At 46.8% G+C, this 123,513-nt stretch overlaps 5 protein-coding genes across 9 annotated transcripts; 2 read left to right on the top strand and 3 right to left on the bottom strand.

The window, feature by feature from the left end:
* Positions 1–29,136: 29,136 nt before the first annotated feature.
* On the bottom strand, positions 29,137–40,653 carry MRPL17 (mitochondrial ribosomal protein L17). Its single transcript, XM_063439584.1, has 3 exons — positions 40,394–40,653; positions 31,204–31,272; positions 29,137–29,635 (listed from the first exon to the last, which is right to left on the bottom strand). Exons 1-3 carry the CDS (start codon positions 40,565–40,567, stop codon positions 29,357–29,359), a joined length of 522 nt encoding a protein of 173 aa, XP_063295654.1. The 5' UTR covers positions 40,568–40,653; the 3' UTR covers positions 29,137–29,356.
* Positions 40,654–40,668: 15 nt separating this feature from the next.
* ZNF410 (zinc finger protein 410) lies at positions 40,669–48,115 on the top strand. 3 transcript variants are annotated; one of them, XM_063439582.1, is made up of 10 exons: positions 40,669–40,981; positions 42,430–42,504; positions 43,042–43,177; positions 44,604–44,795; positions 44,928–45,119; positions 45,249–45,408; positions 45,658–45,839; positions 46,247–46,336; positions 46,426–46,524; positions 47,062–48,115. In XM_063439582.1, the coding sequence occupies exons 2-10, from the start codon at positions 42,472–42,474 to the stop codon at positions 47,172–47,174; spliced, it is 1,197 nt and encodes a 398-aa protein (XP_063295652.1). In that variant the 5' UTR covers positions 40,669–40,981; positions 42,430–42,471; the 3' UTR covers positions 47,175–48,115. The 3 variants fall into 3 exon arrangements, with proteins under 3 accessions (XP_063295652.1, XP_063295651.1, XP_063295653.1); XM_063439581.1 differs by having other exon boundaries at positions 40,669–41,034; XM_063439583.1 differs by lacking the exon at positions 40,669–40,981 and having other exon boundaries at positions 43,042–43,196.
* A 3,015-nt stretch (positions 48,116–51,130) lies between these two features.
* FAM161B (FAM161 centrosomal protein B) lies at positions 51,131–60,196 on the bottom strand. The gene is made up of 8 exons (XM_063440265.1): positions 60,111–60,196; positions 58,267–58,549; positions 57,308–57,750; positions 55,376–55,710; positions 54,472–54,590; positions 53,017–53,178; positions 52,659–52,758; positions 51,131–51,452 (listed from the first exon to the last, which is right to left on the bottom strand). The coding sequence occupies exons 2-8, from the start codon at positions 58,521–58,523 to the stop codon at positions 51,306–51,308; spliced, it is 1,563 nt and encodes a 520-aa protein (XP_063296335.1). The 5' UTR covers positions 58,524–58,549; positions 60,111–60,196; the 3' UTR covers positions 51,131–51,305.
* An 84-nt stretch (positions 60,197–60,280) lies between these two features.
* On the top strand, positions 60,281–72,491 carry COQ6 (coenzyme Q6, monooxygenase). Of its 2 annotated transcripts, none has more exons than XM_063439448.1 (13): positions 60,281–60,358; positions 63,457–63,629; positions 63,773–63,907; positions 63,983–64,041; positions 65,084–65,207; positions 65,636–65,766; positions 65,842–65,949; positions 66,118–66,180; positions 71,313–71,420; positions 71,624–71,826; positions 71,902–72,017; positions 72,104–72,270; positions 72,354–72,491. In XM_063439448.1, exons 2-13 carry the CDS (start codon positions 63,476–63,478, stop codon positions 72,381–72,383), a joined length of 1,398 nt encoding a protein of 465 aa, XP_063295518.1. In that variant the 5' UTR covers positions 60,281–60,358; positions 63,457–63,475; the 3' UTR covers positions 72,384–72,491. The 2 variants fall into 2 exon arrangements, with proteins under 2 accessions (XP_063295518.1, XP_063295517.1); XM_063439447.1 differs by having other exon boundaries at positions 60,296–60,347; positions 63,450–63,629.
* A 3,074-nt stretch (positions 72,492–75,565) lies between these two features.
* On the bottom strand, positions 75,566–97,217 carry ENTPD5 (ectonucleoside triphosphate diphosphohydrolase 5 (inactive)). 2 transcript variants are annotated; one of them, XM_063438973.1, is made up of 14 exons: positions 96,957–97,217; positions 95,173–95,390; positions 92,277–92,356; positions 90,706–90,849; positions 89,179–89,254; positions 88,981–89,016; positions 88,153–88,235; positions 84,516–84,595; positions 84,225–84,286; positions 82,346–82,447; positions 77,281–77,421; positions 76,990–77,046; positions 76,746–76,861; positions 75,566–75,944 (listed from the first exon to the last, which is right to left on the bottom strand). In XM_063438973.1, the coding sequence occupies exons 2-14, from the start codon at positions 95,372–95,374 to the stop codon at positions 75,867–75,869; spliced, it is 1,257 nt and encodes a 418-aa protein (XP_063295043.1). In that variant the 5' UTR covers positions 95,375–95,390; positions 96,957–97,217; the 3' UTR covers positions 75,566–75,866. The 2 variants fall into 2 exon arrangements, with proteins under 2 accessions (XP_063295043.1, XP_063295044.1); XM_063438974.1 differs by having other exon boundaries at positions 97,041–97,217.
* Between the last annotated feature and the right edge of the window lie 26,296 nt (positions 97,218–123,513).

Here is a 123,513-nt window from a genome sequence, read left to right as displayed (position 1 = left end):
CTTGGCGCACTGGAGATATTGAATATTGTAACGTCCATCGCACTCCCTCACTGCAATCACTGTGTCTTAAATACAAACTGCTTTTAAAGCGCGGTGCATTGTCTCTGAACCCCAAGTACCCCTCTTAGCCTTATATAAACTGTAAGTCAGGCTCACAGGCTTGAGACGCACAGCGGAATTTTAATCTCCATTTCTCACTCTTCACAGCTGATGGAACCGGATTGACTATTCCTGCCGGGGATTTCACGTAATCCCTTATCTTGAATTCCACGGTCGGTCCCCTTGAGTGCTTAGGGAGTGGTTTTAGTAAATATTAGTGTTTTAGCTTTTCAGAAAACAATGGAATATTTTTAGGATTAGAATGCTCGCTTACATTTAATCGGATGTGGATTTTAAATTAATAAATAGATTTAAATAATACTCAAAAGGCTGTTAGCAGTAAAAACAAATATAAAAGTAATGATTCAGTAAATATAGAGGATGTGCTGTCAAATTCACAAACATCGATGCGGTTAAGATGGAATTAGATGAAGGTTTTGCAGAGCAGAATATACCAGGTTTTTGTTTTTTTTACTAATCACCAAATTGCAGAGAATTGAAAATAAAGCTGTGACAGTCGCCAAATCTGTTCTCATCTACTTTCCGCAATTCACTACAAATCACTGTTTAATGAATAAAACCCCAAAAAAGAGTTACACTAATTAAATTATGTAATAGCCCGCTTTTCCTTAAACTGCTGCTTTTTGGGAATAATGGACAATCACTTGATGTTTTTAAACTTTGTATTAGATAAATGGCAGCTCTAGGAGTGCAAGACGGAAGCCGGAACCTCACTCTGCTTTTATACCCAATGGACCTCACTCTGCATGGGCGCCCAATGGACCTCACTCTGCATGGGCGCCCAATGGACCTCACTCTGCATTTATACCCACAGGACCTCACTCTGCATTTATACCCACAGGACCTCACTCTGCATGGGCGCCCACTGGACCTCACTCTGCATGGGCGCCCACTGGACCTCACTCTGCATGGGCGCCCACTGGACCTCACTCTGCATGGGCGCCCACTGGACCTCACTCTGCATGGGCGCCCACTGGACCTCACTCTGCATGGGCGCCCACTGGACCTCACTCTGCATGGGCGCCCACTGGACCTCACTCTGCATGGGCGCCCACTGGACCTCACTCTGCATGGGCGCCCACTGGACCTCACTCTGCATGTGCGCCCACTGGACCTCACTCTGCATGTGCGCCCAATGGACCTCACTCTGCATGTGCACCCAATGGACCTCACTCTGCATGTGCACCCAATGGACCTCACTCTGCATGTGCACCCAATGGACCTCACTCTGCATGTGCGCCCAATGGACCTCACTCTGCATGTGCGCCCACTGGACCTCACTCTGCATGTGCGCCCACTGGACCTCACTCTGCATGTGCGCCCACTGGACCTCACTCTGCATGTGCGCCCAATGGACCTCACTCTGCATGTGCGCCCAATGGACCTCACTCTGCATGTGCGCCCAATGGACCTCACCCTGCATGTGCGCCCACTGGACCTCACTCTGGATACATACCCAAACTGTCCAGGCGTTGATTCGCTTCCAACCCAGAATCTGAATCAGGATGATTTGAGGACAAATCACAAAGCGTTCTCACTCGAACAGAGTTGCGATCAGGAGTCAGTATAGCACCCATAACCAGGGATTTCATAGGGTTTAATGAGGTTTATTCTAAATAATCAGTTGGAGTAAGTTAACACGTGTCTTGCAAAATCTTCACCCAATCTACAACTACACCAAGGTGAAATTATTATTTAAACTTTTGCTTCCATCCTCTCATAGAATACTTTTTTTTACGGGGTAAACTCCTTATTCTTGTTTAAATTCTCCCCACACAGAGTAATCCGTGAGCTACAAGCTCCCCTTGGCTCCTCTAGCGTACATCCAACGTGGCTGTGCCACATGGAACCACGGGAAGTCGTGGGATGAGACAGCAAACCTCGGAAAATACGTGCGCAGTGTGAGAAAACAACTACAACAATTTAACAAGCCCAGTCATTCTGAAACCACAAAGCAAATACATTCATTATGGTCATTCGTTATCACTAGCCCACTGCACCACTCACTAGCCCAAGTTACATTGAATGTGAAATTCACCTAACATTCGATTTATATTCCCAACATTTAACACTTTATTGAATAACCGTGTTATTTCTGTCTCCTTTTTTCATAATTATTTTTATTCAGCATTATGCAAAGTTTTTTAGGCTTTATAAAATTTATTTTAACGAAGGAATAAACTTTCCTGAAAATAAAACAGTCCCAAACATGTGAGAAGGATTAGCAAGACCCACTTTACAAATAAATATAAAACACACACACAGAAAAAGTGATCCACAGATCTCGAGGCATCTTCTTACATTTTTTAATCCTGCGTTATGTGAGCTATTTCATGCATTTTCAACAGCTGGGCTCAGCATCCATTTTTAGTGCAACTAATAATTTAACCCAGTGGATGCTGGCTGGGAGTTATTATCGCGCCGTGTGAGTGAGGATACAGGACATATAGTGCTACGGGTTGGGTAAATGCAAACAGAACATAAAAACACACTTCCAGGGCCACAAACAACGTAATAAACAGATAAAAGGTAACTCAGCCAAATGGTGGGACAAAAATATGGAAAGAGGATCGTTTTACCCCCATTCGCTCTCCTCTGCTCCCAGAATTGTCCCCTTTGCCATTTATTTTTCCACCTACTAACTCGGTCATTGTATCCAGTCTTCCAGTCCCACCCTCCAGCTACCTTCTACCTCCTAGCGCCCAGGGTTCCTTCCCAGGTCTGGTACCCCTTGTCTGCATCCTGTAACTGGTACTTACCTGTCCTGGAGCAGGCCTATAAGGTCATCCCTAGGTGTCTGGGCGAAAGGTCTGTGCTTCTCTCCAAACCGCGTTAAATAGAAGAGAGAACATGGCGTCGCATCCAACTGATCATCGCCATTACTGTCCAAACTTTGAAATAATAGGAACAAATCCACCGAATTTACCAGTTCCTAATCTAGCAAAATCACCTGTAAATTGATTCAAAGTCACCATTAATAAGAGCCTAGCCCATTCAAACTGGCACCTAATTTAACCTGGGATGGGAATTCATTATTTTAGGAATTTCACAAGATGAAAAGTCCAAATAATTCTTATATTAAAATATATAAGTTTGTATTATTATTTATATAGCGCTATCAGATTCTGTAGTGCTGTATTATAACGCAAATAAAGTATGTGTGATGGCTACACAAGCAACCAGCTGGTAACCTAAGTTTCTTAAATGGGGGGGAGGGGAGAGAGAGAGAGAGACACACACACACACACACAGGGACATGGAATTTTATATTATAAAGAAGGGCTGGGTTGCGCCCTATGGGAAGGGGCCTGGCATCGCCAATAGCAGATTGTTTGGGATTGAACTGACCGTGATGAATGGACAGCCCTGGCACTATTATCACCTTCTCGCATTCTACTTTTAATAGAAGGTTATCTGTTTAGTAAGAGGTAAGTGGTCACAATCCATAATCCATTCTATTTACTCAAACTGCAATGTATAGGAGGGTTTATTCACTAAACACTGAACCATACGAATGTCGCAAAAACAGGCGAGCTGTCCCTGTAAAGGAGTTGGGACATTTTTAAGAAACAGCACTTTTTACATTAAATTCTGTAATTCGATTATCTACAATTTGGTGTTAAATGAACAGCACTAAGTACTTGAAGTAATAAGCTTTTCAGATGATTTAACACGAAGATAAGTTGTCAAATGATTTGTCTACAGAAATTATTAGTCTATGTGAATTTTTCCATCAATATTAAATCATTAGAACGTTTAATAATTTGAGGTCTATGTCAGGTGGGAAGGAATGAGAGTGCTCTATTGATGGTTTATAAAGGATTGGAGGTAGCACCCATCTCACCCGCCAGAAGATGGGTGTATGAGTGGGGCACTTAAAGGACCACTATAGGCACCCAGACCACTTCAGCTCAATGAAGTGGTCTGGGTGCCAGGTCCATCTCGGATTACACTGCCTGCTGTAAACATAGCAGTTTCAGAGAAACTGCTATGTTTACATTAGGGTTAATCCAGCCTCTAATGGCTGTCTCATTGACAGCCGCTAGAGGCGCTTCCGCGTTTCTCACTGTGATTTTCACAGTGAGAAGACACCAGCGTCCATGGGAAAGCATTGAGAATGCTTTCCTATGAGACTGGCTGAATGCGCGCGCGGCTCTTGCTGCACATGCGCATTCAGCCGATGATGTCCAAAGGAGAAGGAGAGTCCCCAGCGCCGAGGGAGCCCGGCACTGGAGAAAGGTAAGTGTTTAACCCCCTTCCTCCAACTTCAGCCCTGCGGGAGGGGGCCATGAGGGTGGGGGCACCCCCAGGGCACTATAGTGCCAGGAAAACGAGTATGTTTTCCTGGCACTATAGTGGTCCTTTAATGTCCAGAATCATGGCTCTGCCCCCAGCCCGCTGTATACGGAGGGCGAGTGTGGGTAAAACTTTCCTCTTGTTGAAATTTAACTCCTGTATTAATACAAATATACGCAGGGTGAATGGTTTACGTCCCTTTATATTTAAACATATTGTGGCACAACTCATCCCAACAGACACACTGCAGCTGACAAAACAAATTGATTAATGATAGAGACAGGGTGCTGTATAATCTTTTCTACGGTTATTATGCACGCCGAGTAGAACGTATACATGCCGTGGGTAACACTATAACATGCATTAATAGAGGGAAGCTATGCTTAGCTGGCGTTTCCTTTTTACATCGTCTCCATTCGATACTTCAAACATCCCAGTGTGAGATAGACAGATGGTTCTCTGGCTGCTGAGTGACGTACACACAGAGCTCTGTACTCACCTCGTCAGCCATTTAAACTGTGCAAATGGAAAACCAGGTCAAACTGGGTTTTATTCACTGAACAGCGAATTAACAAATGAGACTTAAATTCCAACCATCCCAGGTTCATTTAAATGATGTCCTGCTTGCCTAAATCATGTCCCCAATAAACCCAGAGACCAAGTATCTCCAGATTGTGCTGTGTTAAAGGGACACTATAGGCACCCAGACTACTTCAGCTCAGTGAATTGGTCGTGGTGGAGTGTCCCTGTCAGTTTAACCCTGCAATTTTAAGTATCGCAGTTATTAAAAAACTGTAATAATTACATTGCAAATTTAACTCCACCTCTGGTTGGTGTCTACAAGACGCTAGAGGCGCTTCCGGGTCCTTATTGGACTTTTGGTCGCCTGAAGTCCTCACGCTATGCATGAGGGCATCCAGCGTCCGCTTAACAAAAAAAAAAAAAAACAACAAACGCACAGGAAAGTACTGAATCAATGCTTTCCTATGGGTTGTCCTACTGCGATCACCCCACATGCGCATTAGGTCTCCGATGTCACAGAAGGAGGAGTGAAGGGGGAGCCTGACACAGCGCCAAGGGACATCAGCGCTGGATTCAGGTAAGTGAAAAAATGTTTTTTAACCCAATTTTGTAATCTAAGCCTATAGCTTCCATTTGACTGAACGCATAGAATTCAGTTCATAAGAGAGTGGTCCAATGAGGGCCGGCCAGCACGGGATGCACCCTGTCACGCCATTAGTAACTCACTAAACTAAGACTTGTGGAGCCCTGATTGAACAGTTGCAACTTTTGAAAATACTAGAACAATAGCTTCTAAAATTTCCCTGGTCCGTTCCACAGTATGAGTTCATCACAGACCGGAATATTCACTAAACTCCAAAATGCAGCGAAATAAAATCAGAATTGCGAAAATGTTGTCTAACAGCCCAGTACGGAGACATTCGGCACAGCCTGGCTATTTCAAACCATGCAAATCAGATTTTGGTTCTCTACAATTTGTTGTTTCGTTGATGACTCCCAGCAAATTCCAAACTTCAAAAACAAAAAAATGAATTTGAAAAACTCGCTAAGTCGGCCATGTTCCCAGATCAGCTTTTTTGGCCTAGGATTTGAAATTCTCGCTTTAGTAAATAGAAGAAACACTAAAAAGCCAGACTTTCGTGCACACAAATGAGAGATCATGTTTTCGTTTGTTGACTTTTTCTATTTATTTTATTGAAACAGACTGTGAGAAATATATCATTTGTTTGGACCACAAATAAACAGTTGAAGGTAACGGATTTGTTCGGAGTCAACGCTAATCTCTCTAGTAAGGACAAACGACGACCTCGGGACATTTCTAACAGCTGCTACCAATATCGCTGGGATTGAACTTGACATTGCAATTCCTGGTGAAAACAGAGTAAAAAGGATGTCCGTCTCACTGCAGCAAGAATTCATGTAACGGACGGAAAAAGGTGGAGTTAACTAACTTCCTGTTCCGCGGATGGTTATAATTATGACAGTGTTTGGACACATTCCTTAAAGCACAATCCCTGACGCCGCAATGTTTGCCACTGTCACCCTTTTACTAAATAATCAACATTGTTATTGGTAAAAAAAGGACAGGTGGGGAAGGGGAAAAACAGGGCTACTCACTCAGGTGTGAATTGTTGGAAACTCAAAGTAAACATTATAAATGTAAGTCAAAATAGCCAAACTAAACAGAAATTTTAAAATTCACTAGGAATTGCCGATATTTTACACTTTATTGAATAACCCCAAATAAAAACAGAACGATTGTTAAAGTTCTTGTAAACAGAACTTTTTATAAAAAAAAAAAAAAAAAGTAAAAAACACATTCACCAACTAATAGCTACCAAATAAGAAAATGAGAAGAAAATGTAAATTGTTTTTCAGAACAGTCCGTTTGGTTGACAACATGCCCCTATGCAGGCGCATAATGACAGTTACAGTCTTATCCAGGCCGTCACGAAATCCTCGATTTAATATTCTCAAAAATATGATAATATGTTGATATATATTTAAACATTTTGCAAAGCTTATCCAGTGGGATTACTGTGGTACCTAGTGGCGTTGGAATAAAGTGGTTGTGGTTAAAATACGTTGAGAGGTCGTGTGGTTAAAATCTGATAAAATGAAAATCGGCCCCATGACATTTTCCGGGTAATGCCCTGCGGAGCAGTGGGATCCGGACTAGTGGAATTCTTGAATCCGGATACTGGGAAATAAGAGAGAAAGACATCTTATTCCTTAGATCAAAAGAAGTCATGTTTGTAAATCCCAGATTCCAACAAACTCTCTGTTATTTTCCAGGAAGGTGAAGGCCTTGGAGAGCCGGCATGGCTGTAAAGGATGAGACAGTCGGAACCTGGTGTCTATCTATCTATTAATGAATCAGAGAATTCAATAAAGCTCACATTATACCAGGTATAAGGCATGCTTAGCGTGGTCTCTCACCAAATGCAGATCTACTAAGAATGGATCTGAGAATGTACTTTGCTTTGATACTCAAAATAAATAAATCATAACAAAAATAAAATCCAATCTTTACATGAAAAAAGGTTCAACCCTCTGCCTTGTGACGTCCATGGGCTACACCGAGGAAGCCCCTCAGGTGCTACACAGCTGTCTCCCATCAAGGCGTGTGGAACCTGGAGTAAGAGAGACCAGCGTGAGAAAAGGGTAAGATCCAATCTGTGCTTTACAGAACCAGCCAGGTGACTCGTGCAGACCAGGTGTCTACAATACAGACTAACAATTCCAGGAAATCACAGTGCTACAAAATGAATGAGCAATCAATACCAATTAATGCAGAAACCTGCAATAATGAGAGAGTCGCCACTGGACAGAACTAGTGACAGTGTAACACAGGTGGGCCCGTCCAAACTCAGCAAACTTTGTTACAATACAGGGAGCAGCACCCCCATCTAGTGGTATATGTCTGTGTATTCTATAGAATTGGTCTCCAACGCCCAGTTATAATAAGTGTCTAATATCTAAAGTCTTTATAATAATCTTATTGGAAGCTGCCTTCTTGGAGATTATCTGGACGTGGGGAACTGTCTGATGCCCGTTCATCTTGGGGTATTTAAATGTTACTTTTCACAATGTGGTTATTTGGGCCAAAACCAAAATATATCCTTTAAATGCCCAGCAACCGCAGGCTAAAATATAGAGAATAGAATTTCGGAAGCATGGCTATTTTCATTTAAACGTTTAGAGAATAAACCCCCACATGGGCAAGTTTCCTGCCCCCCCTTCCCATTTACACAGGGAACAAATAAGCGCTTGATACTTTGTGTTGCTTGGCATGACGCCCCACATTTGGCAGAGGTTTTATGGGCTCTCCGTAGCGGCTCAGTGAACAAGCCATGGCATTCTTGAAATATTCATGCAGATGTCGTCTGCTGGGTCTGCGGCAATGCAAATAATGGAGACACCACGGGCTTCAAATGGAAACATTTCCAACACACGTACCCGGTCACCAAATATAGCATCTACCAGAGGGAGGAAGGATTAAACCTACACAGCCAGCCACAGTGCGTCGCCGGGTCCTACCCCCCCAGCCACATAGTGCGTCGCCGGGTCCTACCCCCAGCCACATAGTGCGTCGCCGGGTCCTATCCCCCCCAGCCACATAGTGCGTCGCCGGGTCCTACCCCCCCAGCCACATAGTGCGTCGCCGGGTCCTACCCCCCCAGCCACATAGTGCGTCGCCGGGTCCTACCCCCCAGCCAAATAGTGCGTCGCCGGGTCCTACCCCCCCCCCAGCCACATAGTGCGTCGCCGGGTCCTACCCCCCCAGCCACATAGTGCGTCGCCGGGTCCTAACCCCCCCAGCCACATAGTGCGTCGCCGGGTCCTACCCCCCCCCAGCCACATAGTGCGTCACCGGGTCCTACCCCCCCAGCCACATAGTGCGTCGCCGGGTCCTAACCCCCCCAGCCACATAGTGCGTCGCCGGGTCCTACCCCCCCCCCCCCAGCCACATAGTGCGTCGCCGGGTCCTACCCCCCCCAGCCACATAGTGCGTCGCCGGGTCCTACCCCCCAGCCACATAGTGCGTCGCCGGGTCCTACCCCCCCCCCAGCCACATAGTGCGTCGCCGGGTCCTACCCCCCAGCCAAATAGTGCGTCGCCGGGTCCTACCCCCCCCCCAGCCACATAGTGCGTCACCGGGTCCTACCCCCCCAGCCACATAGTGCGTCGCCGGGTCCTAACCCCCCCAGCCACATAGTGCGTCGCCGGGTCCTAACCCCCCAGCCACATAGTGCGTCGCCGGGTCCTACCCCCCCAGCCACATAGTGCGTCGCCGGGTCCTACCCCCCCCCCAGCCACATAGTGCGTCACCGGGTCCTACCCCCCCAGCCACATAGTGCGTCGCCGGGTCCTAACCCCCCCCAGCCACATAGTGCGTCGCCGGGTCCTAACCCCCCCAGCCACATAGTGCGTCGCCGGGTCCTACCCCCCCAGCCACATAGTGCGTCGCCGGGTCCTAACCCCCCCAGCCACATAGTGCGTCGCCGGGTCCTACCCCCCCCCCCCAGCCACATAGTGCGTCACCGGGTCCTACCCCCCCAGCCACATAGTGCGTCGCCGGGTCCTACCCCCCCAGCCACATAGTGCGTCGCCGGGTCCTAACCCCCCCAGCCACATAGTGCGTCGCCGGGTCCTACCCCCCCCCCCCAGCCACATAGTGCGTCACCGGGTCCTACCCCCCCAGCCACATAGTGCGTCGCCGGGTCCTAACCCCCCCCCCAGCCACATAGTGCGTCGCCGGGTCCTACCCCCCCAGCCACATAGTGCGTCGCCGGGTCCTACCCCCCCAGCCACATAGTGCGTCGCCGGGTCCTACCCCCCCAGCCACATAGTGCGTCGCCGGGTCTTACCCCCCAGCCACATAGTGCGTCGCCGGGTCCTACCCCCCCCCAGCCACATAGTGCGTCGCCGGGACCTACCCCCCCCCAGCCACATAGTGCGTCGCCGGGTCCTACCCCCCCCCAGCCACATAGTGCGTCGCCAGGTCCTACCCCCCCCCAGCCACATAGTGCGTCGCCGGGTCCTACCCCCCCAGCCACAGTGCGTCGCCGGGTCCTACCCCCCCAGCCACATAGTGCGTCGCCGGGTCCTACCCCCCCCCAGCCACATAGTGCGTCGCCGGGTCCTACCCCCCCAGCCACAGTGCGTCGCCGGGTCCTACCCCCCCAGCCACATAGTGCGTCGCCGGGTCCTAACCCCCCAGCCACATAGTGCGTCGCCGGGTCCTACCCCCAGCCACATAGTGCGTCGCCGGGTCCTAACCCCCCCAGCCACATAGTGCGTCGCCGGGTCCTAACCCCCCCAGCCACATAGTGCGTCGCCGGGTCCTAACCCCCCAGCCAAATAGTGCGTCGCCGGGTCCTACCCCCAGCCACATAGTGCGTCGCCGGGTCCTACCCCCAGCCACATAGTGCGTCGCCGGGTCCTACCCCCCCCCCCAGCCACATAGTGCGTCGCCGGGTCCTACCCCCCCCCCCCCCAGCCACATAGTGCGTCGCCGGGTCCTACCCCCCCCAGCCACATAGTGCGTCGCCGGGTCCTACCCCCCAGCCACATAGTGCGTCGCCGGGTCCTACCCCCCCCAGCCACATAGTGCGTCGCCGGGTCTTACCCCCCAGCCACATAGTGCGTCGCCGGGTCTTACCTCCAGCCAAATAGTGCGTCGCCGGGTCTTACCCCCCAGCCACATAGTGCGTCGCCGGATCTTACCCCCCAGCCACATAGTGCGTCGCCGGATCTTACCCCCCAGCCACATAGTGCGTCGCCGGATCTTACCCCCCAGCCACATAGTGCGTCGCCGGATCTTACCCCCCAGCCACATAGTGCGTCGCCGGATCTTACCCCCCAGCCACATAGTGCGTCGCCGGATCTTACCCCCCAGCCACATAGTGCGTCGCCGGATCTTACCCCCCAGCCACATAGTGCGTCGCCGGATCTTACCCCCCCAGCCACATAGTGCGTCGCCGGATCTTACCCCCCCAGCCACATAGTGCGTCGCCGGATCTTACCCCCCCAGCCACATAGTGCGTCACCGGATCTTACCCCCCCAGCCACATAGTGCGTCACCGGATCTTACCCCCCCAGCCACATAGTGCGTCACCGGATCTTACCCCCCCAGCCACATAGTGCGTCACCGGATCTTACCCCCCCAGCCACATAGTGCGTCACCGGATCTTACCCCCCCAGCCACATAGTGCGTCACCGGATCTTACCCCCCCAGCCACATAGTGCGTCACCGGATCTTACCCCCCCAGCCACATAGTGCGTCACCGGATCTTACCCCCCCAGCCACATAGTGCGTCACCGGATCTTACCCCCCCAGCCACATAGTGCGTCACCGGATCTTACCCCCCCAGCCACATAGTGCGTCACCGGATCTTATCCCCCAGCCACATAGTGCGTCACCGGATCTTATCCCCCAGCCACATAGTGAGTCACCGGATCTTATCCCCCAGCCACATAGTGCGTCACCGGATCTTATCCCCCAGCCACATAGTGCGTCGCCGGGTCCTACCCCCCCCCAGCCACATAGTGCGTCACCGGGTCCTACCCCCCCAGCCACATAGTGCGTCGCCGGGTCCTAACCCCCCCAGCCACATAGTGCGTCGCCGGGTCCTACCCCCCCCCCCCAGCCACATAGTGCGTCGCCGGGTCCTACCCCCCCCAGCCACATAGTGCGTCGCCGGGTCCTACCCCCCAGCCACATAGTGCGTCGCCGGGTCCTACCCCCCCCCCAGCCACATAGTGCGTCGCCGGGTCCTACCCCCCAGCCAAATAGTGCGTCGCCGGGTCCTACCCCCCCCCAGCCACATAGTGCGTCACCGGGTCCTACCCCCCCAGCCACATAGTGCGTCGCCGGGTCCTAACCCCCCCAGCCACATAGTGCGTCGCCGGGTCCTAACCCCCCAGCCACATAGTGCGTCGCCGGGTCCTACCCCCCCAGCCACATAGTGCGTCGCCGGGTCCTACCCCCCCCCCAGCCACATAGTGCGTCACCGGGTCCTACCCCCCAGCCACATAGTGCGTCGCCGGGTCCTAACCCCCCCCAGCCACATAGTGCGTCGCCGGGTCCTAACCCCCCCAGCCACATAGTGCGTCGCCGGGTCCTACCCCCCCAGCCACATAGTGCGTCGCCGGGTCCTAACCCCCCCAGCCACATAGTGCGTCGCCGGGTCCTACCCCCCCCCAGCCACATAGTGCGTCACCGGGTCCTACCCCCCCAGCCACATAGTGCGTCGCCGGGTCCTAACCCCCCCAGCCACATAGTGCGTCGCCGGGTCCTAACCCCCCCAGCCACATAGTGCGTCGCCGGGTCCTACCCCCCCAGCCACAGTGCGTCGCCGGGTCCTACCCCCCCAGCCACATAGTGCGTCGCCGGGTCCTACCCCCCCCCAGCCACATAGTGCGTCGCCGGGTCCTACCCCCCCAGCCACAGTGCGTCGCCGGGTCCTACCCCCCCAGCCACATAGTGCGTCGCCGGGTCCTAACCCCCCAGCCACATAGTGCGTCGCCGGGTCCTACCCCCCCAGCCACATAGTGCGTCGCCGGGTCCTACCCCCCCAGCCACATAGTGCGTCGCCGGGTCCTACCCCCAGCCACATAGTGCGTCGCCGGGTCCTAACCCCCCCAGCCACATAGTGCGTCGCCGGGTCCTAACCCCCCCAGCCACATAGTGCGTCGCCGGGTCCTAACCCCCCAGCCAAATAGTGCGTCGCCGGGTCCTACCCCCAGCCACATAGTGCGTCGCCGGGTCCTACCCCCAGCCACATAGTGCGTCGCCGGGTCCTACCCCCCCCCCAGCCACATAGTGCGTCGCCGGGTCCTACCCCCCCCCCCCCCCAGCCACATAGTGCGTCGCCGGGTCCTACCCCCCCCAGCCACATAGTGCGTCGCCGGGTCCTACCCCCCAGCCACATAGTGCGTCGCCGGGTCCTACCCCCCCCCAGCCACATAGTGCGTCGCCGGGTCTTACCCCCCAGCCACATAGTGCGTCGCCGGGTCTTACCTCCAGCCAAATAGTGCGTCGCCGGGTCTTACCCCCCAGCCACATAGTGCGTCGCCGGATCTTACCCCCCAGCCACATAGTGCGTCGCCGGATCTTACCCCCCAGCCACATAGTGCGTCGCCGGATCTTACCCCCCAGCCACATAGTGCGTCGCCGGATCTTACCCCCCAGCCACATAGTGCGTCGCCGGATCTTACCCCCCAGCCACATAGTGCGTCGCCGGATCTTACCCCCCAGCCACATAGTGCGTCGCCGGATCTTACCCCCCAGCCACATAGTGCGTCGCCGGATCTTACCCCCCCAGCCACATAGTGCGTCGCCGGATCTTACCCCCCCAGCCACATAGTGCGTCACCGGATCTTACCCCCCCAGCCACATAGTGCGTCACCGGATCTTACCCCCCCAGCCACATAGTGCGTCACCGGATCTTACCCCCCCAGCCACATAGTGCGTCACCGGATCTTACCCCCCCAGCCACATAGTGCGTCACCGGATCTTACCCCCCCAGCCACATAGTGCGTCACCGGATCTTACCCCCCCAGCCACATAGTGCGTCACCGGATCTTACCCCCCCAGCCACATAGTGCGTCACCGGATCTTACCCCCCCAGCCACATAGTGCGTCACCGGATCTTACCCCCCCAGCCACATAGTGCGTCACCGGATCTTATCCCCCAGCCACATAGTGCGTCACCGGATCTTATCCCCCAGCCACATAGTGAGTCACCGGATCTTATCCCCCAGCCACATAGTGCGTCACCGGATCTTATCCCCCAGCCACATAGTGCGTCGCCGGGTCCTACCCCCCCCCAGCCACATAGTGCGTCACCGGGTCCTACCCCCCCAGCCACATAGTGCGTCGCCGGGTCCTAACCCCCCCAGCCACATAGTGCGTCGCCGGGTCCTACCCCCCCCCCCCCAGCCACATAGTGCGTCGCCGGGTCCTACCCCCCCCAGCCACATAGTGCGTCGCCGGGTCCTACCCCCCAGCCACATAGTGCGTCGCCGGGTCCTACCCCCCCCCCAGCCACATAGTGCGTCGCCGGGTCCTACCCCCCAGCCAAATAGTGCGTCGCCGGGTCCTACCCCCCCCCCAGCCACATAGTGCGTCACCGGGTCCTACCCCCCCAGCCACATAGTGCGTCGCCGGGTCCTAACCCCCCCAGCCACATAGTGCGTCGCCGGGTCCTAACCCCCCAGCCACATAGTGCGTCGCCGGGTCCTACCCCCCCAGCCACATAGTGCGTCGCCGGGTCCTACCCCCCCAGCCACATAGTGCGTCGCCGGGTCCTACCCCCCCAGCCACAGTGCGTCGCCGGGTCCTACCCCCCCAGCCACATAGTGCGTCGCCGGGTCCTACCCCCCCCCAGCCACATAGTGCGTCGCCGGGTCCTACCCCCCCAGCCACAGTGCGTCGCCGGGTCCTACCCCCCCAGCCACAGTGCGTCGCCGGGTCCTAACCCCCCAGCCACATAGTGCGTCGCCGGGTCCTACCCCCCCAGCCACATAGTGCGTCGCCGGGTCCTACCCCCCCAGCCACATAGTGCGTCGCCGGGTCCTACCCCCAGCCACATAGTGCGTCGCCGGGTCCTAACCCCCCCAGCCACATAGTGCGTCGCCGGGTCCTAACCCCCCCAGCCACATAGTGCGTCGCCGGGTCCTAACCCCCCAGCCAAATAGTGCGTCGCCGGGTCCTACCCCCAGCCACATAGTGCGTCGCCGGGTCCTACCCCCAGCCACATAGTGCGTCGCCGGGTCCTACCCCCCCCCCAGCCACATAGTGCGTCGCCGGGTCCTACCCCCCCCCCCCCCAGCCACATAGTGCGTCGCCGGGTCCTACCCCCCCCAGCCACATAGTGCGTCGCCGGGTCCTACCCCCCAGCCACATAGTGCGTCGCCGGGTCCTACCCCCCCCCAGCCACATAGTGCGTCGCCGGGTCTTACCCCCCAGCCACATAGTGCGTCGCCGGGTCTTACCTCCAGCCAAATAGTGCGTCGCCGGGTCTTACCCCCCAGCCACATAGTGCGTCGCCGGATCTTACCCCCCAGCCACATAGTGCGTCGCCGGATCTTACCCCCCAGCCACATAGTGCGTCGCCGGATCTTACCCCCCAGCCACATAGTGCGTCGCCGGATCTTACCCCCCAGCCACATAGTGCGTCGCCGGATCTTACCCCCCAGCCACATAGTGCGTCGCCGGATCTTACCCCCCAGCCACATAGTGCGTCGCCGGATCTTACCCCCCAGCCACATAGTGCGTCGCCGGATCTTACCCCCCAGCCACATAGTGCGTCGCCGGATCTTACCCCCCAGCCACATAGTGCGTCACCGGATCTTACCCCCCAGCCACATAGTGCGTCACCGGATCTTACCCCCCCAGCCACATAGTGCGTCACCGGATCTTACCCCCCCAGCCACATAGTGCGTCACCGGATCTTACCCCCCCAGCCACATAGTGCGTCACCGGATCTTACCCCCCCAGCCACATAGTGCGTCACCGGATCTTACCCCCCCAGCCACATAGTGCGTCACCGGATCTTACCCCCCCAGCCACATAGTGCGTCACCGGATCTTATCCCCCAGCCACATAGTGCGTCACCGGATCTTATCCCCCCAGCCACATAGTGCGTCACCGGATCTTACCCCCCCAGCCACATAGTGCGTCACCGGATCTTACCCCCCCAGCCACATAGTGCGTCACCGGATCTTATCCCCCAGCCACATAGTGCGTCACCGGATCTTATCCCCCAGCCACATAGTGAGTCACCGGATCTTATCCCCCAGCCACATAGTGCGTCACCGGATCTTATCCCCCAGCCACATAGTGCGTCGCCGGGTCCTACCCCCCCCCAGCCACATAGTGCGTCACCGGGTCCTACCCCCCCAGCCACATAGTGCGTCGCCGGGTCCTAACCCCCCCAGCCACATAGTGCGTCGCCGGGTCCTACCCCCCCCCCCCCAGCCACATAGTGCGTCGCCGGGTCCTACCCCCCCCCAGCCACATAGTGCGTCGCCGGGTCCTACCCCCCAGCCACATAGTGCGTCGCCGGGTCCTACCCCCCCCCCAGCCACATAGTGCGTCGCCGGGTCCTACCCCCCAGCCAAATAGTGCGTCGCCGGGTCCTACCCCCCCCCCAGCCACATAGTGCGTCACCGGGTCCTACCCCCCCAGCCACATAGTGCGTCGCCGGGTCCTAACCCCCCCAGCCACATAGTGCGTCGCCGGGTCCTAACCCCCCAGCCACATAGTGCGTCGCCGGGTCCTACCCCCCCAGCCACATAGTGCGTCGCCGGGTCCTACCCCCCCAGCCACATAGTGCGTCGCCGGGTCCTACCCCCCCAGCCACAGTGCGTCGCCGGGTCCTACCCCCCCAGCCACATAGTGCGTCGCCGGGTCCTACCCCCCCCCAGCCACATAGTGCGTCGCCGGGTCCTACCCCCCCAGCCACAGTGCGTCGCCGGGTCCTACCCCCCCAGCCACATAGTGCGTCGCCGGGTCCTAACCCCCCAGCCACATAGTGCGTCGCCGGGTCCTACCCCCCCAGCCACATAGTGCGTCGCCGGGTCCTACCCCCCCAGCCACATAGTGCGTCGCCGGGTCCTACCCCCAGCCACATAGTGCGTCGCCGGGTCCTAACCCCCCCAGCCACATAGTGCGTCGCCGGGTCCTAACCCCCCCAGCCACATAGTGCGTCGCCGGGTCCTAACCCCCCAGCCAAATAGTGCGTCGCCGGGTCCTACCCCCAGCCACATAGTGCGTCGCCGGGTCCTACCCCCAGCCACATAGTGCGTCGCCGGGTCCTACCCCCCCCCCCAGCCACATAGTGCGTCGCCGGGTCCTACCCCCCCCAGCCACATAGTGCGTCGCCGGGTCCTACCCCCCAGCCACATAGTGCGTCGCCGGGTCCTACCCCCCCCCAGCCACATAGTGCGTCGCCGGGTCTTACCCCCCAGCCACATAGTGCGTCGCCGGGTCTTACCTCCAGCCAAATAGTGCGTCGCCGGGTCTTACCCCCCAGCCACATAGTGCGTCGCCGGATCTTACCCCCCAGCCACATAGTGCGTCGCCGGATCTTACCCCCCAGCCACATAGTGCGTCGCCGGATCTTACCCCCCAGCCACATAGTGCGTCGCCGGATCTTACCCCCCAGCCACATAGTGCGTCGCCGGATCTTACCCCCCAGCCACATAGTGCGTCGCCGGATCTTACCCCCCAGCCACATAGTGCGTCGCCGGATCTTACCCCCCAGCCACATAGTGCGTCGCCGGATCTTACCCCCCAGCCACATAGTGCGTCGCCGGATCTTACCCCCCCAGCCACATAGTGCGTCGCCGGATCTTACCCCCCCAGCCACATAGTGCGTCACCGGATCTTACCCCCCCAGCCACATAGTGCGTCACCGGATCTTACCCCCCCAGCCACATAGTGCGTCACCGGATCTTACCCCCCCAGCCACATAGTGCGTCACCGGATCTTACCCCCCCAGCCACATAGTGCGTCACCGGATCTTACCCCCCCAGCCACATAGTGCGTCACCGGATCTTACCCCCCCAGCCACATAGTGCGTCACCGGATCTTACCCCCCCAGCCACATAGTGCGTCACCGGATCTTACCCCCCCAGCCACATAGTGCGTCACCGGATCTTACCCCCCCAGCCACATAGTGCGTCACCGGATCTTATCCCCCAGCCACATAGTGCGTCACCGGATCTTATCCCCCAGCCACATAGTGAGTCACCGGATCTTATCCCCCAGCCACATAGTGCGTCACCGGATCTTATCCCCCAGCCACATAGTGCGTCGCCGGGTCCTACCCCCCCCAGCCACATAGTGCGTCACCGGGTCCTACCCCCCCAGCCACATAGTGCGTCGCCGGGTCCTAACCCCCCCAGCCACATAGTGCGTCGCCGGGTCCTACCCCCCCCCCCCCAGCCACATAGTGCGTCGCCGGGTCCTACCCCCCCCAGCCACATAGTGCGTCGCCGGGTCCTACCCCCCAGCCACATAGTGCGTCGCCGGGTCCTACCCCCCCCCCAGCCACATAGTGCGTCGCCGGGTCCTACCCCCCAGCCAAATAGTGCGTCGCCGGGTCCTACCCCCCCCCCAGCCACATAGTGCGTCACCGGATCTTATCCCCCAGCCACATAGTGAGTCACCGGATCTTATCCCCCAGCCACATAGTGCGTCACCGGATCTTATCCCCAAGCCACATAGTGCGTCGCCGGGTCCTACCCCCCCCAGCCACATAGTGCGTCACCGGGTCCTACCCCCCCAGCCACATAGTGCGTCGCCGGGTCCTAACCCCCCAGCCACATAGTGCGTCGCCGGGTCCTACCCCCCCAGCCACATAGTGCGTCGCCGGGTCCTACCCCCCCAGCCACATAGTGCGTCGCCGGGTCCTACCCCCCAGCCAAATAGTGCGTCGCCGGGTCCTACCCCCCCCAGCCACATAGTGCGTCACCGGGTCCTACCCCCCCAGCCACATAGTGCGTCGCCGGGTCCTAACCCCCCCAGCCACATAGTGCGTCGCCGGGTCCTAACCCCCCAGCCACATAGTGCGTCGCCGGGTCCTACCCCCCCAGCCACATAGTGCGTCGCCGGGTCCTAACCCCCCCAGCCACATAGTGCGTCGCCGGGTCCTACCCCCCCAGCCACAGTGCGTCGCCGGGTCCTACCCCCCCAGCCACATAGTGCGTCGCCGGGTCCTACCCCCCCCCAGCCACATAGTGCGTCGCCGGGTCCTACCCCCCCAGCCACAGTGCGTCGCCGGGTCCTACCCCCCCAGCCACATAGTGCGTCGCCGGGTCCTAACCCCCCAGCCACATAGTGCGTCGCCGGGTCCTACCCCCCCAGCCACATAGTGCGTCGCCGGGTCCTACCCCCCCAGCCACATAGTGCGTCGCCGGGTCCTACCCCCAGCCACATAGTGCGTCGCCGGGTCCTAACCCCCCCAGCCACATAGTGCGTCGCCGGGTCCTAACCCCCCCAGCCACATAGTGCGTCGCCGGGTCCTAACCCCCCAGCCAAATAGTGCGTCGCCGGGTCCTACCCCCAGCCACATAGTGCGTCGCCGGGTCCTACCCCCAGCCACATAGTGCGTCGCCGGGTCCTACCCCCCCCCCCAGCCACATAGTGCGTCGCCGGGTCCTACCCCCCCCCCCCCCAGCCACATAGTGCGTCGCCGGGTCCTACCCCCCCCAGCCACATAGTGCGTCGCCGGGTCCTACCCCCCAGCCACATAGTGCGTCGCCGGGTCCTACCCCCCCCCAGCCACATAGTGCGTCGCCGGGTCTTACCCCCCAGCCACATAGTGCGTCGCCGGGTCTTACCTCCAGCCAAATAGTGCGTCGCCGGGTCTTACCCCCCAGCCACATAGTGCGTCGCCGGATCTTACCCCCCAGCCACATAGTGCGTCGCCGGATCTTACCCCCCAGCCACATAGTGCGTCGCCGGATCTTACCCCCCAGCCACATAGTGCGTCGCCGGATCTTACCCCCCAGCCACATAGTGCGTCGCCGGATCTTACCCCCCAGCCACATAGTGCGTCGCCGGATCTTACCCCCCAGCCACATAGTGCGTCGCCGGATCTTACCCCCCAGCCACATAGTGCGTCGCCGGATCTTACCCCCCAGCCACATAGTGCGTCGCCGGATCTTACCCCCCCAGCCACATAGTGCGTCACCGGATCTTACCCCCCCAGCCACATAGTGCGTCACCGGATCTTACCCCCCCAGCCACATAGTGCGTCACCGGATCTTACCCCCCCAGCCACATAGTGCGTCACCGGATCTTACCCCCCCAGCCACATAGTGCGTCACCGGATCTTACCCCCCCAGCCACATAGTGCGTCACCGGATCTTACCCCCCCAGCCACATAGTGCGTCACCGGATCTTACCCCCCCAGCCACATAGTGCGTCACCGGATCTTACCCCCCCAGCCACATAGTGCGTCACCGGATCTTATCCCCCAGCCACATAGTGCGTCACCGGATCTTATCCCCCAGCCACATAGTGAGTCACCGGATCTTATCCCCCAGCCACATAGTGCGTCACCGGATCTTATCCCCCAGCCACATAGTGCGTCGCCGGGTCCTACCCCCCCCCAGCCACATAGTGCGTCACCGGGTCCTACCCCCCCAGCCACATAGTGCGTCGCCGGGTCCTAACCCCCCCAGCCACATAGTGCGTCGCCGGGTCCTACCCCCCCCCCCCCAGCCACATAGTGCGTCGCCGGGTCCTACCCCCCCCAGCCACATAGTGCGTCGCCGGGTCCTACCCCCCAGCCACATAGTGCGTCGCCGGGTCCTACCCCCCCCCAGCCACATAGTGCGTCGCCGGGTCCTACCCCCCAGCCAAATAGTGCGTCGCCGGGTCCTACCCCCCCCCAGCCACATAGTGCGTCACCGGGTCCTACCCCCCCAGCCACATAGTGCGTCGCCGGGTCCTAACCCCCCCAGCCACATAGTGCGTCGCCGGGTCCTACCCCCCCCCCCCCAGCCACATAGTGCGTCACCGGGTCCTACCCCCCCAGCCACATAGTGCGTCGCCGGGTCCTACCCCCCCAGCCACATAGTGCGTCGCCGGGTCCTAACCCCCCCAGCCACATAGTGCGTCGCCGGGTCCTACCCCCCCCCCCCAGCCACATAGTGCGTCACCGGGTCCTACCCCCCCAGCCACATAGTGCGTCGCCGGGTCCTAACCCCCCCCCCAGCCACATAGTGCGTCGCCGGGTCCTACCCCCCCAGCCACATAGTGCGTCGCCGGGTCCTACCCCCCCAGCCACATAGTGCGTCGCCGGGTCCTACCCCCCCAGCCACATAGTGCGTCGCCGGGTCTTACCCCCCAGCCACATAGTGCGTCGCCGGGTCCTACCCCCCCCCAGCCACATAGTGCGTCGCCGGGACCTACCCCCCCCCAGCCACATAGTGCGTCGCCGGGTCCTACCCCCCCCCAGCCACATAGTGCGTCGCCAGGTCCTACCCCCCCCCAGCCACATAGTGCGTCGCCGGGTCCTACCCCCCCAGCCACAGTGCGTCGCCGGGTCCTACCCCCCCAGCCACATAGTGCGTCGCCGGGTCCTACCCCCCCCCAGCCACATAGTGCGTCGCCGGGTCCTACCCCCCCAGCCACAGTGCGTCGCCGGGTCCTACCCCCCCAGCCACATAGTGCGTCGCCGGGTCCTAACCCCCCAGCCACATAGTGCGTCGCCGGGTCCTACCCCCCCAGCCACATAGTGCGTCGCCGGGTCCTACCCCCCCAGCCACATAGTGCGTCGCCGGGTCCTACCCCCAGCCACATAGTGCGTCGCCGGGTCCTAACCCCCCCAGCCACATAGTGCGTCGCCGGGTCCTAACCCCCCCAGCCACATAGTGCGTCGCCGGGTCCTAACCCCCCAGCCAAATAGTGCGTCGCCGGGTCCTACCCCCAGCCACATAGTGCGTCGCCGGGTCCTACCCCCAGCCACATAGTGCGTCGCCGGGTCCTACCCCCCCCCCCAGCCACATAGTGCGTCGCCGGGTCCTACCCCCCCCCCCCCCCAGCCACATAGTGCGTCGCCGGGTCCTACCCCCCCCAGCCACATAGTGCGTCGCCGGGTCCTACCCCCCAGCCACATAGTGCGTCGCCGGGTCCTACCCCCCCCCAGCCACATAGTGCGTCGCCGGGTCCTACCCCCCAGCCACATAGTGCGTCGCCGGATCTTACCCCCCAGCCACATAGTGCGTCGCCGGATCTTACCCCCCAGCCACATAGTGCGTCGCCGGATCTTACCCCCCAGCCACATAGTGCGTCGCCGGATCTTACCCCCCAGCCACATAGTGCGTCGCCGGATCTTACCCCCCAGCCACATAGTGCGTCGCCGGATCTTACCCCCCAGCCACATAGTGCGTCGCCGGATCTTACCCCCCAGCCACATAGTGCGTCGCCGGATCTTACCCCCCCAGCCACATAGTGCGTCACCGGATCTTACCCCCCCAGCCACATAGTGCGTCACCGGATCTTACCCCCCCAGCCACATAGTGCGTCACCGGATCTTACCCCCCCAGCCACATAGTGCGTCACCGGATCTTACCCCCCCAGCCACATAGTGCGTCACCGGATCTTACCCCCCCAGCCACATAGTGCGTCACCGGATCTTACCCCCCCAGCCACATAGTGCGTCACCGGATCTTACCCCCCCAGCCACATAGTGCGTCACCGGATCTTACCCCCCCAGCCACATAGTGCGTCACCGGATCTTACCCCCCCAGCCACATAGTGCGTCACCGGATCTTATCCCCCAGCCACATAGTGCGTCACCGGATCTTATCCCCCAGCCACATAGTGCGTCACCGGATCTTATCCCCCAGCCACATAGTGCGTCACCGGATCTTATCCCCCAGCCACATAGTGCGTCACCGGATCTTACCCCCCAGCCACATAGTGCGTCACCGGATCTTACCCCCCAGCCACATAGTGCGTCACCGGATCTTACCCCCCAGCCACATAGTGCGTCACCGGATCTTACCCCCCAGCCACATAGTGCGTCACCGGATCTTACCCCCCAGCCACATAGTGCGTCACCGGATCTTACCCCCCCAGCCACATAGTGCGTCACCGGATCTTACCCCCCCAGCCACATAGTGCGTCACCGGATCTTACCCCCCCAGCCACATAGTGCGTCACCGGATCTTACCCCCCCAGCCACATAGTGCGTCACCGGATCTTACCCCCCCAGCCACATAGTGCGTCACCGGATCTTACCCCCCCAGCCACATAGTGCGTCACCGGGTCTTACTTACACCGTGGACTAATTATCATAGAATGAGCAGCTGTATTCTGCTTCAGAGCATCCTCTCCACCACGTTCTGTCTGTCTATCTTTAATAGAGCGAGGAGAGAAAAGAGAGTTATTCACAAAAGTGAGAGTTCTAAGTGAATTCTAAATTTAAGGTGAAAATGGCCGAACTGGAAAAATGTGGCCTTTATTTTAAAATTAATAATTGAAAAACTTTGATAAATCTCCACCAAATGTATTGACACTGTAGAAAAAAAAAACCTTTTGGTAAAATAATAAATTACAACAAATGATACATTTTCATAAACAACAAATCAAACATAAGGTTTATTTACTAAAGTAACCAGAAACAGATTTTAGGACAAAGTCAGATTGCCACACTGTCCTGATTTAGTCCAATCCCGAGTTCAGGTATCCTGTCCGCCATCCCAACTTTCCCCAAAAAGCGAGAGCGCCTCGAGACACACGATGCTCTGGGCACTAGATCCCTGGAGAGGGTCTGGGTGACGTTAATGGTCCACTACCCACAGTGATTGAGTTGGGTGTTTATAGACATTATCCCGAGCGGTTACTACTCATAAAGCACTGCACAGAACCAGATATCCCCTTCGACAGGGTGGCCAGGTGCAATATGTTCCTTAATCCACCTCATTGCATGAAAAGTGCTCCCCTGCTGTACGTAGCATTCATATTCTTCAGGAACTAAATCAATTCATAAGACAAGGAGGACTACTGATCGAGTATTCGATTCACATTCTGAATATGGTGTTACATTCATCAGGGAAGCACTTTCCTGCCTAACCATAATATGAGGCAGAAACAAAACAACATGCTTTATCAGGCAGCACTACATTGGTGAACAGAAAGCAGACTTGTTTCTAACTTGCTGTTACATACTGATATAATTAACCTGTCAGTGAAGCATGTCACACACATGGTATTATATGTAGGTATTAGAGCACCATCTAGTGTTTATTACCGAGAATGCACGTACATTGAAGAGAACAGAGCTTCATTTTAACTGGGTACTTTAACACCATAACCACTTCAGTCTGCTTTACTTTATTTATTTTTAAATGCTGCCAATTACAAGTTATAAACACCAGCCCCAACATCTGTCAGTCGGCCAACCAGGAATGAGAGTTCTGGGCTGAACATGTCAATCCAATCCTATTTTTAGGGTGACAATCACATTTGGAAAACGTGGCAGAAATATTCAAAAAACTATATTATTGAAAAATTATGCCCAGGGCAAAAAATAAATGCAAATTTTTTTTACAAAAAAAATCTAACAGTGTTGGCCAAAAATTAGAAGAAAAAGTGTTTGCAATCCTCCCCCCTCATAGTCTTAACATACAGCAGCTGCTGTGGACTCTGCAATAGAAGTCCCCCCATTCCTGGCTGCCAGGTCTCCCCCATTCCTGGCTGCCAGGTCTCCCCCTAACTCCTCTTTCAGGCTCAGAGCACAGTTTACACAAGTGCCATGTGGTTGAGAGGCCAAATGTTGGTCTATGAGAAAGGACAGCATTAGCTGCAGAAACCAATATAAGGTATAATTGTATGGTTCAGGACAGGAATATTGAAAAGAAAACCTATTAAATCCACATTTTATTTAACTGGCCAAACTGTTATTTATCAACCTAGCAATCCAGATAACTAGAATTATACATTATGTTTTCACTAACCTGTGAACACACTCTGAAGGTCTGCAAATTACTGTCTATGAACAAAGTATATGGGAAACCAAGCCAGTGCATGCAGTCAAAATGTAATATTACAACAGCTACATAATATACAAATATACAATGGGGGGGGGGACACACAACAGAGACAGACACTATGACAGAATCCCATTAACTGCTGTGTACACCCTGTGAAAATGTCAGACTCTAACAATGGCTACTGGGAGTTATAGTCACAATTGGCCAATGTTACCTACCATGTGCTGTGAAGGGGTGATTGGACTACTTGACCTCTGAACCAGGAAGTAGAGCTCCTGATCACATGACTAATATGACTTGTTTCTATAGTAACCAGAAACCTGGCCTGTCCCAGCAGGTGAAATTAAAATATCACCAAATGAGAATAGGTGTTTTTTTTTTTCTCTTCTGCTTTTTGGTGACAATATATATTAATTTTCCAGATCCACCGTGTTTCCTGGATATAGAGTACAAACAAGAAAAGTTCAGGAGAATTGCTGCGATGGAACAGCCAGACCTTAAAACTAATCAATAAATCATGACGGGATCAATAGGGATCTGCATTTATTAATAGGAAATTGTTTAATTCGCCGATAAATGTTATGCTTCGTTAAGGTGCATTCCACACATAAAGTACGACAGCTTGAGAAGTTTCTTTATGTATCCGGAGTCTGTCATTTCCGTTATAAAAACGCAGAGGTAGGTGTGGCGAAACCGACCTCGCCACGTGTCCTTGGAGGGGGCTGCTTGCCCGCCTCTTGCCTTTGGACTATGGACCAGACTTTATGTGAATGTGTTAACCCAGATAGCTATGCCATGGAGCCTATTCATATAATGAAAGACTATGGGAAAGACTTTAGCTCCATGGCAATTGTACTGTGTGAATAGGATCTGCGCGCTATTCGGTAGTTTTGTGCGCTCAGATCCCAGCTATCTGGGGATATGTGAAATGTCTGTGTGTTATGGATAAAAAGTAACTGTCTGTATTTTAAAGTATGTTATGTCTTTTACTGTCTTTTTGTCTGCCATGTGGGTAATGGAGTTTTGCCTCAGTCCTTGGAGATAATTAGATTCCTTCCTCAATTATCTCCAGGCCAGAGGGGAGGGATTGTGAGGCATTGGGGGAGGTAACCGGTCTGAGCTGGAAAGTCATGCTGACAGGGGTTTTAAAAGATACTATTACTAACTTTTGAACCCCTGGTCTGATTCATGCCATTTTTTAATATGTTGTTCCCCTGAATGGATTGATTGTGGATATGTATTTTTATGTGAATGTGATGTATGGTTTTAGAGTTATGAAAGTTGGGTAGAAAGTATGTTTTAACTGTATGTATAATTGGGTTAAGTGTTAATCTAAGGGGAGGAGATGTGTGGGAGGTAACATCTATGCTATTGGATATTTTACACCTCCCCTGTGGGCAGGCTTAAATGTGTAAGATGGAAATAAAAGCCAGGCTGGATGTGCCAGTCCAGAGTTCCTGTTTTACCCTCAAAGTGATGTGTCGTCTCATTATTGGGGGGAAGGATTTATTGCATGCTGTTCCAGTTGACTGCTAGGAGTACAAGCCTATTCGTATGGTTCCTATTCAATGGTCTACAGCATTCATATGCTTGGGAGAATTTAAAAGGTTTCTCGGATTCGGTGATTGTGGTGTCTGCCAGAGTGCTTGGAGTCCTCAGGAAGCACTAGGAGCATCCATTAACGGAGGTACCAAGTCGGGGTGCCAGGCGATCCGTTACAGTAGGCTTACCAAGGCCTATCACAAGCTGTGTTTTTATATACCGGTACATGAATACGTGTATGTTTTATTTGGGTTATATCTAATAAACTGTCAAAAAATAAACTCAGTGTGGTCGTAGCTTGACCTCCAAGTGGGGTGGACTTGTGATCTCTGACCAATTTGGGGGTGCTAATTCTGTCAAGAGACCTAATCCAATTGTGACCAGTGTGCTGAGCGTGTCAGGGAATCCCGGTGAAACGAATAGAGACTTCACCCGCGAGTTCACTCCACCGGGAACCCGAGAAATTCTATTGCAGACAGAACTGGGTAAGATGGCCGACCTCCCCACTCTCTATCTCCTGATACCGAAGAGTAGCGCTCCTACCTCCCACTCGCTAGACCAGCGCTCCCCAATGGACTGTCCTGAGCTGTGTCACCCTTACTTACTTACTGCTGTAGGTTGCCTACGTGCCCTATCTCAGTCACCGCCAATATTTAAGATCGCGGCCACCTCCGTACATGACATGTGAGGCCTGGGCCTGTCTTGGCAGCCTCATTGTAGCTCTGCAGATTCCATCCTGCAGTGCCTGGAGGGGAATCTTCTGAGACTTCTGGTTATAACTTATGGACATCGAAAAGCATCTAGGTACCAGCCGCAGAAAGCCAAACATAGTAGCCTGATAACAGGAAGGAGGAATCCCCCTCGGGACGCATTGGACACACAAACCTTTCCACACGCTAAGGTCCACCAACCTGGGTCAAGGACCTCCCAAAGTGCCTTTGTCCACCGCCCACATCCGGGCCGACCCAGGCTGAAGGCCGTTCAGAACATTACCCCACTTAATCAGGCACATAGATGGAGGGCCTATTGCCACTCCATACGATGGACCACCAGGAACCCCTGGCCATCTCGAGGAAAAAAAAGGGATTTGGACTATACCAGTACCCGAGCACGTGGCTTGAGGCTGCAAGCCTTCGATTGGAACCGGGGTGGGGGAGAAGCCCTACATCACCAGAGATTCTGCCGCCAGTAGCAGGAGAAGCTGGTTTTCCTTTTTGGAAAAAAAATCCTGGGCAATTGCTGCCTCTGGAGTTTAGTTCAAATGTAAAATGTAATTTGCTTAGGAAGTATAACCAATCTTAGACTATAATTTCTGCTGGTTATATTTTCCTAAACAGTATGTCTGTAATAAAATTATTAATATTACACACTCATAAGCACACTAAGCCAACACTCACCACACTCAGCCAGCCCCTGCACAATCACACAGAGGTACACTCAGGTGTAATGTTTAGGGCCTTCTTTGATTGTTGCACTGGAGCCCAGGAGGTCCTAGTTAGGCATTTGTGTTTGAGGATAAAGCCATAGATACCAATCTTTGCTTTGATTTGTCAAACGGTTTGAGAAAAGATATTTGAAGAATATTGCACAATCTAATATGGCTGCAGAACCACATGACCAATCACATTTTCTTAAACAAATCTGAAAGTTGATCACAACAATTTGTGTTTAGCATTCCAGGCGCCAGGGATTTGTTGGCCCATTCAGCCCAAGGTGGTCAGCCGCCTATGAGTGGAGGCTGGCGGTCGGTCAGCTGCCCGGCTAGAGGGAGAGCATTTGCGGTCGGCGAGCCATCTTAATGACAGCGTGGGCGGGAGGCTTCTGGAGGATTAAGACAGATGGGCAGGCGCAAGGGAGCTATATCCTCCCTCGCGCGTCCTCCAGTGATGCCGGAATATGCCGTCATTCTGGCCCCAGCATCACTTAACATCGCTCTATTCAGCAGAGTAGGGAGATGACTGAAGCCCCACTGGACCCCAGGGAAAGCCAAATTACTCCAGCTCCTGGTAGGGAGGCTGGGTGGTCACCTTAATATGTGTTGTTATTGCAGTGAGAGTGAATGTGAGTGTGAGTGCTTAGGTGACTGGTCCCCCTTCAATCACACGTGTAAGGGGTTACTCACCTTTTTGCCCCATGATGTGCTGGCCCTGTCTACATGACTGTGATCATCAATCTTGATGATCTCAGCCAATCCAATGCTTTCCCATAGGAAAGCATTGGTAGGCTATTGCACATGTGTGGCAAAACGCCATGCTGCGCCAATCAGCGTCTCCTTATAGAGATGAGTTGAATCAATGCATCTCTACGGGGAACATTCAGCGCCTCCATGCAGAGCAGGTGCTATGTACTGTGCAGCACTGACCCAGGATGCATTCTAGAGGCTGTCTGAGAGACTTTCACTAGAAGTGTTACTAGGCAACAATGAAAAGGCAGGGTTTACATTTAAAAGTGGAGGGACAGGTTATAAACACGAGAACGACTCCATTAAGCTGTAGTGGTTCTGGTGACTATAGTGTCCCTTTAAGAATTGTATTTTTGACATTGAAAAACCTGGCTCCTAACTTTTTTTGCTGGCTCCTAGATTCAAAGAAAATTTGTCAAGCCCTGGCAAAAGCAGTTCCACGGAAGATTTCTTTAACATGTGATATCAGTCACCAAAATGGCTACAATACCAGGTGATCTCTGATGCTTTTGTTGCAAAGGATATAGTGCACGTTTTCAAATCTTCCACCCAAGGAATATGGCTATTAGAGGCATTTAAAACAGGCAGTACAATAATAATAATAATACAATCAGAATCTTTACAAAACAATAAGCTGCCCAACAGCTTTCTTTCTGGGCCACTTCATTATAATACTTAGTAGTATTTTGTCCTATACACATAAGAGTTTTGGTAAAATTGGAAACATTTTGAATTAGCTTCTGCCTTTTTATCTTGAACTTGCCTACCAGTCACTCTTTACACTTGTTGGAGATTTCTTTGCAATATGCAGATGATGTCTGTGTTCGAGAATACCTATTGGTGCCAGCACAGACTTTCCGTAGACCCCCTCTGTACAAGCACATGCTGAAAAGAACACAGACGATATAACAGCTTTATTTGAGAATAAATCCCTTCCATTTTTACCCCAGCCCCCAGCATGTCATTTGCAATGGGGAAGACCCTTTAAAGAAAGGTTTCCATAACCCCATGTTCGAAGTTTACCACTAGCAGAATGGAAAGAAATGATGGTACATGGATGAAATGATTGTTAGATCACATAATTAAATAAATCTGCAAATCTGAAAAGATGGTAATTTTAAGGTGATCCAGATGAGTGCAGCTGGAGACAGCATTGATTGATCAAGCCGAGCATTACAATGGGGCTGCACTGGCCGGCTTCGGAGATGCTGAAACCTGGAGTTTCTTTTCTAGACGGTAGCCCAACAGAAGCTGATTCAGTAGAGTTTTATCACTGTCCAGTTTCCTCACAATTAGAGGGGGAAAGGGATTTCCTTTGTACTCAATTACTGCCATTTTGGCGCGATCCAGTCTCTCTCTGTTGGGAATCTGATGCATGCTAGTGTAGCCGCCGTGTGAAGAACCGAAGCGTGGAACTAGAGTCTTAAACAGCTTGTGAATTAGATCTTTTTCCTGGCAAAAAAGAAAAACAAATAGTATTTGTGATATTATTATGTGTGACTCTAAACAGGCATTGCAGAAATACTCGACCAGTTTGCCCACTTCCCCCCATCCATCGCAGACTGCAGGGAACACAGTTTAACGAGACTACAACAGGCTGAAGGAGAATATTGGATCCCAGAACACAGACAGTAAAGGTCATTGCTGGGGAAATAACTGCAGATGAAGGTGGGCACAGATGCTGCTGTCACACAGGTCACTTTTAACTATGTAAATTCCCATTCTATGAGGTCTTTACTGGCTGGATAGAATATTTTGCTCGGGTGATGGATAAGAACAAATATACACCACAGACTAAAAGGTAATAGCTCTGATTCATTCACCAACTCCGATCTTGTCTGAGGCTTCAGAATTACTAACACCAATTTATAAATGTCACGGGAGCAGAGGAAGCGAACACACAAACCCAGCCAGTGGCAGGAGGGGTTTGAATAGCCACGGCTTACAAACATTGGTTCATGTCACCCCCGTGCGCCAGAAGGTATGTGCACAGCTAATTTCATGTCACCAACAATGTCAAAAAGAATGAGACTAATACTAGGATAAGTCATCAATGACGCCAGGTTGGAGAGAGCTACATTTTGCTACTGAGACTGATATGTGATAAAGCTTTTGAAAAAAAACAAACAAACAGGATATGGTAAAATGTAAGTTTCCTATAAATCACCGTTCATACTGCAATATTACAATATCTAGTCAGCTGATATTGTATTACAGGGACCCATGTGGCCCCTTACCAGAGTACCAGCTTTACCTGGCTGATGGCGACCCTGCAGACAGCTTAGAGAACCACCAATCATCAAGCAGGTCACTTCATTTCAATGAGCTGATTTGGATGCAGTGTCCTGTCATTTTAACCTGCAATGTAAATCACTACTATTTTACAGAAACTGCCATGTGTACCTGGAAGGGTTAAACACACCTCTAGTGACTGTTACACTGACAGCCACTGGACACGCTTCTGCCACAACCACTGAAAAAAATTCACTTACGTGACGTTGCAGCCCTCAAAGGAAAGCAGTGATCCAATGCTTTCCAAAGGGTGGGCATGTACACGCAAAGTGCTTAGAGCAAATGAGTATCAGGTCCCCAATACACCTTTCTGAGCAGAATTAGTTCGGACCAATGCAGAGGAGGCCATGCCTCTTAATGATGTCATGGAGGGAGCGTAGAATACAATGATTTCCTTTGGGAAAGCTTGGATGTGTGTGCGCATGTGCATCAGGTCCACAATACTCCTCATACATTGTGGACATTGGAACATTGCGGAGGAGGCCATGTTGTCGCTGAGGGGAAGTTAGGTGAGAAAATGTAGAGTGACGAAGGCTGCAAAGCCCTGGAGTTGCATATAGTATCTGCGAATGGATACTTTCATTAGTTATCAGATGTCTAAAAACATAGAACAGCATGGAGCAATGACCACATTGTATTTGTTTGCACTTTTCAAACTACTGGCCTGGATAATATTTTATCATGGGACGCATAAATGAGCTAAGGAAATAACCTATTAAAATACATACCGTCAACCAAAAGTCAGCCATCTTCATAGCTTTGACATCAGTGTCTCCACACTTCCCATAATCAATCAGCTGCAACACAGAGAGATCAGGTTCCTTATTATTGCACACAATACATCACCCAAAAATACACTACCTCCCTTTAGGAAAGTAAATAACGGTCAAGCAACCTATAAAATACCACTCTCCCCACATGATCCCAGAATACAGCTCGGATATCATTACATAGCAGGTATTAGATCTGGATAGAATGCAATATTCATCTACAACATACCATGGATGTGATATAATATAAATAACTCCTTTGCCCCTGGGGACCCCTGTATATAACAAGGAATGATATTAAATAGCAAAGTATAATAATATAATATAACAATTTAACCCTCCGCCCCCCGGGACCCCTCTATATAATAATGCAATAATAACATGTTTGTTATTGGTATTTATATAACGCCAGCTAACTCCGCAGCGCTTTACAATATTATGAAAGGGGGACATTTACAATCAATGAGACAATTACACCGTGACACAGGAACAATAGGTAGATGAGGTCCCTGCTCAAATGAGCTTACAGTCTACAGGAGGTGGGATACAAATACACAACAGGGCAGCAAGGGTGGCAGTTACCAAAGAAGGTGGAAAAGTAGCAGAGCTTTTAGGATAGCAAGAGACAGATTTGGATAAGTATAGAGAAGTTACTCTGGGAGTCCATAAGCATTTCTAAACGTATGTGTTTTGAGGGACTATTTAAACAATTAAAGACATGGGGAAAGTCTGATGGGGGTAGGCAGGCTGTTCCAAAAAAAGGGAGCCGTCCGCAAGAAGTCCTGCAAGCGCGTGTTAGTAGTAAGGGTGCGAGCAGCGGACAGAAGAAGGTGGTCACCGACAGAGCGGAGAGAAGGGGCATATCTATGAATCAGGGAAGAAATGAAAGAGGGGCTAGAGTTGGTTAGAGCTTTATAGGTAAGGGTTCGTATTTGGAATTGACACCTACAGGATACCGAAAGCCAGTGTAAGGATTGACAGAGGGGCGAGGTAAGGGAGGAGCAAAGGGCATTCATTACCAATAGTAGCGGGGCAGTTCGGCTTTTGGGGAGACCAACTAGGAGAGAATTACAGTAATCCATGTGAGAGATTACCAGAGCATGAACAAGCTCCTTAGCAGCAACTTCTGTGAGAAAGGGGTGGATGCGGGCGATCAATTTGCAGGGAAAGCGAAGGAGGCGGATCAGCATTATGAGGGAGAGAAATAAGAAGCTCCGTTTTAGAGAGAATGAGTTTCAGAAAGCTGTAGGACATCCAATCAGACATTGAAGAAAGGCAAGCAGTGACACGTTGCAGAACCGCAGGGGAGAGATCAGGGGAGGAGAGAGATATCTGGGTGTCATCGGCGTACAGGTGGTAGCAGAATCCAATGGAGTTAATGAGTTTTCCAAGAGCGGCAGTATAGAGAGAGAACAGAAGGGGATCAAGAACAGATCCTTGGGGGACTCCAACTTAGACAGGGTGAGAGAACGAGGTGTCATTACAAAAGGAGACGCTGAACGAACGTTGGGAGAGATAGGAGGAGAACCACAAGAGGACAATGTCACAGAGACAGCGTGATTGAAGAGTTTGGAGAAGGAGGACGTGATCAGAATTAGTATGGAGTAGTGGCCTTTGGGTTTGGCTGTGATTAGGTCATTTGTAACTTTAATAAGAGCAGTCTCAGTAGAGTGGAGGAGGCGAACGCCAGATTGAAGAGGATCGAGGAAGGAGTTGGAATTTAGGAAGCGAGTCATACGAGTAAAGACAAGTCTTTCTAGAAGTTTTGAGGAAAAAGGAAGCAGGGCTATGGGACGGTAGCTGGAAGGGGAAGACGGGTCTAGAGATGGCTTTTTTAGGATGGGTACGACAGTAGCATACTTAAAGGGAAACTCCAGTGCCAGGAAAACAATCCTTATTCCTGGCACTGCAGGTCCCCTCTCCCTCCCACCTCCCAATCCTCGGTAGCTGAAGCGGTGAAAACCCCTTCAGGTCACTTACCTGACACCCCGCCGATGTCCCTTGGCGGTGGATCCGGGTCACCGCCGCTCCTCCTCTTCATTACGTTGGCCGGTGGGCGAGGCTGATTGCCGCGCATGCGCATTAGAGCTCCCCATAGGAAAGCGACGCTGGAGGTCCTCACACAGCGTGAGGACGTCCAGCGACGCTCTAGCACAGGTTTTCTATGCTCTAGAGCAGGAAGTGCACTCTAGTGGCTGTCTAGTGGACAGCCACTAGAGGTGGAGTTAACCCTGCAAGGTAATTATTGCAGTTTATAAAAAACTGCAATAATTACACATGCAGGGTTAAGGGTAGTGGGAGTTGGCACCCAGACCACTCCAATGGGCAGAAGTGGTCTGGGTGCCTGGAGTGTCCCTTTTAAGGGGAGCAGGGACAACACCAGATTAAAGATAGTAGTTTAGGATGTGTGCTAAGGATGGTACAAGACAAAGGGAGACAGATCTGATAAGGTGGGAAGGTACTGCATCAAGCGGACAGGTGGTGGGACAAGAGAGGAGAAGCGAAGCCTGTGCCTCGTCACGTGTTCTTGGAGGGGCCTGCTGGCCAGCCTCTTACCAAAAGACTATGGGCCCTTTAAAAAAAAAAAAACAAAAAAAAACGTTGTGAACAGACTTGGTTCATGGTATTTTATATTTGGTTGGGGAACCGAACAGCCGAACAAACCGGAGACCACCCTGGAGCTTAAGACTAATTGCTAATTTGTTTAGCAATTTCCACCACAGTGTTCTAAGTGTTCGTCTGGGTGGCCGCAATTCCTATGGACGACCATGAGGTGGTGGCCATCTTGTTCCCGTGAACGCAGGCAACGGTGTTTGGGCATGAATCTCATGGAACTGAAAATGGACACAAAAACTCCCGAACACCGCTGGACTTCCAGCATCGCCTGCGTTCAGTTCTACAACACTTAGAAAGGCACTGTTCGGTGGAAATGTTTCCACGAATAAGGGGATCAAGCTCCAGGGTAAGAATATTGACTCTGTTCGGTAGGTTGTTTGTTTTTAAACTACCAAACTAGACCGACCGCAAGCTCTGATTCTCTGGAACTGTTTTGGGCATGGGACCATGCAGGCGGTCGGTCAAATTATGACTTCCAGGCAATTCCTGAACCCCTGAACTGATCTGGGTGATTTTTGGATATGTTGGTCACTGAGATAGGGGATATCAGGGGATGTAACTTGTGTGGGGGGGATTGCATGTTTTAAAGGTATTTTTGGAGTTTTGTAAAAATGTATGTTTTCTGTGCTGGAGATAATGGAGTTTAGTACACTGTTGACTCAATTATCTCATAGGCATAAGGGAGGGATTGACCTATTTTGTATGTGAGTGTCCTGGACCTGAGAGCCAATGTAATTGTGTATATGTTTTTACTCTCAGGTCCAGGGGGGAGTGCCCCTTGCATGTGGACCTGCATAGAAGGTCAGTTGTGGCTGCCATTAAAGAGATTTGTTTTACCCTTCATGAAGTCTAGGCTCATGTTTGGGGGGATTGGAGAGCTATATTCACTCTGGGGGTTGCTATAAATCACTATACTCCCTTGGATCACATCAATTGCTCTTATAAGAGCAGCCTGCTTTGCTCTCTGGACTAGGAGAGGTCTGCCCACTGGAAGCTGGATCCTGGTCTTGGGTCCAGGGTGGGTGGAGGACAGCGAGACCCCAACCAAACTTCAGCGGTTTGTGGGGTTTACGGTGGTTATGGTGTCCAGTGCGGTGCTTATGGTACTCAAGGAATACTAGGAAGCAGCAATTGACGGAGGTACCCTGTCGGGGTGCCAGGCGGTCCATCACAGAAGGTACGGTCCAGGTGTGGTTGCAAGAGGGAAGAGCAAAGGGGAGAGAATTCTTTCCTTAACTGTTCAATTTTGTCGGTAAAGTAGCATGCAAGGCTACCTGCTGAAAGGTCAGTTTGAGGGGAGGCGTGAAGCGGGCAAAGGAGAGAGATAAAGGTATTAAAGAGACGCCTGGGATTGCGTGAGCATGAACTAACAAGAGAAGAAAAGTAGGATTGTTTAGCAAGGGTGAGTGAGGGCTGTGCTATATGAACACAAAATTAAGTTATAATGGAGGAAGTCTGACAAGGTGCGGGCCTTCCTCCAGCAGCGTTCAGCTGAACGGGAGCATCTCTGCAGGTAGCGGGTCGATTTAGTGTGCCAAGGTTTGAGACGCATCTTCCTTGAGGTGCCTCTTTGTAGCGGGGCTGCAGCGTCCAGGGCGGAGGTGAGGGTAGCATTATATGAGGAGATAGCCAGAAAGGGACAGGAGAAAGTGGGGATAGCAGAGTTTGTTATGGAGATCAGCTAAGAGTTGTTGGAGGTCAAGAGAATACAGGACCCTTCTGAATTGAGGGGGGTTAGGGTGAGGGTGCTTTCAAGAACAAATCATAAGAGGCTGTGATCTGAGAGAGGAAATGGAGTGTTGTGGAGCTTAGAGATCCTGCATGCATTAGAAATAAAAAGATTGAGGGTATTGCCAGCTACATGTGTGGGAGTATTAGCCCACTGTGATAGGCCAAGGGAGGGGGTAATAGAAAGGAGTTTGGAAGCTGAGATCAGGGGTGGGTTAATGGAAGGCAACGTAACCAACCTGGCCATTTTCAATGTAAAAATATTTGACCCATATATTTGACCCTGTAACTTTCAAAAACGCTATAAAACCTGTACATGGGAGGTACTGTTATACTCAGGAGACTTTGCTGAACACAAATATTAGTGTTTCAAAACTGGAAAATGTATCACAACAATTATATCATCAGTAAACGTGCTGTTTGTGTGTGAAAAATGCAAAAAAAGTCACTTTCACTGACAATATCATCGCTGTGATATGTTTTACTGTTTTGCATCACTAATATTTGTGTTCAGCAAAGTCTCCCGAGTAAAACAGTACCCCCCATGTAGAGGTTTTAGGGTGTCGTAGAACGTTACAGGGTAAAATACAGTACTAGCAAATTAAATTCTCTGGACTTTCGGCCTGGGTTGGCAGGCAGGTCCCTTCAATTGCAATCAATAAAATAACTTAATTATGTAAAAATATTACATAAATACGCACGTAGAATTTAAATATATATGCATATTTATATATTTGAAGTCTACGTGTATATTTATATAATTATTTATGTAATTTTGTATATGGACATATGAATAGTTTGTATTCTTTTTATTTATTTATATATACATAGATATATATACAATTTAATTCTAAGTGTATTTTGATATAAATATATATATATTAATATCAAAATACAGTTAGAATAACATTTCGTATAGATATATAATTTTTTTTTAATTTTTATTATTATTTTTACATGTTTAATTTAATTTAAATTACTTATTATTTGTATTTTAGAATGATATATATATACAATATATATAGTTATTATATATATTATATATATATACACGTGTGTAATTTAATTATAAGTGTATTTTTATATTAATATATGTACATATTAATATAAAAATACACTTAGCATGACATTATATATATGATATAGGTATAATATATATATATATATATATATATATATATACACACACACACATATATAATAATAATTTTTTTTTTATTAACATTAACTTTATTTTATTTTTAGGATTTTACACTAGCAGGGAGACTGTCCCCCTGCAGGCAGACACATGGACACCTATTGTGACCATGTGGTCGCCCTGTTGGGCGATCACATGGCCCCAGGGGTCCTAATCCGCCATGGGGAGACTGTCTGGGCTGCAGGCAGTCTCCCCACACCGGGAGCACCGCCGATCGCCGCCGGGGGAACGACGGCGATCGGGTAAGTACATTTTAAATTTAGGACGGTTCAGGACCTTCGTCGGTCGGCAAGGGAAAAATGCAGATGACGGTCCTGAACCGTCTAGCGTCCTCAAGGGGTTAAAGGCATATTACATTCACCATAACTACTCCTGGTGATCTATTAGATCGAATCTAATAATTTTCTTTTAGAGAAGTGGTCAAGGAACAGACTAGGGAAACCAGGGGGGCGAACGATAACAGCTATGTTAGCAGAGATGGGTTTTAACAGACGAATTGAGTGAATTTCAAAGCTGGAGAAAGATAGGGAAGGGGTGGGGGGCTGGGGGCAGAGTTTTAAACGAGCAGTGGGGTGAAAGAACTGTCTTGGTGACCGCATACATATATAATAATATAACAAACACTATAATAATATAACACAGTATAATAATAATAATAATATAAAAGTATTACATAACATAGTATAATAATAATATAATAACACAGTATAATAATAAATATAAAAGTATAATATAACAGTATAATAATAATAATAATAATAATAAAACACTAATAAAATAGCAGTATAATAAAACAGAATGACAAAATAACAGTATAATAATAATAATAACATTGTATTAATATAACAGTATAATAATGTTATAATATGACTTTATAATAAATAAAACAGTATAAAACTAACATAACATTATAATATGACAGAATAATAACAGTATCATAATAATAATAATAATAATAACATGACAGTATAATAATAATAAGACAGTACAATAATAACATTATATGAATTTTTAATAAATAAAACAGTATAAAATTAATATAACATAATGACAGTATAATAATAATAGTAACATTATAATATGACAGTATAATAATAATAATAACATTATAATATGACAGTATAATAATAACATTATAATAATAACATTATAATATGACAGTATAATAATAATAACATAATATGACAGAATAATAAGAACATTATAATATAACAGTATAATAATAATATTATAATATAACAGTATAATAACAGCATTATAATATAATAGTATAATAATAATAACATTATAATATGACAGTATAATAATAATAAAAATATGACAGAATAAGAATTAACCCCTTAAGACCGGAGGGCGTACAATTACGCCCTATTTTAAGCCGCTCTAAATGCTGCCAGGCGTAATTGTACACCCTCCGTTTTTTTCTAACCTACCCAGTTGGAGGGGACTCCCATGGAGCCCCCCGCGGCACGTCCGCCCTCCAGCAGTCCCCACGGCCATGTGAGAGTGAGGTCCTTGCGAGGACCTCACAATCACATGGCCGGGAGAGCTGCCTTCTGCATTGCCAGCAGGGGGACTAACTGTAATGACAGTTAGTCCCCCTGCTGGCTGGAAATCAAATAAAAAAACCTGTCTAGGTGTATTTTTCTATTATATATATATATATATATATTAATTCTACACATATATTTATGTAATATTTTTACAATTAGCGGGACCTGCCTGACAACCCATGCCGAAAGTATAGGGAATTTAATTTGCTAGCACTATATTTAACCCTATAACTTTCCAAGACACCATAAAACCTGTACATGGGGGGTACTGTTTTACTCGGGAGACTTCGCTGAACACAAATATTAGTGTTTCAAAACAGTAAAATGTATTACAACGATGATATTGCCAGTAAAAGTGAAGTTTTTTGCATTTTTCACGCACAAACAGCACTTACACGGACGATATTATTGCTGTGATACTTTTTACTGTATTGAAACACAAATATTTGTGTTCAGCGAAGTCTCCCGAGTACAATAGTACCCCTCATGTACAGGTTTGATGGTGTTTTCAAAAGTTACAGCGTCAAATATAAGGCTTGTGTTTCATTTTTTTCACATTAAAATTCGCCAGATTGCTTACGTTGACTTTGTGACCCTATGGTAGCCCACGAATGAAAATTACCCCTATGATGGCATACCATTTGCAATAGTAGACAACCCAAGGTATTGCAAAAGGGGTATGTCCAGTCTTTTTTAGTAGCCACTTAGTCACAAACACTGGCCAAAACTGGCGTTTTTTGAATTTTTCACACACAAACAAATACTAACGCTAACTTTGGCCAGTGTTTGTGACCAAATGGCTACTAAAAAAGACTGGACATACCCCATTTGCAATACCTTGGGTTGTCTACTATTGCAAATGGTATGCCATTATGGGTGTAAATTTATTTCCTGGGCTACTATACAGTCTCAAAGGCAACGTAACCAATCTGGCGAATTTCAATTTCAAATGTAACACGCTATATTTGACCCTGTAACTTCCCAAAACACTATACAACCTGTACATAGGGGGTACTGTTTTACACGTGAGACTTTGCTGAATACAAATATGTGTATTTTATTGCAGTAAAAGCAAACAGTATTATGACATTGACAGTTAAAATGTCATGTAGAACTAAAAAAATAACAACATTTCTTATTTTCTCCCATTTTTTTCATATTAAATTATGTTTCATAGCTAAATATTTGATATTAAATGAAAGCCCTTTTTCCCCTGAATAAAATGATATATAATAAGGGGAGGTGCATTTAATATGAAAGAGGTGAATTAGGGTTGGACAGACATATAGCGCAAATGCCAGGTTTTGTTTACGTTTTGTTCTGTTCACAACGTGTACATTTGGCTCAGTCCTTAAGGGGTTAATAATAATAATAATAATATAAGAGTATAATAATAATAATAATATAAGAGTATAATAATAATAATATGACAGTATAATAATAATAATAATAATATGACAGTATAATAATAATAATAATATAACAGTATAATAATAATAATAATAATAATAATAATAATAATAATATGACAGTATAATAATAATAATAATATAACAGTATGATAATAATAATAATATAACAGTATAATAATAATATAACAGTATAATAATAATAATATAACAGTATAATAATAATAATAATAATAATAAGACAGTATAATAATAATAATAATATAACAGTATGATAATAATAATAATATAACAGTATGATAATAATAATAATAATAATAATAATATGATAATAATAATAATATAACAGTATGATAATAATAATAATAATATAACAGTATGATAATAATAATAATAATAATAATATGATAATAATAATAATAATATAACAGTATAATAATAATAATAATATGATAATAATAATAATATAACAGTATAATAATAATAATAATATAACAGTATAATAATAATAATAATAATATGATGATAATAATAATATAAGAGTATAATAATAATATGATAATAATAATAATATAACAGTATAATAATATGATGATAATAATAATAATAATAATAATAATACTATGACCCTGTCGCCCTCTCACCCTGTCTGCATATGGCCGCAGTTCGTCCGCCCGGGCCCAGGTTGTCTCGATCCGTTCATGTCTGACGAGCGCAGTGAGGAGGTTCCTGAGGAGATCGAGCCTGGAGCGGGGACCGAGCCCGATCCGCCGAGCGACTCTCCCGTGAGAGATCAGGAGCCCCGGGAACAATCGCATGGCGGCAGCAAGGACTCTCCTCCCCGGCTTCCGTACAGCAAAGCTGTAACCTTCCCGGTTTCCGTACAGCAAAGCTTGAACCTCCCCGGCTTCCGTACAGCAAAGCTTGAACCTCCCCGGCTTCCGTACAGCAAAGCTTGAACCTCCCCGGCTTCCGTACAGCAAACCTGTAACCTCCCCGGCTTCCGTACAGCCCAGCTTGAACCTCCCCGGCTTCCGTACAGCCAGGCTTGAACCTTCCCAACTTCCGTACAGCAAGAAAATAACCTCCCCGGCTTCCGTACCAGTAAAGACAGCTTTCCGGCCACTGTACTACAATTCCCGGCATCCCTTGCCAGTGAGCGTAGCCACCCGGCCGCCGTAATGGGGATCTTCATGTATTGTCGCCGATAAAAGCTCCTGGAGACTAATCCGGTAACCGATCGACCGAAATGGGGACCCACTGGGAGGGAACAACCAGGGGCCAGGTAGGAGAATCGTACAGCCCCCTCCCTGAGCACAATGACAGCAGCCCTGGGTCCCACCATCAATAACCATCACACTGGGGGTGGAAGGGTTAACCCATCAATAACATTGCTAGAGACTGGGGGTGGAAGGGTTAACCCATCAATAACATTGCTAGAGACTGGGGATGGAAGGGTTAACCCATCAATAACATTGCTAGAGACTGGGGGTGGAAGGGTTAACCCATCAATAACATTGCTAGAGACTGGGGGTGGAAGGGTTAACCCATCAATAACATTGCTAGAGACTGGGGGTGGAATGGTTAACCCATGAATAACATAGCTAGAGACTGGGGGTGGAAGGGTTAACCCATTAATAACCATCACACTTGGAGCATTGCTAGAGAACCCATCAATAACCATCACACTGGGGGTGGAAGGGTTAACCCATTAATAACCATCACACTTGGAGCATTGCTAGAGAACCCATCAATAACATTGCTAGAGACTGGGGTGGAAGGGTTAACCCATTAATAACCATCACACTTGGAGCATTGCTAGAGAACCCATCAATAACCATCACACTGGGGGTGGAAGGGTTAACCCATTAATAACATTGCTAGAGTCTGGGGCTGGAATGGTTAACCCATGAATAACATAGCTAGATACTGGGGGTGGAAGGGTTAACCCATTAATAACCATCACACTTGGAGCATTGCTAGAGAACCCATCAATAACCATCACACTGGGGGTGAAAGGGTTAACCCATTAATAACATTGCTAGGGTCTGGGGGTGGAAGGGTTAACCCATTAATAACATTGCTAGGGTCTGGGGGTGGAATGGTTAACCCATTAATAACATTGCTAGGGTCTGGGAGTGGAATGGTTAACCCATTAATAACATTGCTAGAGTCGGGGGGTGGAATGGTTAACCCATGAATAACATTGCTAGAGACTGGGGGTGGAAGGGTTAACCCATTAATAATCATCACACTTGGAGCATTGCTAGAGAACCCATCAATAACCATCACACTGGGGGTGGAATGGTTAACCCATTAATAACATTGCTAGAGTCTGGGGTGGAATGGTTAACCCATGAATAACATAGCTAGAGACTGGGGGTGGAAGGGTTAACCCATCAATAACCATCACACTGGGGGTGGAAGGGTTAACCCATTATTAACATTGCTAGAGTCTGGGGGTGGAATGGTTAACCCATGAATAACATTGCTGGGGTCTGAGGGTGTAAGGGATAACCCATGAATAACATTGCTAGAGACTGGGGGTGGAAGGGTTAACCCATGAACTAGAGTCTGGGGGTGGAAGGGTTCCTGTCCGTTCAGTCGGTTTAACCCATTAATAACCATGCTGAGAGTGGGAGGATGGATACCAGGTAATTGAGTGTCCCTTGTCATTAAGGTGGCTTCTTCACTGGATCCATCAGAGGCCGGGGCTGTTCCAATGTTATCAGACGACTTACAGGCAAAACCAGAGGTAAGTGTCACATCTCGGTTTGAGGTTTATTCTACCAATAATTTTGTTTACTTTTATTTTGCCTGATCATGTCCTGCATATTTCTCGTAATATAAAACATGGATTTGTTTTGACTTTCATTTCCTAGCTTTGAAGTTATTGCCTGTTAAGCTGGGGGACTGCTCCTCGTTATTAACCTCATTTGCTTTACATTCTAACTAACATCTCGCTTACTAAAACAATCACACTCGCAGCCTTATTCTTTAAAGTAACAATTCAAATTCAAGGTTAAAATAACTGGACTGGAAAAATCCTTGAACTCAGAGATGCTGCCAGTTTAAAACGACTCTAGCCTTAAATTAGAAATTCTCCCTTTAGTTAATAAGGTGGGATGACGAGGACATAGACACCAGTCTCTTTTAGATTAACAATAAGGCCACAACAACATTTTCTTTAAAAAAATCTCTTTCCTACTTGAATATAAAGTGAGACTCCAGGAAAGTAAAATCAAGCTTTATTAAAGTACCAGAAGTAAAACTTGCATGTGTTATTTTGCAGCTGCTGGTTGAATTTGTACAAAATGCGTCAATTCCACTTGTAGAAGAACTTGTGGAAAATGATCCCAAAGATTTGCCATGTCTGTCTCCCCTCCCTGAAACCGATACGTCCCCGGGTGCTTCACTGCTATTATCAGGTAGAACTATACAAATACAGTAAGTAATATGGCAGCAATGTTTCTATTCTGGACTGGTTTTTATTTCAGTTTTTAAGTGGTGGGGGGCGGGGGTTATTTTGTTTTTTGGAGAGTAGACTGCAGAGGAGAAGTGAATTATTTAAAGTTGGGAATATTTTAGCATGTACCTGCAAAATTTAAATCTCTTTAGTTTGGAAAATGGCGCCTCAGAGGGGATATGATAACATTATACAAATATATTTGGGGCCAGTACAAACCATTATCTGGAAATCTATTCATAAACAGGGCTAAACATAGGACACGAGGTCACATATTTAGACTGGAAGAAAGGAAATTTGATCTAAGGCAAAGAAAAGTTTTTTTGTTTTTTTTATAGTAAGAGCAATAAGGATGTTGAATTATCTGCCTGAAGTGGTGGTTTTATCAGAGTCCATACAGATATTTAAACTGCAATTGGATAAATACTTGCAAAAACATAACATACAGGGATATAATTTAGTTGGGTAATAGCTGCTTGATCCAAGGAGATATCTGACTGCCATTTTGGGGTCAAGAAGGAATTTTTTCCTAGTTTGTTGCAAAATTGGAAGTGCTACAGACTGGGTTTTTTGCCTTCTTTTGGATCAACAGCAAAAAACAAATGTGAGGAAGGCTGAACTTGATGGACGCGAGTCTCTTTTCAGCTTTGTAACTATGCATGGTAAATATAAATTGGGATTTCCGTAACTCCTGTTTGGCATAGCATGACTGCTAGTTATTGTGATTTTTAAAGGGAAACTTGGGTAAAGTCACCCTTCATTTTGAAACTTTGTAAAGAGAACAATAACTGTAATAAGAGGTGGCCATTTATCTGAACAGTGTAATTTATAGTGTCCCAATCTCACCCATCCACAGTTGCTCGAGTCTAGTGAATGATTCTGGTTTGGCTGTGTTTCCAGTTCCCATAGACTCCAATGGGTTCTCCACATCTTAGATAGTAGTTCATAAGAAACTAATATTTCTTACATGGTGCACAAATAAATATCCAGAACACTTTTAAATATTACAGTTTCCGTAAGTGGGGGCAAGACATGCTGTTCTTATGAATGCTATTCAAACAAACCAGCATTTCTGGTGTTCTGTGTCCGACGAAGTCTGTGGTGAATTCAAGAAGTATAAGGTCTATTTGTAAAGCACGGGGCATTTAAACCCTTTGGAAAATGAGGGTTAATCTGTGTGTTTCAGGATGGGCTTGATAGGTATTAATGACTCTTGAATCCTTTTCTATTTTTTTTCTGATATATTTTTCCTGTTTGTATTAAACGATTCAAGATTTAATTGCATGTAGGGTAAGAAGCAGAGTAGTTTTTTTTGTTTGTTTTTTATTCCATGCTTCTGGTGGGGTGGATGGTTGCTATAAGATGATGCCAATCCCATACTGTTGCAGATACCCCGGTGGTTCAAGAGATGCCAGCAAAGAGCCCAGGTTCCGTTATGTTAAACAGCCTTCAGGTGGACATTGACACCCGGGTGGAGAAACACCGTGCCCTTCTTTCACCCACTGCACCTTCAACGCTACTTCAAGATCTACCCGCTAGTGATAACTCCTCTTTTATTCTCCTAAACCTGGCCAGAGCAGGTAACGTGTATCTGTCTTACCAACTTTTCGATAGAATCACTTATTCTTTTCTGCTATTTAGAGTCTTACTTCTGCTGTTTTATGTTTGTTTTTCCCCAATGACCTTTTCTAACATTTATTTTCTCTTCTTAGGGTTAGGATCTCCGTCCGAGCACTTGGTTTTTGTTCATGATGATGTTGAGGATTCTGGGAATGATTTCCTTTCCAATGACTGCACTGACAGTAACACACCATGGTTCCTTCGTGTTCAAGAGTTGGCACATGATAGTTTAATTGCTGCTACTCGGGCACAGTTGGCAAAGAATGCGAAGACTAACTGCAATGGTAAGCAATCTAATCATCAGCAGGCAGATTAATGCTCTGACTGACATAACATGCCTGTTCTAAATAGATTAATGGAGTACCGAGCCTTATGCATATGTAGATTTAATTTCTATGTTTGCTGAATTTCAGGGGAGATCACTCTGAGCATGTCCCCTGATGCAGACCTAAGATCATCCCTCACAGACCCACATTTAACTCACTCGGAGAAGCGACTGCACTGTTCCTTTAATGGCTGTGACCGATCCTTCGTATGGGCAACACACCTGAAATATCACCTGAAAACACATAGGTATGTCTGTGACTTTACTATTTCTGAAAACAAGTCATTTCACATGGACATTGGTTTGAAAATAGACATTACTGTTGCTTATCTGAAAATGACTTAACTCCTAAATGGCAGAGAATCGAGCAGTGAGACTGCTGGGGTATGATTTGTACACCAAAACTATGTTATTAAACTAAAGATTATTTTGGTGACTACACGGCCCCTTAAGGTTATTCCCTTTTAATAGAAGCCAGTTATTTGTTTTTGTTGCAGGAACGATCGTTCGTTCTCTTGTCCGGCTGAAGGCTGTGGAAAAAGCTTCTATGTTCTCCAAAGGCTAAAAGTTCACATGCGCACCCACAATGGCGAGCGTCCTTTCCTGTGTCCTCAACATGGCTGTGGGAAGCGATTCACCACTGCTGGCAACCTGAAAAACCACACCAGGATCCACACAGGTATCTCCCACCTCCGGATTGGCCTCTGCTGCAGCTGGCATTAAGGGTATTACTTCCTATCCGGGTTATCCAGCAAAGGGAGAAATTCTAGGAATGTAAAGTGAATATCATATTGGAGGCCAAAATGTCTGAGCTAGAAGCAATTCTTCCAATTTCACTATTTTGGCCGTACATCTGAAACATTCTCACTTTAAAGAATAACTTTGTATGTGAAGGGTGAATTCAGCAACTTACAGTAAATTGTAACCAAATTGCACAATTTAAGCAAAAATAGCTAATTTTGAAAGATTGTCCTGACTCTGTTATAGCCACAGTTTGGCCTTTCTGTTTTCAGTCCCTTATAATCGTTTTTAAGTGAATGAACCAGATCATGTTCCTTGGTACAGTTGCTGTTTGTCCCTCCACAGGGGAGAAACCTTACCTTTGTGAGGCTGACGGCTGTGGACGGTCTTTTGCTGAATATTCAAGTCTTCGAAAACACATGGTGGTCCATTCAGGTATTTCATCTTCTAAGGCATGATCCCAGTGATGGTGTCTGTGTTAACACAGATGTTGCTGACCAAGTGCTTTCATATTGTGAATATAGGAATAAAGTCCCATCAATGTTCGGTTTGTGGGAAGACCTTCTCTCAGAGTGGAAGCAGAAATGCACACGTTAGAAAACATCATCCGCAAAGCTCTGCAGGTAAGTGAATCCAATACACAGCGTTATTTACTATAGGGTGAACTACCAGCAATCTTAATGAATTTCAAATTCTAGGCCAAAACGAAAATCTACATGACTTGGAGATTTTTTGGCGCTCAGTCTTTGTGGCTTAAACTCTGACATTTTCTTTGAAATTCCCAATAAACGATAACTGTTAGCCGGAAAATCAAGGTGGTAATGGTAGTAACTTCATGTCATTCACATAATTTACTGATAAAATTACCAAAAAGGGGAAACAAACCTGAAAACGTTGTTGCCATTGTGCGGTCCATGTTTCAACTGAACAATTATCCAGGCACTGTTTACACAGAAAGGATCTCTGTTACGGCCAGGTCAAGCTGGGCTCTGGATTTAGTTCCTGTTGTTGTTTTTTGGACAAAGGGAGTTTAGCATTGGGGACATAACTCTGTAATATTCCAGCCTATCTTTGTAACTGTCCCCAGAAAGTTTCAATGTAACATTGTGATATTATCACTTACAACTAATAATTACAAATTAATATCTGATGTCTTACAGATGAAAATAGTTCAGCTGATCTTGGCCAAGACCCTCTGCAGCACACACCTCTGATTTCTGGTGCTACTCGAACTCGCACATATGAAGAAGATGTGTCTATATTGTTGAATTAGTGACTGGGTATCTGCACTTGGCTGGACAATGTTGATAAAAGCAATTTTAGGAGCACAGAGGCAGACCTATTCAGAATCGAAACAAAGGAGGTTTAAGTGAATATGTGTAAAGAACATGTTGTATGGCTTGTTTGGGTGAGCTCATGCACAGTGGTATCTATTACTGCAAAACTTCACACTCTGCTCCATGGGGGCAGGCCAGGGGCTGTGCATTCTACTTATGCGGGCAGGCCAGAACCTGTGAGGTGCACTCTGTACCTTGAAGGCAGACCAGAGGCTGGGCTGTGCGCCCTGCTCTGTGGGGGCGGGCCAGAGGCTGTGCGCCCTGCTCTGTGGGGGCGGGAAAGAGGCTGTGCGCCCTGCTCTGTGGGGGCGGGAAAGAGGCTGTGCGCCCTGCTCTGTGGGGGCGGGCCAGAGGCTGTGTGCTCTGCTCCAGGGGAGCCATGGGCTTTGAGTCCACCTTTACTTGTTTTCTGTATATGTTCTCATTCAGCAGGATTGCCTTGATTACTATTAAGCTCTTTAGTCAAATGGTGCATCAGAGTAAGCAATGATTTCACCTATACTTCAACTGTTAACACATCTTTGTATTCCTTTTAGGAAAAAGTACAGATTAACAGAGGTAAACTGCTTATATGACAAAATAGAAGTGAAGTTTAATGTAAAACTTTTTTCATTAGCCAAATAAAGCAGAGCTGCTGCCTCCTCCTCACGAGGACAGCTACTTATTGCCATTCCCCTTGTCTGACTTATTTGTGGAAATCTGTCAGTCATGAACTTTGCACTTTCATTCATCTAATTAGCTTTTTGTTCTCAGTTGATTTCTATTTGTCATATAAGCAGTTAAATAGAAAAATATTTATGTTCCATTTAAATAGGTATTTGAAAAGGATATGACTGTAGGTGTTTGCACAGCTGCACAATAAACAATTTTCACAGCAGATCCTTTTTTATGTGTGTGATAAGACTTGCCAATTAATGGGGAATTAAACAGGAAGGAGATCACAAAACACTCAGAAGGTCGGCTTATTTACACTGACTGCACCTCCCCCTCAATCCTGAAATCGGTGGATTGCAACATATCTCTTTTCATGAAACCACTAAGCAGCCCCTGGGAGGTGACCTGGCAGACTCTCCACTGGACCACCAATCGGCACTGGTCGCCATGCTCTGGCTTTAGTCCATGCTGCCAGTTTCATTCTTTTGGCAGGTCTTCCACGTTTGTTGGGACAAATGCCCTATCGTCATGTTGTATAGTACATAAAAAAACAACTCTACATTACAAGAAAACATGGTGGATCAAGCTCTTCTACATAGTATCATCTAGTGTAAATTTCTGTATTGCCCATATAGCTGGGGTTTTTTTTCTGCGTAAGTGCTGTGATTGTTCTGTAAGGGTCCAGCTTCCTGAAGAGCAAGCGACTGTCTCGACACCTAGCTCTGCTGAGCCCTGCCGCAGTACTACAAAAATACATCCTCCCACATCCCAAGGGTTGTACCTGCAAGTGGCAGGGACTGTTCAAGTGCTCCATTGGTAAGAAGCATTTGAAGAGAAACCGGCTCCAATCTTTCAATAACTGTCACTATTCAATATATATCACAAATTTAACTTACAGAAATGCCACCCCCATTAACCTACCCTATAGATCCTGGAAAGTGACTATTACGTCACTTTAATCCTATAGTTACCAGGTTAATTGTCCCTAATAGAAACGGAAAAAAATTATTGAAAACAAGTTTTCTCTAAACTGATTTACTGTCCTGGCTGTAAGAACCTACAGACAGACTGCACATATTTAGAGAAACTGTGAGACAGAAAATAAATGGTGAAATGATACATAATATTTATTACAAAATGATTTGAAAGACTGAGAACACAAGACTAGCAGCAAACACTGGTTGGAAAATGCCATAAAATAGCACAAAGAGGGAAACCACACACAGTGAGTTAATGGATATTAGATCACAATCACCCAGGAAAGCTATTTGTGCTGAATGAAAGCTAACAATCTTCTAAATTCTGTTACATACAAAGTGTCTAATCTCCATAATCTGCTCTTCAAAATGTGAAAACACATATCAAATATGCAGGACTAATATCCATGTGGGACTAGTGTTATGAATTGTATATTAGAAAGCTCTTCATGGTGTTGTGTACCGTCCTGCAGAGTGGAATATACAACGCGCTTGTGTATACACATTAAGGTAATATCATTGGTTTAGGACAGGGGTAGGCAACCTTTTAGCAGCACCGTGCCAATATAGGATTGTGATGTCCTGTAGCGTGTATTTTTTTTTTATAAATCGAGGTGTGTGTGCTGCCGTATTCTGCTTGTGTTTGTACTGTAATTGCTTTGTATCATTGTATTTGTGCGTATATATGCAGGGCTGTCTTTAATAATGACTGGACCCTGGGCAAAGCATTTGCTTAGGGCCCCCTGGACCTTGTCCCCCCCTTCCCAAGCATGCAATCACGTCCTACACCTCAATACAGTGGTGGACCTAAAGTAGAGAGGTGCAAGAATTCTTGGCGGTCTCCCTGTTGCACGGGTGATTAAAAGGTAGATCCCCATCTGTTGTGCAACTCCAGAAATGCATTGACAGCTGGGGCTCTACCATTTACTCATGTTTGCAGGTCTGTATTTAGCACTAAGCAGTTTTTGTGTGTTTTTGTGGAATATGTTTGTATGTGGTGTTGGCGTGATTGCAAGCACACACACACACACACACAGAGACATACTGACATACACACAGACATGCTGTCATACAAACATACTGCCACACACACAGATATACTGACACAGATATACTGACACATAAATAGACATGCTGACATACAAACATATTGACACACACACAGACATACTGACACACACAGACATACTGACACATACACATGCTGACACACACAGATATGACACACACACACACTGACAGACATACTGACACAGACATACACTTTAAAACTCACCCTCCAGTTTCCTACCTTTCCTGTTGGTGGCTGAAGGCGTTGGGGTCTAGAGCTCTTGGCCAGCCCCCCTCAATCTGCCTACTCTTCTTTCCTGCGCGCTCCTCTCTTTGTGGGAGGAAGTGTTGCGTGGCCGTCACTTCCTCCCAGCCTGCTGCCGAAAAGCAAGGGGCCCGCTCGCGCTGTTAAAGCACCTCAGCGTGTGCCGGGTCCCTGCTGACCTTTGTGCATGGGCCACCCGGTGGGCCTCCTTAGTGTGCAGATTACCAGCCAGAGGGTTAGAAATAGTTGAGGCCAGCAGGGCTCACGGTGCAGCTGCCCAGTTTTCCCCGCATTAAAGAAGGCCCTGCGTATATGAGCTATTATATTGTTTATGTTCATGAGTAGTTTATGGTATTGTGTATGATACATATGAATGTAAGCTGTGTTTGGGTGCTGCTTGTGGTATTGTGTGTGTGTGGATGGATATGTGAAAGTGTGCGTTTGGTAGTGTGTGGGGGCTGTTTGGGGTATTGCATGTGGGGTTGTGTGCATGTATGTGGATTGTTAGTGGTGTTTCGTTTGTGCGGATTGTGTGTATGTTTGTGTGTGGGCTGTCCGTATTATTTGTATGAGGGGAGGGTTATTCTGCATTCCTGTGTATATCTAGCAGTGTGAGTGGCTTCCCTGGGTTCCAGTAGGGACTAGTCCGGCCAGGTACATGTCAAGGACAGGAGCTGCAACAGCAACTGCAAGCTGCTCTACTACAGTGTGGCTTCCTATTCATAAGTGCTGGGAGGAAGTGATCTGAGATCACTACCTCTACGTGCTGCAATGCATAAATTGAGGATTGTCCTTCACCACCTTTTCGGATTAGCAGATATCTGAAGTTTTACTGGGACTCCTGATAGGCCAGAGCCTGTTTGACTCTAGCAGCCTTGAGTGCCGTGCAAAGACACCTCGAGTGCCGTGCATGGCACTAGTGCCGTAGGTTGCCTACCCCTGGTTTAGGATCTCATTAAAGGTTTTTGCATTGATTGAAATCCTGATTTAAAGGGAACATTACCCACTGTACTCCGTTTATGTGGTGTGATAGCATGTATCATATTCAAGCAGACGTTAAAGGAGCCTGTTACACTCCATACCTGCACTGTCACGTACATTAAATGTGATACTGGCAGACACTAATCTTCTTCCCAGGCTTCCTCCTCTTCCTCCTGGTTCTCCTTTCTGCTAATTCCTTTTCCCTGATGCTGCACAAACTCCTCTGTTAACCCAGCCTGCTGGAGAGTCCTGGTAAACCTGCGATCAGCTTCTTTAACAGCATTTCCCTAGGAGGAAACAGAATACCAATTGGGTAAAATTCAGCATTAAAGGGACACTCCAGGCACATAGACCACTTCTGCCCATTGGAGTGATCTGTGTGCCAACTCCCACTACCCTTAACCCTGCAACTGTAATTAAGGCAGTTTTCATAAACTGCAATAATTACATTGCAGGGTTAACTCTTCCTCTAGTGGCTGTCTAGTAGACAGCCACTAGAGGGCTCTTCTGGGATTCTAGCACAGATTTTCTGTGCTAGAGCATCGCTGGATGTCCTCACGTTATATGAGGACCTCCAGCGTTGCTAAAATCCCCATAGGAAAGCATTGAAAAGCATTTTTGCATGCGCATTAGGTCTCCCCAGCCGGCAGGCGTGATCAGTCTCCCCCGCCGGCTGACGTGATGAAGGGGAGGAGCGACGAGGGACATCGTCACTGCCTTTGGTAAGTGACATAAGGGGTTTTCACACCTTCAGCAACCGGGGATGGGAGATGGGAGGGAGAGGGGACCTGCAGTGCCAGGAAAACGGATTGTTTTCCTGGCACTGGAGCGTCCCTTTAAATCTGCTGCTGCATCTAATGCGATGCTTGCTTTCCTAAAATAAGCTGCAGTGTGACTTGGCCACAACTGATTAATAATCCTTGTTTTAGGTATGGAAAAAAAGGGTCTCTTTACTTAACCCCTTAAGGACACATGACATGTGTGACATGTCATGATTCCCTTTTATTCCAGAAGTTTGGTCCTTAAGGGGTTAAAGGGACTCTCCAGTGCCAGGAAAACAAACTGCATTAGACCTCCCCATAGGAAAGCATTGAAAAATGCTTTCCTATGGGGATTTCAGCGATGCTGGAGGTCCTCACGTAGCGTCAGGACGTCCAGCGACGCTATAGTACAGAAAACTTGTGCTATAGACAAGGAATTGCCCTCTAGTGGCTGTCTAGTAGACAACCACTAGATGAGGAGTTAACCCTGCAAGGTAATTATTGCAGTTTATGAAAACTGCAATAATTACAGCTGCACGGTTAAGGGTAGTGGGAGTTGGCACCCAGACCACTTCAATGGGCAGAAGTGGTCTGTGTGCCTGGAGTGTCCCTTTAACACAAAGCTGCTCTAATTGGATCCATCATCTCCTTGTTATTCACACACCCTGTGAATAATACAATGACAGCCGTCTCAGGTATCCTCCTGCTTGGTTTGCCTATTTGATTGTTTACCTTTGTTACATGTTCAAAAAGGTACGGTCTTGCTTTCACTCGAGCTTTCATGTCTTCCAGTTCCTCCTTATATTCCTTCATCCTCTTCATGTCAGAGTCCCTAAACCCACACAGAGAGAAATGCAAGCATCACATCTTAGAATTTATAGATTTCTCAATAAATACCCAGCTAATAGGTCAGTATCTAGCATTCAAACCTCTAGTAATGAATAAGAGACATATTGGGACGTTATTACTTTTTGAAAATGGGGAAAAAAATATATACAGTGCTCCCATATTTCTTAGTGGGATCTGATGCCAAACATGACTTTCACCTAAATCACTAATGTTCCTGGTCAGACCATCCAGGACAACACACCTGATATGCTTGCGCCTCTCCACGTTGGTATCTGCCAGGGGCTGGTGAGGATCCAATGCTTTTGCCCTGCTAGATATTGATTTCCGCATTGCTTGTGTCTCTTTTTTCTTCATCCTTTCTGTTTTCTCTGTCTCTTGTTTGGCTTTTTCTTCCAGAGATGATCTGTAAAATATATTGCTCTCTTTATCGCCTATGTGATATACACACATCTATACTATGATATTGCTGGCCTAAAACTAATTAGCCGAACATTTAAAACGCCCAATAACTTCATTTGTAGGTTTATTCCTTTTCTCCCAATTACAGCTGGAAATATTGTTAAAGCAGGAGACGGAGTGGAAAAATTTGAGGGAGGAAGTCGAAGAGTTTGTGCTGGTGGCAGTTCAAGGCAAATCAGCATTAACCTGGGAAATGCTAACACAGCTCAGTACAGGGATATATGAATGCATGTTATATTTACCGACCTGCCACAGACAGTTACTACACAATAAAATAATGTGGGCCCTGTGTCAGTGGGCTGCACTGATTAATTGTGCATTGTGGATTTGTGTGCACTATCAGGTAGTGCCATGTAATCATGAGGCAGAGGTCCCCCCAGTAAGACCAAGTCACCCAGCTGGGAGTCACAGATGCATAGTTCATTATATCACTGTATACAAGCAATGTTGACAGTCGCTTATACAGAGACAGTGCAGTATATACTCATTTATTCATGAAATATCAGCCATGAGTTCCAGCAATCTTAATTTTGTCAACTAATAATTTTAGTTGATTAAGATTTTTGAGATTTAGTCGATAAATTAAAATAATTCAGTTGACTAAAATATGACAAACTAAAATGGCTTTTGAGACAAAAGACTATGACTAAAACTAAATTGAAATTAAGAGGTAGAAGAAGAAGAGGAAATGATACACATGGGGGGCACAGAGAATGAGACACACATTGTGGTTGAAAGGGGGGGATGGCAAAGATCCACAGAGGAAGGGGCAAAAGAGACAGGGGCAAAAGGGGGGGGAACGACACCCATATGGGCTGGGGGGACACAAATATACACAAAGAGCCTGTGGAAGGGGCAAAATAGACATTGCTGGGCTTGGAAGAGAGAGACCTAGAAGAGCTGGAAAGGCCAGAGGGGCTGGGGAAGGAGCAAAAGAGACAGGTAGAGGCTTTAAGTACACTTATTAGATTTTAGTCGTGTCAAATTAAATCTACTGGAGATTTAGTTAACTAAAACTAGACTAAAACAATTCAGATGAGCAAATTACGACTAAAACTAAACTGAAATTTACCGCCAAAATTAACACTGAGTCCCAGAGGGCCCTGCAATTGAGCATGCACAGACTGCCCTGCGATCCAGCTGCCGATCTGCCATTGATGGCTATTTGCCTATTTCTTGTTAATAACCCCAAAAAACAGACAATACACTACAGACTGTCTGCTTTCCAGTATCACACCTGATAGCGGACTCTCTTTTCTTGGTACTGTCTGTTATATACACCGGAAGCGTATTCAGAGACAAACTTGCCAGGCCGTGGAGATAGGTACTGGATGTCTTGGATTTACTGTGAATATCCTAAATAAACAGAATATACATGAGTGTAGTGTAAGCATGGAAAAGCCACTATGCCAAGTGTAAATTTCCATCACAGAAAACATTTAACAAATGTAATCCTTCCTGTTCAAACGACTTTGTCAACATACGGAAACCAACCCAGCAGAGACTGAATCTACAGCAATCCTATAGAAGTAGAAAAGCAGTATAGTTGGGTATTACCTGATCTTAAAGTAGCAATTCCTAAAGCTATGCTTATAGATAGACAAAACTGTAAGAGAACAGACAGAAAGCATCCGAGGTCAGACAATACAGGAATCACACAAACCATAAGCCAATCTGAATCAAGGGGAGCCTCAAGACAGCATAATATTAAAGACAAGATGGGTCAGATACCGAAGGACACAGAATCAGGAATACTGTATAATCACAACAGGGCAAAGTGTTCAGGCATGTGAGTTTATAGGTATCAATCCTGTGCAGCCAGAACATATGTGTAGGTTGATGGCAGACTGATGCCACGGAGCCTGTTTTAGTAATAAGATGACACGGTAAGGTAGCATCCAGCATCAGAACTGATGCCAGAAAAATGTTATTAAATATAGTATGTGGTATCTGAATGTCTCTGGGTCTCCCCCTCTAATTCAATATGTGCCCTGGCTACCAGTACTGACTGAGATGGATTGTGACGTCAAATGCTAAATTGTTTCTATACATTTACTAAAAATAAAACAGAGCATTTTATTCCTATGGAGTCATTTCAATAGAAGTTCCCCTTTACTTTAACATAGCTTCCCGTAACTCACCTCTACATCTTCTAGGGTGTGTTTTTTTCTCACTCTCAGGGTTGAGGTACGCAGGGTGAAAGGTTTATTCCGAGTGGGTCCTCTCTCTTTATAATTGCTCAGTGATTCCTTCTGGAACTTCCTATATAGCTGTTGGAAGTCCGGTACTGATGGGTTTATGTGAGGTTGGAAAGTCAGGTTCTGCTCTAAGTACGCCAGGCATTCTTGCTGGGTTTTTAAGGAGATACTGGAACCTGGATCCCTCAAACTTCTGCTCAGAGCAATAGGGGCAGAAGACTTCTCCAACATATCTTTAGCCCTCATTTGACTTTTAATTTTCCTGACCAGCTCAGCCTCTGGTTATGGCAGATATTACATTAAGGAAAGAGAAACAAGAGTTTGTGATTACAATCCAGTTTGGAAGCAATGTGTCCAATGATATTAACTAGCCTATGTAACCTTAAGCATCATGGGATATGTAGTTCACAAACATCAGGGTTTACATCTTTGTATTCGTAACACTAAAGTGTTCCTTTAATTGTATGTCAATGTGGTTATTTACTGCCATCTAGTAGTGAGAGACTGCACATGTTTTTGCAACAGATTATGTTAAAGAGACACTATAGTCACCAGAACAACTACAGCTTATTGTATTTGTTCCGGTAAGTATAGTCAATCCCTGCAGGCTTTTTGAAGTAAACACTGTTGTTTCAGAGAAAAGGCAGTGTTTACATTACAACCCAGGGGCACCTCCAGTGGCCACTCCTCAGATGGCTACTAGAGGTGCTTCCTGCAGCAGTGCTGCACACATTCAGTGTCTCCACCGTCTGCATGGAGACACAGAATGTTCCTCATAGTGATGCTGACTGGCCAGGGTGGCGTTTGACTCTGCCCCCTGCCCCACCTCCTTGGTAATCTCAGCCAGTTCAATGAGAAAGCATCATAATTTCTGATGATGTTAGCCAAAGCGGTAGATCAGTGGCAGAGCCAGCACCAGCAGACAGTAATACAAGTAAGATTTTACTATACTTAGGGAGACAAGGGGGGCAGAGAATGTTTTAACACTATAGGGTCAGCAATACAGGTTTACAGATTCTAACTGGATTGATGAGATAGTAAACTGCAATCAGTCCGGTTTCACAGGGTCTGCTAGAAATCCTGAAGCCAAACACAAGCAGTAAACTGGTATTGGGGTTAAATGTATTAAAGGGGCACTGTAGGCACAATAACCATTTCATCTTATTGAACTGGTCATGGTGCCTGGGGTCCCCTGGCGCTGTCAAGTATTAAGCCATTTTCAAGCAGTTTAACACTAAATAAGGATCAATGGACACCCACAGCCTGACCCCTATTGGAGGTATGTCTCACAGAGGGATTCCACACTTCCTTCTAGCCATACCAATTCATACCAACATTGGGCAGTGTGATAGGCGAAAAGCAGTCAGCCAATCACAGCCAACCATTGGTGCTCAGGCTAATGCTTCATCCATAGTCCAAGCAGCACAGAGGGGATGGTCTGCCGGAGATGCTCATTTAGCAAGAAAACATTAAAAACAGTTTAACACTGAACAGAAGGACAGCACCAGGGGATTGCAGATACTATAACCACTTCAATGAGATAAAGCAGTTACACTGCCTACAGTGTCCCTTTACAAATTTGTACGCCTTAAGTCATATTAGGTCAGTGATCTCACCTTCTACTCATCCCTGCCTCTGCAGTGCCAGATTTACTCCCAAATTTAAGTCTGCCTTCAATAAGCCCTATCAATCTGTTCAGTAGCTCCACCTGGAGTCTCATTAGAGTATCCAAGGGTTCCCTCTCTTAGCAGCTGTAATCTGGACCAAGAGTTACATGCTAAGTACTATGGAAGAACAGTGAATTAGTCAGCAATGTTGGTACACTCGTATTCTGTGACCTGTCACATTATAACAAAGATCCACAATATGTCTTACCTTTTAGTTTATCACTGACACTAGGATCTAAGACACTTTTAGGGATAGTTCTCTTGATGTGTTGTACTTTATGGGATGGAGCTGGCACGTGCCTTTCCATTGCTTGCTTTCGTTTCTCTTCTTCCTTTGAAATGAACTGAAAAGGTTTTTGTGTGGCCAAGAGAAACTCTTTCCTTTTTTCGACGGCAGAATTTCTCTTTGCCTCTTGTTCCTCCACCAAGTCACTGTATAACGGCAAAAGAACACGTGCTGGGACTGGCTCAGCACGGAACTGCTTTAAACATTCAGGATCCTCCTTGTTCTGGAGTTCCAGCGTATCCCAAAGATCTAGAACTTTCTCTTTGCCTTTTCGTTGTGTATTTCTCAGACTCATGCGAAAGGGTTGAGGAACAGTGATGGGAGAGTCATGGTGCATTCTGACTGATTTTGACCTTTGCTGGGTACTGTAAGAAATCATGTCAATCAGTTTCCCACAAAAATACTACACAAAAGAGTTTTCAATTACGGTATAGTGTAGCCTTGTTTTCAGGAAAAAAAAAAAAGCATTCAGCGAATTAGGCAGCCTCTGATTAACGGGAAACACCATGTTACAAAGTTCTATTCTCAAAACTTCTTAATGTAAATAGAACATAATCATTGTATATTGTGCTCAGAGACAGCCAGAAAATCATCTCTTAGAAAAGGTAACAAATAACAGATATTAACATGAAAGATGGTGTATGAAAAATTAAAGATATACATCACACTGTAGGAAACTGAAAACAGAATGAACACTTTTTGGGTTTAAACAGCCAGGTGGTGACTACACATTAGTTGGTAACCCCCCTCCTCCCTCTCCTAATTTTGCAGTTCTGTTTTCAATTCACTACAATTTACTGCAATATGAATCAGCCCCAAACTGTACGTTGAAGAATTTGGCACCCATTTCGAGGTGGGGGTAGGTCCATTTCCAGACTCACCTCTGGACCACTCTAGGTTGTCCAAGATACTGGTTATACATGTGGCTTGCAGAAAAGAAGTCTTCCAAGTCACGGTCGTTGTTAGGCAGCGAATCCTTTATGTTGTCTGTTTGGTCAATGAAGCCCAACTCCTGAAGAAGAAGGCCTTGCCTGAGCTGTAACTCATGTAATTTCCCATGTATATCAGGCTCTACTTCTTCCTGTTCCAAAAAATCCACTAAGCGGGCTAAACGGCTTCCGGGACCCTCACACCTCATTGCATCGCTTTGGCAGTACTTTCAGTCTGCAGTGAAGACAAGATTAGTTACATTTCATCAAAAACTTAGATTTCTTAAATTAACTCAAATCTCTGTGGTCCTCATGCCAATCACCTTAGTAACCACACCTGTACTGCATGCCTCATTAAAATAACTTTAGGACCTACCCCAGTCATCCCAATCTGTACAGCACCCCTCCTGCCATTCATTATGGTACCCACCCCAGTCACCCCAATCTGTACAGCCCCCTCCTGCCATTCATTCTAGTACCCATCCAAGTTACCCCAATTTGTACAGCACCCCTCCTGTCATTCATTATGGTACCCACCCCAGTCATCCCAATATGTACAGCCCCCTCCTGCCATTCATTATGGTACCCCCCCAGTCACCCCAATCTGTACAGCACCCCTCCTGTCATTCATTTTGGTACCCCCCCCCAGTCACCCCAATCTGTACAGCCCCCTCCTGCCATTCATTATGGTACCCCCCCAGTCACCCCAATCTGTACAGCACCCCTCCTGTCATTCATTATGGTACCCCCCCCCCCAGTCACCCCAATCTGTACAGCCCCCTCCTGCCATTCATTATGGTACGACCCCTGTCATCCCAATCTGTACAGCCCCCTCCTGCCATTCATTATGGTACCCCCCCCCCAGTCACCCCAATCTGTACAGCCCCCTCCTGCCATTCATTATGGTACCCACCCCAGTCACCCCAATCTGTACAGCCCCCTCCTGCCATTCATTCTAGTACCCATCCAAGTTACCCCAATTTGTACAGCACCCCTCCTGCCATTCATTATGGTACCCCCCCCCCCAGTCACCCCATGCTGTACAGCACCCCTCCTGCCATTCATTATGGTACCCCCCCCCAGTCACCCCAATCTGTACAGCCCCCTCCTGCCATTCATTATGGTACCCCCCCAGTCACCCCAATCTGTACAGACCCCTCCTGCCATTCATTATGGTACCACCCCAGTCACCCCAATCTGTACAGCCCCCTCCTGCCATTCATTATGGTACCCCCCCAGTCACCCCAATCTGTACAGCCCCCTCCTGCCATTCATTATGGTACCACCCCAGTCACCCCAATCTGTACAGCCCCCTCCTGCCATTCATTATGGTACCCCCCCAATCTGTACAGACCCCTCCTGCCATTCATTATGGTACCACCCCAGTCACCCCAATCTGTACAGCCCCCTCCTGCCATTCATTATGGTACCCCCCCCCCCCCCCCCCCCAGTCACCCCAATCTGTACAGCCCCCTCCTGCCATTCATTATGGTACCCCCCCCCCAGTCACCCCAATCTGTACAGCCCCCTCCTGCCATTCATTATGGTACCCCCCCCCCCAGTTACCCCAATCTGTACAGCCCCCTCCTGCCATTCATTATGGTACCACCCCTGTCATCCCAATCTGTACAGCCCCCTCCTGCCATTCATTATGGTACCCCCCCCCCCAGTCACCCCAATCTGTACAGCCCCCTCCTGCCATTCATTATGGTACCCCCCCATGACCCCCCATGCCTGTATTTTGGAAGTGATCACGCCCTGGGCCCCTCCGATGGTTTGTGTGAGGGTTTCCAGACCTGGTTGCTAAGATACACCAGGCCCCGCCCCGCTCCTCCTTTGCTGGGAGAGTAGCTCCGTCTCCTTGGAAACAGGACATCGTCCGCCATCTTTCCGTTACCGGAAACTGCGTCGGCGCCATGTTTGTTTTGGGAGATTTCCAGCTTCCTGATTGGACAATGCTTCCACCAATCAAAGAGCTTCAGCGAAACGTCTGAGAATGTGCGACCGGACAGCAGGAGCGACCTCTGTCACCGCTTCTTACTGAGTGAGCGATCTTAACCCCGATACTGCCACTCCCATCACTCCCAGCCACACCGGGCCCACTAACTGCCACCCCCCCCCCCCATAATGTGAACCCCCCCCCTGACATGGTCACCCCCCCCCATAATGTGAATACCTCCCCCCCTGACATGGTCACCCCCCCCCCTAATGTGAATACCCCCCCCCGACATGGTCACCCCCCCCCCCTAATGTGAATACCCCCCCCCCTAATGTGAATACCCCCCCCCTGACATGGCCACCCCTCCCCCCCCCCCATAATGTGAATACCCCCCCTGACATGGTCACCCCCCCCTAATGTGAATACCCCCCCCCCCGACATGGTCACCCCCCCCTAATGTGAATACCCCCCCCCATAATGTGAATACCCCCCCCCTGACATGGCCACCCCCCCCCCCCATAATGTGAATACCCCCCCTGACATGGTCACCCCCCCCATAATGTGAATACCCCCCCCCCCCCCCTGACATGGTCACAATATTTTGAGAGGGGGGGATGTAACAATAAATAAGACAATTACAAGAAAACTTACAGGAACAATAGGTTGAAGAGGACCCTGCTCAAATGAGCTTACAGTCTATAGGAGGTGGGGTATTAGAAACATTAGGATAGGAAATATCAAGTAGGAGTGAAGCAGAGCTGGAGGAGAGAGCAAAGCACTATCCCATAGGAGAGCAAGAGACAGGTATGTAAGGGAGAGATTACTCTGGGACGCCATACGCTTTCCCGAAGAGATGGGTTTTAAGGCCCTTCTTAAATGATTGAAGACTAGGGGAGAGTCTGATGGCAGTAGGCAAGTTATTCCAAAGGAGAGGAGCCGCCCGTGAGAGGTCCTGCAAGCGTGAGTTGGCCGTACGGGTGCGAGCAGCGGTCAGGAGGTGGTCGCGGGCAGAGCGGAGGGTACGAGGGCAGAGCGGAGGGTACGAGGAGGGGCATACCTCTGGATCAGTGAAGAGATATAAGAGGGGCTGGAATTGTTCAGTGCTTTAAATGTATGGGTTAGCACTTTGAATTGACTCCTATAGGATACAGGGAGCCAATGTAAGGACTGGCAGAGGGGTGAGGTGTGAGAGGACCGACTGGATAGGAAAATCAGTCTAGCTGCAGCATTCATTACAGACTGTAGCGGGGCAGTACGGCTTTTGGGGAGACCAATCAGGAGAGGGTTACAGTAATCCATGCGGGAAATTACTAGAGCATGGACAAGCTCCTTGGTAGCATCTTGCGTAAGAAAGGGGCGGATGCATGCTATGTTTTTGAGTTGGAACCTACAGGACTTGGCAACAAACTGGATGTGAGACCAGAGTCAAGTAATGATAATGTGAATACCTCCCCCCCTGACATGGTCACACACACCCCCCCCCCCCATAATGTGAATACCCCCCCCCTGACATGGCCACCCCTCCCCCCCTGACATGGTCACCCCCCCCCTAATGTGAATACCCCCCCCCCCGACATGGTCACCCCCCCCTAATGTGAATACCCCCCCCATAATGTGAATACCCCCCCCCCTGACATGGCCACCCCCCCCCCCCACAATGTGAATACCCCCCCTGACATGGTCACCCCCCCCATAATGTGAATACCCCCCCCACCCCCGACATGGTCACAATATTTTGAGAGGGGGGGATGTAACAATAAATAAGACAATTACAAGAAAACTTACAGGAACAATAGGTTGAAGAGGACCCTGCTCAAATGAGCTTACAGTCTATAGGAGGTGGGGTATTAGAAACATTAGGATAGGAAATATCAAGTAGGAGTGAAGCAGAGCTGGAGGAGAGAGCAAAGCACTATCCCATAGGAGAGCAAGAGACAGGTATGTAAGGGAGAGATTACTCTGGGACGCCATACGCTTTCCCGAAGAGATGGGTTTTAAGGCCCTTCTTAAATGATTGAAGACTAGGGGAGAGTCTGATGGCAGTAGGCAAGTTATTCCAAAGGAGAGGAGCCGCCCGTGAGAGGTCCTGCAAGCGTGAGTTGGCCGTACGGGTGCGAGCAGCGGTCAGGAGGTGGTCGCGGGCAGAGCGGAGGGTACGAGGAGGGGCATACCTCTGGATCAGTGAAGAGATATAAGAGGGGCTGGAATTGTTCAGTGCTTTAAATGTATGGGTTAGCACTTTGAATTGACTCCTATAGGATACAGGGAGCCAATGTAAGGACTGGCAGAGGGGTGAGGTGTGAGAGGACCGACTGGATAGGAAAATCAGTCTAGCTGCAGCATTCATTACAGACTGTAGCGGGGCAGTACGGCTTTTGGGGAGACCAATCAGGAGAGGGTTACAGTAATCCATGCGGGAAATTACTAGAGCATGGACAAGCTCCTTGGTAGCATCTTGCGTAAGAAAGGGGCGGATGCATGCTATGTTTTTGAGTTGGAACCTACAGGACTTGGCAACAAACTGGATGTGAGACCAGAGTCAAGTAATGATAATGTGAATACCTCCCCCCCTGACATGGTCACACACACCCCCCCCATAATGTGAATACCCCCCCACCCCCCCTGACATGGTCACCCCCTCCATAATGTGAATACCCACTCCCCCCCCGACATGGTCACCCCCTCCATAATGTGAATACCTCCCCCCTGACATGGTCACCCCCCCCCCCCCCATAATGAGAATACCTCCCCCCCTGACATGGTCACCCCCCCAATACTGGGAATACCTCCCCCCCAATACTGGGAATACCTCCCCCCCAATACTGGGAATACCTCCCCCACCAATACTGGGAATACCTCTCCTGTTCCCAAAACTGGGAATCCCCCCCCCCCATACTTGGAATACCTACCTCCCCTTATACTGGGAATACCTACCTCCCCTAATACTGGGAATACCTACCTCCCCCATTACTGGGAATACCTATTTCCTCTCCAATTATCCCCTTAAGGCCACATGACGGAAATATTCCGTCATGGTAACCTTTTATTCCAGAAGTTGTGTCCGTAAGGGGTTATACTGGGAATGTCTATCCTGTAGTAGGAAACTGCAGCAGGAAACACACGTTGGACGAGGTCCTTTCATGCTTTCTCTGACAGAATGGCGTGCATTGTCTTATCTTCCTTTATCTTACCTTACTTTGCAGGTGGCTGAGTCAATACTCCATGATGCTTCCTTCTTGCCAGTCTGTTCTTTCCAATTCCCCATGGCTGTTCTTTCGGTTTCCCTGTCGAGCATTGAGTACAAAAGGTCCAATGGTTTACGATGCCGTGATATCTGGTGGTGGAATGGTGGGAACAGCGATGGCTTGTGCTCTTGGTGAGAAACGCGAGACATGTTTCTGGTTATGGGCAGTGTGGGTTGCCTATAGAAGGAATAATAGATGTGTACAGCAATGTGTAAACTGTACAGTCACGCCTGTATGATAGGAGTGATCCATAACTTGTATTTTGTTTATTTAGGATCTGACTCTCACTTGCGTCACAAGAAGATACTTCTTCTGGAAGCTGGACAAAGAAAAGAGAGGAGTCACCTGCATCAGCAATTTAGTAACCGAGTGAGCTCCATCACTCCGGGCTCTGCCACGTTTCTAGCCAGTGAGTCCCAGAACCAAAGCTCTTTCCTGCAGTATATGGCCACCCAGACCTAACGTGTCATTCCTCTACCAACAGGTTTTGGTGCCTGGGATGATATCTCAGTAATGAGGCTTAAAGCTTTCAAGAGAATGCAGGTATGTTCCATGTCCTGGGGCTGGTAGAAGAATTCAGAAGGAGAAAAGAAACATAGACTCTAACTTCCAAAAGAAAGTGACCGATACCTGTGCCATAGATTGTGTCACAGTTCTATTCTCCCAGTATGCTTTTCTCTTATTTTAGGGTAATGTAGGGTGTTCTGATACAGATGTGCTGGCAGGACTGAAGATGTTACAATTGTGTATCACCCACTGACGTCTGTTATTGTTAGCACTGAAAGCTGGATAGGAAGGAAGCACGTGTATAGAAAATAAATCTATCATTTTATAACCTATCTGTGATAATGTGATCAATTGCTTTTTTGTGAAAGTGAGTCTGCCATCGAAGCTTCACTTTAAATTCTGTTTTGTTAATAGAAAACCTTTTGAGAAGTGAAAATACCATTGGAATTCATGGAATATATGCCTTTAAAGGAACACTATAGTCACCTAAATTACTTTAGCTAAATAAAGCAGTTTTAGTGTATAGATCATTCCCCTGCAATTTCACTGCTCAATTCACTGTCATTTAGGAGTTAAATCACTTTGTTTCTGTTTATGCAGCTCTAGCCACACCTCCCCTGGCTATGATTGACAGAGCCTGCATGGAAAAAAAACTGGTTTCACTTTCAAACAGATGTAATTTACCTTAAATAATTGTATCTCAATCTCTAAATTGAACTTTAATCCCATACAGGAGGCTCTTGCAGGGTCTAGCAAGCTATTAACATAGCAGGGGATAAGAAAATCTTAATTAAACAGAACTTGCAATAAACAAAGCCTAAATAGGGCTCTCTTTACAGGAAGTGTTTATGGAAGGCTGTGCAAGTCACATGTAGGGAGGTGTGACTAGGGTTCATAAACAAAGGGATTTAACTCCTAAATGGCAGAGGATTGAGCAGTGAGGCTGCAGGGGCATGTTCTATACACCAAAACTGCTTCATTAAGCTAAAGTTGTTCAGGTGACTATAGTGTCCCTTTAATATTGCCCCAGGAAGTCCTGGTTCATTAAATGGTTAATGTAATGTTTGTCGATTCGCAGGTTTGGGATGCCTGTTCAGATGCCCTGATCACATTTGATAAAGATGGGATGGAAGATATGGGCTATGTTGTGGAGAATGACGTTATTATCACAGCCCTCACCCAGCAGCTCAGTTCAATGTCAGGTGAGAGGAAAGGAGTCAGAAACATCCTGTTTGAGGTAGTTAATGACTTATTGTTTAAACTAGAAACACTAGCTATTGCTAGCACAGCCACCCTTTTAACAAAGTAAAAAAAAAAACATAGAAGCTCATTAGCTTTACCCTTCATCGCTAGATTATTATCCAACCTCTGGGCAGGAACACCAACCATCACCACTGGACAAGCCAACCACAAGAATCTCTGAATCCCTTTATTTTTTTTCTCTCTAATACTTCGAATGCACCTAAAACGGGGGTCAGCCTTTGCCAATTGTGTTCCTTCAAAGCATCACTCAGGTCACTCCGAACAATATTTTATTTCTCCGTTTTGCATGTACGGTTAATTCCTGTGAATTATTTGTAGAACGCAGCATCCTGTCCCATCCTTCCATTCTCCTGCTGCCTCCTTTCAGATCGTGTGGAAGTTCTTTACCGAAGCAAAGCCGTGGGATACACTTGGCCAGCACCTTACCACAATGGTGAAGGTAGCCCATGGGTGCAGATTGACCTGGCAGGAGGTCAGAAGATCCATACCAGACTTCTGGTAAGAGAACCAGTTTTCATTATGAAGCACATCATGTGTTCTGATAACCGTTTTACTAGATTTGCTTGTTTTCAGATAGGTGCAGATGGGCAGAACTCCATGGTTCGAAGTGCAGCTGGCATGCGCAGTGTTCAGTGGAGTTATAATCATGTTGCAGTGGTTGCTACTTTACATTTATCCGAGGTGGGATATGTCTAATAGCACATACATTATGCATACAATGAAATGCAGCACCTGTTTGATGTAATCGTAATGCTGGGCCATGTATACCCCGTGCTAGTTAGTAATAATGGTTTACATGTAACTGAAGCTCTATTTATCTCAATCCATATGTCTGTGCTCATTTTCCAGGCCACAGATAATAACGTAGCGTGGCAGAGGTTCCTTCCTTCAGGGCCTATCGCACTGTTGCCGGTGAGTGGCTTTTATCCTTTATTTGTTTTTGTGTTTTATCTTTCTGTGAGGAAAAAAGAAAAGATACCACCGCCAAGACAATCCAGCACATAGTAGCCAGGTGCATGATATTAGGGACAACATACACTGAGAGGAACAACCAAGTTGAGACTGAAACAACTGCACACAATATGGGCTGGAGATACCACAAAGGGTAGTTCAGAATGACAGGGCTCCTCGGCCCACATCCCGCCCCTGACTCTTCCGCCCCCCGCCCCTGACTTTCCAGACCCCCTTTTTTTTTTTCTCTTCCCCCACCTTTTTTTTTTTTCTTCTTTCTTTCTCTCTCTCTCTCTCTCTCTCTCTCTCTCTCTCTCTCCTCCCCCCCCTTCTTCTCTTCTTCCCCCCTTTCTTCAGTCTCACTCGACTCCTCCCTCCACTCCCCCTTCGCTCCTTTTCATCTGGTCCCTTCCCTATCTCGCTGGCCGCCCCTTTCCCCCACCCCTCTCTGGCATCGGCTGCCCGATGTCGCTGCCTCGCGACCCCCACTCTCCCGGAGGAGGAAAGACCCAGGAAGAGATGTTGGTATACACAATAAACGCTCAGGGATTCAACTCCCCACAAAAATGCGCAAGAGCACTTTGAGAACTACAAGCACTGCGAGTATCTGTTGAATTTTTCCAGGAAACCCATTTCTTCTCAACTCAAGCACCAACATTCTCTAACAAATACTACGAGATGAGCTTCTTCGCCAACAACCGAACCTCAAAAGCCAAGGGAGTAGTGATCCTTTTCTCAGTAGACACCCCCTTCCAAAAAAGGCAGATTGGCAGACTCACAGGGCAGATATCTCTTCATTAAGGGGAGTATTCACGACACACAATATACCTTCGCAGACGTGTATCTCCATAACAAGGGACAGAAACTATTTTTAAGAAACATGCTTAACGCACTAGACTCCTTTAGCGAGGGCACACTGGTGGTGGGAGGGACTTTAATGCCCCCATGGACCCGAGACTGGACACGTCATCTGGAAAGACAACGCTGCCGGATCACATCCTAAGAGGCATTAGGACCGTCTTACACAAACAGCTGTCGGACTGCTGGCGCACGCTGCATTTCGCAGACAAAGATTACACCTATTTGACTGCGCACAAATCCTACTCTCGCCTAAATTATTTCTAAACGAGGCCCTGCTGGAAAGTCCCACTATCAGAGCAGATGTCCAGGCAGACCTAGATCAGTTCTTCCTAACCAACGCTACGCCAGAAGCTAACCCGGCTTTGGTCTGGGAAGCACATAAATGTAACGCCAGGGGTTATCCTCAAATCCGAAATCCTCAACATAGGGTGCAATCAAGCCCCAATGAGAGCGATGCGCACCGAATTCCCATTCCGATGGTGCGTGGAGGCCCTAAAATATGGGTACCAGCGAAACTCTCAGAGCTATTCCACCTCAACTTCACACCCCTTCTGGAGCGAGTACGAAGCGACTTACAAAAGTGGACGCTACCTGATATCACGTGGCTGGGACGGACAAGTGTCCTCAAAATGAACATCCTACCCAGATTCCTGTACCTCCTTCAGACTATACCCATCGACATGCTTAGGGGGTTCTTATCCGTAAAATTTTCACCCAATATGTCTGGAAGGGCAGACAGGCGAGGATTGGGCCTACCGGACTTACTCAACTACAGTAAGGCGGTACACCTGCAGAGAATCATTGAGTGGACCCAATCCCAGAATGGGAATAGGAGCAGAGAGACATAAGGCCTCTGAATCAAACGCAGAACCGGGAAGGGGGGAAGCACCAGGACAAGTGCCTCCCAAAATGTGACACAGGTATTACCCTCCTCCCAGTGACATCCTGGTAGCAAGTGCTGCAGCCTGGGCCAATCAATGTTAGGAGGGTGGAAGTGGCTAAGCTGTTGTTCCTGCTCTCCATGTAACAGCCATTACACACACATTAACAATGAAAGCTATCAAATCAGGCACAGCAGGGCAGCTGACATGGGACTTATTCAGGTAGAGCTGTGCTTTCTGTGTGTAAAATGCTGCCAGGCATGGAGCAGTCTGGGCTCTGGACCCATCCCCTGATATATAGGGTTTGTACAGAGCTCAACACAGAAGCAAAAAATCCAGTGAAACAAGGGTATTGGTGAAAGAATTGTGGACACAAGCTTATAGTCTACAGCGAACTATAGAAAGAAAACAAAAGAAACACAGAATAGAAAGTGTTGGAATAACTGGGATTTAGGGGACTCAATCTGTGGCCTTCAAGTTTCACTTTCTAAATAGCATTATCAAATCAGATTTATTCTATTCAAAAATAAAGCTGGTACTGTATTGAAACCTTTTCCTTTTTTTTTTTTTTTAATATATATTTATTAAGAATTTTGTTCTATTTGGTTTACATATAACAAATACAGACAGAATAAATACACAACAAAAACCACACAGGGGAAAAAATTCATCATGAGTGTATCAGAATTTCTTACAGCTTGCGCTGTCAAAACATTTGTTAGTATAATTACTCATATAAAGATATATTATTTATCGTGTACGAATAGACATACAAGATACACCCCACTTCCCATCAGAGCAGGAGAGACAGAATAGCTGAAATCATGACAAAGTATTGTCCAAAAATATAAATAAAGACTGTCGTCCAGAGATAAGCTTGATTTTTAAATATGGAGATCATATAAATTCCCCTTCTTAGTATATATAAGCCATTTAAGTTTAACTATATATATTAATAAGATAGTGTAATTATATTTAAAGATCTTCAGTTATCTCAGAGAGGAAAAACAAATTCGTGCATAAAGATTAACCTGAGTCTAAGAAAGCTTAACCAACCATTCAGAAAGCAGTTGTTCATTATTTCTAGTAGATTGACTTGTGTTGTTTATTAGCCCCTTTTCCATCAATAGCTGAAACCTAATTTGTTTAATTAAAAGAGTTTTTTGGAATGGGATAGATGATCTCCAATTCCTGGCAATTAATATTTTTACGGCTATAAAGCAATGAGTAGCAATTGGAACTTGTTTAGAATTGAGGTTCCAATTCAAATGCAAAAGGGCCGCTGCCGGATTTTGATGAATGGATGTATAAGACAAAGTAGTAAAAGTGGAGAATGCCCAGGTCCATAGCGGACGCACCATGGGGCATGACCACCACATATGTATATAGGACCCTATATGGGTTCCGCATCTCCAGCAGGTGGGGTCGTAATTGTCGTACATCTTAGCAATTCTTGCTGGGGTAAAATACCACCTAAAAAGAATTTTGAAGTGACATTCCACCAGATTCAGACAATGGACATATTTCGCAACATGAGTCAAAGAAATACACCAGTCCGTTTCAGAGAGAACCATTTGTAACTCCTGTTCCCATATTCTAATAGTTTTAACAGGGGTAACATTCAAAGAGTCCAGTACTTGGTTAGAAAATGAAGTAACCTTTTTTAAGGATTTATAATCAAAAATATATTCCATTTGAATTGATAATGGGGAGGAACTTTTTATAATATTTTTGTCTATGTAATTTTTGATTCGGAGATAAGTGAAAATTTCCCTACCCGAAATATGTAAATTATCCACTATCTGCTGGAATGGTAATATATTATCGGCTGTCATAAGATCATTTATTCTTATCTTATCCGTTTCTGCCCAGTGAGTTAATGAAAGGTCTTGAATATTTAGTTCCAATAGGCTAAGTCTGGCCGATTTAGGGATCAGCTGAGTTAAACCCAGAATTTTTTTAATTTCTTCCCATACCTCTATAGATTGTATCAAAATAGTAGAATTAGTTTGAGGGCTGATAGATTTTTTATTATAATCCATCCACATAATGTGTTGCAGATTCAGGGTAGGGGTGGCCGCAGATTCTATCATAAACCAGGGTTCTTTGGTCATCAAAGGATCCTGTAGTAAATATATGTGTCTAATCATGTTGGCATAGTAATTGTATGTAATATTTGGAAAATTTAGACCGCCTTTGGAAAGTTTTTTTGACAAGATTTTTCTAGAAATCCTAGGGGTTTTATTCTTCCAGATAAATTTGGTAAAACAGACTTGAATTATAGTAAGCCAAAAGTTTGAAATTTTAAGCGGGATCATAGAAAAGAAATACGACCACTTTGATAGAATATATGCATTAATAATATTGATGCGACCTAACCATGAAATTTCCAAGGTTTTCCATTGTCTTAATTTAGAATTTGTATGTTTCATTAGGTATAAAAAGTTCTTCTCCGTAGTGGAGTTTATATCAGAGGGGATTATTAGACCTAAATAATTCAATTCTTTATCAGTCCAGATAAAGTTAAACTTCTGTGATAAGGTTTCTATAATGTACTTGTCCATATTCATATACAACACAGTCGATTTAGATATATTTAACTTAAAATTTGATATCTCTGAGTATTTATCTATTTCCTGCATTAAGTGGTGTATTGAGATTTCTGGGGAGGTAAGAGTGATTAGCGCATCATCCGCATATAAAGAAGTTTTTAATTCTTTATCTTTTATTAAGACTCCTTTGATCATAGAATTATTTCTAATGTAAATGGCAAGGGGTTCTAGGGACAGGATATACAGTAAAGGGGATAAGGGACACCCCTGCCTAGTACCATTATGAAGGTCGAACCATCCAGCATTTATATTAGGTCCTACTGTTCGGGCCGAGGGAGTAGAATACAAAATCATAATTGCGTTTAAAATCCAACCCCTAAAACCAAATGCTGACAACAGTTCTGCGAGGTATCCCCACCCGACCCTGTCGAAAGCTTTCTCAGCATCCAATGACAGGGTCAGGAGGGGAAAACCTAATCTTTGAGCCCTGTCCAAGATATCCAAAAGTCTTCTTACATTATTGGATGCCATCCTTCCTGGAATAAAGCCAATTTGGTCAGAGTGAACTATATTTGCTATAATTTTTTTTTATTCTTTCGGCTATAATAGCCGAATATATTTTTATATCGACATTGAAACCTTTTCAAGGTCACCTTTACTGACTTAGAAAGTAATTGAAAGCAGTTATCTCACTGCATTACATATCAGTTAATTTATTCTATTCACAAATCCATTGTACACTTATATTGATTATTTCTCTTTCTGTGTGGCCGATATGATGTTTCCTTCCCTTGGACAGCTCTCCGATACATGTAGCTCTTTGGTTTGGTCCACGTCACCCGAAAATGCATCGCACCTGCTAAACATGGACGAAGAGAGTTTTGTGGACGCTGTCAATTCTGCTTTTGTGAGTTACTTCTAATTCTTTATAGGTGAGGATGGGGTTACAGTGTTTTGGTTGGAATTAACCCATTAGTGCCAGTGATTCGCCATTTGGGATAGTCCTGTTATTAGAACCTGAGAGCTCCCTGTCTGCCTTAACACACCAAGTTCGTAGTGAAGAGTGGTGATTCCATCTTTCAGTTCCGTTTGTTTCCCCGTCTCTCACAGTGGAGCAATGAGGGTTACTCCGATCTAATATCTTCAGCTGAATCCATCTTACGCAGTGCAGTTTCCTACCTGATGCCAACAGGAACATCTACCCGACAGCTGCCTCCTAGCGTCTCAAAGGTTGAAGGCAGTAGCAGAGCTGCGTTCCCACTTGGCATGGCTCATGCCACAGAATATATCCGTCACCGTGTAGCACTTATTGGGTAAGGCTTTTGTGCCACCTTTTATGTAGGTTTTACCAGCCTTTGGACTATTACATGTGGTTTTTCTATCTGCAGAGATGCAGCACACAGAGTGCACCCACTAGCTGGACAGGGCGTTAATATGGGTTTAGGGGATGCTGCGTGTTTGGCTCAACACCTGAGCAAGGCGGCTTTTATTGGGCAAGACCTGGGTAAATATGCTGAAGATAATGAAGACAATAAGGTGTGGTAGCGTCTACTTGGATCGATTCACATTTGAACAATCTCTGTGTTATAGGGTCAACAAAGCATCTTCTTCAGTACGAGACTGAGCGACAGAGACACAACTTACCCTTAATGGCAGCTATTGACCTGCTAAAGAGATTGTATAACACAAAGCAACCTCCTATCGTTCTGCTCAGGACTCTTGGTTTACAGGCTACCAATGCTTTTCCTCCCATGAAGGTACTTTTTATTACATTTAGTATTTCTATTCCATCACTAGCAACATTGTCTTTACTAATACCTCTTATTTCTACAATTTCTAGGAACAAATCATTGCGTTTGCCAGCAAATAGCAACCCAGCCTTCTACCTGAAATGATGTATTTTGGATGATCTGTATTACGTAAAGTCTATTTTCAGAACAAGCTATTGTTTTAAGTTAATAAAACTATTCAACTTCAACTGATTTTTATTCTTCTTCAAAATGAGCCTTTACCCCTTCAGAATGTAATCACACTATTCTACCTAAAAATTCTGGGGTTGTGCTTTAGCTTTTACATTTTAATGTGGGAAAAGCCGGTAAATCAGCACAAACACAGCCTGATGCTGGGGCCGGTAAATCAGCACAAACACAGCCTGATGCTGGGGCCGGTAAATCAGCACAAACACAGCCTGATGCTGGGGCCGGTAAATCAGCACAAACACAGCCTGATGCTGGGGCCGGTAAATCAGCACAAACACAGCCTGATGCTGGGGCCGGTAAATCAGCACAAACACAGCCTGATGCTGGGGCCGGTAAATCAGCACAAACACAGCCTGATGCTGGGGCCGGTAAATCAGCACAAACACAGCCTGATGCTGGGGCCGGTAAATCAGCACAAACACAGCCTGATGCTGGGGCCGGTAAATCGGCACAAACACAGCCTGATGCTGGGGCCGGTAAATCGGCACAAACACAGCCTGATGCTGGGGCCGGTAAATCGGCACAAACACAGCCTGATGCTGGGGCCGGTAAATCGGCACAAACACAGCCTGATGCTGGGGCCGGTAAATCGGCACAAACACAGCCTGATGCTGGGCCCGGTAAATCGGCACAAACACAGCCTGATGCTGGGCCCGGTAAATCGGCACAAACACAGCCTGATGCTGGGGCCGTTAAATCGGCACAAACACAGCCTGATGCTGGGGCCGTTAAATCGGCACAAACACAGCCTGATGCTGGGGCCGTTAAATCGGCACAAACACAGCCTGATGCTGGGGCCGGTAAATCGGCACAAACACAGCCTGATGCTGGGGCCGGTAAATCGGCACAAACACAGCCTGATGCTGGGGCCGGTAAATCGGCACAAACAGCCTGATGCTGGGGCCGGTAAATCAGCACAAACACAGCCTGATGCTGGGGCCGGTAAATCAGCACAAACACAGCCTGATGCTGGGGCCGGTAAATCAGCACAAACACAGCCTGATGCTGGGGCCGGTAAATCAGCACAAACACAGCCTGATGCTGGGGCCGGTAAATCAGCACAAACACAGCCTGATGCTGGGGCCGGTAAATCAGCACAAACACAGCCTGATGCTGGGGCCGGTAAATCAGCACAAACACAGCCTGATGCTGGGCCCGGTAAATCGGCACAAACACAGCCTGATGCTGGGCCCGGTAAATCGGCACAAACACAGCCTGATGCTGGGGCCGGTAAATCGGCACAAACACAGCCTGATGCTGGGGCCGTTAAATCGGCACAAACACAGCCTGATGCTGGGGCCGGTAAATCGGCACAAACACAGCCTGATGCTGGGGCCGGTAAATCGGCACAAACATAGCCTGATGCTGGGGCCGGTAAATCGGCACAAACACAGCCTGATGCTGGGGCCGGTAAATCGGCACAAACACAGCCTGATGCTGGGGCCGGTAAATCGGCACAAACACAGCCTGATGCTGGGGCCGGTAAATCAGCACAAACACAGCCTGATGCTGGGGCCGGTAAATCAGCACAAACACAGCCTGATGCTGGGGCCGGTAAATCAGCACAAACACAGCCTGATGCTGGGGCCGGTAAATCAGCACAAACACAGCCTGATGCTGGGGCCGGTAAATCAGCACAAACACAGCCTGATGCTGGGGCCGATAAATCAGCACAAACAGCCTGATGCTGGGGCCGGTAAATCAGCACAAACACAGCCTGATGCTGGGGCCAGTAAATCAGCACAAACACAGCCTGATGCTGGGGCCGGTAAATCAGCACAAACACAGCCTGATGCTGGGGCAGCGTTGAGTTACTTGGATTGAATCCGCAGAATGTTCTGTTATAACTTGGTCTGTGTGATTGGGCTCTCCTTGATATTGATGTGTCTGAGTGTGTAGTTTGCAATTGTTGCTTAAAACAAGGGAACTAGGAGAAATATGCTCTTTGTTTTGATCCAAAGGCTGCAGAACCAACCCAAGCAGTATTGGACCTTCCTCAGCTTTGCCATCTGGTCACGGCTCCCAAATGCCTGTCTTTAGAAGCCACAGGGACACTTTGTTTCCAAATTCCTCTTCACTCGGAATGCCACATTGTAAGGTGGCGGGAGACTAAACTCCTTCCTGTGATTTAACTCCACTCTCTGTCTTTAAAGGCAGTTTTTTATTTTTCCTAAATGACAGAGAACTATTTTTTTTTTTTAAATATAATTTTGAAAAAATATTTAGCTCATTCACTATAGGCAACGGACAAAATGTTTTGGGGTTTTTTTTGGTAAAAAGTTGCTGAAGTTATATGGAGGCTGTCAATAAGCTACAAATGCCCATATTGTTAGTGTGTATGGGTGTATCACAGAGCTCCATAGCAATAAACCTCACAGTAATATGCAGTGTGTATGAGTGTATCACAGAGCTCCATAGCAATAAAACTCCCAGTAATGTGCACTGCGTGAGTGTATCACAGAGCTCCACAGCAATAAACTCACAGTAAAGTGTAGTGTGTATGAGTGTATCACAGAGCTCCATAGCAATAAAACTCCCAGTAATGTGCAGTGTATCACAGAGCTCCATAGCACTAAAACTCCCAGTAATGTGCAGTGTGTGTGTATCACAGAGCTCCACTGCAATAAACTCACAGTAATGTGCAGTGTGTATCACAGAGCTCCACAGCAATAAACTCACAGTAAAGTGTAGTGTGTATGAGTGTATCACAGAGCTCCATAGCAATAAAACTCCCAGTAATGTGCAGTGTATCACAGAGCTCCATAGCACTAAAACTCCCAGTAATGTGCAGTGTGTGTGTATCACAGAGCTCCACTGCAATAAACTCACAGTAATGTGCAGTGTGTATCACAGAGCTCCATAGCAATAAAACTCACCGTAATGTGCAGCGTATGAGTGTATCACAGAGCTCCACTGCAATAAACCTCACAGTAACGTGCAGTGTATGAGTATCACAGAGCTCCACAGCAATAACCTCACAGTAATGTGCAGTGTATGAGTATCACAGAGCTCCACAGCAATAAACTCACAGTAATGGGTATTTAGGCAACATTAAATGTTTTTTAAAATGTGTCTCTATAAATGACTTTAATAGTTTGATTATCAGTTGGTTATAACATAAAATACTCTCAATAACCTCTTCTTGTGGCACTCCTCCCACCACACATACAGTGTCCTGTGACATTAGAAATGATGGGCAGTGTGCATTAATGGGAGCGTTCCATGCATTGGTGGTAGAATGTTCCAATAAGCTGCATGTCTGTCTAGCTGCACGGGAAGTGATAGAAAGAGAGCACGGGCAGTATCGGTGCTCAGACACGCTTTAAGGGTATAGACACTGGCAGCCAAGCCTCCTGATGATGCCCATTGTGTCACTAATGCATAGGCCATAGAACTTGTAAAATGGCCCCCAGGGTCCAGCTGATTTCCACATGGTGCATCTTCTTTCTTAACTGTTGGAGATAAGAGAAATGTCAGTGTACTATGAATATATCCTCCCCCCCCAAGTTATGCGATATAAATCGTGCAACAGATTCTTCACTGCCCTTCTACTCTGAGAATCTGACCAATCGTGCTACAGAATCTTACCCCCCGCCCCCCCTGTTATACTCTTAATAATCTGCCCCAGCTGTACTCCAATAGATTCCCATCAGCCTCTTCTGTCCTAAGAATCTGACCAACCATGCCCCAACAGACTCTCCCCTAGTCCTACTCTACCTGTCCATCAATTCCCTACATCAGATAGTCTCACTTAGTCTATGAACCAATCCACTAGCTCCCCTGTATCTCTCAGCCATTTCCCACCCCCTTATTTCCCTCCAATAAACTCTCCACCAGCCTTGCTATATCAGATACTCCTGGACCCTAACCCAGCCTCCTAGATTCTCCCCCAGCATGCCCAGCTCTGGCATCCTCACCCAGCCTACCCAACTCCTGAGCCCTCCCCCAGCCTGCCCAACTGCTGGGCCCTCCACCAGCCTGCCCAACTGCTGGGCCCTCCACCAGCCTGCCCAACTGCTGGGCCCTCCACCAGCCTGCCCAAGAAGATCTCAGCTGATTGTTCCGTCTCTAGCCTAACTGGGCAAATTGTAGCTTCTTTATAATGGCAATGTATCATGGGAGTTTAAGTTCTGCAAGATCTGGGGAGCTCCTGTTTGCCTACCGCAGTTCTATATTTTTTACATGACATCTGCACAATTACTGTAAGCAGTATTTCTAAGGAATGTGGTTTCTAAGTGTTTGCTACTTGTTACCAGCACAGGAGTCTGGTCCTCAAAGCCGAGGCCTTCTTGTAGTAATGCAGAAATGTATGTGAGGTCCATGCACAGGAAGGGACTGAGAGAGGAGTATCTGGCCATATTCTCACAAACTGCAGAAACAAGACGTTTTATCAGCAAAGCCCCTGCTTTGGATAATATACAGAGTATTTAAACATTGTAACTACATGTCCCACGGGCAGATCTGCCTCTTAACGTACAACTGTAGTGAAATCTTTACCTTCTTCGGCTTTACGAGCAAAATCTCTGACTTCCACAGTGCCGCCCTCCGTGTAATCTGAAAAGGACACACATGATGATATGAGGACTCATCAGCCCAGGTTACACGTCTACTAAACATTTTTGTCCATATAACTTTAATTCATAAATTCACATTATTTAGGCTCATGGCAATGAGCAGTGAATGCCAGTCCACATCCTTCTCTGTTTTTTGTAGACACGGGGATCTCATTCTGGTACACGGTCCTGGACATGGCATGCTTGCTGGAAGCATGAGTTCACGTTATCTCACCGATCAAATCACATTCCGCAGCACGATCGTAAAAGTACGAAAAGGCATAGAATTGCGTGTTTAGAATTTCTGCAACACGATGGACCTTCCCTTTCACAACTGGCAGAACTTCAGAATAACAAGCACTGAACCCAGTGCTTCCTGCATTTTGGGAGAGAAATTGGCACCAAATCAAGGAGAGACCAAACCACAGCATGAAAATTATCAATGAACTGCTCCCTGCTCGCTCTGCGGGTACAGTCTGCTCTGTGTGTGTCTCCCTGCTCGCTCTGTGGGTACAGTCTGCTCTGTGTGCGTCTCCCTGCTCGCTCTGTGGGTACAGTCTGCTCTGTGTGTGTCTCCCTGCTCGCTCTGTGGGTACAGTCTGCTCTGTGTGCGTCTCCCTGCTTGCTCTGCGGGTACAGTCTGCTCTGTGTGCGTCTCCCTGCTCGCTCTGCGGGTACAGTCTGCTCTGTGTGTGTCTCCCTGCTCGCTCTGCGGGTACAGTCTGCTCTGTGTGGGTCTCCCTGCTCGCTCTGCGGGTACAGTCTGCTCTGTGTGCGTCTCCCTGCTCGCTCTGCGGGTACAGTCTGCTCTGTGTGCGTCTCCCTGCTCGCTCTGCGGGTACAGTGCTCTGTGTGTGTCTCCCTGCTCGCTCTGCGGGTACAGTCTGCTCTGTGCGCGTCTCCCTGCTTGCTCTGCGGGTACAGTCTGCTCTGTGTGCGTCTCCCTGCTCGCTCTGCGGGTACAGTCTGCTCTGTGTGCGTCTCCCTGCTCGCTCTGCGGGTACAGTCTGCTCTGTGTGTGTCTCCCTGCTCGCTCTGCGGGTACAGTCTGCTCTGTGTGTGTCTCCCTGCTCGCTCTGCGGGTACAGTCTGCTCTGTGCGCGTCTCCCTGCTCGCTCTGCGGGTACAGTCTGCTCTGTGTGCGCCTCCCTGCTCGCTCTGTGGGTACAGTCTGCTCTGTGTGCATCTCCCTGCTCGCTCTGTGGGTACAGTCTGCTCTCTGTGCGTCTCCCTGCTCGCCCTGTGGGTACAGTCTACTCTGTGTGCCTCTCCCTGCTCGCCCTGTGGGTACAGTCTGCTCTGTGTGTGTGTCTCCCTGCTCGCTCTGTGGGTACAGTCTGCTCTGTGTGTGTGTCTCCCTGCTCGCTCTGTGGGTACAGTCTGCTCTGTGTGCATCTCCCTGCTCGCTCTGTGGGTACAGTCTGCTCTCTGCGCGTCTCCCTGCTCGCTCTGTGGGTACAGTCTGCTCTGTGTGTGTCTCCCTGCTTGCCCTACGGGTACAGTCTGCTCTGTGTGCGTCTCCCTGCTCGCTCTGTGGGTACAGTCTGCTCTGTGTGCATCTCCCTGCTCGCTCTGTGGGTACAGTCTGCTCTCTGTGCGTCTCCCTGCTCGCTCTGTGGGTACAGTCTGCTCTCTGTGCGTCTCCCTGCTCGCCCTGTGGGTACAGTCTACTCTGTGTGCCTCTCCCTGCTCGCCCTGTGGGTACAGTCTGCTCTGTGTGTGTGTCTCCCTGCTCGCTCTGTGGGTACAGTCTGCTCTGTGTGTGTGTCTCCCTGCTCGCTCTGTGGGTACAGTCTGCTCTGTGTGCATCTCCCTGCTCGCTCTGTGGGTACAGTCTGCTCTCTGCGCGTCTCCCTGCTCGCTCTGTGGGTACAGTCTGCTCTGTGTGTGTCTCCCTGCTCGCTCTGCGGGTACAGTCTGCTCTGTGCGCGTCTCCCTGCTCGCTCTGCGGGTACAGTCTGCTCTGTGCGCGTCTCCCTGCTCGCTCTGTGGGTACAGTCTGCTCTGTGTGTGTCTCCCTGCTCGCTCTGCGGGTACAGTCTGCTCTGTGCGCGTCTCCCTGCTCGCTCTGCGGGTACAGTCTGCTCTGTGCGCGTCTCCCTGCTCGCTCTGCGGGTACAGTCTGCTCTGTGTGCGCCTCCCTGCTCGCTCTGTGGGTACAGTCTGCTCTGTGTGCATCTCCCTGCTCGCTCTGTGGGTACAGTCTGCTCTCTGTGCGTCTCCCTGCTCGCCCTGTGGGTACAGTCTACTCTGTGTGCCTCTCCCTGCTCGCCCTGTGGGTACAGTCTGCTCTGTGTGTGTGTCTCCCTGCTCGCTCTGTGGGTACAGTCTGCTCTGTGTGTGTGTCTCCCTGCTCGCTCTGTGGGTACAGTCTGCTCTGTGTGTGTCTCCCTGCTCGCTCTGCGGGTACAGTCTGCTCTGTGCGCGTCTCCCTGCTCGCTCTGCGGGTACAGTCTGCTCTATGTGCGTCTCCTTGCTCGCTCTGCGGGTACAGTCTGCTCTGTGCGCGTCTCCCTGCTCGCTCTGCGGGTACAGTCTGCTCTGTGTGCGCCTCCCTGCTCGCTCTGTGGGTACAGTCTGCTCTGTGTGCATCTCCCTGCTCGCTCTGTGGGTACAGTCTGCTCTCTGTGCGTCTCCCTGCTCGCCCTGTGGGTACAGTCTACTCTGTGTGCCTCTCCCTGCTCGCCCTGTGGGTACAGTCTGCTCTGTGTGTGTGTCTCCCTGCTCGCTCTGTGGGTACAGTCTGCTCTGTGTGTGTGTCTCCCTGCTCGCTCTGTGGGTACAGTCTGCTCTGTGTGCATCTCCCTGCTCGCTCTGTGGGTACAGTCTGCTCTCTGCGCGTCTCCCTGCTCGCTCTGTGGGTACAGTCTGCTCTGTGTGTGTCTCCCTGCTTGCCCTACGGGTACAGTCTGCTCTGTGTGCGTCTCCCTGCTCGCTCTGTGGGTACAGTCTGCTCTCTGTGCGTCTCCCTGCTCGCTCTGTGGGTACAGTCTGCTCTCTGTGCGTCTCCCTGCTCGCCCTGTGGGTACAGTCTACTCTGTGTGCCTCTCCCTGCTCGCCCTGTGGGTACAGTCTGCTCTGTGTGTGTGTCTCCCTGCTCGCTCTGTGGGTACAGTCTGCTCTGTGTGTGTGTCTCCCTGCTCGCTCTGTGGGTACAGTCTGCTCTGTGTGCATCTCCCTGCTCGCTCTGTGGGTACAGTCTGCTCTCTGCGCGTCTCCCTGCTCGCTCTGTGGGTACAGTCTGCTCTGTGTGTGTCTCCCTGCTCGCTCTGCGGGTACAGTCTGCTCTGTGCGCGTCTCCCTGCTCGCTCTGCGGGTACAGTCTGCTCTGTGCGCGTCTCCCTGCTCGCTCTGTGGGTACAGTCTGCTCTGTGTGTGTCTCCCTGCTCGCTCTGCGGGTACAGTCTGCTCTGTGCGCGTCTCCCTGCTCGCTCTGCGGGTACAGTCTGCTCTGTGCGCGTCTCCCTGCTCGCTCTGCGGGTACAGTCTGCTCTATGTGCGTCTCCTTGCTCGCTCTGCGGGTACAGTCTGCTCTGTGCGCGTCTCCCTGCTCGCTCTGCGGGTACAGTCTGCTCTGTGTGCGCCTCCCTGCTCGCTCTGTGGGTACAGTCTGCTCTGTGTGCATCTCCCTGCTCGCTCTGTGGGTACAGTCTGCTCTCTGTGCGTCTCCCTGCTCGCCCTGTGGGTACAGTCTACTCTGTGTGCCTCTCCCTGCTCGCCCTGTGGGTACAGTCTGCTCTGTGTGTGTGTCTCCCTGCTCGCTCTGTGGGTACAGTCTGCTCTGTGTGTGTGTCTCCCTGCTCGCTCTGTGGGTACAGTCTGCTCTGTGTGCATCTCCCTGCTCGCTCTGTGGGTACAGTCTGCTCTCTGCGCGTCTCCCTGCTCGCTCTGTGGGTACAGTCTGCTCTGTGTGTGTCTCCCTGCTTGCCCTACGGGTACAGTCTGCTCTGTGTGCGTCTCCCTGCTCGCTCTGTGGGTACAGTCTGCTCTGTGTGCATCTCCCTGCTCGCTCTGTGGGTACAGTCTGCTCTCTGTGCGTCTCCCTGCTCGCTCTGTGGGTACAGTCTGCTCTGTGTGTGTCTCCCTGCTCGCTCTGCGGGTACAGTCTGCTCTGTGCGCGTCTCCCTGCTCGCTCTGCGGGTACAGTCTGCTCTATGTGCGTCTCCTTGCTCGCTCTGCGGGTACAGTCTGCTCTGTGCGCGTCTCCCTGCTCGCTCTGCGGGTACAGTCTGCTCTGTGTGCGCCTCCCTGCTCGCTCTGTGGGTACAGTCTGCTCTGTGTGTGTCTCCCTGCTTGCCCTACGGGTACAGTCTGCTCTGTGTGCGTCTCCCTGCTCGCTCTGTGGGTACAGTCTGCTCTGTGTGCATCTCCCTGCTCGCTCTGTGGGTACAGTCTGCTCTCTGTGCGTCTCCCTGCTCGCTCTGTGGGTACAGTCTGCTCTGTGTGTGTCTCCCTGCTCGCTCTGCGGGTACAGTCTGCTCTGTGCGCGTCTCCCTGCTCGCTCTGCGGGTACAGTCTGCTCTATGTGCGTCTCCTTGCTCGCTCTGCGGGTACAGTCTGCTCTGTGCGCGTCTCCCTGCTCGCTCTGCAGGTACAGTCTGCTCTGTGTGCGCCTCCCTGCTCGCTCTGTGGGTACAGTCTGCTCTGTGTGCATCTCCCTGCTCGCTCTGTGGGTACAGTCTGCTCTCTGTGCGTCTCCCTGCTCGCCCTGTGGGTACAGTCAACTCTGTGTGCCTCTCCCTGCTCGCCCTGTGGGTACAGTCTGCTCTGTGTGTGTGTCTCCCTGCTCGCTCTGTGGGTACAGTCTGCTCTGTGTGTGTGTCTCCCTGCTCGCTCTGTGGGTACAGTCTGCTCTGTGTGCATCTCCCTGCTCGCTCTGTGGGTACAGTCTGCTCTCTGCGCGTCTCCCTGCTCGCTCTGTGGGTACAGTCTGCTCTGTGTGTGTCTCCCTGCTTGCCCTACGGGTACAGTCTGCTCTGTGTGCGTCTCCCTGCTCGCTCTGTGGGTACAGTCTGCTCTGTGTGCATCTCCCTGCTCGCTCTGTGGGTACAGTCTGCTCTCTGTGCATCTCCCTGCTCGCTCTGTGGGTACAGTCTGCTCTGTGTGTGTGTCTCCCTGCTCGCTCTGTGGGTACAGTCTGCTCTGTGTGTGTCTCCCTGCTCGCTCTGCGGGTACAGTCTGCTCTGTGTGTGCGTCTCCCTGCTCGCTCTGCGGGTACAGTCTGCTCTGTGTGTGTCTCCCTGCTCGCCCTGTGGGTACAGTGTGATCTGTGTATATAGTAAAGGTAGTTTAACACTCACCATCGGACATCCCTCCATATCTGTATGTGACTCCAGCGAAGTTCCACTCAGAATTAAACGCTTGAGGGAGACAGTGACTGCGGAATGTTTGGTTCTGTTGGACTGAGACATTGTGCGTTACTTGGTGGCACTCTATATTTATTATACGTAGATACAGGGAGTGCAGAATTATTAGGCAAATGAGTATTTTGACCACATCATCCTCTTTATGCGTGTTGTCTTACTCCAAGCTGTATAGGCTCGAAAGCCTACTACCAATTAAGCATATTAGGTGATGTGCATCTCTGTAATGAGAAGGGGTGTGGTCTAATGACATCAACACCCTATATCAGGTGTGCATAATTATTAGGCAACTTCCTTTCCTTTGGCAAAATGGGTCAAAAGAAGGACTTGACAGGCTCAGAAAAGTCAAAAATAGTGAGATATCTTGCAGAGGGATGCAGCACTCTTAAAATTGCAAAGCTTCTGAAGCATGATCATCGAACAATCAAGCGTTTCATTCAAAATAGTCAACAGGGTCGCAAGAAGCGTGTGGAAAAACCAAGGCGCAAAATAACTGCCCATGAACGGAGAAAAGTCAAGCGTGCAGCTGCCAAGATGCCACTTGCCACCAGTTTGCCCATATTTCAGAGCTGCAACATCACTGGAGTGCCCAAAAGCACAAGGTGTGCAATACTCAGAGACATGGCCAAGGTAAGAAAGGCTGAAAGACGACCACCACTGAACAAGACACACAAGCTGAAACGTCAAGACTGGGCCAAGAAATATCTCAAGACTGATTTTTCTAAGGTTTTATGGACTGATGAAATGAGAGTGAGTCTTGATGGGCCAGATGGATAGGCCCGTGGCTGGATTGGTAAAGGGCAGAGAGCTCCAGTCCGACTCAGACGCCAGCAAGGTGGAGGTGGAGTACTGGTTTGGGCTGGTATCATCAAAGATGAGCTTGTGGGGCCTTTTCGGGTTGAGGATGGAGTCAAGCTCAACTCCCAGTCCTACTGCCAGTTTCTGGAAGACACCTTCTTCAAGCAGTGGTACAGGAAGAAGTCTGCATCCTTCAAGAAACATGATTTTCATGCAGGACAATGCTCCATCACACGCGTCCAAGTACTCCACAGCGTGGCTGGCAAGAAAGGGTATAAAAGAAGAAAATCTAATGACATAGCCTCCTTGTTCACCTGATCTGAACCCCATTGAGAACCTGTGGTCCATCATCAAATGTGAGATTTACAAGGAGGGAAAACAGTACACCTCTCTGAACAGTGTCTGGGAGGCTGTGGTTGCTGCTGCACGCAATGTTGATGGTGAACAGATCAAAACACTGACAGAATCCATGGATGGCAGGCTTTTGAGTGTCCTTGCAAAGAAAGGTGGCTATATTGGTCACTGATTTGTTTTTGTTATGTTTTTGAATGTCAGAAATGTATATTTGTGAATGTTGAGATGTTATATTGGTTTCACTGGTAAAAATAAATAATTGAAATGGGTATATATTTGTTTTTTGTTAAGTTGCCTAATAATTATGCACAGTAATAGTCACCTGCACACACAGATATCCCCCTAAAATAGCTATAACTAAAAACAAACTAAAAACTACTTCCAAAAATATTCAGCTTTGATATTAATGAGTTTTTTGGGTTCATTGAGAACATGGTTGTTGCTCAATAATAAAATTAATCCTCAAAAATACAACTTGCCTAATAATTCTGCACTCCCTGTATAATGCAGTCTTTTGTTAACATTTCTGCACACCTGCTGCACATATTTTAATTAATAATTAGCAGCTACTGAAAGTGTTGTCACCCATTGAGAATAGGAAAAAGAGACTTAATACAAAGTAGAAAAATGCTAAAATATAAGGGGAAAAACGATGAAATATTACCTTGAGAAGCAGACGCTCCGAGGATTGCCAGTCGAGCCACCTTCAGCCCCAGCCCCAAATAACTGCATGAAACACACACAGGTCTGTCAGTAACCCGCTCCCGCACAAAATCTCAACTGTGTCTGAGTCCAACCCTCCCTCCACCATTAGACACAGCCCATCCCAAAAAGGACCGGCCCCACAGGTAAACTCATTAATTATTGTCTTTATTATCTTTCATATTTCAATGATTTTTATTATGAAAGCATTAGCTCTATAATAATGACATTTAAATACTCTCTGTCAGCTTACCTGTGTGTGTAGAGGCGGTAAGTGCTGTTAAATAGTTCAAACGTAGATAGAAATCTTGGTGGAGTCTCATCGAAGGTAGCCTGGAGAGAGCAAGGGAGATCCGGGACAGTCAGCGTGGATTATTCCAAGCACCATGACCACTGCAGTGATTTGAAGGGGCCATGGTCCCTGGAGCCACTTCAAAATGCACACTCACAGAGTTTAAGAGTCTGCTGCTGGCCGTGTAACTCTACCAGGGAGCTTTGCCAGGGCACTGCTGGCATTGTTACCACTACAGTAGGCTCTAGCGGTTATATTGCTTGGAGTAAGCCTTTAAAACCAGGAGTGGGGGTACACGAAAGAGGGTGGGACAGAGAGTATATAGGGGATCCAGCTTAGGACACTGCAGGAATTTATTTTAAAATAAAGTCTAGTATTATGATAAATCTCGGTAGTAATTTAGGTAAAAGGAAAGACTCCAGTTTGTGAAGTTAAGCTGCACTTAATCCAAGAGACAGATATTTCCAAATACCACAAAATGGGGGGGGAAATCCTCTTTATTGAATGCAAAATATTCGGGATTCTCATTGCATCAACAAATATTACAATTATAATATTAAATAACTATAATAATAATATTATTTGTTACATCCTTGAAGATGTAAGGCTAGTTTCCAAGTTTTTTGCACAAAGCAGCCTTGAGCAATATAAATACCAACAGCTAATAAATGAAATAAACAGAATGTTAATCCTGATCGCTAATAACCCCTTTAACCCCTTAAGGACACATGACGTGTGTGACACGTCATGATTCCCTTTTATTCCAGAAGTTTGGTCCTTAAGGGGTTAAGGACACCCCTTTCCGAAGCTCGCCTTACCCTTAAAGACAACCCTTTCCGAAGCTCGCCTTACCCTTAAAGACAACCCTTTCCGAAGCTCGCCTTACCCTTAAGGACACAAGCCATTTTTGCATTTTTTGCTATTTGTGTTCAAACGTAATTTTCATCTCTGTCATTTATTACACCAACACATATTATACATCGTTTTTTAGAAGGCAAACAGGGCTTTAATTTGATGTCACATATACATAGATACATTCTCATTAATTATAAAAAAAAAATGGAAAAACAATAATACTGTGTGTAGGATCATATGTATAGGATTTCAGCTTAATTTTGAAAGTTACAGGTCACAAAATACAAAGACTAAAATAAAATTTCATTGTGAAACAATTTTAGAAGTTGGTAGGTTTGTCTTGTAGGTTTAGTAGCCATCACAGAAAACAAAATTGTCACACAAAAGTATATATTTATATAAAGTAGACATCACAGGCTATTTACCTAAGGTTAGTTTGACACTTTTTACATAGCCATTTCATCTGCTAAATATTGGAGTAAAATTGTGTTTTTTCTGTATTTTGGCATACGCACATATAACAAGGTTTTTGTAATGTGTATTCGTAAAGCTGGTGTGTGCTATTCCTACACAGAACCCCATATTGTGTTCAGCTACATTTGCTGAGTATAACGATAACCCCATTGTATGCCTTTGGCACTTTTCTGTAAAGCTACAGTGCCATATAAGAGACAAGGCTATTTCAGTTTCTATAGTTAGAAATTTCGTAGATGGATTTGACGGGCCTAAATCTCATTTTAGGGTATTATAGCCGTTTGACTGTTCAAATAACCCCACAAAGGGCTTTCATTTGATAAAGCAGACTCCCCAGGGTATCTTATATGGCGTATATTTTGCCTTAACTTGTCCCTATTTTTACACCAATTTATGTCAATGTTTGTGGTCAGGGGGGAAAAAATTGCATTTCTTACACTTGATATGTACCACTGTTGTAAAAATCCCAAAATTATGCTCAATTACATCTTCTGAGTAAAACAAAATGCCCAATGTATTACCTAGACACTATTATGTGAAGTTACAGTGCTGTAAAAGAGACGTGACAAGTTCAGGTTTTTAAGTGTGAATTTTCATTGAGGATTTTGATGCGTCCGTGTCCCACTTTGAAGCACTTGAGCAGGCTACATATTACAACAACACCATAAAGATATACAATTTCTTAAAGAAGACATCCCAGGGTATTTCAAAAGGCATATTTAGCGTGGGATCATTTTTCCGCTAGCTTGTACCAAGTGTAGTGGCATTTTTTCTGCCTTTTTGTCACACAAAGTGAGTTTGCACAGTATATTTTGCAAACCTTATGTGTGCTACGACTGTATAATACTTCATATGTTGCTCAGCTATGTCCCCTTAGTACAGTAACACCCCCATATGTACCTTTGCCAGGTATATGTGGATGTTGAAGGGGCACATTTGAGAAGCAGCCATTCAGTTTTTTTCTAACTTTGAAGTTTTACGCTGTGTCCATGTTCCATTTTGGAGTAGTTTAGCTGGTTGGTTATTGAAACTTCCCCACAAACACATACTATTTATTAAACAATGCACCCTGGGGTAATTCAAAAGGCATATTTTGAACCTTAGCGTGGGATCATTTTTTCTCTAGTTTGTTCCACTAGTTTGTTTGTATTTTTTTACTTTTTTAAACTTTTTTTACGTTAGCCCCTAGCTATCCTAACACCAAATTCCCCAATTCGCCACTAACTTCCACCCACCCCAGCTAGCTAAATATATCAAATATATAATTTTAATACATTTAAATTAATTAATAAAATTTTAAAAAATCAGATCACAGTAAAATGTAGTTTGCCAATAACCTTTCAAACTCCACATGCCTGCACCATAAACAAACCCTTTTTCCCCTTTCCCTAAATTTAACCCCTTCAAAAACCTCAACGAGGGGGGAAAAAAATACAGATTTCACCCCCCTTAAAAATTAAACACACCATGTACCCGAATAATACATTTAAAGTGACACTTCACTACCCAAATAAAAATCATGGTTTATTTAATTATGCAATCCCTCCCTTCGATCCTCACCCAGACTTTCTGTGGCCGTCCAATCACAGACTCCCAATACAGCTCAATGAGAAGTCTTTGCAAGGCAGGTGCTCTGGGCAATTACTGCCTCTTGAGCTTATCATCACTGAGCTAACCAAACCAGGAAGTAACAGGACCGGTTGTCTGATTGACAGCCAGGGGGTGTAACAAGGTTCATCTATAAAAGTTACAATTTCTATTGAAATCTGCATAATGAAGAGGGGACACTCTGAACCCCTAAAGCAGTTTAGCTTGCTGAAGTGTTTTGTGTCTGAAGAGTGTCCCTTTAACCCATCTCTAACCATATACACAATAATTCTAAACACCTTCTCTTATATCACAATGATATAACCTCTCTCAATCTTTTAATCCTTCTTATACTAAACACCCTATGTAATATAGTTCTGACATTAATCCCTATATATTCTTAGCCCCCTTTACCATAACCACTTCTAACATTATTTTTAACTCTGCGTCCATTTACAGCTGCATACACTAACTATATTCACATACTCAAACACAAGATAGATATTTGCACATACATACAGTATACGTACATGCAGTTTCAATTGTAAAAGTTGAATACATGTTTTCTATAGGTTTTTTTATGCTTTTAATGCATCGGGGATCTTAGAATTCTGCTCCTACAAGTACCTGACTTATAAATCCGTCCAGCGTGGGTTTAATGATCACAGAAGACGTAGCTTACCTTAGAGAGTGGTAGGAAGGTGACCTGAGTGGACCCCCCTCCAAGATCTATTATCCCCACCGTGTGATGGCCATTCAGGCGACCTGTAATATCATATAATCATCATCTTGTATGTATGCAGTTTATAATATGTTCTGTGCTCCTACTGCTCACCAATGGCTTGTGTGTTGTCAATTCTAGACAGCCCAACACACAAACCTCAGTATTATATGAATGGTCCTAGGGGTGGCTGGGCTTAACGTATGGAAGTATAGAATGCAGTTTGCAAGAGATAACAGACAAGAGTAACAGTGACAGGTACAGGTCGAGGAGTACATGGAATCAGGAGAATGGTATATCAGAGCCAAAGTCAGGGATCAATAAATCAGAATACACACACAGCAAATCAAAATGCCCTCTCTGGTAAACGAGACCACGACATGGCAAAAAGGAGTGGTCAGAGTGGCCTTATATAGCCCTAGTTCTGTTTCTATTGGTCTGCGTCAAAATGACGCCAAAACGTGCCCGGCCTGATCGATACCGACTGGCATGGTGTACAAAAATTACACAGGTGTTGGGCTATGGAAATAACATGACAATGGGAGAAGTCTGTGTCAGAATCAATGACAAAATGACGCCAGAATTATGCACAGGGTCAATACGCATGCGTCAATGTTCGGAGCGCACAGGAGCCATGATAGGTGATCACTTGTATAATATACAATACTTATTACACACCTGTATAATAATCTATATTTAAATATAATATTTATCTACCGGTATAATTGTTCATAACTTAATCTAATACTACCTCAGCTGCGTAATAACCTGTAGTTAAAAGTTAGTTACCCGTCAGAAAGTTCACGGCAATCCACGCCAATATTCCTACAGAGAAAATATGAAGAGATCATGGGCTGGGACGATTGCTCAGTCTGCGGCAATTCAGAAATAATAACTCAAAGGTGCCAGACATTATTAAACAGTGACTTAAAATCCGTCAAGAATGGCGTTAACTGGAAATAGGATGAATTAAAAATAAAAACTAACCTTCGTCTGTTCCGTCCATTATACTGACACTGTCATCAGGGACCAGGAAAGGAGATTTCCGGAGAATGCGGCGAACCTGATAGAAGACAAAGATCAAACAAGATTTATTCTTTAAAAACAAAACACTCCCTGCACTCCACTCCAAGTGAGCTAAATATCCCCTGCACTCCACTCCAAGTGAGCTGAACACCCCCCGCATTCCACTCCCAGTGAGCTAAATATCCCCTGCACTCCACTCCCAGTGAGCTAAATATCCCCTGCACTCCACTCCCAGTGAGCTAAACACTCCCTGCACTCCACTCCCAGTGAGCTAAATATCCCCTGCACTCCACTCCAAGTGAGCTGAACACCCCCTGCATTCCACTCCCAGTGAACATCCCCAAACTCCACTCCCAGTGAGCTAAACACTCCCTGCACTCCACTCCCAGTGAGCTAAATATCCCCAAACTCCACTCCCAGTAAGCTAAACACTCCCTGCACTCCACTCCCAGTGAACTAAATATCCCATGCACTCCACTCCCAGTAAGCTAAACACTCCCTGCACTCCACTCCCAGTAAGCTAAAACAATCCCTGCACTCCACTCCCAGTAAGCTAAAACAATCCCTGCACTCCACTCCCAGTAAACTAAAACAATCCCTGCACTCCACTCCCAGTGAGCTAAACACTCCCTGCACTCCACTCCCAGTAAGCTAAAACAATCCCTGCACTCCACTCCCAGTGAGCTAAACACTCCCTGCACTCCACTCCCAGTAAGCTAAACACTCCCTGCACTCCACTCCCAGTAAGCTAAAACAATCCCTGCACTCCACTCCCAGTGAGCTAAATATCCCCTGCACTCCACTCCCAGTGAGCTAAATATCCCCTGCACTCCACTCCCAGTGAGCTAAATATCCCCTGCACTCCACTCCCAGTGAGCTAAACACTCCATGCACTCCACTCCCAGTGAGCTAAATATCCCCAAACTCCACTCCCAGTAAGCTAAACACTCCCTGCACTCCACTCCCAGTGAACTAAATATCCCATGCACTCCACTCCCAGTAAGCTAAACACTCCCTGCACTCCACTCCCAGTGAGATAAATATCCCCTGCACTCCACTCCCAGTAAGCTAAACACTCCCTGCACTCCACTCCCAGTGAGCGAAATATCCCCTGCACTCCACTCCCAGTGAGATAAATATCCCCTACACTCCACTCCCAGTAAGCTAAACACTCCCTGCACTCCACTCCCAGTGAGCTAAATATCCCCTGCACTCCACTCCCAGTAAGCTAAACACTCCCAGCAATCCACTCCCAGTGAGCTGAACATCCCCAGCACTCCACTCCCAGTGAACATTCCCTGCACTCCACGCCCAGTGAGCTGAATACCCCCTGCACTCCACTCCCAGTGAACATCCCCTGCACTCCTTTCCCAGTGAATATCCCCTGCACTCCATTCCCAGTGAACACCCCCTGCACTCCACCACTCCCAGTGAACACCCCCTGCACTCCACTCCCAGTGAACATTCTATCCCGTGGCCCCCACTCACCTCTGAAAGCAGGGCTTCTGCTTGGTGTTCAGGGAGGAGTCTCAGACCAGCTGTTGCTTTAAAGATTACAGGTGTGCGGTGCCAGTGTGTGCCAGGGACTACATTCTGTGCCAGATCGAGCAACATGCGCACAGTGTCTGCCCCCTGAGAAACAAGGTATAATGGCATTCAAAGTGCGGTCGGCCATATTGATCAGATAAACAAGGACAATGAGAGCTATGCTAATTGTCAGGGGGATGATGCAAAATGGATGCTGGAAGCCATGTTGTTTTCCGTTTCATAAAAAATATGGGAAATTAAAGGGGAACTGACACTTATAATGTGTTTATTTAGACCTAGAGAAAAGAGGAGACTGTGGCGAAACCAACCTCGCCACTGTGAACTGGAGGAGCCTGGTTGCCCGCCTGCTGCCTTTGGATTATGGACCGGCAGTTAAACGGTTAATTTTACTGTACAGAAAGATTTATTCCTTCCTTTCTGCACAGCCGTTCGGTAGATTCTATCTACCGAACAAACAGCCTTTTATCCGCCTCCCCAGAGCCGTGGGAAGCCGGCCGGCCACACAATGGCGGTGTTTTGGAGCTCCCCAGGCAGCCAGCGCTTTTCTGCCCAGCTTTCATGCACTAGAAGCGGACACTTTTACGTGCAGGCACCGCTGAGCCTCCAGCCCCCTGGTTCCTATTCGGGACAATTTAGACAAACACCTGGAACTTCGGTAGTTTGTTTTATGTGAATGTTGTAACCCAGATAGCCTGCCATGGAGCCTATTCGTGTAATTAAAGACTTTGGCTCCATGGCAATTAAACTGTATTCGTGTGGTCTGAGTGCCATTCACCTAATAATGTGCACTCAGACCTGAGCTATCTGGAGATATGTTACATGTCTGTGTTTTATGTGCAAAAAGTAACTTTGTGTATTTTAAAGTAATATTGTATCTGTGTTCACCACGTGCATACTGGAGTCTTGCCTCTGTCCTGGGAGATAATTGAATTACTTCTCAATTATCTCCAGGGCAGAGGGGAGGAAGCCAGGATGCATTGTGGGAAAGTATTGTGACTGGATGTCCTAAAATGATACATGTCTGTCTGTTGTTACAGTCTCCCATTTGGTCCCCTAGGGGAGTGTCCACCAGGTGGGAGACCTGCATAAATACTGGGCAGGTAGCTCTCATTAAACAGGTTCTGCTTGACCCTCAAACCGAAGTGTCTTCTCGTATTTGGGGGAATTGGATTGTATGCTGATTGCCAGGAGTGTAAACGGATTGTATGCTTTTCCTGTTCAGCTATTCCAGTGTTCGTGTATTTCCAGTTCGGGAGATTGGGGAATTCAAGTGTGTGCAGTTCGGGAGTTGGAGGATTCGTGTAGTTTGGAGTTCGAGAGCTTGGTGATTGCAGTAGCTGCTGGTCTATCCGGAAGGAGATTATCGCCTAAACGTTTTTTATCCTCTTGTGAGCGAAACGGTTCGTTACAGAGACATTAAACAATCTTTCTATTTCTCCTTCTGATATACAACGTGTGCCCTGGCTGGGCCTTGATTGATCAGGATTACATAGTCTGGAAAGACGTCTTACTTTTTCTGGTTGATAAGCGAACGAAGAAAGTCCAGGTTTCACAGATTCAAATACTTCCCCAAGAAGCTGCAGTGGAGACCCTGGCCAGAGAGCAAAAAATGAAGAATATGGTGTTTTATTACAAGTCAATACAGAGTTATATTCCAATGGTGTAAGTAAGAGCTGCTTCACTCAACTTCATAATACGCCATTACTGGTAGCAGCTGGGTCCTCCAAACCATGAATATGAAGAATAAAAGGGGGGACCCAAACCAGTCACCTGCCTATAGTGCCAGCAGCGTATTCTGTACCGACTTACAATTCTACAAAGGGGATATTTACCGGGAAAGAAGCAAGCTTGCAATGTGCGAGGTTATATATATAGCACCATCATATTCTGCCACACCTTACAGTTATAGAAAGGGGATATTTACAGGGAAAGAAACAAGCTTACTATTTCTGAGGATTGCTATCCATCATTAACATAGAAACATAGAATGTGACGGCAGATAAGAACCATTCGGCCCATCTAGTCTGCCCAATTTTCTAAATACTTTCATTAGTCCCTGGCCTTATCTTATAGTTAGGATAGCCTTATGCCTATCCCACGCATGCTTAAACTCCTTTAGAGTATCATCCTCCGCCATTATACACCATACAGCGTCATTATACACCATACAGCGTCATTATACATCATACAGTGTCATTATACACCATACAGCGTCATTATACACCATACAGCGTCATTATACACCCTACAGCCCCATTATACACCATACAGTGTCATTATACATCATACAGTGTCATTATACACCATACAGCGTCATTATACATCATACAGTGTCATTATACACCATACAGCGTCATTATACATCATACAGCGTCATTATACACCATACAGCGTCATTATACATCATACAGCGTCATTATACACCATACAGCGTCATTATACACCATACAGCGTCATTATACATCATACAGTGTCATTATACATCATACAGTCTCATTATACATCATACAGAGTCATTATACACCATACAGCGTCATTATACATCATACAGTGTCATTATACACCATACAGCGTCATTATACATCATACAGTGTCATTATACATCATACAGCGTCATTATACACCATACAGCGTCATTATACATCATACAGTGTCATTATACACCATACAGTGTCATTATACACCATACAGCGTCATTATACACCATACAGCGTCATTATACATCATACAGCGTCATTATACATCATACAGTGTCATTATACATCATACAGAGTCATTATACACCATACAGCGTCATTATACATCATACAGCGTCATTATACACCATACAGCGTCATTATACACCATACAGCGTCATTATACATCATACAGCGTCATTATACACCATACAGTGTCATTATACACCATACAGCGTCATTATACACCATACAGCGTCATTATACATCATACAGCGTCATTATACATCATACAGTGTCATTATACATCATACAGAGTCATTATACACCATACAGCGTCATTATACATCATGCAGCGTCATTATACACCATACAGCGTCTTTATACATCATACAGTGTCATTATACATCATACAGTGTCATTATACACCATACAGCGTCATTATACACCATACAGCGTCATTATACACCATACAGTGTCATTATACACCATACAGCGTCATTATACACCATACAGCGTCATTATACATCATACAGCGTCATTATACACCATACAACATCATTATACACCATACAGCGTCTTTATACATCATACAGTGTCATTATACATCATACAGTGTCATTATACACCATACAGCGTCATTATACACCATACAGCGTCATTATACACCATACAGTGTCATTATACACCATACAGCGTCATTATACATCATACAGCGTCATTATACACCATACAGCATCATTATACACCATACAGCGTCATTATACACCATGCAGCGTCATTATACACCATACAGCGTCATTATGCACCATTGAGTGTCATTATACACCATACAGCCCCATTATACACCATACAGCGTCATTATACACCATACAGCATCATTATACATCATACAGCGTCATTATACACCATACAGCATCATTATACATCATACAGCGTCATTATACACCATACAGCGTCATTATACACCATACAGCATCATTATACATCATACAGCGTCATTATACACCATACAGCGTCATTATACACCATACAGCGTCATTATACATCATACAGCGTCATTATACACCATACAGCGTCATTATACACCATACAGCGTCATTATACATCATACAGCGTCATTATACACCATACAGCGTCATTATACACCATACAGCATCATTATACATCATACAGCGTCATTATACACCATACAGCGTCATTATACACCATACAGCGTCATTATACATCATACAGCGTCATTATACACCATACAGCGTCATTATACACCATACAGTGTCATTATACACCATACAGCGTCATTATACACCATACAGCGTCATTATACATCATACAGCGTCATTATACATCATACAGCGTCATTATACACCATACAGCGTCATTATACATCATACAGCGTCATTATACACCATACAGTGTCATTATACACCATACAGCGTCATTATACACCATACAGCGCCATTATGCATTATCATCCATCATATATCGTCATCTGTTATACATCATTCATATCATACATCACATACCATCACCCGTTATACATTACTATCACTCGTCATTACCATAATTCATTATTTGATACAAATGCAAAAAGAAAATTGCAACTAATAGTAAATATCTATGAGTATGCCAATAACTGCACAGTGATAGCTCTATGTCATACTTTGTGAAACCGTACTAATTCAACTTATGTTCATCCATCGCACAGTATTCACCAGATCAGAACCGGTACCTGTAGTTTTCTGGGTGAAAGTGTACACGTGTATCCGTGTCCCGGTGGTTCCAGCGTCAAACACAATTCCATATATTGAATCTGAGATTTGCCGGTGCATTGCTGATGGAAGACTGTGTTCGTCTATTACCGACGAGCAGAATGCAGTAAGAATGAGACACATAGACCATGATGTAGATATGAATGATATTCGCCACCTCATCTTTTCATAAATTCACCTTCAGTACAAAGAAAACTGTGTCAGCCATATTGTCCAGTGAGATTCAGCGCACCCTATCCCCCATGCAGAATGCGGTCTAAACAATCTTGATCACATATCCAGCACGCCCCATCCCCTCACAGAATGCTGCTAGAACAATCCTGATCACATATTCAGCACGCCCCATCCCCTCACAGAATGCTGCTAGAACAATCCTGATCACATATTCAGCACGCCCCATCCCCTCACAGAATGCTGCTAGAACAATCCTGATCACATATTCAGCACGCCCCATCCCCTCACAGAATGCTGCTAGAACAATCCTGATCACATATTCAGCACGCCCCATCCCCTCACAGAATGCTGCTAGAACAATCCTGATCACATATTCAGCACGCCCCATCCCCTCACAGAATGCTGCTAGAACAATCCTGATCACATTCAGCGCACCCCATCCCCTCACAGAATGCTGCTAGAACAATCCTGATCACATATTCAGCGCACCCCATCCCCTCACAGAATGCTGCTAGAACAATCCTGATCACATATTCAGCGCACCCCATCCCCTCACAGAATGCTGCTAGAACAATCCTGATCACATATTCAGCGCACCCCATCCCCTCACAGAATGCTGCTAGAACAATCCTGATCACATATTCAGCGCACCCCATCACCACACAGAATGCTGCTAGAACAATCCTGATCACATATTCAGCCCGCCCCATCCCCCATTATTACAGTATTGTCCCATATTGTACATCCATTATTTATCACTGCGCTGTACAGTTGTCTCTTGTTTATTATGGTGCCTTGTAGTTATGAATTTATTCCTGTGCTGTATAGACATTTTGCTATTTCTAATATTTTGGTGTGGTACAATTTATCACTATTCATGGCGGTCATACAGTTAATGAGTAGCGCCATTTTTATAGACTAGGGTCTTTATGTCACGCCATCCTCTTGGCCCACCCTAAAGGAGTGAGGGTTAAAAAAGAGCTGTGCAAGGTGAGGCCTAAGCCACTGGATACAGTTTTGTCCATATTTGGATACAGACGGGAAAGACACACAATCGGGGATGGAGGAAGCCATGGTCAGGATTTGGTTAATGATTAGAGAGGAGTGATATCGACGAACACTTTACATTTATAACGTATTCAGCTGGCTTTATTGTCACTGAAATCTTATTGACACATTCTGCTGCTTAGTGGGTAGAATAACTCGGCTATAATGATCCCAATTGAGAATTAGTAACTTAATACATTAGGAACTGGACTGGTATTTAGAGGATGGCTATTTATACACTGGGGCGATTAAGACCTGGTCGGACCCTGGAAGTCACATAAGGGGCCCTTTAGGGAAATCAATGTATATTTGCTCACAAAGATAATGAAAGGACACCGTCACATCAAAATCAATATTTTTATTTAGACAAGAGGCCTTGCATTGATTGACTACTACTGTCTAGTCCAAGACTGCCCAGGCATCACCAAACCAACGGGCCCTGTAGCAAGTGCCCCATTCTCTCTTGGTTGACCCACAGTGTCCTTCTTTCCTTAAACTGTGCAGGGTTATCCAGTCTACTTACAACAGGTAGGTAACGTGTGTATGTTACAGCCGTTCACTTCACCAGCTCGCTTTTCGCAGGGAGTTGCTGGGTACTGCTACTTACTGCTTTAGCCCTTTGGGTTTCTGGGTAGAATGTGTCCTGCGCTGCCAACATTTCATACCTCACAGCCTCATTCTGGCTCACATTAGCAATATTTAGTTATACCATGTAACTGGCAATTATGGCAGAATCAGATATTTAGCTCAAATAGGGCCTCCCGCTACGATGCAGAGTTAATATTTGCGGAGAGAAAAATCCGTTCTAAAGTACAATGTGTCCATAGGTCAAACTCCACACTTAGCAAAGGGTTAGCGTGTTTCACATGTGAAAAGACGTAATGCAAACACACGGGAGGGAGACGTTACCACGAGCAATGTAAAACACGTTTAAAATAATTATTAAAGGGTACAGGTCATAATGCAAGAAAAGACCCCATAGGCAGCAGCTCTGAAAATTTGTGTTTTGTCAACTCTCCCAGAATGCCATGCAAAATATGCAAATTGCCAACAATGCGGTCACTTTCAGGTTTCCAACCCACGTGTCTCTAGTCTCCTTTTGCAATGAATTTAGGATTTAAAATGCACCTTTCTACAACACTGCTCGTATTCATATCTGAATTAACCCCTTAAGGACACGACATGTGTGACATGTCATGACTCCCTTTTATTCCAGAAGTTTGGTCCTTAAGGGGTTAAGCAAGTGGCTGCAATAGGAATTAATGTTTCACCGTTTGGGACTCATCAGCAATCCATCCACGTTATATTATTTATATTGCTATAAATGCATGCATATAAAGTATGTGTTTATGTCATGGCATGTTTGATAAATAGCATGGTGGGGACTTAACTAAATACTTGGACCTTCAGTTTCAAATGAATTGTAATTTTTTCAAATTTCACAGCTATAAATCGCCATATGGCCGAATCATAAAACAGACAATAATCAAACTGCTTAGTTTGTTTAATGATTCCAAGTCCCATCCATGGCACCAGAAATATTGGGAGGAAATGGAGAAAAGGATGATATTTATTCATTTCATTTTTGTGCCTTTTCCAAATCATTTTCCCCAAAACCTTTGCATGGGAAATTTGTCCGAACCAAAGTGTCACATGGACAAAATTCGGTCTGGCAAACCAAATATATATTATTTTGTTTTGCACAAGTTTAAAATACAGTTCAACAAGTATTAGTGCAGTGGAGCTCTGTTACACACTCAGACACATTACTGGGAGTATTATTGCTGTGGAGCTCTGAGATACACAGACACGTTACTGGGAGTGTTATTGCTGTGGAGCTCTGTTATACACTCAGACACATTACTGGGAGTATTATTGCTGTGGAGCTCTGTTATACACCCAGACACATTACTGGGAGTATTATTGCTGTGGAGCTCTGTTATACACTCAGACACATTACTGGGAGTATTATTGCTGTGGAGCTCTGATATACACTCAGACACATTACTGGGAGTATTATTACTGTGGAGCTCTGTTATACACTCAGACACATTACTGGGAGTATTATTGCTGTGGAGCTCTGTTATACACTCAGACACATTACTGGGAGTGTTATTGCTGTGGAGCTCTGAGATACACAGACACATTACTGGGAGTATTATTGCTGTGGAGCTCTGTGATACACCCAGACACATTACTGGAATTATTATTGCTATTCCTAACATTTACATTAACACTAACCATTATCTTCTGTGGTGGAATCTCGGTAAAAATAAATTTAGTAGGCCGAGATTACCACGTGGCATGTGTACGTGCATATGCTGACGTATCGATCAGTTGGTTGCACGAGGCAAGATACGATCAGTAGTGTACGGAGCATGTGCAAGAATACAGGATATAGTATTCCCCTCCTCCATTGTGCTGGACAAGCCATGCGGTCAAACAGGAAGTTAATTCTTATTTGTGTTGATTGGTTAAGAGAATGTGCGGGTGGAGCTTAATATGGGAGGAGTTATATGCCTATATAAGGAGCCTGCACTATTGTCCGGGGCTCAGAACTTGTGGTATTTTGGTGACGCTAGTCCCTCTGAGTCCCGATCGGTGATCCAATAAAGAATCTCTTCCTTCCTGAAGAAACCTGTGTCCATCTCTCTGTGCTTGGCTTCCGTCAGTTTCTCCGGTATCATTTGGTGCATTGGCCGGGAAACTCATCGTTCAACGGTAGCTGAGAGGCAGAGGCGTGAGACGGTCTATCTTTGCCCACGTTCTCTACGGCTGCACCCCTGAACTTCTGCGTGGACCTCCCTTCGTCTCGGCGCCACTGGTCTGTTGTCCAGGAGATCATCGGCCTCTACGTGAGAAGTGCTGGGGTGTCCCCGTCGATGAGTGTGAACTCAGGTTCAGGAACGAGGAGGTAAGACAACTGCTGTTTTAGACGGCAGGACCCACTAGGGGTATACCGATTGTGCGGTAGGCCCAAAGGGGTTTTGAATCTGTGTATCTGCCCCCTCTGTCGGAGGGAAGGAGCGAAGGCGCACCGCTCGATCGAACGCTCTTTAGTCAGACCGTTTGATTTGGTTAGTCAGACGGGGTCCTGGTGTAAATAGCCCTAGCCGGACACCGGTGTCTTGTCTAGACTAGCGTTCTAGGGTGTATATTACGTTCGCTAGGTCGGAGGGACCGGGAGACTAAGCGGCGCCTGTGTAAATTCGGTTCGCTAGTTCTCATCCTATCTGGGCTAAGTGGGAAGGCGTGTAAATTTGGAACCCACTAGACTTTTGATAGTGCGACTAAGAGGCGCCTGTGTAAATTCGGTTCTCTAGCTCGCTATATATGTGGTGATTGGGCAGTGTGGCTAACCAAAACGGGTGTATATAGTTTTAGGTAGTCCATTCAAGGTACTGGCCAATAGTTTAGTTGGGAATTGTAAATGTGTTAACGATTGTTTTAGTAAAGTGTATATCTTGTTAGATAGCGCGAGCTCAGCCGTCTAGCGAGAGTGTTAATAGTGTGTTGCTGTATTATAGTGCACGGTACCATAACCCTGTATATTTACTGACACTGTATATAAGTACTAATCATTGTTGTCCATTGCATGTTTAACACCATAACCACTAATAATTGTATTGTGACCTTAACTTGTGCTTTGACCTATGCTAACCGTACTGTAACCGCTATTTGTAAAAGACGATGTTACTGGGGTGTGTTATAGACGGGTAATTCGTATATAGAGAATTATAGCGTGGGTGACTGTATAGTTACGCCAAAGGGCATAATATTGATTATATAGTGACTGGTGTAACAGTGTTATGGTACTTTTTGAAAGTAAACCAAAATGTTCAAAGTCTATCTGTTCCTGTCCAAATCAATAAAATTAAATTGCGTATATACGCTGAAGTAATTAAGTCTGACACACGAGGTTCAGGTTAAAATAACTTCGAGAAAGTTTATTGGCAAGTGAAGTAAAAGCGGGCGCGCAGGCCCTTTTAAGAGGCATTTTGCGTCATCATTGATTATTAGAATATCAGCAAATAAACATCATCAATTGGATTAATTGTTAAGTGACGGAGTTAGTGTCTTACCTATTGGTTAGTAAAATTAAGAGGTTAGTCCCGTGCCCACCCATCAGAGGTGGGATTATTCTGGACACGGGTGGGGGACAAGGGGGTCCTAAGCGTCATTTTACACGGTCAGTGATATCAGGCTTTATGTCCAGGTGCAAGGTCTCTTATGAATAGAACATTTCATTACTACTGTGTTCTGTGGCCTTCAAACTGTACTATCTTACAAGCTCTTAAGGAGTAGCCAGCAAGTCTTAAGGAGTAGCCGGCACCTCCTGGTACTTGTCCTTGAAGGAAACACGGTCTTTGTCTACTGTATTAATTGGGTTGAGAAGTTCAGTCACGTAATGTAGTTTTAAAATGAACAAGTTAAGTCATGAGGACAAAATGGAGGATTGAAGAAGTCAGGTTAGGAGGACAAAATGGAGTACGAAGTCACAGTATAAGGTTAAAATGGAGTTAGTACAATAATTCAATACAAGTACAATAATAATTTTTAATAATTCCACATCAGTCCCCCCTATGAAATGTTAGATTCTAAGAGATAAAACTTTATTATATTAGTATCAGAAGACGTGTTAACCCAAAGGCACAGAAACCCCGTGGCCGCTAGCTAGATGTTAATGCAAAGTGCAAGGCTGTCCCTAGATCTGACCCTAATAGGCTAACCATCCGTCAGTATGGCTCTCGAACGCTTCACACCCAAGGGTATCCCATGGCAGCTAACCCACCACTTCTCCACATGGGGCCTTTACCATTCACTGACAGATGCTGTCCCTAATCTAGTCCCTTCCTAGAATTCCTGCACTTTATCAACAAAGGGGATAAGTTGCAGCGGCAGACAGGGTGAGTTGATGTCCTGAAATTCTTGGTCATCAACTTCGAGATGGGTAAAAGCGGGTGCCGCTTGGTCAACAGTCTTCATGAGGGATTTTCTCAGACATGGGAGGACACAACAAAAGAGAAGAGCAAAAATAAAAAGAAAAATTAGTATAGCCATACCAATCTGCATTAAAGCCTTTTGCCATCCTGTCATCCAACCAAACCATCTTTCCCAGGGATCTTTTATCCCAGAATTCCTTTTTAACTCTTCAGACAGGTCATTTAATTTTTCTATAGCTAGTGTGACTTTACCATTAGGGCCTGTGTTTTCTGGGATGTAGGTACAACATGTCATAGTGTCGGGCAAAATCTTACAAACCCCTCCTTTTTCGGCTAAGATCATATCTAGGGCCATCCTATTCTGAAAAGTCATTTGGGATGTGGCCTGTAACTGTTCGGCCAATCCCTGGAGGGCGTCTCTGGTGTAATTGACAAAACGCTGTTGATTATAATAAATGTAATTTATCCAATTTAGATTCTTGTTTGCGGTAACTATGGTAAAAATTGATTCAAATCCTGCAGCAACTTCATCCCTAGCTTTAAACTCATTGGGCACCCCCCTGGGCACTCCAATGGCATCAATATATACATGAGGATCAAAACTTCCTTTCACTGGGGCGTCACGTTTAACCTTAGTGTGGCTGAACTCATGGGTGTTGAGGTGTGTGTCAGAAATAATATGTATAGGCATAATGGCCTTAGTCAAAGTACACTCTCCCCACCATTCTGTGTCCATTCTGGATCTTAGCTGTAAATCCCCACACAACCAATAAATGTCTCCTAGTGACCTAGTGTGATGTTGCAGCAAACGTACAGGGACAGTTCTGTATGTAGCACAATAGCCTTTGGAAAAGTTACCTACAAATTTACCAATACCATCGTACATGGCATAGCAAGTGTAATTACCTTTATATACGGTAATACCATCAGGGGGTTTGACGTCTTTGGCTAGAAGAGGATACTCCTTTGTCCATGCAATACATATGGACCTGTTAAAATTATAGTGATAGGCAAAAAGGCTTAAAACACATTCTTCTATATCTACGGGTAGGATTAAAGGTACGGTACCCAGGTGAGGCCGGGCACCTCCACACACATAACATGCGGTTCTATTATGCTTATTAGCATTATATTTCATCCATTCTAACCATAAATTTACATCATTAAAACCTGTTTCAGCGGCCATGGTATCTTCAAAAGTGGGGTTAGCAATGGCCATCATGTCCTGAAAGGTCTGGATATGGGGTTTTAATGGGTTAGGGACCATATGGGTGGCCCCTTGCCACTCAGAAGAGTTGCACATATCTTTGAGGTAGAAATGCCCTAATTTCTGGTAGGAACCCTTTTTCCAGTACATTCCCATCACATACTGGTCTGCATCTGTTGGGCTTGGGCGCTCAATGTTAAGGATTAATTTCATTGGTGTGCTCCCCCCAGGCTTTCTCAAAGTCATTCTCTGGAGAAGCGATCTACCATGATCATCTACTTTAGCTACGGCACTTTTTGGTTTGTAACCCCAGGCAGGCCCGGCATTCCATCCCGCCGCCCCCCAGTGATCACAATTGTGCCCCCATTGTTTGTCAACTACACAAACATATGGGTCTTTCGAATGAGGGATATCTCTATAGATGCTCTGGATTTGTGGTGTGGGAAATGGGCATTCTACAATATCACAGTAGTCAAAGGTATAAGTAGCCACCTGGGTGCATGATGAATTATACCAGAAGGTGTACCCACTAATGTCTTTGGTAATGGCTACTTGCTGGGCCTTCATAAGGCTAATTAAGGAGAAGATGTACCAGAGATACATGTTTGTGCGATATTCGCTTCCTCTGGGGCAGGAGATTTCTTGCAGTGGGAAGCGTGGATCCAATTTGGCCTACCGGCCAATTTGACGGAGGTTGCGGTAATCAGGAGAACTTGGAATGGACCGTCAAATCTTGGTTCCAGGGTATTTTTCCGCACAAACTTCTTGACCAGGACCCAATCTCCGGGAAGTAGGTTATGGAAACCTGTATCCAATTCGGGATCTGGAATTGAAGAGAAAACTTGGGCATGTATTTTGTTTAGGACATTTGCAAGTTCAGTTACATAGTCTACTAAAACATCTGATTGGAGTTGCAACTGCTGCGGATAATAACAACCTAGTCTGGGTGCTGTCCCAAATAGAACCTCATATGGGGACAGTGAATGCTTCCCTCTAGGTGTGTGCCTAACACTAAATAGAGCTATTGGTAGGCTTTCTGGCCAGGGCATCTTTGTTTCTTGTGACATTTTTAACATTCTAGTTTTTAGGGTGCCATTCATGCGCTCCACTTTACCACTACTTTGTGGGTGGTAAGGGGTGTGGAAGGCTAGAGTCACCCCTAGAGCAGTCCAAATTTCTTTAGTCACAGTTGCTGTAAAGGCTGGGCCTTGATCACTCTCAATAACTTCTGGGAGTCCGAATCTACATACAATATCTGTAAGTAGGCGCTTTGCGGTTGTTTTTGCAGTGATATTGGCCACTGGGTAGGCTTCTGGCCAGCCTGAGAACATGTCCACTATTACTAGTGCATATTCATGGGGCCCACTCTTGGGCATTTGGATGTGGTCAATTTGAATCCGCTGGAAGGGGTACATGGGCTTTGCCAGGTGTTTCGCAGGTACTTTAACTGGTCTTCCTGGATTGCATTTTGCACAAATGACACAGGCCTTGCAGAAGCTATTGATCAATGTTGTGATTCCAGGTGCTTCATAATACTTCTGTATGAGGGCGGCCATCAATTCTTTTGACAGGTGTGCAGGCCCATGTGCCCATTGGACAACTGCTGGATACAAATTTCTGGGAAGACAAAATTTGAAGTTGTTGTAATATATTCCGTCCTTTTGGACAGCTCCTTTCTTTTTCCATTTCTGGACTTCTTCAGGAGTGACTGCAGCTTGCTGTTCTTGTAAAATTCGCAAATCAGTAGGAAGAGTTTGCAGGGCAAAAATAGGGACTTCTTCTTTTTGTCCGGACACTTCTTCATCCACTTCCTGCAAATCCCTGGCCGCTAACTTAGCAGCCTGATCAGCCAAATGGTTGCCCTTTGCTTCATCTGTATCCAATTTCCCATGGGCCTTTACTTTCAAAACGGCCACTTCTTTGGGGAGTAGGAGGGCATCCATTAGCTCCTTGATTGCAGTGCTGTGTTTGACTGGTGTACCGGCGGTGGTAAGAAATCCTCTAGTCTTCCAAATTAGGCCGAAGTCATGTGCCACGCCTAGAGCATATCTTGAATCTGTATAGATGTTGGCACGTTTTCCTTCGGAAATTTTGCAGGCTGAAGTCAGAGCCTGTAATTCAGCTTCTTGTGCAGACATTGCTGGTGGTAAGGATGATGATTTAATAACTTCATCTGTTGTGGTTACGGCATATCCTGTATGATATGTTCCTCCTTCATCGGCATATCTCGATCCGTCCACAAACAGGGTAAAATCCGGATCTGGTAATGGGTTCTCATGCACAGTTGGTAAGTGCACTGTTTCCATTTTCATCTGTTCAAAACAGTCATGAGGTGTTTCTGGGTCATAATCATTCTTTATGACCAGATCTTGAAATTCCTTTTCCAGGAAATGGCGTGGCCATGCTTCTAGAAGGTCAGTTGTTGGGTATTTGACAATACCATTTTCCTGTAGCTGTTCTTCATTCATGGTGGCCCATAGTTTTGCCATGGGCCCAAGATCATTCCATGACCTTGTCTTCAACTTGGTAACAGGAATATGTGGGATAGCAGTATCCCAATGACAGTAAAGGTAGTTAAGTTGTTGAGGTAGCTGGATCAAGACCATACTATTGCCGTCAGAGTCACAATAGAAGTCTTGTGCAGTAAGCTTTACATCGGTCCGGTGGTAAAGCTCATCTTCATAGCAAGGTTCAGGGGTAATGTTTGGTTTGTACCACGTGGTGCAGAAGGCGTGATCTGGGCCTTCACAGAGAGGTTTTTCACCTTCATAAAATGTCAAATGTGGATGCATGACTTTCTTGATACATCCACAGAGCAGGTGAATGTAGGTTTCATCCGTGATAAATCCATAGTAGATACCCCCCTCAGGGAGTGGAAGAAGAGTGGACGGATTAAGCACCTGACATCTTTGGATGGAAATGTTGTCAGGCAAAAGAAGATGACACTGTAAGCGCAGGTGTCTGGCTGGAGACACGTGCTTGAGCTGGACTTGGTTGATGATGGCAGAGATGTCATGAGGGGCCAAAACAACCAGAGGGTGGCCAAGGACCAGGTCTGAGGTCTTCTCTATGAGTTCTCTCGCAGCAAAAACAGCCCTGAGACAGGAAGGAGTCCCTCTGGCCACAATGTCCAGTTGACATGAGAAATATCCAATAGGCCTCTGGCGGCCTCTTAAGTCATTAGTTTGGGTGAGCACTCCTGTTGCGTGGCCTTGTCTTTCAGAGACAAACAATTTGAAAGTTTTGGAGTAGTCAGGGAGGCCCAAGGCAGGAGCAGAAGCAATGGCTCGTTTGAGAGCATTAAAATTGTCCATAGCTTCTTTAGTTAAACAGAAAGGGTCAGACTTAAGTGCGTCATAGAGAGGTTGCATGAGCAGAGAGGCTTCTGGGATCCATGCTCTGCAGTAGGAAATGAGGCCTAGGAAGGCATGAAGAGACTTAGAAGTCCTTGGAGGCGGAATATCCAGCACAGCTCTTACTCGGTCCCGAGTAAGATGTCTGGTACCTTGAGATAGGCAGTGTCCAAGGAAAATTACTGAAGGTTGGCAGAACTGTAGCTTGATGAGCGAAGCTTTGCATCCTTGTTCTGCCAAATAACAAAGCAGACTAATTGAGCACTCTTCGGTAGTGGGTATGTCATCTCCACAGAGCAGCAAATCATCCACATACTGAAGCAGAACAACTTCTGGGTGCTCGGCTTGCCATGGGTCAAGGATGGTGGCCATGGCCTTTGCAAATTGACTTGGTGAATTTTGTGCCCCTTGGGGCATGACAGTCCAGGTATACTGTTGCATCTCATGAGTGAAAGCAAACAGATATTGGCAGGATGGGTCCAGTGGGACACTGAAAAAAGCATTTGCTAGGTCAATAACTGTGAAGAATTTTGCAGATGGTGGGACTCCAGAGAGCAGAGTATGAGGATTTGGTACAAGAGGGGTGTCCAGGACTGTAGCTTCATTAACAGCACGGAGATCCTGAACCATCCTGTACTTCTCTGGCTCACCCTTCGGAGTTTTCTTTTTCACAGGAAATAACGGGGTGTTGCATTCAGATTTACATTTGACAAGGGCACCCTTCTCCAAGAGTGCCTTAATGTGGACAGAAATTGCAGCAGACTGTGCTGGTTTTAATGGATATTGTGGTTTTCTTGGTAATTTAGCTCCTGAAATAAGCTTTACCACCACAGGGGGAACATTTAGGTGACCTATGTCCTCTGGGCCTGAGGACCATAACTTTGCGGGCACCTGTGTTTTTAATTCCTCTGGGAAATTGGACCTTAATTCTGCTGTCTCCTCACGGGGCTTTTCTAAATGCAGCATCAGAGGCAAAGAGCATAGGGCTGAAGTGTCTGATACAGACAGAGGTGTAAACATTTCTACCTGCCCATCCGGGGTAAAGGTGATGGATGCTTGCAGGCGTGAGAGAACATCAGCACCTAACAGGTTAATTGGGCATGTGGAGGATACTACAAAGCGAGCGAGCAGGCTAGAACCAACTCGTAGTGGAGTTGTTAGAGGGCTATGTCTCGGTTGGCCATCCACTCCAACACAAGAGACATCAATATTTGACAGAAAAGATGGGTCTGGCAAGTCTTGTTCTCGTAGAACACTACGGGCTGCACCTGTGTCAACTAGAAATGTGGTGGGGTGGCCTTCAATGGGCAAAGTCACTGTGGCAAGTGGCCCCCCCTTATCCCCTGTAGACACTGCCATTACAGGGGTTACAGACACAGGCTTGCCAGTTTCCTATTCATCGGGTTCCTCAACTATTGGGACCCCTTTTTCGGTCTTAGTGACCGGGGCAGGTCTGGATGGCTTTCTTATCTCTCTTTTGGGTTCCGGGCAATCACTTTTAAAATGACCTTTAGCTTTGCAATTAAAGCAGAAGCTATCCTCTGGTCTGGTGCCCCTGGGAACAGGGATACTGCGTGATACCATAAGAGGAGCAGAGCTTGGCCTTTTGGGGGTCTGGGCAGATTCTAGGCCCCTAGCGACTAAAAGCAGGGTATCCAGGGGAACAACCTTATATTCAGGGCGTGCAGCAATAATTCCCTTGCGTATAGAGTCTTTAACGCCTTGGACAAACGCACCTGACAGCATTTGTGAATGAATTTTGTCAGTAAGATCAAACCCCAAATCTGTGAACATTTGATACAGTCTTGCATGAAACTTTTCCACTGATTCTCCTTTTTCTTGGACAACATCAGTAAGGCCAGCAGCCTGATCTGCAAGTTTGTCCTTAGCCCATTCTCTTAATTGGGTGCAAAAGGTTACCCCGGAGGGGTAATCAACATCACTGGAAAGCAGATCTGTACTGAGGTGACGGGCCATACTTGGCCAATAGGCATCCCCTGCTTTAATAGCACAAATGCTGAGTAGATCACGCCATGCGGCGGAATAAGTCTTTTGAATTTGAACTATCCCTCGGTAAAAAGGCATAGGCTGTTTTTCTGGGTCGGGGAGCGATTTCATTAATGCGCTAGCTTGAGTGGGGTTAAAGGCAACATATTTAGAAGGGGCCTGTTCTCCCCGACCCTTGTGGCCAAAAGGGTCATCGATAGAACGGTGAGTTGGGGCTCCCGCGGCAAGCTCCGATGAGACATGGGACACCCTGTCCATCTCGTCATCATCGAATTCTATGATATTGGCTCTTTTGCGTGGTGCAGGGCCCGAATGAGGTGAAAGGATCGGTGGTTGGGAACGAGCCCCAGATGCAGGGGTGGCTAGTGAGTCATAACCTGGGGATAGGTAGTCACCGGGGATTACCGGCATCAGGGCCGAACTGGGGGCCGCCATATTGGTGGCCGGAGAAGGTGCTACATTAGGGTTAAGGGAAGAAGCGGCGGCCATGTTGGAAGAGGGCACATCCGGGGCAGACTGTGTCGGACTGGGCATGACCGGGACCTGGGGAGTGGCTTGGGGAAGGGGTAGTGGATATCCGGGATAGGGCAGAGTCATGGGATACGGGAAGGGGTAGGGCCAGGCTGGGGAGGGGAAGGAGGTGGGGTATTGGACTGGGGTGGAGATGGGAGGGGGAGGAGTCGGGGCGAGGGTGGAAGAGGTGGTTAGTTGGGCGGATGAGGAGGGGAGGGGGTCATGAACGGAGAGGGAGCGTAGGGAAGGAATGGCAGATGAAATGTTAGGGGGAGGTACAGCAGGTAGCGTAGGGATGGACGAGGATGATGGGAATGTTAGGGACGGGGAGGGGGAAAAGAAAGATCCATCAGAATTCAGGACCGGGCAAACAGGGGAGGTGGCGGGATGAGTGTTAGGAGGATTGGGAGCGGGGAACATAGTCAGCTGGCTATCACCTACTGCTGACTGAACCTTGGGGATAGACGTCCCCTGGGCGCCACTTTGGGGCGCTGGCTGAGGGTAGACCCCAGCAACGCAATTCTGATGATACACAAACAATTTCACACCCTTGTGATTTATTTCTTCCTCAACCCAACCTTCTAGCTGAATAGCCTTCGCTACTCTGTACCATGCTTCAGCAGTCTTTAATAAACCATTATCTGTAAGCTTGCCTTTCATTTCTGCCAGTAACTTACGCCAACTTTCTGGTTGCAATCTTCCACCCGTTGGTACAGTAATTTTACATACTTTTGCAATCTTTACAACACCTTTAACCATCTCCTCACCCTCTCTGTTTTCTACCAAATCACATGCTAACCAGCCCTTATTGGGCTTGCTTAAATCCTGCCCCATAATCCCTTTACCCCTATACCAGCGTCCTAGATATAGGGAGAGAGAAGGAAAACGGAACAAGAACGTCTACAATGCTCGACTGCCACCCGAGAACCGTGAAACTTTCTCAGGTGCGTCTTCCCAAAACGTAGACTAGTCACTGAATCCGCCTACCCGGGGTGGTAGACACGGATTGGAGCGAGGTGAGAAGTGTGTGACCAATCACTTCTCCTTCAAGAGGAATGGGAGTGGATAGTATAATAATATAGGAAGTACAGAAAAGATGAAAGGCAAGGAAAATCCTTAGAGACAGACACAGGAGTTCATGAGACTCCTATTAAACAAACAAGACAACAATACAGTTGAAATACAGTGCATGCATCACAATTCAAATGAAATCAACAATAATTCCTTTCCTTTACTCGTGTGCTTACTCCAAAGTCACCTCCCTCAATCCCGTAGTATCTTACTACCAACGGCCAAGGATAACAGCTAACACCGGTCCGAAATCCATATGCCTCCCCCGTCACAGCAGCCCACTCGTAGTGTCTGCGCTACCCTCACTCTTGTAGTGCCCCCATAAAGACCCACTTTATAAGTCCCACTACTCCGTGGTGATGAAGACAGCAATGCCTGCCCGAATTCACACACCACAAAATAAAAATTGGAATGGCTCCAGCTCAGCGCTCAAAGCTGGAGGGTACCACCACTCTGCAAGCAGAGTAACGTGCACAGAGAAGCTAGCTAGGCTATCAAAGTGGCACAAGAAGGATCCCCAGGAAACTATGAGTCTACACAATCTCCACAGATCCAACACACCTCTTTTTCCCTACAGCCCCAGCCACGAGGCTCCTAAAAGAGTTAAACAGGAAAAGATGACCCCCAGGAACACATCCACAGGTCAACCCCCCTTTTTCCTTACAACCACAGCACCGTGGTTCCTAAAAGAGGTAAAACAGGCAACAGAAGACCCCCAGGAACGAATCCACAGGTCCACCCCCCTTTATCCCAAAAGGGGTAAAATACAAACAGATAGACAGACACACTGAAGACCCAGGCAAATCCCCTCAGGTCCACCCCCCTTTATCCCAAAAAGGGGAAAACAAGCAAGACAGAACCCCAGGCAAATCCCCTGCAGGTCCACCCCCCCTTTTTCTCAAAATGGGGAAACAGGCAAACAATTCAAACACACCCAGGCAACAGATAGACTAAAATGCAGGTAAACAAATGAGTAACGAGACACCGGGCAAGATATTACCTGTCTTTGATGTCCTCCCGGGAAGCAGTCACAGACACGTGGACGGGTCAATCAAAGGGGCCGGAACATACCGGTGGCTCTGCAGAAGTCTCTACCGTGTACTTGGAGGTGATCAGTCTCCCTTCCTTCCCCCTGGATTCCTCCGTCCACCCTTGTCTTCCTTAGGACGGCTCACCGGCCGGACATAGCCCGATGCCCCACGTTGGGCGCCAAGTTGTTATGGTACTTTTTGAAAGTAAACCAAAATGTTCAAAGTCTATCTGTTCCTGTCCAAATCAATAAAATTAAATTGCGTATATACGCTGAAGTAATTAAGTCTGACACACGAGGTTCAGGTTAAAATAACTTCGAGAAAGTTTATTGGCAAGTGAAGTAAAAGCGGGCGCGCAGGCCCTTTTAAGAGGCATTTTGCGTCATCATTGATTATTAGAATATCAGCAAATAAACATCATCAATTGGATTAATTGTTAAGTGACGGAGTTAGTGTCTTACCTATTGGTTAGTAAAATTAAGAGGTTAGTCCCGTGCCCACCCATCAGAGGTGGGATTATTCTGGACACGGGTGGGGGACAAGGGGGTCCTAAGCGTCATTTTACACGGTCAGTGATATCAGGCTTTATGTCCAGGTGCAAGGTCTCTTATGAATAGAACATTTCATTACTACTGTGTTCTGTGGCCTTCAAACTGTACTATCTTACAAGCTCTTAAGGAGTAGCCAGCAAGTCTTAAGGAGTAGCCGGCACCTCCTGGTACTTGTCCTTGAAGGAAACACGGTCTTTGTCTACTGTATTAATTGGGTTGAGAAGTTCAGTCACGTAATGTAGTTTTAAAATGAACAAGTTAAGTCATGAGGACAAAATGGAGGATTGAAGAAGTCAGGTTAGGAGGACAAAATGGAGTACGAAGTCACAGTATAAGGTTAAAATGGAGTTAGTACAATAATTCAATACAAGTACAATAATAATTTTTAATAATTCCACATCAACAGCTGTGTGTGTACGGGAATTCCCTGAGTGTTTATTGTTATTGTGTACGTTTCACTTGGTAACCGTACCACGTGGTGCTGTTGCCAGAGGAAACGGGTGTGACTGTTGAATAGTACGCGTGTATAGTATTCGTTGTCGACGACGTTCCGTTGTTAAGTATGGGTGCGTCGCAGTCAACGATTCCGGATCCCTTAGGTTGTATGGTGAAGAATTTTAAAAAGGGATTCAAAACTTGTGATTTTGGGGTTAAGATGTCTCCTGTGCGTTTAGTTACTTTGTGCACTAGGGAGTGGCCTACTTTGGTTGCGGCATGGCCGCCACGTGGCAGTTTGGATCTAACTCTGGTACAGCGCTTACACGTGGCTGTATCAGGTAGGCCTGAACTTTACGGCCAGTTTCCTTATATTGACTGTTGGAGACAGGCCGTAAATGACTCGCCAAAATGGCTCCAGACATGCCACGAGGAGCAGTGTCGCCTCATGGTAGCTAGGACTTGTTCGTCCACTAGGACTGGTGTTAGGCCCATTTTGGACACGCCCCCTGAGTCCGAGATCCCTTTGCCGCCCCCTTACTTTCCGTTAAGAAGAAGTGACGCAAACGCAGGAAGTCCTGCAGCCCTCCCCTCATTACCCCCATCCACTTCCGCTTCCTCCTCCAGTACAGGATCCACCCCCCCTCGTACTAAATCTCCCCTTCCGGAACCAGAACCCACCCCCATTAGAAACGAATATCCTCGGCAACTGGAAATGCAAACAAGCACCCCAATTAGAACAAGTAATAGCCAAGATGGACATAATTAGTGCATATGAGAAGGTGGCGTACAAAATGTCAGGGCGCTCGGACAAATATGAACAGGAGTGGGCAAGCTGGCTAACCAATTAGAACCAATTAGAATATGATAAGTGGGATGTGATATGAAACCCAAACGAACCTAGTGGTAATAATGGACAAGATCGAGTCAAATCATTTTGCAATTAACCTGCTATGTTTTCAATGAAAGCACAGTTGTATATTAATCTAGGGCCCTCCCCTACCCCATTCCCCCTCTTTTCTTCTGTACCCTACCCCCCTCCCTGTTACTAAAAAACTTTCGTAACATTATTTTGAAATGCTGTATGTATCACATCCAGTTACGCATGTCGTATGTCTACATTGTAAAGGAAGGTCGAAATAGTATTCATATGTAATGTTTGTACCTGTATTATGTACCTTGCCTGCAAAGTGATGTGTTGCAAATTTGCACCAATAAAAACGATAAATGAGAAAAAAAAAAAGAAACGAATATCCTGATTTGGCGCCACTTCAGACTTCCGGTCAAGCTTCATCTAGCTCGGCTCGAAGTGTTTTATTTACGACCTTTTCCCAAAACCAACCTCCCACATCCCCATACCCTATCTCTCCCCGACCGGAACCCATGACTGACGCCTCTCTACGTAGCCCCATCCAAACCCGACAGTTGACTGGTGCCCAACAATTAAAGCACTATCAGATGCCTCTTCGTCTGAATCCCGGGTCAGCTTATATCGATGCCGCAGGTCAAATGGCACACGCTGACCCAGTCTTCGTATATGTCCCATTTACCACAACCGATCTTTTAAACTGGAAGACCCATAATTCCTCGTATACTGAGAAACCACAAGCTATGACTGATCTGTTCACCTCAATAGTACAGACGCATAATCCGACATGGGCTGATTGCCAGCAGTTACTAATGACTTTATTTAACAATGAGGAAAGGACAAGAATAAATCAAGCAGCCATAAAAGCACTAGAGGATAGAGCCCGTGTTTTGAACCAAGCTAATCCAGCAGCATGGGCCGCAACACATTATCCCAACACCGATCCCGATTGGAATGTAAATGGTGCTGATATGGTTCAACTCAGAGCCTATAGAGACGCTATAATTGCTGGCATGAAAGCAGGAGGAAAGAAAGCCATTAACATGTCGAAGACAGTTGAGGTGATCCAGAAAAGCGATGAAGCGCCCAGTGTCTTTTATGACCGATTATTGGAGGCATACCGCTTGTATACCCCCTTTAATCCGGAAGACGCAGACAATTCCCGAATGGTTAACTCCGCCTTTGTCAGCCAAGCATACGGGGATATTAAGCGCAAGCTACAAAAGTTAGAAGGGTTTGCAGGTATGTCCATCACCCAACTAATGGAGGTAGCAAATAAGGTCTATATGAACAGGGATACAGAAAGTAAGAAAGAGGAAGAGCGCAAGATGCGTAAAAAGGCTGATATGCTAGCGGTAGCGATCGCAGGCGTAGATAAACGGGGCCCAGATAGAGGCAATAATAGATGGAGTAGGGAGCCTTTGAGTAGGGATCAATGCGCGTATTGCAAGGAAGAAGGGCATTGGAGGAACGAATGTCCGCAAAGAGAGCAGTACGAGAGAGACCAACCCAGGGCAGGCTACGGAAACTTTAGAGGCAGAGCGAGAGGTAGAGGAGGCCCCGGAGGGAGTAATGGTTATAGAGGGAGTAATGGGAACAGAGGAAGTGTTAGGGAAGACAGGTATATTCCAGCAGCGCAAAGGTCCCGCGATAGAGAAGGTAGGGACTTTGTAGGATTGGCTGACACGGTCATGGAGGACTATTGATACCGACCGGGCTCCATCCCCCTTGGTCGAGCGGAGCCTATGGTCGATGTATCAATAGGGGGAAAAAGGAGTGCGTTCATGATCGACACTGGTGCTGAACATTCAGTGGTGACTAATCTAGTTGCTCCTCCATCTGGAAGGACTATTACTGTGATAGGAGCAACTGGAAGAAGTGCTGAAAAACCGGTTCTTAAAAGTCGACTCTGTACATTGGGAGGCCACGTAGTAAAACACCAATTCCTTTATATGCCTGAATGTCCAGTCCAATTGCTGGGACGTGATATGCTATCAAAATTACAAGCGCAGATTACGTTCCTACCAAATGGAACAACATCCTTAAAGTTTAATGGACCTTCAGGTATTATGACTTTATCCGTACCAAAGGAAGAAGAGTGGCGACTTTATACAGCGTTGACTAGCCAAAACCCTAGGAGTGATGAGACATTGTTTAACATACCAGGAGTTTGGGCAGAGAACAACCCACCAGGACTGGCCCGCAATATTCCACCTATAAAAATTGAACTGAAACTTGGGGTTTATCCAGTGAGCCTAAGACAATACCACATCCCACAGAAGGCTAAGAAGAACATCCAATCCTATCTGGATAAGTTCATACGGTATGGTATCCTAAAATTCTGTACTTCCCCCTGGAACACCCCATTGCTGCCTGTTCAAAAGCCCGGTACAGATGAGTATCGACCTGTGCAGGACTTGAGAGCAGTCAATGATGCGGTTGTTAGTATACATCCAGTTGTACCCAATCCATATAACCTGCTTGCTTTAATTCCGGGCGGGGCTACTTACTTCACAGTCTTAGATCTCAAAGATGCCTTCTTTTGCCTCCGAATTGCCGCAGAAAGTCAATGTATTTTCGCTTTCCAATGGGAGAACGCTGTAACGGGCTCAAAACGCCAGATGACTTGGACAAGACTGCCCCAAGGGTTTAAAAATTCACCTACCCTATTTGGTTCAGCCCTAAGTCAAGATTTATTGGATTTCGAGTCTATCCCAGGAGAATGTGTATTGTTACAATATGTAGATGACTTGTTGATAGCAGCAGTTACAAAAGAAAAATGTCAGCAAGCAACGCACGATCTACTACACATTCTCTGGAAGGCAGGATACAAGGTGTCCAGGAAGAAGGCTCAGTTGTGTTTGCCAACTGTCAAGTATCTGGGATTCCATATCTCTGAAGGTCAAAGGATTATGGGGCCAGAGAGAAAAGAAGCTGTCTGCCAAATACCAATACCCAAGAATAGAAGACAAGTGCGAGAATTCTTGGGGGCAGCGGGCTTCTGTAGGATATGGATTCCCAGCTATGCGATACTAGCAAAACCTCTGTACGTAGCCATCAAAGGTACAGAGCACGACCCCTTCTTATGGACCCAAGAACAGCAAACGGCATTTGAAGATGTGAAGAAGGCTTTGATGAGTGCCCCAGCATTAGGTCTACCTGATCACACACGACCATTCTACTTATATGTACACGAGCAAAGAAGAATGGCTGTGGGAGTATTGACACAGTACTTGGGATCATGGCAAAGACCTGTTGCCTACATGTCTAAGCAACTGGATGCAGTGGCCAGCGGACTTCCACCTTGTCTAAGAGCCGTAGCTGCAGCCGCCCTGCTAGTAGCTGAAGCCGATAAACTCACTCTGGGTCAAGAACTTTATGTACGAGTCCCACATGCAGTACAGACGTTGTTGGATTACAAAGGAAATCATTGGTTTAGTAACAGCCGTATGACCAAGTATCAAGCAATGTTGTGTGAAAACCCAAGAGTGCATTTAGAGACTGTAAACACCTTAAATCCAGCTACCCTTTTGCTGCAACCTACTGAAAGTCAACATGATTGTTTGGAAGTAATGGATGAAGTATTTTCAAGTAGACCAGATCTTCGTGATTTTCCCATCCAGAACCCCGATGTTCAATATTATACCGACGGCAGTAGTTATGTGAAAGAAGGGATCCGCTATGCAGGATATGCAGTAACAACAATAGACAAGGTGATAGAAGCTCGGCCACTGGCGAAAGGAACATCAGCACAAAAGGCAGAATTGATAGCACTAACACGAGCGTTACAATTGGCTGAAGGTTTAAGAGTAAATATCTATACGGACTCTAAGTATGCGTTTTTAACCACTCATGCCCACGGAGCTTTGTATAAAGAAAGAGGACTACTGAATTCAGAAGGCAAAGAAATCAAGTACGCAGCTGAAATCCTACAACTATTGGAAGCAGTGTGGGAGCCGAAAGAAGTCGGTATTATACATTGTCGAGCGCATCTGAGAGGAGATGGTGATGTAACCAAGGGAAATCGGATGGCAGATAGTGCAGCTAAGCGTGCTGCTGAATCAGGAAGACAGGAGTATGTGGGGCATATAGCTGCTCTTATACCAACTCCACTGTCCCAATGGACTCCAGTTTATACAGCTCAAGAAGAGGAGTGGTTAAAGACTGAACCGGGAAAGTATTTGGAGAACAAGTGGTATCAGCTAGAAGATGGAAGAATAGTCATACCAGCATCACTAGCGGTAGAAATTGTCCAAAATTATCACAACGGGACACATTCTGGGAGAGACAGTACTGAAGAATCTCTCAGGAAACATTTCTACATACCAAGATTGTCCAACTTGACTCAGGCCATTGTACGCAGATGTGTAACGTGTGCTAAGAATAATGCAAGACAAGGACCAGTAAAGCCACCAGGAGTCCAGTTTATGGGGGGACTCCCCATGTCCGATCTACAAATAGACTTTACAGTAATGCCTAAATCGGGTGGACATCGTTACCTGTTGGTAATTGTGTGCACCTATTCAGGCTGGGTAGAAGCATGTCCTACTCGTACAGAGAAAGCAGGAGAAGTTGTAAGATTCCTGCTACGAGAAATAATACCCCGATATGGACTACCCTGTTCTATAGGATCGGACAATGGTCCAGCTTTTGTTCACCAGTGCCTACAACAACTGACTCATATGCTTGGTATAAAGTGGAGGCTTCATACTGCATATAGACCCCAGAGTTCTGGTAAGGTAGAGAGAATGAATAGAACTATTAAGAACCAGTTGGCTAAAATGTGTCAGGAAACCCAACTTAAGTGGAACGTTCTCTTACCCATAGCTCTATTGCGAATCCGCAGTACCCCTACCAGAAGGATGGGCCTCTCTCCTTTTGAAATTATGTATGGGCGACCACCTCCCGTACTTGGTGGAGGTGGTAGTTGGGAGAAGGAATTACCCGGCAGCAGGTTGTAGAGTTGGGTAAGACTATGGAGGAGGTACAGAAATGGGTACAAGATAGATTACCTGTGAATATTTATCCCCCTGTTCATAGTTATCATCCAGGAGACCAAGTGTGGATTAAAGAGTGGAATAATGTACCGTTAGGGCCCAAGTGGAGAGGTCCTTATGTTGTTCTTTTGTCTACCCCTACAGCGATAAAAGTAGCCGAAGTAACTCCGTGGATACATCACTCCAGGGTTAAACCAGCAGCAGTCGATTCTTGGCAAGTTACAGCAGATCCAGAGAATCCCTGCAAGATCCGGTTGAAACGCACTACTCAGTCGGAGTAACGAGGAATTATTGTGGATTACAAATTTTATTGTTACAGGTGTGAGTGAGAAGGCCATAATAAAGCCTGTCCGCTTACCAACACATAGTGTATAAGCCAGGAAAGTCTCGAAGGGACACCTGTGAAGACGAGCAGAACTCCATTCCCTGCAGCCCTCACATCCTGGAAGCTGAGGTTCCATCGCACGGACGAAGACTGAGGATGACGGCGAAAGATGTGCTTTTGATTGTGTTTATTTACATGTGTTTTTATATTCAGGAAGGTAGAGGTACCGACACTCCTAGCTGTGAGGTATGCATTAAGACTACGAGAACAGGTAACCATATTTCCCAAACCCTAATTTGGCATTCACAATACGAATGTAAAGGAGAGGTATCAAGATGTAGATACCTAAATATAGACTATAGTGTGTGCCATTTAGGAGTAGGAGAACCTAAGTGCTTCAGTCCAGAGTATCAACCTCGTACAATTTGGTTGACTCTCAGGAATGGAGATCCTCAGGGGACCCTAATTAATAAGACGGTGTTAGAATCCGTATATTCTTCGGGTGTTCTGTTATTTGATGCATGTAAGGCGATATCAAGTGGTAGAAAACCGTGGAATGTATGTGGGGATCTTAGATGGGAGAGGACGTATGGGTCTAATGATAAATATATTTGTCCCAGTAGTAAAAATAAATATGTAAGTCCTAGATGCCCAAATAAAGACTATAACTTTTGCCCATATTGGTCTTGTGTGGGGTGGGCGACTTGGGGACAGACAGTAGATAAAGACATGATAGTGACTAAGTTGCCGACTAGCCCTTATTGTAAGTCTATGGAATGCAACCCAGTCCATATACTTATTAATAACCCCGACAAGTTCCTAGATAAGTATGGAAATTTATTTGGGTTTCAGATATACGGGACGGGTTTAGATCCTGGGACATTATTGTTTATAGGAATAGAGACTGATACGGTATCCTCCCAGACTCATCAAGTATACCATTCCTTTTATGAAGAGATGAGTATAGATAATAAGATCCCCCATAACGCTAAAAACCTGTTCATTGACCTAGCTGAAAGTATTGCCGGTAGTCTTAATGTTACCAACTGCTATGTGTGTGGAGGTACTAACATGGGAGACCAATGGCCTTGGGAAGCAAAGGAGGTAATGTCCGGTTCTGAGGCAGTTGACCAACTAATATCTACACAAGCCGATTATCATATGAGTGTTAGAGGTAAATCTGAGTGGAGATTAAAGACCTCCATCATAGGTTATGTTTGCATAGCAAGGAAAGGAATAATGTATAACACTTCTGTAGGAGAATTAACTTGTCTAGGGCAAAAAGCTTATGATGATGATACAAAGAATACAACTTGGTGGTCGGCTTCAAATGTCTCAGAACCATCTAACCCGTTTGCTAGATATGCCAGTTTAAAGGATGTGTGGTTTGATTTATCCATCACATCTACCTGGAGAGCCCCAGCAAATTTGTACTGGATCTGTGGTAAGAAAGCCTATTCGGAGTTGCCACAGGACTGGGAAGGGGCATGTGTGTTGGGTATGCTCAAACCATCCTTCTTCTTGTTACCGATTGAAACAGGTGAGACTTTAGGTGTTAAAGTGTATGATGTGAATCATAGGAAGAAAAGGGGACCCTTAGAGATAGGCACCTGGGAAGATAATGAATGGCCTCCCCAGCGTATCATAGATTATTATGGGCCAGCCACGTGGGCAGAAGATGGTACCTTTGGTTATAGAACCCCTATTTATATGCTCAACCGCATTATAAGATTACAGGCGGTGGTTGAGATTATCACTAATGAAACATCACAAGCGCTCAATCTCCTAGTGAAACATAATACCAGGATGAGGACAGCAGTATACCAGAATAGATTAGCCTTGGATTACCTTTTGGCAGTAGAGGGAGGTGTATGTGGGAAGTTTAACCTAAGCAATTGCTGTCTTCAAATAGACGACGAAGGGCAAGCAATAGCTGAGCTTACTAGCCATATGGTTAAACTAGCGCATGTGCCTACTCAGGTATGGAAAGGGTACAATCCAAGTAGTTGGTTTGGTAGCTGGTATGAGTGGTTTGGAGGGCTTAAGGCAGTGGTAGGTGGAGTCCTACTGATTTTACTGTTGTGTCTACTCCTACCGTGTCTTATACCCCTAGTAGTTAGGTCTGTGCAAAGCCTGATAGGAAGTATAGCAGAGAGGAAGGCTGCTGCACAGATAATGGCGATATATAAATATAAGGCTCTAGATCAGGGAGAACCAATGCAAGAAGATGAATGTTAAAGATTCACATCATAAGATAAGTCTGGTCTGGTTCAAGGTAACTTGCGGTGTAAGCAAAACTAAGGTTATGTGATGCCTCAAGTAATTGTAAAATATCAAGAGGCATCAAAGGGGGGAATGTGGTGGAATCTCGGTAAAAATAAATTTAGTAGGCCGAGATTACCACGTGGCATGTGTACGTGCATATGCTGACGTATCGATCAGTTGGTTGCACGAGGCAAGATACGATCAGTAGTGTACGGAGCATGTGCAAGAATACAGGATATAGTATTCCCCTCCTCCATTGTGCTGGACAAGCCATGCGGTCAAACAGGAAGTTAATTCTTATTTGTGTTGATTGGTTAAGAGAATGTGCGGGTGGAGCTTAATATGGGAGGAGTTATATGCCTATATAAGGAGCCTGCACTATTGTCCGGGGCTCAGAACTTGTGGTATTTTGGTGACGCTAGTCCCTCTGAGTCCCGATCGGTGATCCAATAAAGAATCTCTTCCTTCCTGAAGAAACCTGTGTCCATCTCTCTGTGCTTGGCTTCCGTCAGTTTCTCCGGTATCACTTCTACAGTACCCTGTATATAGTCACATGAACAACTTTAGCAGTTTGGGTGTATAGAACTTGCCCCTGCAGCCTCACTGCTCAATCCTCTGCCATTTAGGAGTTAAATCCCTTTGTTTATGAACCCTAGTCACACCTCCCTGCATGTGACTTGCACAGCCTTCCATAAACACTTCCTGTAAAGAGAGCCCTATTTAGGCTTTCTTTATTGCAAGTTCTGTTTAATTAAGATTGTCTTATCCCTTGCTATGTTAATAGCTTGCTAGACCCTGCAAGAGCCTCCTGTATGTGATTAAAGTTCAATTTAGAGATTGAGATACAATTATTTAAGGTAAAACCATTTTTTTTTATGCAGGCTGTGTCAATCATAGCCAGGGGAGGTGTGGCTAGGGCTGCATAAACAGAAACTAAGTGATTTAACTCCTAAATGACAATGAATTGAGCAGTGAAATTGCAGTGGAATGATCTATACACTAAAACTGCTTTATTTAGCTAAAGTAATTTAGGTGACTATAGTGTTCCTTTAACCCCTTAAGGGCCAAACATTTGGAATAAAAGGGAATCATGACATGTCACACATGTCATGTGTCCTTAAGGGGTTAAAGGACCACTATAGTGCCAGGAAAACATATTCGTTTTCCTGGCACTATAGTGCCCCCACCCTCATGGTCCCCCTCCCGCCGGGCTCTAGGGGGAGGAAGGGGTTAAACTTACCTCTTTCTCCAGCGCCGGGCGGGGAGCTCTCCGCCTCCTCTTCGGCAAGAGCCGCGTGCATTCAGCCAGTCTCATAGGAAAGCATTTACAATGCTTTCCTATGGACGCTGGCATCTTCTCACTGTGATTTTCAATGAGACAGCCACTAGAGGCTGGATTAACCCTAATATAAACATAGCAGTTTCTCTGAAACTGCTATGTTTACAGCAAAAAGGGTTAAACCTAGCTGGACCAGGCACCCAGACCACTTCATTGAGCTGAAGTGGTCTGGGTGCCTATAGTGGACCTTTAACCTGAGCCTAAACGTATTATATAATATAGAAGATATATAATGGTGAAACTGTTAAGGTGCATTTATTTGCCATAGTAAACTATTATGAAATGTCCATCTTACACACTTTCATGTGAAATTAGAGTTTTTTTTCTTATTCTACCTGCTCTGCTACACTATAGGGGTGGGTAGTAATTCTACTTATCTCTGATATAACATGTACAGGGTAATAAATTACTCTACCATGTACACATGGAAAGGTATATAGGAAGTGTGCGTGTACATTATCAGTTATGCATGTAACAAGATATATGTACTTGGTATATTGGAGACACGTATAGCATGCTCTATGGGGTGTATATACTTATGGGAACAAAGTTTGCACAGAAGCGTTAGATGAGTCACATATTAACAATGTCACTGCCTCAAACTGTACAATCATTTACACAGATAACGAATGGCAAAAGGGCACAATTAGGCCATTCCCTTCCCAAGTCAGCAACAGGTTTTTTTGTTCTTAAAATATGCTGACATTTCAATAGTAATCTGCCAATAATAATCATTAAATAAAACGGATAATAATACTATGGCACCACAGAATGCATAACATAAATAAGAATAACACGGTCATGTGTATTATGGGGTAATGTTATAAGGGGGTAGATGTGTAATATGGGGTAATGTTATAAGGGGGTAGATGTATAATATGGGGTAATATGGGGTAATGTGATAAGGGGGTAGATGTGTAATATGGGGTAATATGTTATAAGGGGGTAGATGTATAATATGGGGTAATATGTTATAAGGGGATAGATGTGTATTGTAGGGGTAATATGTTATAAGGGGGTAGATGTGTAATATGGGGGTAATATGTTATAAGGGGGTAGATGTGTATTATGGGGTAATGTTATAAGGGGGTAAATTTGTAATATGGGGCAATATGTTATAAGGGGGTAGATGTGTAATATGGGGGTAATATGTTATAAGGGGGTAGATGTGTAATATGGGGTAATATGTTATAGGGGTAGATGTGTATTATGGGGTAATGTTATAGGGGTAGATGTGTATTATGGGGTAATGTCAAAAGGGGGTAGATGTGTAATATGGGGTAATGTTATAAGGGGGTAGATGTGTATTATGGGGTAATGTTATAGGGGTAGATGTGTATTATGGGGTAATGTTAAAAGGGGGTAGATGTGTAATATGGGGTAATGTTATAAGGGGGTAGATGTGTATTATGGGGTAATATGTTATAGGGGTAGATGTGTATTATGGGGTAATATGTTATAGGGGTAGATGTGTATTATGGGGTAATATGTTATAGGGGTAGATGTGTATTATGGGGTAATGTTATAACGGGGTAGATGTGTATTATGAGGTAATGTTATAAGGGGGTAGATGTGTAATATGGGGTAATGTTATAAGGGGGTAGATGTGTATTATGAGGTAATGTTATAAGGGGGTAGATGCGTAATATGGGGTAATGTTATAAGGGGGTAGATGTGTAATATGGGGTAATGTTATAAGGGGGTAGATTTTTAATATGGGGGTAATATGCTATAAGGGGGGTAGATGTGTATTATGGGGGTAATATGTTATAGGGGTAGATGTGTATTATAGGGGGTAGATGTGTATTATGGGGTAATGTTATAAGGGGGTAGATGTGTAATATGGGGGGTAATATGTTATAAGGGGTAGATGTGTATTATGAGGTAGATATGTATTATAGGGGTAATGTTATAAGGGGGTAGATGTGTAATATAGGGGTAAAATGTCCCCCAGGAGGAGATAATCATGATGAAATGGATAGAATGCACAGGGTAGAGAGTCGGTAATAATCATAAAATGAATAGATTGGTAGAATGCGCAGGGTCGAGAGTCGGTAATCATGATGAAATGGATAGCATGCGCAGGGTAGAGCGCTAGGTGCAAGCTGTGTAATGACACCATTACCCCCATATTACACATCTACCCCTTAGAACATATCACCACACGATCATAAA

The sequence above is a fragment of the Pelobates fuscus genome, chromosome 13 (assembly GCF_036172605.1).
Source record: "Pelobates fuscus isolate aPelFus1 chromosome 13, aPelFus1.pri, whole genome shotgun sequence".
Classification (NCBI taxonomy): Eukaryota; Metazoa; Chordata; class Amphibia; order Anura; family Pelobatidae; genus Pelobates; species Pelobates fuscus.
The sequence above is the reverse complement of the archived record's forward strand: the minus strand, read 5'-3'. Positions and strand labels throughout refer to the sequence as shown.

What these genes read in the sequence shown, in the direction of transcription:
- MRPL17 (XM_063439584.1), bottom strand. Translation starts at nt 40,567, where the DNA reads ATGCGATTGTTCCCGGGGCTCCTGATCTCTCACGGGAGAGTCGCTCGG. An exon ending in TGCGGCCATATGCAGACAGG is followed by an intron (nt 31,273 to 40,393) that starts GTGAGAGGGCGA and finishes TCTGTGTTGCAG; the next exon opens with CTGATTGATTATGGGAAGTG. An exon ending in TGGCTGACTTTTGGTTGACG is followed by an intron (nt 29,636 to 31,203) that starts GTATGTATTTTA and finishes CTTTTTTGCCAG; the next exon opens with GAAAAAGATCTAATTCACAA.
- ZNF410 (XM_063439581.1), top strand. Translation starts at nt 40,999, where the DNA reads ATGGGGACCCACTGGGAGGGAACAACCAGGGGCCAG. An exon ending in ACTTACAGGCAAAACCAGAG is followed by an intron (nt 42,505 to 43,041) that starts GTAAGTGTCACA and finishes GTTATTTTGCAG; the next exon opens with CTGCTGGTTGAATTTGTACA. An exon ending in TCATCCGCAAAGCTCTGCAG is followed by an intron (nt 46,525 to 47,061) that starts GTAAGTGAATCC and finishes GATGTCTTACAG; the next exon opens with ATGAAAATAGTTCAGCTGAT.
- FAM161B (XM_063440265.1), bottom strand. Translation starts at nt 58,523, where the DNA reads ATGAGGTGTGAGGGTCCCGGAAGCCGTTTAGCCCGCTTAGTGGATTTT. An exon ending in TGTCAGTGATAAACTAAAAG is followed by an intron (nt 55,711 to 57,307) that starts GTAAGACATATT and finishes TGCCATAACCAG; the next exon opens with AGGCTGAGCTGGTCAGGAAA. An exon ending in AAAAGAGAGTCCGCTATCAG is followed by an intron (nt 53,179 to 54,471) that starts GTGTGATACTGG and finishes TATATTTTACAG; the next exon opens with ATCATCTCTGGAAGAAAAAG.
- COQ6 (XM_063439447.1), top strand. Translation starts at nt 60,311, where the DNA reads ATGTGCGACCGGACAGCAGGAGCGACCTCTGTCACCG. An exon ending in AGCGATGGCTTGTGCTCTTG is followed by an intron (nt 63,630 to 63,772) that starts GTGAGAAACGCG and finishes TTGTTTATTTAG; the next exon opens with GATCTGACTCTCACTTGCGT. An exon ending in GCAGCTCAGTTCAATGTCAG is followed by an intron (nt 65,208 to 65,635) that starts GTGAGAGGAAAG and finishes GCCTCCTTTCAG; the next exon opens with ATCGTGTGGAAGTTCTTTAC.
- ENTPD5 (XM_063438973.1), bottom strand. Translation starts at nt 95,374, where the DNA reads ATGAGGTGGCGAATATCATTCATATCTACATCATGGTCTATGTGTCTC. An exon ending in CAGAAGCCCTGCTTTCAGAG is followed by an intron (nt 89,255 to 90,705) that starts GTGAGTGGGGGC and finishes GTCTTCTATCAG; the next exon opens with GTTCGCCGCATTCTCCGGAA. An exon ending in TGCCGTGAACTTTCTGACGG is followed by an intron (nt 88,236 to 88,980) that starts GTAACTAACTTT and finishes ATGATATTACAG; the next exon opens with GTCGCCTGAATGGCCATCAC.